A 144,179-nucleotide genomic window follows, 5' to 3' on the forward strand; every position below is an offset into this window, starting at 1 on the left:
TTTTAAACTTGAAATTACTAAAATTACTAAAGAAAAGATAGCAAGCTAGCCTAAACAACCGTTACCTACCTGTCACGGCGCGCGCTCCTCTGTTCTGTGGAAAATTCCAGAAGGCCAGCTGCAAAGTGAAGGGGCGTATGCGTAGAGGCTGTTGATGTGACTGGTCCACTCACCAGCATTTATTATTTTTCATCTTATTATTTATTATACCACTAAAAAATTAATGGTTACCTTTGATATTGACTCAAAATAATAACTTAAATAATGAGAATATCTCTAAATAATGACATAAAAATTCACTTCATAATCAAAACAAATAGATTTTTTTTTATTTTTTACATGGCAAAAATAGGCTTTTATATATGTGCAAATGCGGTGTCTTGCACAATGCAAGTAGATGGCGGTATGTCTTTTCTTAATTCTAAAAACTTATGCTCCTGATGAGATGGTGTCCTGGATCTCTTCCTGAACCTGAAGAAAAGGAAGGGGAAACTTTTGCCCCAGTCTTTTCACATATTTTATTTAATTTTCTGTGTTGCTTGCTCAAATTCAAATTTTATATATATTTTAAATATATAATTTATATATGTGTACATATGTGTACACATTTTACATACAATATAGGTCAAGTAATTGTGTTGCGTTGTTGATCATAACCAATCAAAATGTTGATTCAATGTCTTCTTTTCAATGTTGAATCACAGTTAAGACTTCAACCCAATAACAATGTTGATTTACAGTTGATTTATGGTCATCAACCAAAATCGACCAAAAAAACCCAAAATCAACATTGATTCAATGTTCCTTTGCTATCTGGGATGGAATCTCCGCGTCCACGGGCTGAAAGAACACGAGGGAGAAAACACCAGAGAGAGTCCAAAATCACTCCACAGTGGTCAGAGAAGATGGAGGATCTTGTTGACTCGGCACATCGACTGGGAAGGAGGGTTGAAGGCAAACATCGACAGATAATCATACAGTTCACCATGAGGATTCATCGGGATTCAATCTGGCGACCTTCCAAGAATCACGCTGCTTGTAAAGAGCACAGCGTTCGCTCCACGGAGGATCTGCTGAAAGCTGACAAGGAGGCACGCAAACTTCTAACAGCAAACTTCTACAAGCATTTCTGGTCTGAAATTCATGAATTCCTGTATAAGGTGTTGATTGAGGCTCTTGATGAACAGGCTCTTCCAGCTAGCATGAAACAAGGGGTTATAATGTTAATTCCAAAACCAGGTAAAAATCCCAAAATTATTGATAACTTAAGACCCATCACATTATTAAACAATGACTATAAGACCCTAGCTCATATATACACAAATCGTCTCAAAAAAGGTGTTTCTCAAATTGTCAGTGAGACTCAGTCAGGGTTCTTACAGGGTAGATCTATTCATAATAACATTCGCTTCATACTAGATATATTGGATTACAGTGAAATGATTGAGGATAAAGGTTTCATTTTATTTTTGGACTTCAAAAAGGCTTTCAATATGATCGAACACCCCTTCATGTTCCATGCTTTAAAGGCATTTGGGTTTGGGATCAATTTCATTAAAGTCATGGAGACACTATATAAGGACATTAATAGCTGGTGGTTGGTTAGTGTAGTGGTTAACACCTTTGCCTTCTACACTGTAGACTGGGGTTTAATCCCTGACCAGGGCAAGCACCCTACACTATACCAATAAGGGTCCTTGGGCAAGACTCCTAACACCACCTTGGCCTACCTGTGTAAAATGATCAAATTGTAAGTCACTCTGGATAAGAGCATCAGCCAAATGCCATAAATGTAAATGTAGCTGTGTCTCGTTACCTCATGGAACCTCACCTCGGTTTGACATGCTAAAAGGAATTCGACAAGGATGTCCTGCAAGCCCAAGACTGTTCATTTTAACAGCAGAAATGCTGGCTATTATGATAAAAAACTGAAAACTTGAAAAAACTTAATGTACTTGGAACAGAGCTTGTAATAAGTCAGTTTGCTGATGACACGACTTTGCTGCTCAAGGATGAACATCAAATTTCTGTTGCCATTCAGAAAATTGAACACTTTTCCAAGGCATCTAGACTATTCCTTAACATCCAAAAATGAAAACTACCATCAATCCATGAGCAGGCACAACACTTCATTTATAAAATACCTGTCAAAACTGTGGTAAAATACCTGGGTGTCTACATAACTAATGATATGAAAGAACATGAGCTACTTAATTAAAAAAAAAATATAGGCGAATGTAAAAACAAACGAAATGCTTGGTTGCAGAGGGATTTATCTATCTTTGGTCGGACCTATTTCACTAAAATGGAAAGCATATCCAGAGGTGTTCATCCTGCATCTGCAATAGCACTCAGCCCAGTCTTTGGTAGATCTGTGAACCAGCTTAATTTCAACTTTATTTGGAAGAATCGAACTCGCTATATTAAAAGAGCTATCACTGTTAAAGAGTTCTCTGAAGGTGGGTTAAAAGCAATAGACTTTGAATTTATGAATGGGACATTCAAACTGATTTGGCTGAAAAAATTTGTTAAATCCCCTGCTAGTCCATCCATCCATCATCTTCTCCAGGGTTCGGGTCGCGGGGGCAGCATCCTAAGCAATGAGGCCCAGACCTCCCTTTCCCCAGCCACTTCCACTAGCTCCCTGGGGGGGAATCCGAGGCACTCCCGTGCCAGCTGGGCGATATAGTCACGCCAGCGTGTCCTGGGTCTTCCCCGGGGTCTCCTCCCGGGTGGACTTGCCTGTGACACCTCCCAAGGGAGGCGTCCAGGAGGCATCCTAACAAGATGCCCGAACCACCTCAACTGGCTCCTCTCGACGTGGAGAAGCAGCGGCTCTACTCCGAGTCCCTCCTGGATGACCGAAATTCTCACCCTATCTCTAAGGGAGAGTCCAGACACCCTGCGGAGGAAACTCATTCCTTGGGAACATAGATCGACCAGTAAATCGAGAGCCTTGCCTTATGGCTCAGCTCTTTCTTTACCACAACAGACGTTAAAGAGCCTGCATCACTGCTGACCCAGCACCAAACCGTCAATCTCTACCCACACAAGTGGCTCAGGTGGTGCAGCTCATCCAGGATGGCACATCAATGCGAACTGTGGCAAGAAGGTTTGCTGTGTCTGTCAGCGTCCAGAGTGTCCAGAGTGTCAGCGTCCAGTGTGGCTGGAGGCTGGAGGCACTACCAGGAGATAGGCCAGTACACCAGGAGCCGTGGAGGAGGCCGTAGGAGGGCAACAACCCAGCAGCAGGACCGCTACCTCCGCCTTTGTGCAAGGAGGAACAGGAGGAGCACTGCCAGAGCCCTGCAAAATGACCTCCAGCAGGCCACACATGTGCATGTGTCTGCACAAATGGTTAATAACCGACTCCATGAGGATGGTATGAGGGCCCGACATCCACAGATGGGGTTTGTGCTCACAGCCCAACTCCGTGCAGGACGCTTGGCATTTGCTAGAGAACACCAGGATTGGCAAATTCGCCACTGGCGCCCTGTGCTGTTCACAGATGAAAGCAGGTTCACACTGAGCGCATGTGACAGACGTGACAGTCTGGAGACACTGTGGAGAGCGATCTGCTGCCTGCAACATCCTTCAGCATGACCGGTTTGGCAGTGGGTCAGTAATGGTGTGGGGTGGCATTTCTTTGGAGGGCCGCACAGCCCTCCATGTGCTCGCCAGATGTAGCCTGACTGCCATTAGGTACAGAGATGAGATCCTCAGACCCCTTGTGAGACCATATGCTGGTGCGGTTGGCCCTGGGTTCCTCCTAATGCAGGACAATGCTAGACCTCATGTGGCTGGAGTGTGTCAGCAGTTCCTGCAAGATGAAGGCATTGAAGCTATGGACTGGCCTGCCCGTTCCCCAGACCTGAATCCGATTGAGCACATCTGGGACATCATATCTCGCTCCATCCTCCAACGCCACGTTGCACCAGACTGTCCAGGAGTTGGCGGATGCTTTAGTCCAGGTCTGGGAGGAGATCCCTCAGGAGACCATCTGCCACCTCATCAGGAGCATGCCCAGGCGTTGTAGGGAGGTCATATAGGCACGTGGAGGCCACACACAATACTGAGCCTCATTTTGACTTGTTTTAAGGACATTACATCAAAGTTGGATCAGCCTGTAGTGTGTTTATCCACTTTAATTTTGTGTGTGACTCCAAATCCAGGCCTCCAATGGTTAATAAATTTGATTTTGTTGTCAGCACATTCAACTTTGTACAGAACAAAGTATTCAATGAGAATATTTCATTCATTCAGATCTGGGATGTGTTATTTGAGTGTTCCCTTTATTGTTTGAGCAGTATATGTGTGTGTGTGTGTGTGTGTGTGTGTATAAATTTATATATAAATATATATATATATTTTATATATATATATATATATATTAAAAAAAGGGTGCACTGAAAGGAACTGTTGGCTGATATTTTGTTGGTTGGTATATTTTAAGTATAGCTAATTGGAAATGGTACACACAACTACACAACTGTTTATTGGTTTATTTCTTTACTATGTTAATTCTAAAGTTGTTTTTTTTTTTGAGCAAATAAATGTTAATTAACTAAAATCATTTTCTCAGACATTTTGCAGTTTCCATTCTTCCAGCTTCTCTCTGCTGTTTTTCACAGAAATCTATAGCAGCATTTCTTCGCACCTCACAGCTCCGCCTTAGAAGTTGGTTTTTAAACTCCAGTTTAAACAGTTCAGTGGATTAAGTTGTATCTAATCTCCTCTCAAACACAACAAATAACTTACTTAATGGCTTTATCTTGTGTTCCATTATACTTTCTTTGTTTCTCACCTTACCTGTTATTACCATCATTATTTATATAGGCTGAATCACTAAACAGACAGTGATTTCTGGGTCTTTATTTTACAAAATGCTGCATTCATGATAAATGCCATGAGTAGCAAAGCCAATTCTACAAACACCACATCATCCAACTGGCACTGGACAGGTTTTAACGGCTCCCTTTGAAAAGAAATGGTAATAAACATGAACCCAAGGAAAGTTCATATTTCAACCGCTTTGCTAGGCCTGAAACACAGGAGCCAGAAAACGTATTTACAAACCATGAAAAGCATTTTTTGTGTAATTTAGCCTAAAAGCCAGAACAGACAAATGGAGAAATACCTGCTTAGCCCACAGAAAACATTCAGAAAAACCTTCTGGAAGACACACCAGACACTATCTAATTCACAGATTACTTGCAAATGCTATGTTGAGTAAAATGTTCTGGAAAGATGTTTCATTTCGATCACTACAACCAAGATTGTAGTGATTCTAGTCCCAAAATTCATGATGTTCATTAAAAGGTTTTTTCCCCAAAATACATGCTTAACTAATCGCTGAGATGTTTTAAAAAAAAAAAAAATCATTCAGTATGGTTTAGTATGAAATGTGTGTGAGTGGTGGTGATAGGATCAAGACGTCCACCTCAAAGCTTCATCACCGAACTTTATTGTTCAAAATGTTTATAAATACACTGCCTGATATCTGAGACACTGGTTTTATGTGTAAATCACGGTGGAAAGGTTTTAAAGCTATTGCTAAACACTTTTTTACTTTCATCAACATTGCATATAAAAAGTCAGAAGACACGCGTGGGTTCACTGGTGGTTTTGGACAGTAAATAAAATATCTGTGTTTGTGTTGTAGACCTTGTGACCCCTGGTTCCCATCACCACCACTGTAAAGACATTTGAGTCTCTGCATTAAACCATTTCACATCAAACCACTCTGAATGACTTTGTTTACGTCTCCACCACTGCAGACATTTTGAAAGAACAGCTGAATTCCCTTTAAAATGTTACTGCAACAATGCTAATGCATTTAGGGGTGAATACAGGGCAGCAGGTGTGTCTTGTCAACAGAAAACAGCGAACACCACAAAACAAAGCTGAAGACTTTAAAATCGCTTTCTCTTGATAATCTCCGGCTTCCAGTTGATCGGGTGGGTTTCCTCAGTCTGAAACAAAATTAACAACAATTAATTTGTTGAAAACACCTGTTAAACACTGCTAAAACACCTCTTTGTGTGATGGTGAAAGCTGTGACTCACCGCTGTGTCGTCCTCCTTGTACACTTTGATGGTTTTGTCGGCTTCGGCGGTGATGAGGCGGCTCTCTGAGTGGTCAAACACGCATGCGAAGATTCCGGACTCGCTGTCCAGAGAGCCAGGCTGGACCACTGCATGGATCCGCTGGAAATTATAACCCGTCCTCCAGTCCCACAGGTGGACTGTACCATTATCAGCTGAAGGGGGGACAGAGAGATAGACAGAGAGTTAAAAGGGGAAACCAGAAGAAAAAGAATACATAAGAACAGAAGAGGGAAAAGAGTGTTATCAAAATGTTATCCATAGTAATAAATATTTAGCACTGTCAAAATATTTTGAGATATTATGTAAAATATGCCAACTCTCAAGCCTGCAGTCTATCATGGGGCGACAATAGCAAAAACTACCGTCATAGATGATATATGCACACATAACTCCAAAATTTGACACATATTTAGTGTTGGTAAATCCACTGCCTTACTACACTACAGGCATAAATGTAACTGCAAATATATTAGGACTAATGTGATGCACTGTACTGTCACAGCCCTAAAAAGTATGCATTTATCTATCTCTGCAATGAGGAATCTTCTGTTCTCCATTCAAAGCAATAAAAAGTGTGAAGGGTTGAAAAATGCAGAAAATGCTAACCTCCAGAAACCAGCACACCATCAGAGTTGACAGCGAGTGTGTTGATGATTGCGTTGTGTCCGGAGAGATTCTGAATGAAGTTTCCATCTGGAAATTTCCACTGCTTGATGTTGTCTGGGGAGCCTGAAGCAAAAGTGTATCTAAAACAGCAAGAAAGATTGGTCAGGGTCACTTTATTCACAAGCCAGTAATAATGACTTACAGGGAGTTTAATCATGAATCACTTTACAATTAAAGAAGAAAATCTTTTTGGGAGCTTACTGTCGCGGATGCAGAACGACAGCTCGGACAGATTTCTTGTGATTAGTCAGTGTGGCTCTTGTCTTTCCAGCTATCAGATCCCACAATCGGATCGTGGTGTCGTGGCTCCCTGCAGCACAACAACAATAATAGGAAAAACAGTTATGTGCTATGTTTAATTAATAAACAAGTAAACTGCCCAAATACCAAACATGCCTAAGTAGTCTCTCATCAGCGTTGAGTCTAAATTAACCGCTGCCTTCATTTCCTAACTAATCTTTAGCATTTCACTCTGGCAAGCTGTTATACTCACTTTCATTATGTCACACTGACTTCTGGTTTAGGCAATAAATATTGAGATTGTTTTTACAAAAGAAAGAAAAAAAAAAAGTAGTACCATTACAATATGCAGTCCTACAGAGGAATCCTTAAACCGTTTGGAAATAATCTTATATCTTTAGTCCTTTGGTGCAAAACTGCACTGTATGGCATTAATCTGAAAGTGGCAGCTTAACTGCATCGATTCTGGAATGTCAGAATTGATTATAATTACAATAAAGTCATAAAACTATGTAATCAATAAAGTATGCAGATTTTTTTGTCCAAAAATTTTTTTTTTATTCCAAATGTAAAAGTCGTTAATGCAGATCTACATTCCATCACTGTCCAAACAGTTCTCTAAAATAGTTACTATTCTTTTTAGCAAGTCATTATCAAAATGTATCCTACATTTCAACTTATTTACACTCCTTTGTGTGGGTTTATGTACCAAAAACAGTCACAGTCCATTCTTGACAAACATTTTTCAAAAGCACTCAAGAGAGAAAACACGCCTTGTAACCTCTAAATGAAAGTATAGAAACTTTGCTGTCTGTGCAGCAAAGTTCCATATATAGACCACATGTTCTGTGGGGTGAACAGTACATATCAAAATTTTAACATGAATATATTACTTCAAGCTCCTTTATTTAAATAAATCAATAACATGTGCCCTTTAACGGTTCTCATATAATGAAAGTCTTTTCAAGCACAAACATGCTGCTCTGTGTTGTTTAGATATGACTGATACAGTATTTCTAATAAATAACTGTGCTGTAGTGTGCGAGTTGATCCATATAAAGAGATGGCAACGTCTTACCTGTAATGATCTGAGGTTCAGAATTCTGACACTTCACTGTGGCAACCGTGTTAGTGTGTCCAGTCAGAGTATGGACATTTGCTTTGGTTCTTATGTCCCAAACCTACAAAACAAACAAACATTACTGAGGTTGAATGATTCTCCTTGCTAAGCACTCTAGTTCAAAGGCAAATTCTCCTCCCAGGTCTACCAATTGATTTACCAAGCAGGATTATTCAGTTAGCTATGCAAGTTAAGCCTAAAATCAAGCAGGTCCAATAGCAGAACAGATTAGGGACATTTATTATTGGACAGTCCTGACTTCGAGCTTACATTACAGGGCTAAACTTAGAAGTGCTTCGTGAACTGCTCCCGTGACTTTGCTTTATCTATTTCAGGCTAATTTTGCACATTCGGAGTAAAACAAGGTATTTGGGGGACTCACTCTGGCTGTAGCATCTCGACTGCACGTCACCAAAACGTCAATGGTGGGATGAAGGTCCAGGTCATAAACAGCACTCAGGTGACCGTGGTAGTGCCGGATTACCTGCAGAAATAAAAAACAACCTGTATATATGGCTATAAACAAACAACGAGAGGAAATCTACAAAACAACTACAAATACAACCTAGTTTAATTTGCATAATTATAATTAGACTTCTTGAAAAATACCTAATTTTTTTACACTGCCATGCTTAAGAATAGGTATAAAGATTTTGTTCTCTGACTAAAGGTGCCAGATGAATTCATGCTTACTTATATAGCTTACTTTTTTAAGATGTTTTATTATTTTAAAGATGTTTTATCATTTATTTATTAAAGATGTCTTACATATTCTGCCTAAATTAATGAAAAATGAAAGATTTTTCATTCAATACCAGCAATAATTGCATTTCCTGCACTAAATTGACAATGTTTAATAAAGAATAATTCACATAATTTGTGTTTATGTTTGAATAATAATTAATGAAGTCATTCAGCAAAAAGTTCCATCTGATCTGCAAGAATTAAAATAATAATAAATCCTCCCTTAGTGATCAATTAAAAAAAGACAAAACAATCCATCTATTGGCCATCTACCCATTTGTCTATGCCCATCATCTGTATTTGTCTATATTATTGTATAAAACTATCTGTCTCGTGGGTGCTGCTACCTCTAATGATGTAAATAATATCTCGTCCCTCCATTCTCAGCCTGTGCATTTGTATTAGTACCTTATTGTACTCCAGATCCCAGCATTTGACCTGTTTGTCCTCTCCACATGAGAACAGGTACGGGCTGCGTGAGCTGACTGCCACACCTCTCACTGTGCTGATGTGACCAGTCAGAGACAGCTTCAGCTTACCACTGGCCAAATCCCAAATCTGAAAAACAGTCCCTAAATCTCAACACCATACACATAAACTACACTGCTCTCTACAAATATATATGCATTCACATCTGAAAACACTTGACATTAAGTACATGTTCATAAATGCTATTAATCTTCATGTTTATAATTTAGTATTATGTATTATCCAGTATGTATTGCGATTTATGCAGCTTCCATCAATTATTCAGTATCTACTATGAATTATATACATATGAGTGATTCAGTAACTACTATCAGTTATTTAGAATGTCCTACATGCAGCAGAAAGACACACCTTTATAGTTCTGTCTGCAGATCCAGTGACGAACCACTGATTTCCAGGCTCCACTGCAATAGACCTCACCCACCCCAGATGACCACTGATAACCTAGAACAAACACAGCCATCAAAACCACACAGAGCTACACAAAACCTACAGGATTAATGCTATGGGTTGCAAGAAACAACGTATTGAGAAGACTGAGGGGACAGGAATTTACAACTCCGTTACCAAAAAAGTTAGGATACTGTGCAAAATGTAAATCAAAACAAAATCCAATAATAATTATTTAGACATCATCTTTAACTGAAAATAGTGCAAAGACAACATGTTAAAATGCTGACGATTAGGCATAGCGAGTTTTTTTCCTTGCCACTGTCGTTACTGGCTTATTCACTGGGGCTTGGACCCAGATTTTCTTTCTGTAATGCTGATTGTTCTGTAAAGCTGCTTTGTGACAACACCTGTTGTAAAAAGCACTATATAAAACTGCTTGCTTGCGGACACTGCGAAATGTTATCGTTTTTAATAAAACAAAAATATATGCCCATTTTGAATTTGATGCCAGCAACATGTTTCAAAAAAGGTTGAGTATGATTATGTATTAAAGGAGCATTAAAGGAGTCTTTCAGAAGTAATGACTTGGGAGGGGCTCACCACTCTGAAAGACTGTGCAGGCAAACAGAATGACAAGAATAACATCTCAATGTAAAAAAGCAAAGAACTTTGGGATTTCATCCATGCAAAAAAGAAACTATATAGAAACAAGATGCAAAAACACTGCCACCTTTTCTAAGCAAGAGCTAATTTAAGAGGGACTGAGGTAAAATGGAAAAATGTTCTTTGGTCCAATTAATAAAAACTTGAAATTCATTTCGGAAATCATGTGCGCTCCGTTCTCTGGACTAAAGAGGAGAGGGACCATCCAGCGTGATGTCAGCTCAGTTTACCAGCCAGCATCCATGAAGATATGGGAGTGCAATAGTGGCCATGGCATGGGTGACTTGCACATCTGTGAAGGCACCATTAATGCTGAATGATACATACAGGTTTTGGAGTAACATATGCTGCCTTCTAGATATCGTCTTTTTCAGGGAAGCTCTTGCTTATTTCAGCAAGACACTGACAAACACAGTCTGCACAAATTACCACAGCACAACTCTGTAGTAAATGAGTCTGGGTGTTAAACTGGCCTGTCTGCAAATAAAACGTGACGCAACACAGTGGAAAACATGTTTTTGTCAAAACGTTTTCTGAAACGTCCCTGGCATTCAATTTAATATGGGTATATATTTTTAAGGAAACAAAATTTCTCAGTTTCAATATCTGATATGTTGCCTTTGTTGTACTTTAAATTAAATACAGAGTTTAGATGATTTGCACATCATTGCATTCTGTTGTTATATGGGGTGTGCTCTCTCGTATGTGATTGTGCAATTGCTGCTCACCCGGTAGAGTTTCCATGGTGGGTGCCACTGTGGTTTGGGCATGGTCGGAGCTTTCCTGGGAACCAGAGCTGTATTCTTCATTCCTCCTCCTTCCATTAGAGCCTGGAAGAGGACAGTGAAAACACTGACAGTGAAAAAGAGAACAACAATAACTTTTCCCTACGACCCCGACCCCATCCCAGGATAGCAGAAAAAGAATAACAAGCTAACTGATTAAAATTAATCTGAAGTACATCTATACATATGTAGAAAGATGCACTGCCCTTGCCTATGCTACACCTACTTTCATCATCAGGCAACACCCATTACCACCCAATTCCATGGTTACAAATTTAGTTACCAAACAATTACTTCCATGGTTACATTACTCCCAGTTTCATGGTTTGATACAATCATTGCGACTGCTATGCTACTCCCAATGTTTACATTTCTTAGATGTTTATGTTACAATCAATTCCATGATTATAGTTCATCCAGCTCCATTGTAAAGCTATGTTCCAATTTATAGTGATCTTCAATTCTGAAATAAAAACTACACCCCTGAATGAGCAGATGCATTCTCCTCACCAGGGTGTGTTGTGGAGGCTGGGATCGCTCAGCTCCTCCAGCATGTCTGTGGATGTCTCCAACACTGGCTGCAGTACGAACCGCATCCTGTCTATAAAGCAACAAGAGCAAGTGCTCACACATTAAAAAGATATCTTCAGTGGTCAACACACACACACACACACACACACACACACACACACACACACACACACACACCCCTAACTTAAATAAATCTGAATCAATAATACAGGATCACAATCAGCACCAGCTCTCTAGCTACAAAATTAAGGGAACTGATGCACAACTTGAGGCAGTTAGCACCAGGCTATCTGGTGGGGTATGTACTTTCAGTGCCTTTCTGCTACATTAGCCTCATAGCACTCGTAGCTCCAGTGCTAAAACTGAAGAAGCAAACATGTCTTGACTGATCGCCTTCACTTCAAGTAAAAAGGGGTGGGGCTAGTCATGCTTTTATAAGTATCAAGTTTGTGTATGCTTACCTTGCTTGAGATGGAGGCAGAGCTAGAGCCATAGACTGAACTCCAGCTTCACTGGGCATTTTCTGCAGCTGAGTGTCCGCTGTGAGGGCCACACCTAAACAACATTGTAACTGTTAACTTAATCCTAATAGAAATATGGACATGACTGATAGAAAATCTGTAGAATTTGACAAAAACTGCAAGCCAACTCAAATCCTGTGTCCCGATTTCTTTGATTTCATTATTTAGGTCATATATATGTTATTATATATAAATAAATGATAGTATTACAAATGTACTACAGATTACACAGCTATGTCATTAACACTCTATAATGTGTTATCACCTACACATCTTATCTACACTACAACATTAACACATGTACACTACACTCCACTTAATATTGTGCCTGATTTAACATGCCAGAATGAGCTTAGTTCTAAAATCAGCCACAGATCTTATAAAATATAAAACAAAATAATGCATGAAAACACTAAACTTTGTTGCACTAAAAGCTTCAGTTTAATAAGCATAAGTATGCCTGATTAAAGGTTTCTGACAATGTTTAGGACGTACCTGGTGCGGGTGGGTATGGATGGGTTCCTGTGATGAGATATTCTGCATCATCTGTATAAAAAAAAAATCCCTAAGAATTAAACTGCTTCTGTTACTGTTCAGGACTAGCATATGTAAATGAGCTCTGCCCTGTACTGTGCTCCATTTAAAAATACTGGAACACTTCTTATAATTTCAATGTGCAAAGGTAGAGCTTAACTACCATAGGCTGAACAGGTACATGTCAATGTTTTGGTTTTCATGACAAATTTAAAATGGGCTACTTTTATGGATTAGTTTCCAAATATGGATTAAGAGATGAATGGTACCTTTTGAATTGCCATTATTAAAATCATTAATCTATTATATAGACCCTTTTTCTTTTTACCTGTGAGAACAGTTAAGAACTAATTGATAATAAACTAAGTTTTCTTTCTGGAAACGCTTCTGCCTGGTTAACAAAAACAGACCCTTAATATAGAGCAGCAGCACTTAGGAAAAATGGACTCAAACTTTGCTTTACTTTGAATTGATACTGACTGGGGTGCAACGGTTATTCAACTTGGTGGACTAAAATCGATGACCAAATTAGTTGCCAACTAATTTAGTAGTCTGGGTCGGGGATAGGCTCTTGCCTCAAGTGGAGGAGTTCAAGTATCTCGGGGTCTTGTTCCCGAGTGATGGTGCAAGGGAGCGGGAGATTGACAGGCGGATTGGTGCTGGGTCAGCAGTGATGCGGGCTCTTTACCGGTCTGTTGTGGTAAAGAAAGAGCTGAGCCATAAGGCAAGGCTCTCGATTTACCGGTCGATCTACGTTCCCACCCTCACCTATGCGCATATTTGTTGCACTCACTAGAAACGTTTTGACATTGACGCTTACTGGGGACTTGACAACAGTGCGATGTTAATGTCAAGAACAAAATCCTCAAAGCGCGGGAGCTAAACTCAGGGGGAAAAGTTGTCAGTTGTGCTATTTGTAAAGCGGGCCTTGGCTGGCATGAGAGCACATAATCCATGTTGGAGTATCTGAAGAGGATTCATCTTGGTAAATTACTCTAAATTACGTCCCAAATCGCATACTAGCTCACTAAATAGTGAGTAGAAACAGCGCGTATACCATTAGAGGTGCACTCATTAGTGCAGTGTGTGAAGTACAGAAGTGTGTGGTTTGGGACGCGGCGATAGCTGCGTTGGCGAGCTCACTGGCTAATGTCAAAAGCCGTCCTATTTCCTGCCGTGAGCAGAAATGCAGCTTCTCTGGTGTCGCTAATGGAGTTTGAACAGAGAAGCAAGTAACTGTTATTCACAGCGACTCTGTTCATTTTCCAGACAACGTTTACACTCTAAATCCGAGACCATGGTTCTCAGGCGGAAAAGGGTGGAGAGCCCTCTCTGGGTCGGGGATAGGCTCTTGCCTCAAGTGTAGGAGGTCAAGTATCTCGGGGTCTTGTTCACAAGTGATGGTACAAGGGAGCGGGAGATTGACAGGCGGATTGGTGCTGGGTCAGCAGTGATGCGGGCTCTTTACCGGTCTGTTGTGGTAAAGAAAGAGCTGAGCCATAAGGCAAGGCTCTCGATTTACCGGTCGATCTACGTTCCCACCCTCACCTATGGTCATGAGCTTTGGGTAATGACCGAAAGAATAAGATCGCGAATACAAGCGGCCGAAATGAGTTTCCTCCGCAGGGTGTCTGGACTCTCCCTTAGAGATAGGGTGAGAAGTTCAGTCATCCGGGAGGGACTCAGAGTAGAGCCGCTGCTTCTTCACGTCGAGAGGAGCCAGCTGAGGTGGTTCGGGCATCTGGTTAGGATGCCTCCTGGACGCCTCCCTTGGGAGGTGTCACAGGCGAGTCTACCTGGGAGGAGACCCCGGGGAAGACCCAGGACACGCTGGCGCGACTATATCGCCCAGCTGGCCTGGGAGCGCCTCGGAATCCCCCTTGGAGAGCTGGTGGAAGTGGCTGGGGAAAGGGAGGTCTGGGCTTCATTGCTTAGGATGCTGCCCCCGCGACCCGAACCCCGGACAAGCGGAAGATAATGGATGGATGGATGGATGGACGTTTACACTTTTAAACGCTGCATCGGCATCGAGGCTGCCGGCGCGGTCAAACTCGGCGAACACAGGAGAGCGATGGCCAACGGGTCTCAGTTCTCCACAAACGTTTAGCTCCACTCGCTAACAGGAAAAGGAGGCAGTTCTCCGTGAACACACAGGGCAGCTGGACAGAGGGTCCAGCTGTCTAGCAATTTAAGCGCTCATAGAGAAGTTCGCCACTTTCCCCTCCGCTCCGTCACAGCGCGCCTCCTCTGACAGAGAGGTGCGGACTTTCCTCTGATTCAATAAAGACCTGTGACTTTACATTCACTTGCAGCAAAATGCAGACAGACAGCAGAGCACAGACTGCACTGTTTAAATTTAATATGCACATTTAGAATTATTTTTTTATTTACTAGATTAAAGAAAAAATGATTTAGCTTTGTTATAGCTTACTGCTGCTACTTCGCACATCCTTGGTTATACATTTTGACAGGAAAAACACTGGAGTATTGATCTTTTGTATTAGCAGTAAAGTTCATCTATATTGTCTGCAATGTTAGTTAGCAAAGGCATAAAACAACCTCAAGCTATATTTAAAAGCTACATCAAAGTGATCTGGTAATGTGGTGATTCACAATCTGAATAATCGATTAATCATTTCATTAATCGATAGATTATTAAACTATGAAATCAGTGGTTTGTTGCAGCCCTAATACTGACATTCATTAACACTAAGTAAGGAGAAGAGAATGTTCCAAAGGTAATAATCAGCGCTTTGGGAAAGAGGGTTGCCAAACAACTACAAAGGGCTATGAATTTAAAGAGCTTAAATAATATTAAAGAATATGTATAATGTTTAATTTTAGTTTATTGTTAAATAATGAATGAATCCACTAATTAAGTTATTTCCAAGTTTTACAGAAGGCTCTATTTACAACTCAGCCTGTTTCTACAGGAAACTGTTCACATAAACTCAGCAGTGTTATAAATTCCGGCTCTTCCAGATTCAGCAGTTACATTATTTGGAAGGACAGTGTCACTCACCGGCCGGCAGGTATCCTGAGCTGTCAATGGGGTCAGAGGGGTTGAGAGGTTTTCCTCTGACTTCTTTCAGAACAGGCATGTGTAAGACTGGACCGTACTCAGTCCTCAGCTTCACCAGCATCTTCACCTTGTGACTAATAAAACATAAAAATCAATGGTGAGTTCCAGCAATCTGATTTCAAATAAGCCCATAACTCTTTGTTTGGTATTCATTAATTGGTCAGGGGCTCTGTCTTGATTAGTCAGAAGGTCATCTTTGATTTTTCAAGAGATCAGTCAAAAAAAAGCTTGGTCCTGACCTTGTCCTGGTAAGAAAGCTAACCCTGACTGATCAGAAGGATGTCTTTGATTTGGTAGAAGCTCAGCCTTGATTGCTTAGGATCTAGGTCCCGTCTGATCAGGTGCTTGTCCACAAATGATCAAAAGATCAGCTGTGACTGGTCATATTCCCTGAATGGTCAGATGCTCAGTACTAACTGGTCAGGAGTTAGGACCTGTATTCATCAGTCCAAGAGCTGACTATGATGCAAAAACCTTAACCAGCCCAGGAGCAGGACAGGTGTGCAGACGTTGCCATGGTGATGCACATCCCAGTAAAAAGTGATCCACAAAACTAAGATGAAACCTACATGAGACTGACCCAAAGTTTAGCAGGTGTGTTAAACAGGAAATCTCTAATCTGTGCTAAACTCTGGCTGTTAATGACGCCTGCTGGACTCACCTCTTTTCGTCCAGGGACACTGGCTTAGCGTGGTCAGACACAAACATGTCATGAGTCCTCTTCAGTGACCTGAAGAGCAGTGTATGGACAGAGTGCTTCTGCACCTCCTACAGAGAAAACATGTACATATCAACACAGCAAGGCACACACAAACAGTTACAGGCACATCCTCTCTCTACACTTACCTGGTCCATTCAGGTAGGCAGGTCTACAGCTTAGGCCTGGGCCCCAACTAACCCTGACAACAGCTACATGCTTGTTTAAAAGCCATCATTCATTTATTGACCTAAATCATGAAAACCATAGAAAAACGTCTGCGATAATTGTGAGAAGGCGTCGACCTAAACTTTCATCAGCATTACATATAAAAGTCAGAACATAGGTGTACGTTCATTGGTGGGTTTATAAAGTAAGTAAATAAAGGGTCTAACTGTATTTGTGTGGCAGACACTGCGACCCCTGGTTCAGATCACCACCACTTTAAAGACATCCGACTTTCAACAACGAACCACTTCACACCAAACGACTTTGTTTACATCCCAACGACGGAATTAGCTATGCTTAATTTTGGAAAAACCGCTGGAATTACCTTTTTAAACGTACAAGCCACTCACACCCAAATACACACAAATATTGACAAACGAGCAGCGAGACGCACAGACGGTGCAGGCGCCGAGTTAAGGCAGCTTATCTGAGTGAAGCTGTTTAAAGCCGAGAAAAAGACTCTCCGTACCTCCGTCATTCTGGCGGCGTTCCTCTCGCTTTCGGGTTTTAATATGAAGCGGGATGAGATATGGCTGAAAAGTGTTTTTTTTTAAATGAAGAAACAGAAGAAAGTCACACACACCGCGCTACACACAACGGAAACGCGCGAGCAGCTCCTTCCTTTAATTTCAGATAGAAACTGCCGGAGAAACAGCGTACAGCCCCCTACTGTTCAACACCGGTACCGCACTGCTCCGTGTTCGCTGCTGTCAGCCTCCCTAATAACTGTACTCGGGCCGAAGTGCACTGGGTGAGCTGTGAAGTTTATCCAGTATGTAATTATACACACGTGGCTGAATCCCTCCTGAATATTTCTTACACTGTAGACTGGGGTTCAATCCCCACCTAGGCAAACACCCTACACTACACCCATAAGAGTCCTTGGGCAAGACTCCTAACACTGCCTTGGCCTACCTATGTAAAATGATCAAATTGTAAGTCGCTTGTCAGCCAAATGCCGTAAAAGTAATGATTGTGTGTCTTCAGTAATGCATTCGTTTATTATGTATAAAAATGTCAAATACTCAGAATTCATTTAGAACACATTTACAATACATAGTGATAAGGCAGATGGGAAAAACATCTTGCTCCTCACTGTCACTGGTTGAGTTTCTTCATGTAATTCTTCTGTTAATATGCTTCATGCAACATTCACTTGCTTAAACATTATTTGTGGGTCTCTTCACCTGCTTCAGTCCACTGCTGCTCCCACAATCCCTCTGCCCTCCTGAACTAAGCAAATAATTCACCATATCCCAATAAAAGTCTTGAAAAATTCATTATAAAGTGGGTATAAATAGTCCAGTACAATTCAGCTAAGCTATACTGTCTACTACTAAAGAGAACATTCAGTTCCCTCAAAAGACTTTAGAAACACTGAGATTAATAACTGACTCATCGACACATTGATTTATCAGTCTACTCAGACTTTAGCAGAGTTCAGTCCACTCAGTCCACTCAGGCTTTAGCAGAGCTCAGTAACACTGAGATTGATGACTGATCATTGGTTTATCAGTCCACTCAGGCTTTAGCAGAGCTCAGTAACACTGAGATTGATGACTGATCATTGGTTTATCAGTCCACTCAGGCTTTAGCAGAGCTCAGTAACACTGAGATTAATAACTGATCATTGGTTTATCAGTCCACTCAGGCTTTAGCAGAGTTCAGTAACACTGAGATTAATAACTGATCATTGGTTTATCAGTCTACTCAGGCTTTAGCAGGGCTCAGTAACACAGAGATCAATAACTGATCGCTAAATAAATATTTAATTATTTTAATTCATATTCTTTTTAAAAATGTGACTATTATATTACATCTGGCTCAAAGTGAGAGAGATGGTCCTCTTCTACAGGAACAGGAGGCGTTTTCTCAATGTCTGTGCAGTTCAGTTCTGTTCCTTATTAAAATGATTAAAACTCCTTTTATAAAGATAAACCACTGCCGCACACCATTACCAGCCTTATTCCAAGCAGTTAAAAGAATATTCCACTGATTGGTAAAATTCGTAAAAATGGTTCAATCTAAACAAAGTCACTCAGAGTGGTTTGGTGTGAAATCCTCCATTATACAGAAAACTGCTGAGCCAGAACTGTTCACAGGAACCAAACATCCTTCTCTAAAAGCTCCCGCACAGAAAGTTATTACATGAAATGGTTATAAATACACTGCCTGGTATCTAAGACACCGTTTTAATTCTGAAAAAGGTTTTGGTCCAACACATGCACTATATTGCCAGAAGTATTCACTCACCCATCCAAATAATTGAATTCAGGTGTTCCAATCACTTCCATGGCCACAGGTGTATAAAACCAAGCTCCTAGGCCTGCAGACTGCTTCTACACACATTAGTAGAAGAATGGGTCACTCTCAGGAGCTCAGTGAATTCCAGCGTGGTACTGTAATCAGACACCACCTGTGCAACAAGTTCAGTTGTATAATTTCCTCACTACTAAATATTCAACAGTCAACTGTCGGTGGTATAACAAAGTGGAAGTGATTGGGAACGACAGCAACTGTAAAATGACAGAGTGGGGTCAGCAGATGCTGAGGCACATAAGGCACATAAGGTTTGGTGGTTGCCAGGAGAACGGTACTTGTCTGACTGCATTGTGCCAAGTGTAAAGTTTGGTGGAGGGGGGATTATGGTGTGGGGTTGTTTTACAGGTGTTGGTTTTGGCCCCTTAGTTCCAGTGAAAGGATACTAAATGCTTCAGCAGACCAAGAGATTTTGGACAATTTTGTACTCAGTTTGGGGACGGCCCCTTCCTGTTCCAACATGACTGCGCACCAGCGCACAAAGCAAGGTCCATAAAGACATGGATGAGCTGGTTTGGTGTGGAAGAACTTGACTGGCCTGCACAGAATCCTGACCTCCACCTAACAGAACACCTTTGGGATGAATTAGAGCGGAGACTGCGAGCCAGGCCATCTCGTCCAACATCAGCATGTGACTTCACAAATGCGCTTCTGGAAGAGCGGTCAAAAATTCCCATAAACACGCTCCTAAACCTTGTGGAAAGCCTTGCCAGAAGAGTTGTTATAGCTACAAAGGCTGGACCATAATATTAAATCCTATGGATTAAGAACGGGATGTCACTCTAGTTCATATGCATGTGAAGAGAGGCGAGCAAATACTTTTGGCAATATAGTGTGTTTAAAACCTATCCATAATAAAGAGGTATACAGAGGGTGTTGACCAGAGAAAACATATTTTGTCAGATTTATCACTTTTATCATCAATATTACACATAAAAACTTGGTGAGGTGGCAGGAGACAGTAAAGCCAATCAGCACATATGTTACTATACTAAAGTCATCTCCCAAATCCACATTATAGAGACATGCGGCTTAAGATTTACACCATGAAAGGATGTCTAACATAAATAGACTAACTCAAATCATGTTTTCACCTTAGCCACATCATAATCTGGATACGCACAGTATACAACTTGATAAAACAACTGACCACAGTGCAGACTTCTCGGTAATCTTATGAAAATGCATCTTAGAGAGAAGATAGTTTTGCAATCAGTTAAACTTTGACTATTCAAACGCTCAAACTCAACCCTACTGTAGACACTGTATCCCAGTTAACCATCACTGTAAAGAAATCTAAACGTAGAGTCTCTACAATGAATTATTTCACATCAAATCACTCTGAATGACTTTACCTTAACCACTAAAATAGGCCAAAATTTTGAAGAAAAGGTGGACTTCCCCTTTAAGAGTAACTATTGTCTCTGAACTGAAACTGAAAACATACATGCTTGTCCACCTGCTGGAGGCCTTCAATATAAGAACAAAGTGGGAGAAAACTGAAGAGAAATAACACTATTACAGGAATTCAAGAAATAAACAACACAAATTTCAGTACAAAACCTTTTTTTTTATTTTCTATGGTCAAATTTGCAAAACATCTAGAAAAATATACAACAAAATGCTTAACTTTTGCACAACAATGAAGATTTTGCATTGTGTTTTTTTTTTTGGAGGGGAAAAATGAAACCTAAAAGAACATAAGAATATTCACATTTTTTTCTCCATTCTCAATAAAACCACATTCCTTTCGTATTTTATTTTCCTCGTGCGGGAGGTGAAGCTCTGTGCGGCTGTTCAGGCGTCTCCGCAGTAGCCCGAGTCGTTTGACAGCTGCGAATTGGAGCTGCGGTTGCTGGATGAGTTCCAGATGTCGAGGTTCATGTGGGGGCCGAAGGGGTTGAAGCTGGAGTAATGTTTGGGGGGGCAAGGGGGTCCTGGCTCACGGCTGAAGGGCGTGTGAGGGGTGTGCGGTGAGTGTGGGGAGACAGGGGCTGAGCGGTCGGGCTGGAAATGACTCTGATATGGCTCGCTCTGCGGAGTCCAGATAGAACCGAACAGACTGGAGGAGATGGGAGAGAGACTACGGGTGCCTGAGAAAAAGGGCTGAGAGTGAGAGAGAAATAGAGACAAAAAGAGATAAAGACAGGAGTGAATCAAAGACACATGACAAAAAGGAAAAGAGGAAAGAAAAAAGAAAAGAAAGGAAGACAGAAAGCGATAAAGAAAGAAAGGAAAGAGATAAAGCAGACGGAGAAAGAAAAAAGGAGATACAGGAACATGGAGAGAAAGCAAGAGGGGATGAGGAGAGAGATGAGAGGGAAAGGCAGAGAGGGAGAAAGAAAAAGGGACAAAGGTAAAGGGACATAGGAAAGAGAAAAAAAGAAGGAGAAAGATGGATTCAGTTAAATAATTAATCAATTCCTCTTAGGCCTCATCATCATAACCCATTTACTTCAGGAACCTTGTTTATATATACACCGAAACACAGACTGTAAATTTTATCAGCTCCACTTACTATATAGGTGCACTTTGTAGTTCTACAATTACAGACTGTAGTTCATCTGTTTCTCTGTATACTTTTTGTCAGCCACCTTTCACCCTGTTCTTAAACGGTCAGGACCACCACACAGCAGGCATTATTTGGGTGGTGGCTCATTCTCAGCACTGCAGTGACACATTAACACCACGTCATTGTCACTGCAGTGCTAAGAAGCCATGTTTAGCAGGTTGAAGATTCTCCATAAGGGGCACTATAAGCAATCAAGTAGCTTTTGGTGCTTCATAAGTAATGCTTTGCATCAATCAAACTTTGTCCTTGTTTTACATTACATTTAAAGAAACAGACAAAACAGAAACAAGTTCTAGAAGCTCACCTTGCTACCCACACAGCTGGTCATATCCCAGGAAGAAGCAACCTCCTGGACTCCATCCTCACTCCAGCTGGCCTGCTGACCGTGAGCCATCGTCTGGGTTTCTGTGGAAGGGAAGCTGTTTTGGTAATTGCCGTTTCCTTGGATAGAACAAAAAAAGACCATTAGGGTTTTAAAAAAATAAAACAGGGATATATGTATGATCTGGATGGGATTTAAAGAAAGTGCTTCTAACCTGGTAACATGTAGTTATTCTGATGGCTGTAGGTATAGAGGTTGTTGCATTGGCTGGAGTTATTCCAGGGGAAACTTCTAACGTCAAAGGGAATACAGCAACAACAAAAATAATCAATAATATGTAGATAAATACAAATACACTGCACAGACAGATAGGAACAGTCAGACAGAAAGACAGACGTATAGAACAACAGACAAACAGATACTGGAAAGGTGATAGCTAATGTGTATCTGAAACAATTAATATAAAGTAAAACAAAACTTCATGCAAAAGAGTATTAAAATATAATTTAATTAAATGGTAATGAGCTTTTAAATAATAATAATTTCCTTAAAAGGTGCATAACAGCAAAAGATGTCTTACCCACTGTAGGGGCTGGGAGTGGAGCTTTGGGACACTAAGCTGATTGGGTCAGGCATGCTGTACCTAAAACCATTAGTCAGTGGAACTGAGGGAGCAGACCATGTTTCATCTGGAATATATGCACTGCTGCAGTCTAAGGACAGAAAATTGGAATTCAAAATGAATTAGAAACAACAACACAAAGCCTGAAATGATAAGACAGACACTGCTCGGTTTTCTGGGAGCCATTCAAGTAAAAGGTGATCAATACAATATTAAAACTGTCTGATTTGCCCCTCATTCTCTTAAGAAGCTCTCTTATTTAACCATCTTACATAGAAAGCACTGCTACGTCAATGTCACAGCTTCATATTGCATATCGCTGAAAGAAAACCTCATGTCTCCAAAATGGTAACTTTACCGAAGAAGGAAAAACCTACTTCACTTTTAATGTAAGTCAATGGAACAGGACTTACTTCCAAGTCATTTTGGGTCATTTCTTTTAGTCTATTCTTCATCAAATGTTTATACAATGTAAAGAACATTTTCAAACAGGCATTTTCAAATTATGTCACTATCTGAAAAAAAGAAAGCAAACTGACATACAAGGTTTTCTTCTGACAAACAATAATATACTTTTTAAAAGCTCTATTAAAACGGCTTTCTCAGCAGTGTCAGCCTTAAGATGATGTGCAGTTCAAATTTCCTCTACTGCACAAGACAACTAGTTACCTAGAATTCCATCATTTACTTTCTGAAAACAATGTAGCCAAGTAAAGCATGCAAGCTGGGAGTCAACAGCTGTCTCAAACGTACGTTGATTGCACTCGACATGAAGATTCCCAATTTAGAGCTCTGAATCAATGACATGGTTGTTTGTGCACTACAGCAGTTTTCAGATATTTTATTTAGACATTTTAATAATAATTACAACAACTGAAATTTAAGGAAGGGAATTTCATGAAGACGGATCTTTCGTCCGTTAGTTATTCTACAAGACTGCTCATTTGGTTTGGAGTCCAACACTGAAGATAAAACTCTGCAAGTGCAAATCTGCAAACATAAAATCTATTCCATTAATGCCAGACTGGAATTGAGGAGCAAAACAAAATGAATGCTAACAGGGAATTTTTTTTTCTTCCCCTCGATACTCACCGGGGGTCCAGTCCACCCCTGCGGCCACATCAGTAAAGCTGGGGGTCTGAGAGTGAGCGGGAGTTTCTGGGCTTTGGCACGTGTCCTTCACATAAAGACTGTTCATGCTGCACACACAATAGTCAAACAGTTAAACATTATTTCCTAACCACATGTAACCAATAATTAAACTGGGTCTTTCTGGATCAGCCAAGACACGTGCCGGAAGTTTGCTTCTTTAGTTGTAGCACCGTAGCCAAGAGGTTATTGTAGCTAACAAGTAATAGAAGCGTATGAATGAACAAGTAGTATGGTGCTAACTGCATAGCTAAACCATAACTCACTTGCCTCAAACCTTGTGGAGTTTAGGAATCACAAACAATCGACTTGATTATGTGGTTTCTGACACTGTATGACAGCGTTATCCACAACTATAACCAGTTAAGCTTTCAGTTCAGGCCACAAATGTCAAAACTCTCGTGAAAAACCGCATCACAAGGAAAACCAGCTTTACGATAATGCTCATTTCTGCTAGTGCCCCTGTAGGGTTCTAGTACTCTGTAATGGCTAAGCTAACAGCAATTTACATTCATCTTTTTTGAAGCTTGTAACAGACACTAAAATATATTTGAGCTTTTAGGTATCAGTTTTACAGTGGCTCATTCAGTCAAGAGTCCCGGCATAGAGCTCCCACAGCCGTTTTCTATTCCTAAAAACTAACTGAAGCCTGGTAAGACGACTGCTTGTATTCACATCTAGAACTTCAAGAAGTGATTTTCTTCTGGAATTGGTCCAAACTCAAAAATCTAATTACTAGCATTACCTTCCATTACTTCTTAGCCACATTAGCCTCATAGCTCCAGTTTAAAATGAAAGATGCAAACCTCAGACAACAAACATGTATTGGTGTAGCTGACTACTTTTGAGGTGGCGGTGTGGATGGGTGGTTTCTGAAGCAGTGCTTTAAATACCTGTTATGTGATTAGCTGTTTGATATGTTACCTTTGGGCTTTGAAGGTGCAGTTGGTTGGAGGGTAGCATTCTCTTTCAGTTGAATACATATTGTACTGCGCAGGCTCTCCTGGAGGAAATACAAGCAGTGGTAGAACATGAATCACTGCAGCCTTCACTTACTTACTTATTTGCAATAGTTTTACTGCTTAGTATTAGTTTTAATATCGCTGTTTAAATCCAAATGAGGGCTGTCAATTGAGAACTTTTGTGCAATCCATGTTGATTCATCACCTTTGTCTTGCTTGCCTTGATTTGAGCCTAAAAAAACATTACATAAGCACTGAATTTTATCAGAGCTCTCTGATAATGTATTTATTAGCTTCAGTAATTCAATAACTTACAAATATGTAGTTTATTGGGTCTCTTTTCTGTTATGGTTTGTAGTTATGCTGTTGCTTCAGTTAAACTAAACATTTCATGTTTCCCAAGTTTTACTGAAAAGCAATTCATTACTGTGCAACAATATAAACAATAATGATTATAATATTTAGTGTTTCTCACTCTTGCGGCTGTTGTTGCTGTTGCAGTGGGCTCTGTTGGGGTCTTTTTCTCCCTCCATGCTGCTGGCACTGCTCCAGCTACCCCAAGAACCCCGGCTGGCCCTAACGCTGCCTGTCGAGCTGCCTGAGTCTGAGCCTGACTCCCACTGCCGTCGCTCTGGAACCTTCCGCCGCACACGCCCTGCACACACACCTGACACAAACACACACACACACACACACACACACACACACACACACACACACACACACACAGTCAGCAGATCCAGAGGACAAACTAAAGACAAATAAACTTATCTGTAAGTTAGGGCTGGCTTGATATTCATTTTTTACGCTGGTATTAATTTCATCAGCAAAGGCCTCTGGTAAGTTATTTTTTAATTTTTAGAAAAAAAAATGTATTGCATAAATTTTAAACCTTGCCTCAGAGTACAAAAAAGTGCTTCTACACTAAATATACAAGAGCTTCAGAAGCTAAGAGATGGAAATCAAGAAGAAATCTCACGTGGAGCCACTTAAATTCCAGACATGGAAACTCTGGTGCACTGAGACTAAAATACAGGGTAACTGCTGAGGAATTCTTTAGTTAATTGACATGTATCTGGATATACTAGACAACATATTTTTGGCCTCCTGTCCTCACTGAAAACGAAGGCGTTTCAAAAACACTCCACAGGGTAGAAATTTTTGAAAATGATGTTTTTGAAAAGGCTTTTTTATTATTAGTAGTGATGTTCCATTAACTTGCACAGGACTGTAGCTGTTTTCATTTATTGAAATCCATTGATTTTGGACTTGGTAATATATTTCTAATTATATTTGGCTTTTTCATAAAATCGCAGTGCTGAGGCATTACAATGTGCTGAGCTCAGTTCTTGTCAATGGGCTGTCACCTTCGCTACAAATACCTCAGCAATTCTAAAGATGTGTGACTTTATGATCATTAAACAAAGTTAGACTCAAAATAAATTCTAACTGCATATTTCAAATAAGGTGAAAATCTAGAAAAACTCTAGTCTCTACCTGATCTGGACAGTGTAGGCTTTTTAGAGAAAGTAAACAACCTCATCACAGGCAGTTGGTTTTGTTTTGTAGGCTGTTCATGTAAACATTTGAGATGTTTGTGTTCTAGTATGGACAAAGATTTTTTTTAAAAATGCTGTTGACAGATTTTTTGACAGAACTGAGGGAAAAACACATTTTTTCAAAAAATATTCAGATACATGTGTATGAAATTGTGTAGATATGTTCTTTTCAGAGCCCCTGTGCTCATCAATTGTGTTCTACTGGATTCCACATGGCGTATTGTGCGCATAAGGCTAACGAAGAAATGTGAATATGCAAAAATGAAACAACTCTGCTTTCCTTACTTCCAAAATAAAAAAAACACATCAAATACACACAATTCTTGTGAATGCTATATCCATCACACATGGCAAATTTTACCAAAAGGTTCAAAGTGCACATGTATGAAATGATCACATGATAAGAAAAGAGCTTAGGGCAAAATTTGTGGTAAGAGGCTGGTGTACTATGGAGACACATGTTTCAAGAATCATTACAAATATGAATAAACAGAGATCCTTATCTGAGCACCAGCATGTGTCCAGTCCTTACTGTCTCCCTAAAAACTGAGTGGAACATTAGCTCTTTTGTCTTTTTCTTTTCTATTTAAATGGTTTTACAGCAGGCTTCAAATGTGACGGTATAAAAATAATCACAAACTTTACCAACATCAGAACATCTACTGAACATTTTTTGCAAAAATTAACACATTTAAAATGGTTAATTAAGAAATATCATTCTCAGTTTCTAAGGGTAGTATGGAGAATGAGTATCTGAGTACTCGTTCAAAAATATCTGCAAGTATTCAAAGCCTGTAAAATGCTGTGCCAGCTCTACTATAAATGAATGAATTTTCAGTTTGAGTTTTTCCTGAGTTCTTATATAAATGTTAATTCCAGTCTGTATAACACTGTTAATCCTCACCATTCTGTTTGAGACTGCTGTCCGCTGTGACTGCTGCTTTAGGAATTTCCAGCTTCATGTTAACTGAGTGGTTTCGGGTTTTGGCTGCGTTTCGAGCTTCTCTGCCCTCCGCATCTCTTTCGCTCTCCGTTACCATGACAACACTGTTCTCTGGGAGTCTGTGGACACATCAGCATCACTTGACTTTACATGATTATTAATGTCAAATTACACAGACATAAACTCTTGTAACAAAGTGATCATTTATTTAATTATAATAATTACTTATTGTTATTGTACATTACATCCATGTTGACGAGTGCACCATTAACCCCTACTTTAAGCTCCACATTCACAAGACACTGGATTGGTTTACAAGGTTCACTCTGTTTGTTCCCACCCTAATAAGTCTAAACCCACCCCACCACATTTACCCCCAAAATTTTCATTGGTGTTCCTAGATGTTCCTGTTATGAGATCATGCCTGGCCTTGTGAGACTACTTTAAGAGTAGCCTTTGCATGATCTATTTAGGGTTACATTAACACTGTACACAGACTTAACAGAAAAACTAAGTTTGGCTATATATTATGTAAATGATTTATTCCACTCACCCAGGCGCGGTCTCTGCAGTCCTCCTGCGGCTCTTGCCTGAGTTTTTCTTTGCTTTGGTGCTGAAGGTGGATCCAAGCTCAGAGTCCTTCTCCACGCGCTTCTTCTGAGTGCTTTCAATCTCTCGCTGATATTAAAAAAATAAATAAATAAATAAACACGTTTCTACTCTCTGACACATAGGTACTCAACTTTTTGCACCTCGCAGCACACACAAATGACCCCAAAAGCTTCTGAGACCCACAAAATGATGCACTTGAAACAACTGTTTCAGTTGAAAACAGAAATAATACTATGTCACAATCAAAAATGTAACACAATGAATGTGACTTATCACATTTCACTTGACTGTACAATCACACAACATAATCACCACAAAAAAGCTCTGTTTCTCATTGCCAAGAGCGCCCTAGAAGTATTACTACAGCACACTAGAGGGCAGAAGCTCACAGGTTTAAAAAAAAAAAAAAAAAAAAAAAAAAAAAAAAAAAAAAAAAAAAATCACTGCACTGGATGAAATGCTCCCATCTTCCCATCCCTCCAATGCTCTCCAACTTATCCAAAAGCACTGAAGCAAGTAAATTTAATTTTTATTAATTAGGAAAATAATCTGCAGATTATGCGATTATAATATACATCAACCATGACAGTCCTAAGCAGAACAAAAATTCCAAATCTTTGTACCTCAGCCTCTGCGTTTTCCCTTTTTTCCTCATCCCTCTTTCTGTTGCATCTGTTTTCCATCTCTCCATCCACCAGCTGAGGCACTTGATTGGCTATGATGCTTTCAGGGAATACAGGAAGTATTTCCATAGGAAACATATCACCTTGCAACACTTTAACCTCTTCATAACACTCTTTCCTCTCCATATGGAGGAGAGATTCATCCAGAACATCTTCATTGTTGTTATTGTTGTTGTTACAGATGTCAGGGTCCTGCTCGAACACGGGCTCCTCTCTCTCTTCATCTGTTAGAGGGTTGGAGCTGTTAGCGACTGCACTAGCTGCACTAGAGCTGCTCTTGTATCTGCTGTACAGGAATGAGACTTTGTGTGTTTGTTTCTTCTGGGGCTGGGAGGAGCCTCCAGAACCCTTCTTGGAGGACGACTGTGAACGAACTGTCCCATTGGCTACCGCTGTGGAGCCACGGCCCTTTCCTTTATCAGAGGTGTGGCTTGTGTCAGAATAGTTCTTGCAGCTGCCTTTGCCTCGGCTGGAAAAGATGAAAATAAAGAACACTGGAAATTATGACTGGTGCCAATGCATCATATACTAACTCAAGTTCTGTGACTAGACACTTTTTCCTTTACTGTGGATGCTTTGTTCACTTTTCATGTCTTTATCAATAGATTATTATATTGACATTTACATGTTCTACAAATATTTTTATCCTTTGTTTATTTGTAGTACAATAATTCTTTACTTAGAATCTATGACTCTCAGATGTTTGGCTTTTCTATGGTCCATTCTGAGACCCACAAAAGCACTCCAAGCCATCTTTTTAATGTTTTGTCATGGCATTGTGTGCATCCCATAAAAAAACAAGAACAAAAACAACAACAACAACAACAACAACAACACACTGCTGTGTTGGTAATGGGTTTTCAGTGTGAAAACACTATAATAAGGAATGGAAACTTATACCACACTAATTAGCAAGGTACTAACTGCAAGTTTAAAACGTGTGATGCGGTTAATCTCTAATGGACATCATTTTGTAGTTTCTGACACTATCACAACGTCATCTATGTACATGGACTAAAGTGCAGTCCACTGTAATGGTGCACTGTGTAAATTTGTTTTTCAGGACTGTGCTGAGTGTGAAATTAGTAAGTGGAGGGTGGTGTGTACCTGACACTGTTTGAGGTGCTGTGGCTGACCGAGCCGTTCTCTCGAGGTGTGGAGTTGTGATTGCTGCGTGGCGTTGGGGTGGAAAACTCGCGCAGGATGTACTGAGCCTGGTGGAATGCCATGAGACATACTCCAGCCAGAGAGAAACTAAAAACACAACACAGGCCACAAATTTCACACCAACAGACAGCGGAACAAAGGTCTAAAAACAATTTATTATTTATCCATCTGCTGTCTATTCGCCTCTGTTCACCTGTCAGACAGCCTGTCTGTTTAACCATGTCTCTGTCTATGAATAACTGTCATTTTGTTTGCCTGTTTGACTGTCTATATATCTGTCTATGCATTTATCTCTGTCCAGCTATCTATCTGCCTATCTATCTGTTGGTCTTTCTATCCTGTCTATCCACTTACCTACATGTCTAGCCACCTGTCTGTTTGCCCATCTATAAGCCCATCAATCTATCTGTCTGTCAGTAAGTCTTCCAGTCTATGCATCTGTCTATGTACAAGTCTGTGCATCCCATTATCTTTCCTTCTCTCTCTCTCTTTACCCTCTTATCTACCTGTCTGTCTAGCCATGTTTCTGTCTTTGTATAAATATTAATCAAATATATGCTCCATAAAGACAGAAAAACACTAACCATGTGAAGACGAGGGTGATGACCCAGAAGGATTCTTCCCAGCTGGGTCCGGGGACCACCTGTGCGCAGAGTGGCAGCATGTGGTGAGGCAGAGTGACATTTAGAGTGAATGGGAATGCAGAACCACGTGCAGTGACCAGTGTCAAATCTCTAATCACCCACGAGGAGGTAAAATCTGGAGTAAACCTGGGAAGCGAGAGAGAGAGAGAGAAAGTTTTATGCTGTTAGCAAATGGCTAGACTGAAATTCCAACCACAAATACTAAGGAACACAACAGCATTATTTAAATAAAACTGCCTTGAAAAATCACACACACACACACACACACACACACACACACACATATACACACACACGCATATTTTATATATACACACACATATTAGGGCTTTCAAAATAGACAGAATGTAGAAGTGTGGACTTACGCAATGGTAATTTCAGAGGAGGAGTTGTAGTCCACGCTGAAGGACCTGCACTGTAGCACCTCAAAGCCAAAGCCCTGGCACTTATAGCCATTGATGTTCATAGACATGACCGTCAGTGGCAGCTCTCCAGCGTTCTCCACCTTAAAGCTCTTCTGAATGGCAAACAGGGGCTTATTGGTGTTACTCCGTAAACCTGAGAAACACAAACAACAGTTACAGCGTACACTGTATTCCTGTAAAATATTTTAGATTAAATTTTATTCATTTCAGTTAAAAATTGTAGTTCATGTTACACAAGTTCATAAAGGAAAAGCCCTGCAGGTTTAATTTTACATCAGCCCATGTGAACATTAAACTTCTCACCAGGCTACAATGGTGCAGAGTACCCATGATCTATTTCTCTCTCTTTTGATTTTTTAGCAAACCACTGTGAGCAAAATGTAAAGGATGGCACATATGGCAGAGAATTAATATTTATTTTTGAGCTAAATATTTTTGAAATTGCACATGCAAGCAAAACTGCTCAACCCTGCATTTGCTCTGCAATTCAGATTTTCTGGTTCTCTTTTTGGATAGGCTACTTGATAAAAAGGTGCATTCCATGGTGGAAAAAGTGGAGCTTGTATCTTGCCATAGAATATAATGTCTAATACTGAAGCTGAATACTAATGAGAACGAGGACTGGTCTTACCGTCTCTGCACTCCATGAGGGTAGACTGGGGGACATTAAAGCGGAGAGATGCTCCAGGGCCAGGTAATTTACCCCCAACACGCAGGAGCTCCTTCGCTCCAAAGCCCTTCACCAACACCAGGTCAAACACCGTCAGGTTATTCCTGAGAGAACAGTGTAGAGGTCACAACCATGCTGTGGTGCAGTTACAACACTAGAGTAACATTACTTCTGTAGCTACAATGTTACAATTCTGTTAATACTGTAGCTGCAACATTCAAAATTTGATTTGTGGACATGATCGGTATGTCCCGTCCCAATTCTGATCACTGTACTTTAAAATTTTTACATTTATACAAAGTGGTCAAATGAATGACTGATCTATATATACAGATCATTGTGCCAGTGCAGTGAAAAGGGTTTCTCTCACGTTCATTTTAATAGCACATTACCTGATGAGGAGCAGGGAGGTGACAGGTTTATGCTCGGTGGGGATGTATGCCACAGACACAGTTTTGGACTCCCATGGCTGCAACACCACTCTCTGCACACTGTTGCTTCCTCTACAGCTCTCCTCACACTGACCACAGCACAGTAGAGAGTAGTATAATTACAAGAGTTTCTTTAATACACATTTGCTGCTTTTAATTACTGTATTCGGCTAGCAAACGTTCAAATTCAAGTTTTAAAAAGAAATGTGATGAATAAATGGGAATTTTAGGGTTTACTTTTATAATTTTGTTTTTCCATGATATACATTGTTGGGAGTGGCCTTTTCAAATAGCATATGGAAACAGTGGATCACAACAAACACTGTTTTAGAGAATTTAAAAGGTTTTTTGTTTGGACAAAGTGTGTTACACTATCCACACCTGGTACAAATGTATATACACTTAGAAGGAAACTCTGTAAAAGTACTTAAAACAACCTACGACTAAATTGTTCTTATTAAAATAAAATCTCATCAAAATCTTATTAAAATAAAATCCCCTTTTCAGGGCCTGAAAACTGACCTTATGGTCAGCAGCAAAGAGAGAAAACTCTGTTGTAGTGATGTTCACTGACAGTGGACTAATGTTAAACCTGCAGAACAGAAAAAATGAAAAACAAAAACAAATGAATGAATGGCATACATCACAGCTCAGATGCTAAAAAAATATGCACATCTTAGGATGCCAAAAGCACATCTAAACTCATCTACACATATGCACACTAAATAATTTCAGGAGTGAGGACTCTCCACCCTCCTCTCTCTGTTTTCATACCATTTGGTGAGCAGGTCTAAAGCTTCCAGAGGAGCTGGATATGAAGAGAGGGTTCTGATCTCCACAGAAACCACAGAACCAGTGGGGTTCTTCAAAGTGAAGTTTTTAATCTGTAACACAAATAATACATACAAGGGATCAGCAAAAATGCTTAAATATTCCATCCCTGATTACGTTGTCACTGTTGTAATAAAATCTTGTATCTCCAATTTACATCACTGGAGAAGGAAAAGACATTCTTAACTAGAATACACAATACTGTACTGAGACTTTATTCCCAGCCACTTGAGACCACTTCCACAGTACATCAGCTGGCCAATATGAATATACTGATGCATTTTGCGTAGGGATTCTATTAAATTGAAAATGCAGTCCCACAGTCCCTGAAAAGCAGTGACCAAAATTTTATGAAATTTTCATTCGTCAGGTTATATTTGTTTTCCATTCATTAAGAAAATGTTCACATAAACTGAAAAGTATGTAATATATTACTTTTTTGACTGTAGGATACATGAGGGAAACAAAGTGTGGTTACCTTGCTCTCGTTGACCGGTGTAGCACCAAAGTCTAGAAAGGTAGAGTGATCTGCAGGGAGTCTGGGCCATCTACACAAACAAACTCATACTTCAATTCTTTATTTAGACCCACAGTTTAAAATATATAATAAAACGGTATTAGACTTACTAATGGCATTAGTTTCATAAACACTAATGAACAAGTGACTACCCTCAGCAATACGTTACACTACAGCATGTTACAGCACTGGAGAGTCAGAATTGTTCACAGTGTTGGAGATCCACCTCAAAAAGTTCCCTCAAAGAAAGTTATTACATAAACCAGCCACAAATATGCTACCTAAAACTATAGTTTTGTGGTCTAAAAATATATAAGGCATTGTGAGGCAAAATAGTTCCCAAACAAAACTATCTTTCCAGATTCATCACTATTTTAAAATGGTCAATAATACTTATAAAAGCCCAAAGACACATGCAGGTACAGTGGTGGTTCTGAATAGTAAATAAAATGGCTATATATTTGTTGTAGACATTGTGACCCCTGGTCTCAACCATGAAGAATGCAGAAAATGTGGAAACAGGAGGAATTTCGCTTTGAAACATTAACATTAATGGATTTTCATAGACTGAACTCCAGAACCCCACATCTCAAGCCCAGCTGCAGTGTACTATTGCACTCACACGACTGTAGCTCTCTGCTTCAAACACAGCTTTTAAAAGGAAATTCATATTAACACATTCTCTCTATACTGTATATTCACACACTTTATTCACAATTAAGGCTGTGCCATACGCCCTTCCCTAGGCCCCGAAGACGGCTGCGAAAGCCGGCAGAAAAGCATGCCTGAACAACGAACAAGGACGAAACCCCATGAGGATGGCAGGAAGAGAAGGAGAACCATGAGAGAGTGGTGGACAACATGCAAGTCCCAAGCCCCACCTCCTATTCTGCAGCGGGGCCGCTAGACTACACCTCACATTCGATCCAGGACGTTGAGCTGGAAGCTCACACTCCCCTCAATGAGTGAGTGCACACCTTTAAAAAGACCAGAGAGGGAACAGAGCGGGAGAGTCCATTGCTTATGTACGTACCTGCAGTAGAGCTCCTTACTGCAGTGCCAGCGGCTGCAGAGAGCCGAGGCCAGACTGCTGTCCGTCCGCCACAGAGCAGAGGAGGATTCTGGAAGGAGAGACTGCTGCCATTCTAAACGCCCTGCAATATACATTAAGCAAAGGAAAGGTACAGTTACCACACTTAGCAACAACATACTGTTCTGTGCCAAAGTTAAAGGGACTTTATATATAATATAGATACCCATATTCATTAACTTTTTAATTATGTTTGAAAAGCATCAGTAAACTGGAGGCTTTAACTGACCTGCTTTAGAGAGACGGAGAGGACATGGCCTTTCACACTCACCACCAGCCTCGAAAACTATATCACCACGCTGGGGGGAGGGGGGGGGGGGGGGGGGTGTAAGCAAAGATTTGAATACTCCAGGTCAAATTTCATGTTTTGCTGATTTTCAAAGTAAAAAGTTAGCATATCCTCTATGAGGAACACACTTAAATATGCCATTTTCTGCTATTTTAACACACAATTTGTATTTATTTGCAGTTCAACAAATAAATAGTATATAAGTAAAATAAGTAAAAAAGTAAACATTTTATTTTTTTCACCCCAATATATTAAATTGAACAGCAACTGAACAGTAATTGTGCAGAGTATGATCTCTGCAGAGGATGTGTCAACTATATTTGCGTAGTGCTCTTTAAAACCAAAGTTGTGTACAACAGAGCAGAATAACAAACTAAGTAACCGATGCTATAAAGGTCACTGACTGATTAAAGAGAGAAGACAACAGGGACAGAAGCAGAGTAAATATATCAGCCGTTCAGTCTGTACCTTTGACCCCGTGGAGAAAATGTGAACGGGTAGCTCCAGAGTGAAGCCCAGGCTAGTGTGGAGCGTTACTACAGTGATGAGGTTGACTGGCAGCGTTCTGTTTTGGAGGTGGAGCGTCAGCAGCTTCCAGCAGCCAGAAGCCACACCCACCGTCTTAGTGAGATTGACCACCTACAAATTGTGAGGGGAAAAAAAAAACAGAACAGCTTTAAAGTGATTTTACTTTTTTTAAGGAAAAGATTCACAAAATTCATAATTCGGGATAATATAATATGATAGTGTTTCAATTTCATTTCAGTTCATCAGAGAACAGCACACTATGAAAGTACACATCTGAAGCAAAAGCTGCTTTATAGTGTCACATTTTAATGCTCTAGCCAACAGCTAATATTTTAGTTCCAAGCCAACAAGGTAACACATTACACAGTGTAATTAGCCAAGTTTGGTAGCTTTTAACCTCAAAACATGCGGTAAGCTAGTTTATTATTTGATTTTGACTAATCTGTTTCAGTCTTATGACAACTCTGGTACGGCACTTGCACTGTATTTGAATGACAAAATGTTGCATCATCACAACAAATGACCCAATGTACTGAATACCCATGTGCCTCTTACTTTCAACGTAGCATTTCATTTGATTCATGCTATTTAAATAGACAAAAGATTTCTCATTTTTCAGAGATCAGTTTAGCCCATTAAAGACCACCCATACAAAATGACATGCTGATACACAAATGATAAACAATACAAACGATTGTTGTGAAAGCTGATTGAGGGAGGTGTTTGAGACGTTTACCTTAAAGAGTGCATGTGTGGACTGAGTGAGGGAAATGTTGGAGATGCTAAAGGTCAGAGGGAGAGGATTGACCACCCACAAATCCACAAAATTGGCTCCTCTCTGTATCTGTCTGAACTGAAACCATGCTGCAGAGTCACATTTCCTACAGAGAGAGAAAGCGAGGTAAAAGAAAAGAGAGGCCAGAGAAAAACAGGGAAGAGAAGAGAGGTGGACACAGAGAAGAGAGAAAGAAAAAAATGAGGGTGAAGAGAAAGAGAGAAGATGAGAAAAAAGAAAGAACAAAGAGAGGGAGAGAAAGAGATAAGAGATGTAATATTTGTGTGCACACTAGGGGGCAGTGTTGCGTTTATCAAATCAGAACATACATATATTTCAGGAACCTAGATACATTGCTCTGCTCACTCAGTTTTATCTACAGAACGACAATTCTGGGTGATATGTAGCTCCTCCTCATGTTGGCTGAGAATTTCACAATCTGAGTACATGCGTGCATTACCTGTCAGTGGTTTCCAGCCAGGGAAATATGTTCACTGTGCTATTTGCCAAAATCTGCATGCTGATCTGACTTGAGCATTTTTTACTTTGAGATGACAAAGGTCCTAAAAAGAAGTAGACAAACAAACCAACATATTAACAAAGACATCTTTTAGTCCTACACTAAAGTTGCAAAATCTGATTGTGTATGCATTTTATATATATTATATATATATATATATATACATACATATATACACACACACACACACACACACACACACACACACACTTGTGCTTGTTAACACAAATAGCTAAGTCAGCCAATCACATGGCTGCAACTCAATGCATTTAGGCATGTAGAGGTGGTGAATTGCTGAATTGCAGACCGAGCATCAGAATGGGGAAGAAAGGGGATTTCAGTGAATTTGAACATGGCATGACTGTTGGTGCCAGATGGGCTGGTCTGAGTATTTCAGAAACTGCTGATCTGCTGGGATTTTCACACACACAACCATCTCAGAACTATTCGTTGTATGATTTGCAGGGAGCCATGACTGGCACTAAACACAACCTCACTTCTGCAGCAAAGACTACACAAACAAGCATACAATATTAAAAGAAGCAAACAAAAAGATTGACAGACAGATAAATTGACGGATAAAATAAATAGCTTACGTCTACAAGACAGCGCTGCCACCTGAGTGAGGTTACTTGATGAAGCTTTCAGAGGCCCCTGACTAATCTCTACAGAGCTCTCAGATCTTGATAGTATCTGGATTTCCTGAAAAGGTTAAACACATTGGTGTTATCCTGTGAAAATGAACATTTAACATATTTCATTGTATCCACTTCTGAGGGCTCACCTTTACAGACAGCTGTTTAACCCCTGAGTTCAGCATGTACACTCCTATTCTTGGATCTGCTGTCAAAACCAAAAACAGTTAATGAGCTTCAAAAGAGACAAGTACACAAAGCCCACTCAGGGAAATACATATTTCCAGCACCAGTCACCAGGGGGCAGTGCACCACCACAATTTCTGAAGGGGTCAAAAACGTCAGTGGCAACTAAAACAAATGCCTCACAAACATTTATTGTAAAAAAAAAAAAAATCTATTAAAGCAAATAAGCTGAATCAATCTTATATAATGCTTTATAAACGATATATAAACCAATAGCATAACTAGTACAAATCTTACTAATAAGTGTAATTTTTAAAAGAAAAAGATTGTTATTGTTCATTAATTCAACATAAATATGAGAAATAAGTGGAAGTATAGCATCCTTAGCAACAGTTTAAAGAGCCCTGGTTAAATTAATTCTATTTTAAAAAGTGAACTAATTCTCTACGGAAAACTCAAGGAAAATATTTTTTTCTCCCAAAATATGTTAAATTCAGCAAACAACTAGTAATTAACAGTGTATAACAATGTGCAGTGAAGTGTTCAAAAATCGACAGTTTGGTGCAATATGACCAGGTACGCCAAAACGTCTGCACACGACACGCTCTTAAGGTTAATTAAAATTAAAATTAAAATTAAAAACGGACAAAAACATTCTGCACATCTAAAAAGAGGGTGCGATGATTACTCCACGCAAGATTCTAACTGGATGTGTATAAGCTCAGGTGTTAGCAGCGGTGGGTAGAAACTAGTTATATTTTCCTTGGATACATGTACTTAAGTCAAATACTCATGGATTTGTACTCTGAGTATTTTCAAATCATGACACTTCTACTCAAGTACATTAGCGAGTAAAGGAATCTACTTTTTATTCTGTTACATTTTAGCTATTCATTATTAGTTACTAAACCCCAAAAAAGGAATTAAATTCATTATGTTCTGTACTGCCTCACATCTCTGACTTTGGAGCTTTAGCATTTTATTTGAGACCAAAGGGATTCAAAACGAGAACAGAGCTGTCCAATCTTCAGTTCCTCTGCTAATAGATGGTCTAAGAAGTTCCACTGCAGTTTTGCAAGATACAAAGTACTTCTGACCTGACATTTTTGTACTTCTACTTGAGGTTTTTACAGGAAGCTGATTTTACATGAGTTACTATTTCCTAGCATTAATAAGTTTACCTGAGTGCTGATTTAGGCTACTGTAATCTATTTTAGCTTCGTAGCTCAAGTGTTTCAGTCTAGGCTTAAAGGATACATCTGAGAAAGGGGGAAAGTGCAAATTTGATTTCTGGCCCAAGCAATGCTGCAGTGTAACTAGGAGCGAATGATTTGGAGACAGTATCTAAATGGAATCTGATTTATCTGACCGATATTACATCAATATTACTGCAATTATTTTCTACAAAATTCCAGGTCAAAGAATGCCAGCATGTCTTGTTTGAGGCTGGACTGCTGAACATGGTATACTGCCCATTAGTGGTGGTTGTGATGCAACAGCACATGGATATTTGTTTGCTTTATACTGGTTTAACCAATCTACAGGTAGTGCACACACTATTACCGGTTAAATTTTCCTGTTTAAAACTTAAAGCCTCTGTCTACACATTTTCATAACTTTCTTCAAACTACTATCTATAGTTTTTGTGATGTTATTGGTCTTTTCTGTTGAAAGAGTTTTAAAATGACTTTTTCTCTGATTTGAGTTGAGTTGGGCGGGACCAAGTTTGCCACAGGTGACATCAGATCTGTCAAATTATCAATCCAAGTAAGCAAAATGTATACATCTATGCTAACAAGCTACTCATTTTTCTCTCCATCACATAAACAGCCTGCTGCCTTTATAATCAAAAATAAAAGAAAAACACTAGGAGGTCCAGCAAAAACTCATAGCAAGTACGTTATTTAACAGTGCTTGTTATGAAGCTTTATTACAATGCTGTTTGTAGTGTAACTAGAGGCTGCTTCCTGTTTTTTAGAGTATTTATCTAATATTAATATCTAGTATTCATTTCTATATATTCCTTGATCATAAGTTGCTTTTTCCGTGCTCACAGCGGCTTGAAGAGAACACTGTTGGTAATATAGTTTATAATTCATGCAGTTACAATCTGAAAACTGCACTCCTTTAAAAACTGTGATTTCTTTTTCAGCCATGTGTACAACTCTTGAGAGTGGCTGTAAGAGGAAGAGTGAAGCAGTTTGAGGAACTCTCCAGTGTGGCAGTGAGCATAAGAGCAGCAGCACTCCGTGTGAGATGAGCCTTAACGCACTCAGAGGAGGCACAGCAATGGCTCAGCTGTTATTACAGACGACAGCAGGAGCAGCACGTGGCTGAACGCAGATGGGAAAGCCTGTTTGGCGCAAGGAGCTGCCACTGTTTGGTAACAACAGGGTTGGGTAACTCTAGCATTAGCCTCATTCTGAGCAGCTACACCCACAGAGACTCACAGAATATCTGATGGTAAGACAGCCTCAGCTAGTCAGCTGTTGTAAGCAGTTTGCCTGCTTTGCAAAATGACCTTTTCAAAGTTAGATACAGGGTCAGTCACAAAACTGCTTTAGAACATGTCAATAAACATTCGAGTGCCATAAGCATCACGACAAACAACACTCATGCCATTTGGTAGATCTGTTAGATCCCTACATTATGCAGTAAAATGTTCATGTTTCCATTTACAAGTGTTTTTGCCTTTAAAAAAAATTCTCATTACTGTAAAAGAATATCATATTTTCCCCTTTTTCAACTGGTGAATCTCTAATGTTTACCTTGTAAAGTGTAGGAAACTGAAGTGAAACAACAAAATGTGTCACAAGCTAAAAGAAATACCTCAACTGCTGTCAATGTATTGTGGTAATGAGATACAACCGCAAAATACTATATTTGGCAAAGAACGTCACTGTTTTACAGAAGAAGCAAAAAACATTAACATTTCAATACAAGTTAATGTAAATTGATTTTACTGTAAGAGGCCATTTCTAATGGTCTGTTCATAGTTTTAGTGAGGAGTAGAACACACCTAGGCTAGTCAGCCTCAGTGAGCTAATAATTTAGCAATGTAAACTTTATCATAGAACTTTTTTGTGAATAAATGATCTGTTTGAGTGGTTGATTGGTGGTTGGTGTAGTGTAGTGGGTAACCCCCTTTGCCTTCTACACTGGAGACTGGGGCTCAATCCCTCGCCTGAGCAGGCACCCAACACTATACCAATCAGAGTCCTTGGGCAAGACTCTTAACACTACCTCCACCTACCTATGTAAAAAAAAAAAAAAGATCAAATTGTAAGTCACTCTGGATAAGAGTGTCTGCCAAATGCCATAAATGTTTGACCGTAAGCTTTGTTTTAAAATTGCGGTGCACTGCCTGAATTTTTTGTTGTTACTAGCTCTGTAGGTTTTACCGTGCTAACTACAGAGACAAAGTGCTAATCACACAGAGTAGTTTGCTATCTAAACCTCAGTCTAGCAAACTGAATGTTATACATTTAAAGTATTAAGCATTTAACCTAATTTTTTTCCTTATTTGCAAACATTGTGATTTCTGTCTGATTCTAACAGTGAATTCAGAAACATTAGTCTGGCTATCAGCTCAGGGGTTTGTAAGTGTTTTCTTATTCAGATTGTGCCGCCTGGTCTTTATTAGGACTACAAGAAATACTTGTTACAAAAACAGAAAAGCCATTTTAATATCCAGACAGTCTTTCCTGTTCGCACTGAGGATACATGAAGCTGAGACCTGCCTAGTCTGAATACTTCCTAGAACGTAGTCATGTGGTTTTGATAAGCAGGATGGAGGACCTTTTCTCCCTTAAGCAGAAAATAGATTTGAACCCTGTTCATATCAGAGGGAAATTCGGCCAATTTCACCAAATCTTAGCAATTATATTTCCCCCCTTTAGGATTTCAAGAAATATGTGGCTATTTTATAAATGTGAGGGTCTTGCAAGGGTCTTTTTGAGCCTTCCATCGGAACATAGAAACAACTGTTTTGTTTCAGGTTTGTTCAGCCCGCTGCCCTGTATTTCTGTACAGGCTGCTAGTATGTGAAGGTGAAGTGGTTGTTGCAAGACTTGAGCAGACAGGAACTGTCCCCATTAACTTGAACAGGCATGCACCATCTTGGTTTACCTCACATACATAATCTTTGCTATGGGGACTCTGCATTTCATGCCTTTAACTAACTGGGGTGGGACTGCAGTGGTACATACGAGTTTCGCCACCTGGCGGCGGAAGGACTAGCAGCACCATGATGTTTTCCAGCACGTAGGGCTTAAGTTTGTCCAAATGAGCTGGCCTCTCTCCTTGCTCAGACAGATTGATCTGAAGAGACAAACGCCCCTCCTCCTCAGCTCCGAAACAGAAGCTCTGAGAATGAGAGAGAGGGAGAGAAAACAAAAAAGAATTAGCGCATTAAAAAGGGTGTAAAGACACCTAATCCACTTTTCTATGTATTGGAACTTAAGACAGAAAACATTTTTGTCTGCTTTGGTGTTCTGTTTCGGAAAGAACAACCGCAAGTTTCCATCCTGGTGAGTTATCGTTGAAACTTTAACATAAAACATGTTTGCAAAAGTGTAATAATAACTCCCCATGCCTTCTTTCCTTGTAGTAGCTTCTTAATTACACAGCATTGCACTGATATATAAGCTGGATAGCAATGCATCACTACTAAAGAAGCAATTACATGAGCTACAGCTCCACCTACTGTAGCCACAGACTGACTGAGACCAGCTGCCACCCAAAGCCATCTGATAGCCAAGCCTGTTTACTCCTGACTTTAAGAGATCTTGGGTCAAGCTCTATATAACTTGTGGCCCTGTATAAGTAGGTGACAAACATCAGAGATGGCAAACAGGGATTACCACCAGGCAGAAATGTAAACGCTCAACAGTGAGGTTAAGGTACTGTAAATATAACTAATGCTTTACAGCTTAAGTTGGTGAAAGTAGGACTGATGCCTAAAAGCACAGGAAACAGCACAGCATACTGCACCATCAACATCATTCTCTACCAATCGCCATTATCTTCCTCCAAAAACAATCCTTCCCCACCAAACAGCATCATTCCTTACCCCAGCAACATCATTCTCCAACCAGAAGACAGACACTGTCCACTCAAACATGGTCAGTCTTTACCAAATTACATGTCACTCTGGTCAAACACCATCCTCCACCAAAACAGCATTAGTCCTTACGAAACACCAATATTCTCCACCAGGAACAGACCTGACTGCTAACTTGACAAGATTTACACTGGAAATAAGTAACATCTTTCATCCATAAAGCATATATATTTTACAGATTAAAAATCTGAAAACCAACACAACAAATGACCAATGACCAATGAATGAACATGGAGTGGTGTCCTTAGATGGCAATTTACATGAACATTTCAGTGGAAAGCCAGAAATTATCTGCATCGTGTTATCGTCCCCACTACATCATCCTTTATGACAACACGGGCACGTATGGTAAAAACATTGCTTTCAATAGTAGCTTTTAATCACAAGCAGAGGAAACCTTGTATGAAAAGATGAGTGCTGTACCTGAGGGTGACTGTAGAGAGCTTTAGGAAGACTGCAGTCCAAGAGCAGTCCCAGGATGGTGATATTTGAAGCATCTTCCTGTGAAAAGAGGAAGGAAAAAACCACAAATAAACAAACAAACAAACAAACATAGTATTCCAAGTAAAGTAGATTATTAATTAGGAAGTATTAATATGACAAATGGCAGACGAGCTTAAAGATGGACTTTGTCTGCAGGGCAGGTTTGATGTTACGACCAACAGAACTCTCTGAACATGTGGAGGTCATTTCACATCCTGAAGAACCTCCCAGGGTTTTACAGTAGCCTCAGACAAGCTGATTGATTCAGTGAGATCAGATCTTAACAACCCAAACTGAACAGCTGAGTCAGCATTTCCTCTGAAATCAAGGGAATTAATAAGGAGTTTGTCCTCCTTTGCTGCAGTAACGGCCTCTACTCTTTTGGGAAGACTTTACACTAGATGTTGGAACACTGATGAGAGGATGTGACAGTATTTTGCCATGGTTACACTAGCCCAATGACCACAAACTGTGCAGAAAATGACAAGCTTCCTAAGAGAAGTCATATATTGACCAAAGTACAGCGTCCATATACCTGTGGAACCTGTGTGTTGGTAACACTGACATTCTGTTCTTCTGTAGTCATCTAATACCACTCGGATACCTGTTTCTTCATCTAATACCGTATGACTTCGATATCATTGTCCATCCTAAAAGCAAATCAGCCATTTTATCTGTTTGTGGTCTGCAATAACATGTTCTTCTTCCCATCGAAAGTGCATTATTTTTTTGTATTTGTAGGAAATTCAAATGTGAAATGTTGTTTAACAGGAAACCGCATGCATCATGTAGTGAGAACAGTTCACAAATAACTTCCATGAGCACTAGGACTTGACAAAATTTTCAAATGGGATGTACACACAAAATTCATTTGCATGTGAGTGACTTAACTGTATTGTATTCAGACAGGATGATTCAGACTAATGCTACATGTAACACGCAACAGCCAATTTTACAATAACCTCTCACCATGCATCCCTCTCACCATGCAACTACAATAAACATATTTTATACACTGTTGTAATGCACTGAGGAAGATTACAGAGAGCAGAGCTGCTGCAGAGCTGCCTGAGCCGTGGCTCGCTGAGCAAGTCTAATAAATAAATAATAGCCTGCAAACCCAGTGAGAAAAAAAACAGCAGCAAACGAACATGTATAAGCAGTGAAAGAGCTGCTCTAAAAGGAGTGCTAACTGACATTTTAACTTCCTGTGGCTCTTGTGCACCACAATGCCACAGAGTCTAACAAAGACTCTTCTGCATCGTACAACAGCTTAGTTTTAAAATGCACTGTGGGGGAGGGTCTGTTTGTGGCTGCAGTTTCTGCTGGTCCAGTGTTTCGGTTTGAATAACACATCAGGTTGGACCTGCTGCAAATATTACTCACTTTTTGAGCACGGCTTCACGAGATGGCTAAAAAATATCATATTGACAAGAGTGACAAGTTCAGAAACAAGCTCCTTGTAGTGAAGTCCAATGGCATTGCTCCTTTGAGAAAACTAGTAATTTTAACATGAAACCGAGAATAAAGTACGAGAGTAATCACTGGGCAATTATTACTATTAGCTCAAAAGTTATGCAAATACAAGTCACCCCCAAATACTGTTTTTGTTTTCTTTGTAATTTGACTTATTTGTTAAAAATCTCCCCACCATGCCTAGGTCAAAATTGGGTCAAAAATGACATGGAAAAATTCCAACAACGCTTTTATTCTTCTTCTGTAAAGTTATCAATTTGCAGATACAAGGTTTTGTTCTGTCAGTGACTAGATTCTCTGAGAATCCTCTGCTGGCAGTGGAACCCTTTAATTCTAAAATTAAAAACACGTCAAATCATTAACGCGAATCGTGCATCCACAGTCAGAATTCAACGTGCCCCAATTCAGCTTACAGCAGTTTAGCTCAGCCCATTGACAATGAAGTTCTAAGACGCTTCAGCCAACACTGCTTTTTGAATGACAGCCAATCAGAAGAGATTAATTTCCATATATCTTAAAAGGCACAGAAATTGAATTATCTTACTGCACAGTGAAATAACTATGCTTTTTGTACATAAAACAAACGTGTGAATGTATGAAATGCAAATGGAAGGATGGACAGTTTCGGATGATGTTCAGATGTAATACATACCTGAGTTTGTGTCAGCTTAATGCTCTGAATGTGGGGGAATATTAACACACTGTCTTTCTTCTGTACGTCTTTTACAGAGTCACCACTGACTCCAACACCAAATACCTGAGAGAGAGCGAGAGAGAGTGAGAGAGAGAGTGAGAGAGAGAGTGAGAGAGAGAGCGAGAGAGAGAGCGAGAGAGAGAGCGAGAGAGAGAGCGAGAGAGAGAGCGAGAGAGAGAGCGAGAGAGAGAGTGAGAGAGAGCGAGAGAGAGAGCGAGAGAGAGAGCGAGAGAGAGAGCGAGAGAGAAAAAGAGAGAGAGAGAATTACATTCGATTACAAAATAAACATTGTTCTCACAGACTTGAAGTGATCTTTCACCAGTTTGTTTAAATAAACATAGACTGTAGGTTACAATCACTAACTACAGAGTACGAGTCACTGCTGATCTCTTCATGGAAGCTAATAAGTGAGATGCAGCATTATTTGCATATGACCTACATGCAAAATTGAGGTTACCAAGCAGGTCACTGTGTTGTGACACTGATGCTGACATGCTGAATTTTCCTGTTAAATCTACAGAACCTGTTAAAGTCCAAAATTAAAGTGACAGCTTGGTTAAAAAAAGAAATAAATAAAAAACACCATAAAAAAACTAATCAGCCAAGACATGTACTTGGTACACATTGTTGGTTTAACTATTGTTTTAAGTTTTAAACACTTGTTACTATAGAAACTCAAGAGGACCCAGAAGCTGGCAAAACACCCACTCTGCAGGAACCCATCGCTCATTAGTATATAATAAATTACAATGATATACAATAAAGTATATGCTCATTTCCTTGGTTCCTTAGCTATTTTCATACCATAAAACCACATTGGACCAATTCAGACTCAGTTTGCCTTTAGTCACATTTGTTTAGTGTAATGTTTAAAATAATACTGATCAAAATAATGTACAATGGTTGAATGGAGAATGTAGGGTGCACACTAGTCACCTAGGCCAGAAAGTGAGCTCGAGGGTACATTTAAATCAATTTTATCTTACAAAACAGAGACAGACTGTATTTCTGTTTCTGTGTATATATTAGGGACAGATGAATGTTGATATACATAGGTCGTCTGATAACAACGGGTAATGTTAGCAAACAACATTGTTATTGCGATCGTGCAATAACAAAAAGAGGTGATGAACAGAAACAAAAAGTGTAAGGCATAGTCGTCACTCTACTTATATCTGAACAGTCAGTGTATTTTAACAATAACCCTGACTCCTCCCAAAATAAATCATGATGTGTGTACTGAACTGTTTCCTACAAAACATTTTTAGACATTTATAACCCTGATGGGTGAGTACAGAAGCTTGCAGTGCATCATCCACCCTGAAGCACTCAGTGCAGTGCTCACCTGGTATGTTATGACCCCGTGGGTTGAGGTATTAATAAATAAAGAGTTTTCTACATTGCCCTCTTCTGTTGGGAGGAAAATGAGTTTAAAAGATGTCTTCCCTCTGGGTGGAATCACCTGCAATGACACAGAGAACAAAAAAGACCATTTAATTACAGAAAACAGCCATACAGTCAATCTATGAAGAAGTAAAGACAGCCAGTTAACTCTGAGAGCAGACTTGAGCTGAACCTGGGTGCTTTCCTGCTCCTGAAACTTCTGAGGTTTCCCTCAGTTCCGCTTTGGGGTTTCAGTCTGGCACCTAATGTGTAAGAATGGCAGCACCACTGCCAACACACCACAAGCAAAACTTGTTCATTTAACTGCTTCAATTTATTACTATTTGAATGAATTATAATCAATTATCCAGTATTTTATATAATCCATTATTCAGTATTCTATTTAGTATTCTATAGTCTATTATCTTCTCTGAGCCAAAATTAATTAATTAAATTAAATTAATTAATGCTGATTGTTATCTAATGTAAATAATCAACTAAGTCATACCAAATTAATAAAACTAAATTTGATCCCTAATTCACTGAACTGTTTCCTAAAGAATCATAACCGAAATGAATCATTTCAAGGTCAGACTTCTGAAACCCTGTTATATTCTAATTGAATTCACACACTTATTTCATTATTATTCTCATCCAACCCACCTCCAAGACTCATCTGAGCACAATGACTGGTCCTACCAAAAGTGGGCGGGGCAAGATGTGTACTGTAGCAGTAACAACACACAAGGGTGACTAGACACTACACAATGCGATAACAGAGTGGTAGATGCTGACGCGTACAGATCGTGTCCATTTAGAAGGCCTGTACACATGGCTGGAGTGGGAAGGAGTTAGTACACTTGGAAATCCATCAGGAAACAATATATTTGCACCAGAAACAAAGAAATATGGCTCAACGCAAGAAACGATGGCCATATACAGAGCCAAGCAGACAACAGCCACTAAGGCAACAAAGTCATATTAAACAGGAAAGGAACACAGCATCACTACTGTTCTCCATCTTGGGTTCTGTGATCTGCCTGCATGTTTCTATTGGTTGATGTGCCTGCATGTTAGAATGCGTCGCACCAAAAGTTGAAATGGTTTGAACTTTTCACTACAACCTAAAACGTCAGAGCAGAACCAGCAGAAACACAGCAACAAATAAACAAAAAGAATTACAGAAAAGATAAAGCAAGAAAGAAATAGAGATAGAAACAGTGAGGGAGAGAACGAGAGAGAGAATGATGGAGAATAGGGAGAGAGAGAGAACGTGAGAGAAACAAAAAGAAAAGAAGAGAGGCAAAGAGATAAAAATAAATCGGAGGAAAAAAAAAAACCAAAAAAACTATTAACACAGAGCACACGAACTGCCTGTATATGAGTTAGACCAAAGAACAAAAGATTAAATAAATCAATCAAAAAAGTGGGGATAGAAACAAAAGAAGGGGACAGCGGAAGAAAGAGAGAGGAAAAAAGAAAGTGAAAGACAAAAGAGCAAAAGAGAAAGGAAAAAGAACAAATGAAATGAATTATGAAAGAATTGAACAGAAAAAGAAAGAGTGGGGGTAGAAAGAAAGTTAAAAAGAGGAAGGTCACAGGAAAAAAGAGAAGCAAGAAGTTTACTCACTCGTCTATGGAAGGAAGGCATGTGAAAGTAAGAGCTGGATGTGTAGATGGACTGCAGGGTGACGGGCAGCTCTGAGCTGGGGTTGTGAATGTGGACAGTTTCAGCTCGTGGGAGTCCAACGGGCCTACACACACACACACACACACACACACACACACACAGAAAATAAATACACAGCATGTGGAACAGTCTCCCCTTCATGCCCTCAGCACCATCAACCTCAGCTCAGCAGAGTTCATACAGAGGAACACTGATAGAAAAGTGACAAAAAGCTTGTCTATGTACAAACAAAGAAAACAGCGTTTCCAAAAATCTCCACCCTGGAAAACATTTTCAAAAAACATTTTCAGTGACCAAAAATGCTGTTTTCATGTGGACAAACTTTCACAAGGATGTCAAAACAAACAACTGATTATTTGACGTTCTGACATTAAATCAGAATTCTAGTGAAGGCCAAACAAAATGCAGAGCCTTATAAAGTAAAGCTGAATGATTTAAGGAAAAATACCTAATTTTGCTTATTTGGACCAATATTGTGACTGTGATCCAATTTGAGATTATTTTCTACAAATTAATGTAAAGCCTGTTTTATGTGGCCAAGAACGCCAGCATATCCACGTTTTCTGGCCCTGGGCATGATCGCTTGGCATTGTGCCGGACGACCCGTTGGATCCCCACTTAAAACTTGTAGGCTATCTAAAAACTGCAGGTCTGACTTTTTTTTTTTGTTAAAACTAACTTTTTTAACATGTGATTTCAATAAAGAATGATCCATCTTTATGCCATTTATTGAAAGTTATAAAAAAAAAAAAAATTAAAAAAAAAAACTTTATCCAAAGTACATAAGAACACTACATGGTATTAAAATGTATACAACAGTTATCAGTTTACATCAGATCAGTGATCACTTCATCAAGGAAGGCAAATTCTGATCAATGATCAAGTCATTTTTAAGTTTGTGTGAGCAAATACAACATGTGCGTGCTTCAAAATATCCAATCAAACTTCATTGTCGGTACTTTTTGAGTGTCACTGTATGAAAGTACACTGGACCCTTTAAGTGACTGAGCACAGTATATATTTCAGACCAAGCTGCACTGCCACAGTGTGATCAGCTGCTCCTGAAGAGATGAAAGCTAAAATATTTCACAGGGGAGAGGAGAAAAAGCCCAGGCTTCTATAAAAAGCCCGGGCCTGAGCTTCTGCTACAGTGTTTGACTTTTAGAGGCATTCTGATGCTCATGTGTGGTCAAAGGGCAGCATCAAAGCTGCAGAGGTGTGGGGATGCTAAAAAGGGCCTGATGCTAATGCTTGGGGCGGCCCCAAGAGAGCTGCAGTAACAAGAATAAAAGTACAAAGAGCTTCAAAACATCCTTCACGAGACTGCAGCTTCTGCACGTTCAACCCGGAAAGATGTTAGCATGAGATCAGCTGTCAAAGTGTAAAGAAATGTCAAATCTTATTTTAAAAATCTAAGCTGTTTAGCATAAAGGGTCCAGAAATCAACAAAGGCTTGAACAGGTAGCCCACTGTACTTCACAGGAAAAACAAACACATTTCAATAAATCAAACTGTGAAAAATGACAATGAGCTATAAAAATAGCCTATAAAAAAAAAAAAAAAAAAAAATCACCAGTTTCTGACTTGCTAATTTTTTTCCTTAAGCTTTTCTGAGCAGCTTTGGCCTTTAACTGTGTTTATGATTTTACAATTAGCTTAACTATAAGGATTCCAATTACGATGTCACAATGAATATCATTCTAATTATGATGTTACAATCAACAATAAACATCACCTGATGCCACAATTAACAATCACAATGATATCCAAAAGTCCATTTGTGAGGTCACAGCCAACTGTAGGAAACATTCAAATTTTGATATCACAATCAACAACAGCAAACTTTGTCCTTGTGATGTCTCAAACAACATCAAACACTGTATGTCACAATTACCAATACCAAGCATTGTAATTATAATGCCACAATCACAACTGGAAACTTTTTTCTGGGGAAAAAAAAAAAAAAAACACATTCATGCATACACAATGTCATTACAGATATTCCTCACATACCTTTTAAAACAACAATGAAACAATGAAAAACATCCTCTCTTGCATAATGGTACTAATGAGAAGAAAACAAAATAATAATAGTAACAATAAACACTATATCAGCAGGTGTGGGGAACTCAAGAAAGGCCAACATATGATAAAGATGAATTTTGCGAAATTCGTCACTAGTAGGAGGAGTGAAGGACTAGCACTGGTATTTATAGAAAGCTATAATTAAGTAGGAGGAGTTTAGGCGTGGTCTTTCCTCAAACTTCAGTTCTGTCATAACTCCATTTAGAGACAGAAGCATGTCAAATACAACTTTTCTTGGGGATACGTCAAAACTCGACAACATCTTGTAAAGCGTTTGACTGAAGAAAGTCACTTTTCGGGAAGCAAAGCCGTTTACAACAGAATTAGCTATCGTGACATCAGAATTAGAAAGGTCAGAGTAAGAGGTTCAGGTAGCGCCATGACAATGAGCTGCATCCGCAACGACACACAGTCGAAGCCTGAGAGACAATTAGAAAAGCTCCAGCGTGCCTAACAAAATCACAGACCCACGGTTCCACCCAGAGTTCTAGATTTGTGAGGGCATGTGTGCACGTTCTGCAGGCTGGTAAACAGGCAGGAGCATGTGGCTGAGGAATGGGAGGGATGATGAAATTAGCAGAGAGAAGAAATGAGGCTCTGTTTGTTTTCTCTCTCTCTCTCTCTCTATGTTTCTCTAGGTCTCTCTGTCTGTGTTGATTAAGCTAGAGATGGAAAACACTGCACATGCTCAGTTCCAAAAGCTTCATAACAGAACCGAATTTGGACCAGTGCTGTGTTCGCAAGCTTCCTTCTGCCTGTCTGTGCACCACCATGACACACTGCTAATATACAGCTTGAAACACCAAGCTGCAGTCCTTTTATTTGGGTAACTGTGTGGAAAATAACCACAATAAATGGTTAAATCATGCCAGACTCACAAACTCCAGAGGCATTTATTATTTTCAATTTGCATTTTACGTACAGATCTATGTTGTGACCACAGCAAACCATGGACCAAATGGTACTGAAGAATGAATGACTGCAATACTTTCCAAATACCAGCAGTCTGTGTTTCCAACACAAGTATGTGAAACTTTGACAACACTGAAGTTGGTTTCTTTTATAAATTTCCAGTTCCACCATAAATGGTGCAGCAGTTACATTTAGCTGTCTGAGCAAAGCAGAAAGTAACTACTGCTCCACTTTAGGTAGAACAGAAAAGTCAAACAGAAAACTTGTGAATAATGAAACGATATCTAGCACTGTTAACTGGTGCTACTGTTACAAAGAAATGCTAGCACAGGTTTATGTATACGCCGTCCACTTTTCTTCTTTATTATTCTGCACAACAAAAATACTTTGGTTGTTAAAAATGGCTCTTATTTAAATGTGAAGGGACACCCCAGAAAAATTTTGGATTGAAATCTCTATGCATCTTTTTTTTTAAACCTCTGCATCAGTAAAATCCAATTTCTTTATATTTAATTATATATAGATTATATATAGATTCTTCCTCTCTAAACTGCTTCTCTCAACTAACTTAAATACAGCACATCTGCTATCTGCGCACCACTGAGTTAGCCTACCGGCTGAAAGTGTACAGCACATCCGTCTGCTGGCAGTAGTTACGACATCCTTTAACTGTTTAACTGTTAAACTTGTCTAACACCGGCCTTACATCAAATGATTTTTCAGGCGATTTCACTGTCGCAGACAAATATCCAATGTCAGAATAAAATCACAAGGGTCTTGCTAGAGTCGCGTCGTGCTCGTGTCAACTCCATCATTTAGTGTGAGGTGGTCAAGATGGCGGCGGTCTTAAGTCTTTATCTCGTCTTGACGCTACGACAAAACAACCATGTTTACTATTATCGTAAGTAGTAAGTCTTGGCTCATGCAAATAGTGACGAGTCAAGGGCGTGCGTGAGTGCTTGCGGGTGAGCACATGCGCACAGCGTGGTAGAGAGAGAGAGAGAGAGAGAGAGAGAGAGAGAGAAAGAAAGAAAGAAAGAAAGAAAGAAAGAAAGAAAGAGAGAGAGAGAGAGAGAGAGAGAGAGAGAGAGAGAGAGAGAGAGAGAAAATGTACGAGTGCCTGAAATCTGTAAAAATGGCAAATCTGCTCCACTTCAATACAACAATCATTAATTTAAAATGTAAACTGACTGCTTTAATATTTAAGGTTCATTGAGCATAACAGTGATGTAATGAAACGCACAGAGGATGTTGAGAACAGAAATACTGAAGAATCATCCTTTTTTTCCTTTTTTGCTTCCTGTTACATTGTTTTTTATGGTTTAGTTCATAATATCCAATCAGCAATGCTGAATCACTGCAAGTTTTGCTGATGTGTAAATCTTTGACAGATCAGCATCCAGAATCTTCTTAATTACCCTGTAAAATGTGCAGTTACATTTTAAATTTGACAGAGTATACAGCTCTACTGTGAACTGGGTACAGGTACATGATGGGGAATAATAGCAAAAATCTAGTTGCAGTCTTGTAAATAGCGACACTGCAAGACTCCTAGTCTTTGCAAAGTCATAGTCTGTGACTAAAAACCATGGCACTGGTCTTTAGGTGTGAGAAGACAAGTCTTTACAAAGTCTTCTAGTGTATGGTTAGCATAAGGCAAGGTCCAGGCCGGGTTTTATTTTATTTTTTGTCAGAGCCTTTTTCTTTGCAATACAAAGGGCCAAGTGGTTTTTAGAAGTCAAAAAGAAACAACATACATGAGATGCTTACCGAGCTGCAGTGCTAGAGAAACAAATACAGGAAGTAAAAATGGCATTTTCTTCAATTATGATTTCCTGTCTGCTTAAGAAGAACCAAAGAAACAAACAAACTTTCTGTATCATACTGAACTCCACGGCACTGGATTCTTTCGCATCGCCTCGTATCGTACTGAATCATATGTTGAAATAAACTGTATCGAATTGCACTACACTGCAAAAGCGCTGAATCATATTGCATCTGACCCCAGCAGAGTGAGAAGGCCATTCTGGATGTTTTTGGATCCCAAAGGAAAACTTTACGCTGCCCCTTCACTGACCCTTCCCCATAAGCTCGGAGAAGAGGAGGCAGGGCCATATTTGGTCATCTCCATCAGCTCTGGTGTGTGTGTGCTCCTCAAGTCTCATTGCAGTTTCACTGCATTACTACTGCAGAACAGACCCCTCGCTACCACAATCTGTAGTTTCCTGGCAAATATCAAGCAGTGAGGACTGCAGGAGGATTATGTGGCCTTTCACGAAGGAAGGAACATTCAACAGGGTGAGAAAATGTGATAGAAGGGATATTTTTATTTGACTCTGGGTAACATTAAAGCTCCTCTTGTTTTCATTGTTCTGACAGAGCTACAGAGAGACAGAAGAACAAAAATGTACGTTTGGTGGAGGTCAGAAAACACTACCTACCAGAACATTCTTTCGGCTGCTCCCCTTAGGGGTCGTCACAGCGGATCATCTGCCTCCATCTTGCCCTATCTACTGCCTCCTCTATCCATAAACCATCTCTGAGGTCTACCTCTTCTCCTTCTACCCAGCAGCTCCATCTCCAACATTCTTTGACCAATACATCCACTATTCCTCCTCAACACATGTCCAAACCATCTCAACCTGGCCTCTCTGGCTTTATGTCCAAACTGCTCCACCAAACTGCTGTCCCTCTGATCTGCTCATTTCTAATCTTGTCCATCCTTGTCACTCCCAAAGAAAATCTCAGCATCTTCATCTCCATCACCTCCAGCTCAGCCTCCTGTCTTTTAGACAGAGCCACAGTCTCCAAACCATACATCATAGCAGGACGCACTACTGTCTTGTAAACCTTCCCTTTCACTCTTGCTGCTATCCTTCTGTCACACATCAGCCCTGACACCCGTCTCCACCCACTCCATCCTGCCTGAACCCTCTTCTTCACCTCTTTTCTACACTGTCCATTGCTCTGGATGGTTGACCCAAGATATTTGAAGTCATCCACCTTTGCCACCTCTACTCCTTGCATCTTCACCTTTCCACCTGCCTCCCTCTCATTCACACACATATATTCCGTCTTGTCTCTATTGACCTTCATTCCTCTCCTCTCCAGTGCAAACCTCCACCTCTCCAAATTCTCTCACCACAGATTACAATGTCATCTGCAAACATCATGGTCCATGGAGCCTCCTGCCTGACCTCATCTGTCAACCTTTCCATCACCATTGCAAACAAGAAGGGGCTCAAAGCTGATCCCTGATGTAACCCTACCCTCACCTTGAAACCAATTGTCACTCCAACTGCACACCTCACCACTGTCTCACTATCCTCATACATGTCCTGCACCACCCTAACATACTTTTCAGCTACACCTGACTTCCTCATACAGTACCACAGTTCCTCTCTTGGCACCCTATCATATGCCTTCTCTAGATCCACAAAGACACAATGTAGCTCCTTCTGACCTTCTCTACCAACACTCTCAATGCAAAAATTGCATCTGTTGTACTCTTTCTGGGCAGGAAACCAAACTGCTGCTCACTGATCTGAACCTCTCGCCTTAGCCTTGCTTCAACAACTCTTTCCCATACCTTCATGGTGTGGCTCATCAACTTTATACCTCTGTAGTTACTGCAGCTCTGCACATCACCCTTGTTCTTAAAAATGGGGACCAATACACTGCTTCTCCACTCACTCCACTTCCATCTTACTAATTCTCTGCAATTCCTGATCCTCTCTCTCTCCCGTTTTCCTCATTCATTAGTTCTTCAAAGTACTCCTTCCATCTACTCAACACTCTCTGTTCACTCACTAGTACATTTCCCTCTCTATCCTTTATCAGCCTAACCTGCTGCACATCCTTTCCAGCTCTATCTCTCTGTTTAGCCAAACGATACAAGTCCTTTACTCCTTCTTTACTGTCCAGCCTCTCATACAGCTCATCATAGGCCTGAGCCTTCGCCTTTGCCACCATTCTTTTCGCTATGCGACTAGCCTCACAGTACTCCTGCCTACTTCCTTCATCTCTCTGGTTATCCCACTTTTTCTTAGCTGCCGCCTTCTTCTGAATACTCTCCTGGACTTCCTCATTCCACCACCAACTTTCCTTGTCTTCTTTCCTCTGACCAGACGAAACACCCAACACATTTTTGCCAGTTTCTCTCACCACCTTAGCTGTAGTTTCCCAGTCCTCAGGTAGCTCCTCACTGCCACCAAAGGCCTGTTGCAATTTTTCCCTGAACTGCCTGCAACCATCCTCCTCCTTCAGCTTCCACCATCTAATCTTTGGTTCTGTCTTCACTCTCTTCCTCTTCTTTGTTTCTAATCTCATTCTACAGACAACCACCCTATGCTGCCTTGCTACACTTTCCCCTGGTACCACTTTACAATCTCCAATCTCCTTTAGGTGGCATCTCCTGCTAAGGATATAATCCACCTGTGTGCACCTCCCTCCACTCTTGTATGTCACCCTGTGTTCTTCCCTCTTCTGAAAATACGTGTTCAGAACCTACCAGGACATATACTAACAACAATAGTGTTTGGTGGAAGAAGGATAATTTTCTGGGTTGTTTTTTGGTGTTTGAAATTTTATTTATTTATTATTTAAACATGATTATTATCTAACTTTTAAATCCCTTTCAAACCATGATTTTTTTTAAATATCATCGTTAAAAACACGCTTTAAATGTTAAACATATGCCCTGAAAGTAATATTTTGTGTGTAAGAATTAAATGTAATTTAAAAATTGTTCACATTATGATGCTCATTGTGTATCACTATCACACAGCACTACAAGAGTTGATGTCAACTCCAGCATAAATACAAAACAAAACATCAAACAAATGACTAATTCCTTATATATAGCACCAGAAAGAAGTATTGATCCTGTGCTTTATTAAACTAATCATCAAAAGCATACTATACATATCATTAAAAGTTTTCTACTAGCACATTGCTAGATCATCCGTTTTGCATTAGCAATAAGCTAACAGTGGCTAAGCCTCCTCTCCCAACACTGACACTGGGGTCGATGTAAAGATCCAAACTGTGTAGCAAAGACATCTGACAAAACCCTGGACAGGTCAGTTGTAGTTAGCGGTCACTTACTGTGTCCCAAAGTCCAGCACAGACGGCTGGAAGTGGAGGGGTCTCCCACTGTCCCTCACGTAAAACGAGGAACTGAGAAAGAGAGAAGAAATCACATTAGCATTGATATTTCGGTTTAAGCTGCAGTACAGAAACACCGACCTTAATACGCATTCCTGAAAAACATTTTCTTCCATACTTTCTTTTAAATTACACACTGAAAGTGGGCATTGCTTAAACTAAATGAGTCTGAGGTGCTTTAAGTGGGTTTATTTACTGACCTCGGCAGTTTAAATGCTAGTCAATAAGCGCTGATATCAATAACAAACATATGGAATCTAATTTAGACAACCAATCAGTCTAGATTTTAGAACAAGCACACCTACTAGCTCAGTGATGCTCATAAGAATGACTACTTGAAATCTGGTAATGAACAACAGTGTTTATGTTTATCTAATATGTTCTGTATTTTTGATGCAATTTGGTTTGTACTACAGAAGTATTTTAATCTCCAAAACTGCATTTAAGTTCAGCATCACTACAATGAAATGCAATTATACGGTCAAATAATCAGGCAAATTTCAGTATTACTGCCCAAAATAATATGCATTCAAATCATGTATATTGCTGCTGCCGGCAAAAAAAAATTGTGGTTTTTCAGTTTTTACCATAATTTGAAAACACCTGTTGTCCTTAACGTTGTATAAAAATGTAATGATGAAAGAACCAAAAGAAACCGCCCAAAATGACTTGGAAAAAATTCTGGTTCATTAAGAGTGAAGTATTTTTCCTTTTCCTGTAAAAGTTACTATTTTGAAGATGCGAGGTTTTGTTCCAACCTATATATATATATATATATATATATATATATATATATATATATATATATATATATATATATATATATATATATATAAAAAAGAATATACCGGAACGTTTAGGTCTAAAAGACATTGAAGGTGCATGGCAAATAAAAGTACATACAATTTATTGTACTGAACTTAATAAATAAATAAATAAATAAATAATAGTAATAATAATAATAATAATAATAGTGTACTATGTTGTAATTGATTATATAAATGTCTGTTATTGTGTTGTGTTTCAATGTATGCAGGGAGTGATCCTGTAAAAAAAAAAAAAAAAAAACCTCTAGAACAAAATGTTTTTCGTGGCTGTCAAACTTTCTTTTGGTGGCCCTTGTGTAGGAGAAAAAATGGTTCAGGTTTCCTCCACAACACACAAATATACATGAATGTATTTATGTATGCATGCAGTACCATAAGAGAACAGAAATAAAGAGATTTGGTCAGTGCTGTGCTGACTGTATTTTATCTTTGAACACTGGACTCAAACAAAAGGTCTTTCTTTTAATCACTGGATTGAAAGATAACAATGGACTTAATCACTCAATGAATGATGGAGATATGAGCTACTAAATGCATAAAGCCAAAAATCCAACACTCAGGTGGGTTCAAAAGTCTGATGCCACTGGTGATAATGTTTCTTTTTTGCATTCATTTCTAATTAAATTCAATTTTGTTGCATTACAAATTACATTATGAGTACAATGAGTGAAAAGTGAGTTTTTGACTGTTTAAATGAATCTCAGAATCTTACTATGTGATACAGCATGTCCCCCTGCTTTGCTTTAATGACGGTGTGCACTCAAGCAGGTATGGACTAGGCCAACATCCACATGAGTAGTCTGAACTTGTTTCAGTGTAAGGCCTGACCTTTGAGCATAAAGGCTTTAACATGGTCAGTTTCATTATTCATTATTTCATTATTCATTATTTCTTAATTTTAGCTTCAGTCATACTGTTTTTATAAATGTTTCAAAGTTCTAAACCTTTCTGCTGTTTATTTCCAGGTTTAAATGGAAGAAAAAAAATCAGTGTGGTCTGCTGTGAATTATTGTCATGTGTGCAGTGCTGTTAGTAATTGAACAATAATAAGGGTTAAACTGCAGAGCTCATTCATTCCTGGCGAGGCTGAGAGGAGGCGTGGTGGATCACACCCCAGCTACAGAAGCGCTGCAGGACATTACAAACACCACAGCAAAGCCTGCTTCATTATTCAGAACAAATGAGGCTCAATCCATGTGAAATCACTGAAGGCAAAAACTAACTTCACCCACCTATTAGACCCCCTCTATCTCAAAAACTAATGAAGACTGAAGCCTGAAATTCTGCACACTGGTTATTACACTATTTCGCAAACGGCCTATTAAAGGGCCTATATTCAATATTCAACAGATCAATTCCCAGTTCTTGTAGCTCATTTTGAATTCACCGTTTTGTGACGTCACAAAAATTCAATTACAACCCCAATTCCAATGAACTTGGGACGTTGTGTAAAACAAATAAAAACAGAATACGATGATTTGCAAATCCTACAAAGACAAGATATTTAATGTTCAAATAGATAAACTATTATTTTTTGCATATATTAAATTATTTTGAATTTGATGCCTGCAACACGTTCCAAAGATGTTGGGACAGGGGCAACAAAAGACTGGGAAAGTTGAGGAATGCTCAATAAACACCTGTTTGGAACATTCCACAGGTGAACAGGTTAATTGGAAACAGGTGAGTGTCATGATTGGGTATGAAGGGAGGATCCCTGAAAGGAAAAGGACTGTCCGGATTGTTATCAGCATAAAGTTCAAAAGCCAGCATCTCTGATGGTATGGGGGTGCGCATTAGTGTTAGTGCGCATGGGTAACTTGCACATCTGTGAAGGCACCATTAATGCTAAAAGGTACATATAGGTTTTACATATGCTGCCATCCAAACAACGTCTTTTTCAGGGATGTCCCTGCTTATTTCAGCAAGACAATGCCAATGTTACAATGCCAATGCCGTGTTACAACAGCATGGCTTCATAGTAAAAGAGTACAGGTACTAGACTGGCCTGCCTGTAGTCTAGACCTGTCTCCCATTGAAAACGCGTGGCGCATTATGAAGTGCAAAATACGACAACGAAGACCCCGGACTGTTGAGCAACTGAAGTTGTACATCAAGCAAGAATGGGAAAGAATTCCACCTACAAAGCTTCAACAACTAGTGTCCAAATGTTTATTGAGTGTTGTAAAAAGGAAAGGTGATGTAACACAGTGGTAAACATGCCCCTGTCCCAACTTCTTTGGAACGTGTTGCAGGCATCAAATTCAAAATGAGTGAACATTTGCAAAAAACAATAAAGTTTATCCGTTTGAATATTAAATATCTTGTATTTGTAGTGTACTCAATTGAATATAGGTTGAAAAGGATTTGCACGTCATCGTATTCTGTTTTTACGTTATGCTTTACACAACGTCCCAACTTTATTGGAATTGGGGTTGCACATATATCCACCTTTTCAGTCTTCAGCAGTTTAGCTCAACTCACTGACTAAAGTTGCAAGGACTGAGTCCTTTTAAATGAGGCAAAGCCAATAAGAAAAGAACTCATTTCCATATTTTAAAGTCTTAAAGGGCCCAACTCTTTATCTCATACGAAGAGGCTGCTGCCTTAAGACTCATATCTGCAAATGACCACTTTTTTGAGTTGCTCTACCTCATTAAAAAGCAGTCTGGGCTGCAACACCCCTGGTGTTGGTTTTAGTGGCATCACAAAAGCACAATTCAAAACGGGCTGGTTTTGCTGCTTCAGTTTAAAGGCACAGTAACAAAAACAGCCTGTTTAATTATAAGAGACAAAGATACTTGGAAAAAAGAAACAGATCATGTGTTGGTAAAATATTTTTGGAAGTCAGTGTTTGATTCTCTTAATTCAGTCATGCAATTAATGAAATTTGGTGAAAAACAGTGTAGTGTGGCGAGTTTGGGTGAGTCACTCTTCGCTCTTCACTCTTTGGTCAGTGTCACTCTTCTCTCTCGCCGGTAACACATCCCACGCACAACAGATCACACCAAAGAGGCGGAGAGCTCTCAGACAGGAAACTGTTTAACAGGAAGTCAGAGTGGCATCAAACAAGAACTGTTACTATCAGATTAATAGTTCACGAACAACAAGGCCACAGTTAGATTGTTAAAGATCAATATTAGACAGCACAGATCCACAACGAAAAAATACTAACAATAACACTACAGCATCAACAAAGCACCTAAACTCATCTACTGCTAAATCTATCCACAGTGTACAAAAGAATAAAAATCAAAAACTACTACTACTACTAATATTATTATTATTATTATATAATGAATAGTTCATATGATATATTATCATATTATATATCATATTATATAGATGAATAGTTCAGTGCTAGAAGTGGAGGGTTCAGTTCTTTGATCAGAATGAGGCCTCTAAACAGCAATATGACTGACACTGGAATGTAATGCTGTGGCACAAGTGCTCTGAAGACACATGTACCCCTCTAAGTCCGCTTGAGTGATGAAAACTGAGCAGGTCTTGTTGACACAGAGCTGACACAGCTGCTCCCTGCTGCAGTGACTAACACCTTCACTTCACACGTGTCTAAACATCTCAGTGCACTGGCCCCCTTTTCTGCAACCCCCAGCTTTACAATTGTAACCTAAACCTGATCAAAGGGAGTGATCAGCTTACACATCCTCATTATTCTTATTAGTGCTCAAAATTTGCAGCAACCCAACAAGCCTATCCAGGTCCCACCTACAAAAATACAAGAGTGCTGGTGCTCATTATAGCACAAACACACCAAACAAGACGCTGCCACAAAGCGAAGCCAAACAGTGCAACAGTTCAATTACAATCAGAGAACAGTTAAGGAGAATTTCTTTAGAACTACTCGCACATCTGAAAATAGCACAAAGAAATTCCACTGCAATGCACATCCAAATAAAACTCTACTGGAAATCCTACAACAACTGAATTTAAGACAAAGAAGGTGTTTAAACTACAAAGCCATTACAACAAACCCGTAAGATATTTCTGAGATTAGATATAATCTCTTAAGAAAGGGAGAAAGTTAAAGTGAGAAAACAGGAGTTTCCAACACTGGGTTCAAAAATGATTAAAAGCTACAGAGAAAACGAGACTCCCAACAACCATGCAAGACCAACAAAACCGTGCTCATCAGCTAAACAGCACTTTTTCTTGATTCAGATCTGAAATCATCCACAGGTGTTTGTCTGTCCTTCCACTGTGAGAAGACAACAACACTACCAGTCTGAAAGGATGTGTATCTGTCAAGATGCCCTAGAAAATCTTATTTGAATAGTGAGAAGCAGAAAATGCAACCAACTTCTAAGACTGAACTTTGTTGGTGTGGCAAAAATATCCCTGCAGATTTCTTAGAGAAATAAGTCTCCTGGAAAAAAATGGAAGCTGCTCTTCCCCCCTGAGACACTGAAAATGAATAAATTAATGGTGAGACTAGAAATGAAAAATAACTGAATAAAAAGATGTAAATAAATACATAACACAAATAAAGCTACAGGTTTCTTTAACACCAATTTAGATGCTACAGTCACTGATTATGCAACATTATCTCTACTCCCATCAGTCTTAGCAACCTGGCCTGGGTCGCCAGATTGGGCAGGATCCCCAAGCACAAATTTTTATGCTACCTGATATAAAATAACTGTTTTGATTTTTTTTATTACCTTGTGATAACTGTGATAACAATAACAACAATAATAATAATAAATAAAACTTTAATGATAACAGTAAATAATAATATGTATGAAATCCAAAGTCAAACCCAACAAGCTTTTCTTATAAAATACTTAGTTTAGATAACTACCTATGGAGTACTCCAAAAAATTTAATATTTGACAGTTGCAGCAGTTTTAAAGCTTATTCCTATTAAGAGCATATCAGTATCAGAACTGTACATACAGAGGCTCATATACTGCTAACAGCTCCATTTCTCTCATCAAAATACTGATAAAAGACAGTCTTAAACAGGCTGTGTGTGTTTCCAGGTGATCTACAGAGTGTGTAACTCACAGTTTCAGGTCAGCTAAAACACACATGCTGACATCACGTGTATGAAGAGCTGTGGACCCATCTGACCACCTGGCAGTTAAAGGTCAACAGCAGGTTAAAATATTACTGTCAAGAACATGGCTGGACTAGCCTCTACTAGCGAGCTTACCAAGAAAAAAGTTTTACAGCCAGAATGAACCTGATCGATATGCTAGTTTTACTGCTGCTGGTTTTGACAGTAAAATTAAGGTGGGAACACCTTTTTACAATGATCCACACTAAACAAAGAACTGAACATCAGAGCCTTCTTTCCTCTTCTTCTAGCAGAGCATTAGTGCGGTACTGGCTGCATAATCACCCTGTTTTAACACTTAACTCTTCACAGACTCCTATATTGTTATATAGAGTAATACCAAATGAGCAAAAACCGGGTTGGTTACATTTACAATGACCGGGAATTAAGACCATAAGATCATTACTTTCACTACTTCAATTGTGATCCACCAAGACATTAGGCGTGTCTATTTTCAGGGACCGTCACAGGTGAGGTTACACCTCTTATTATGTATATAGTTAATTATATATTATATATAGTTGACCTATTTCAGCCTCTAAAAGAAGCAAACACTGCAGTAACAATGGCCCTGCCTTGTATTATCGTCATATTCCTGAACAATCAAAGAACACCAACACGTTTCGTGTGCTTCAGCCACTGCAACTTCAACCGAACAAAACCAAATGAATAAAACAAATGCTACAAAATCACAAAGTTTGGGACTTTAGGAAACTAAGTAGTTGTGAAAACAGGCTTAGTAAGTTCAAATTCCATCAAAAGTGAAATAACTTTGAAAGACAAACACATTCAGGACTGACAACACTGTGAGTTACTTTAATGTTTTATACTACATTTATATTAATTTACATCATTTCATTGTCTGATCAGATGAACCGAACTAGCCAACTATCTCAGTATATCTGATTAATGAACCCAGCTTCTTCTAAATGCCATACAACAGCAAAAACGCCAGCCAAACAGATGTTTCTCATTGTGTAAACCTTCTATGCCATTTTAATATTGTCAGTACTTAAAAAACAATGAGCAATTAACTGTAAGGTTCATTACAAAATCTGTCACAATAACAACTATATTGCCCACCCCTTGTTTAAAGCGATGCTGACACTACTATCAGACAACAAACACCAAACAAAGCAAAAGCAGACAAACCAAAAGTGGCTCTAGCAGCTCTAAAAGCTTCCAAATGATCAAATCCCAGAATCAAATGAAGTGGAAGTTAAATGGAGGATTATCAAGTTCATTGCACAAGGCAAGACTTCTTTCTTTCTTTTTTCTGAGTTTAAGCTCTAAGTGAAACCTATCCAATAGGAAGGACTTCTATCGGAGAAGCTTGATTCAGGCTTACTAAAATATAAAATCCAGCTGTACAGAAAACCCCAGGTCCTTAACTCAGAATATGGCGATGTCTATGCATGTTATAATGGAGTGAGATCTTTGCCGGAACACATTTGAGAACACCTGGAGGGCAAAAGTGATTAAGAAGCACCTCAGACAGGATCCACCCTCAGCTCGATGACTGACGAGTGAAAACAGAAGTAAAAGTTCACTTTTGCTTTCAGAGAGAACCTGCCAGTGTTGGCCCAGTATGTTCAATCAAAACAAGCTGAAGATTTAATCTGACTTATGTTTGTACACTTTCCCACACTTTGACAAATAATGTTCTCTGTGACTTTCTGAAGAATAAAAATGAATTTTGACTGGAATGGAAGAGGGGGGGGGGGTAGATAAATAAATAAACAAACAATCACACTGACTTTTCTTTATGTTCTACACATGCGTTTTCTACATGTGAGAATGTTTGCTGCTGGTCTGAAGAGAATGCAGAAAGCTCATTTCCGCTCTGCACTCAAAAACAGGAAACGGCGGGTAATTTAAATAATGCAGAAATGGTGCAGAAGCTGTCACCGTTTATATATGCTTAAAATCAAAGCATGTATATACACACACCCCCATATGTATTTATTACACACACAGTGAGGTCCAAAGTCTTGGTAAATTGCTTCCGTTTCGCATCTCCATCTCATTTATTTGTTTATTTATTTTTATTACGAATGATTTCAGCATAATTTGAATGACAAGTCAAATCTTTGACATTTTAAACCAGATTTAAGAATCTCAGTATTTCCCATGTCCTTCTTTTGCTTTATTGACGGGCTGCACTGGAGCTGACATGGACTATAAGTTTATAAGCTACAGCTGTTCAATTATATTTCTACGGAGAAGTGGACCTTTATTTACTTTTTCTTCATCTTTGTTGTCCAGCTACTATCATACTTTAACACTGATTTGTTAACCTTGGCTATAATCACCTGGCACTTGCCTCAAGTAAACCCAGTTCCTTTCTTTCAAGGAGCCACAGATATGTTTGCTGAGCCACTGGTGAGTCCAGCATACAGGTGACATTTCTTTACCTATGTGGAGAAGTTTGTATTTGTTTTTATAGAATAGAATAAGTTATGTCACATTCGAAACATTGATTTGTCTGCACAACACAGACAAAGATTGAAGAAAACAAAAGACTGATACCAACATCTGATACCCAATGATATTGTGTGAAGCTAGCCTAGTGTATGCTACCATGCTGATGAACAATCGCCTAAAGCTGAAAGAGTGAAAGAGGGTCTGCTCAGAGTGGTGGTCGGACATAAAGCCATTGGTCACTTTAAAACATTCCCACCAGAAATGCACTGAGATTTTAGCCCATTTTTAAACACTGCAAACACAAATCACAGCCACTTCCCCAACATGAGTGGAGACACATAGGCTAGCAAAATGGAGGCTAAAATGCTGACATATGCTACCAAAGTCTGTACATGCCAATTCTGCTCTGTTTGACTGACTATAACAGCTACATATAAATGGTAATACAGTGATTCCTTAAACTGTCTTTGTAAAACAGGATGTTGCAACACTCTACTATAGTGTATATTTCAGTTAAAAGCAGCTAGATTTTAATGATTTAACTGTTAAGGTAAACTGCACTTATTTACACTAACAGCTACTTCACTCTATATATGTAATTCAGAATGGTGTCGTACTCTCTCTCACACACACACACACACACACACACACACACACACACACTTCCTTAGCCGCTTCTCCCTGAGGATCGCAGGGGGGTGCTGGAGCCTATCCCAGTGGTCATTAGGCGGAAGGCAGACTATCAGCGAGTACTAAAAATATGCACTTGCATGGTTTGAACCTTGTACCTCCAGTGCAAACTTCAGACATCAAATTTTGTTTTGTCTGATTGACTACATTTGAAGGGAAAACTGGGTAACTCTGATTTTTGGCTGAAGAATAAAGACATTTTGGTTTAGCTAAACCAGCGGTTGGAGAATGTTTGCTTGAGGTAAGGCAGAGCAGCAGTTTGCATACAGTCTCCATGGTCACTGGTGTCCACCCAACACAGCAGTGAGTAAAAATGTGGTGTCAATTTGTCACAACACAAATGCCAGAAACACGCAGATAAACACCAGCAACGGTCAGAAATTAGACTCCAGCATTGGACAAACCACAGACAAGAGAAGATACAAGCAGTGCAACTGGACTGCTGTGCTGCATTTAACGATTCTTTCTATACTCAATCGATCAATGATTATACAATATCAAGTAATCTAACCCTTCTTCAGGGTAATCCCTTGGCTCAGGTGTGAGTGATTATCTGGCACAGGTGAGCTTGATTACCCTGCCCATGTGAGAGTGATTACAATGGTAGGTGTGCTAGGAGCTGGAATGGGACTGGGTGAAGCACCCTAAGAACCAGCTTAGACATTTTTGAATCATTAGAACACAAATCAATTTATAATGTAACCTTTAGCTATGACAAAATACATTTGAACTCAACAGCAGCAACAGAGTAGATCCACAGATGTGTCTCTGCACTGGAAAAGCGTGAGGGAGGTGGTTCTGAGGGAATGTGAAAGAGAGAGTAAGTGCAGTGCTGCTGCTATTTGTGGGTTTGGCACAGAGCAGAAAGGCATGAGAGGACGTAACACAGCAGGAGGTGTGAGAGAGAGAGCGTGAGAGCGAGCGAGAGAGAGAGAGAGAGAGAGAAATGAAGGGGCAGCTTACAATTGGCAACCAATAAACCGCAATTAAAAGAAAACTAAGGTCTTACAAATGTGTATAGATAGAACAGACAGACAGGTAGATAGATGGGTAAGGTCATGGGGATGTATATTGGTATTGTGATAAATCACATCATAAATGCTTTTCTAAGCATATCATGGATTTTGTCAGTACTCACTGTTCAGCTGCATGATGTTTACAAAGGAAGCATCTTTAGTCCAATTAACTGGATTTAGTGTACTGTATGCAAATGCTTTTGTCTTGCATTTACATTTACATTTATGGCATTTGGCTGACGCTCTTGTCCAGAGCGACTTACAATTTGATCATTTTACACAGGTAGGCCAACGCGGTGTTAGGAGTCTTGTCCAAGGATTCTTATTGGTATAGTGTAGGGTGTTTACCCAGGTGGGGATTGAACCCCAGTCTATAGTGTAGAAGGCAGAGGTGTTACCCACTACACTACACCAACCTCTTGCAGTGCATATACGTTCTAAAGGTTGTAATCATTGGGGTTTATTTTGTTAGAGGACGAGGCAGCAGGAGCTGACCAAACTCTACTGGAGATGTAAGAAAATCAATAGCTTAGATCTTGGCCTCTGAACCAAAAAACAATCTAACCAGAAAGCAAGCATGTCAGTACAGCCCTTATACATAGATCAGTGCCTAGGAAATATCTGATTTTACCATCACTTTAAAGCATGCTGGATGGGATAAAGTTAACGTGTGGGTTGTAGATCTGAGCTTGCTTTACTGTATTGTTCACTGCAGGCAAACTCCAAATCGTGCAGGAAGAACATAACAGGTAGATATTAGCTCTTGGCTTTATTTAGCTGCAGCTGTTGCACAGCACACAAAAAGAGTTTACACTTCACTGTAACAGAGCACAATCTTGCAGCCAGAGTTTCACTCCAGATCAGCTCAGCATTAATGTTATCACACTTCAACAACTGTGCAAGTATGCAAAAGTGTGAACACCCCATGTCAAATTTGTTATTGGTGATTTTCTAAGTGAAAATAACAAACCTATAGAAAACACACTTCTGCAAATTTTAATGCACAATTACTTTTTATTGCCATGGATGTGTGTTATTTTCATTTGTTTTCTCAAGATATTGTGATATTCATATCATGGCAAAACAAGTGCTGGTTTCTAGAGATCTCAAGTTATTATTATCATTATCAAGACACACACACACACACACACACACACACACACACACACACACATATTACATATACATCTCACTGCTGTCAGAACAAGACCTTTTTGTCATTTTTCTGTTTTTGACAATCTAAAGAAATGCCTGTTGGCCTTCACATTGTATGTAAAGTTCAGGATGAATGGACCAAAAGAAACGGCCAAAAATTACGTAGAAATAAGTCTGGCTCCATAGACTTACATTAAATGTAGTTTTTTTCCTTCTCATGTAGTGTTATCATTTTGGATATATATATATATATATATATATGTATGTATATGTGTGTGTGTGTGTGTGTGTGTGTGTGTGTGTTATTTCACTTAGAAAATCAACAACACGTGTTGGAACACCATCACACCAGAGGCAAAAGGCCTGGTGTAAATGAGGGTGGGGTTAACATAAAAATGAGATACAAACAGTGCTATTACTACTGCAGGAGGAAGCTCACAGTGTTCTCTTGAGAAACGATCAGATTGCCTTAATTATGACGTCCCACGCTCACACTTCCTCTTTGTGAAATCACTTCCTGTGAAGAGGAAGCTAACCTGAGGTTTGCTGGGTGGTGGGTGTACATGGGCTGCTTATGCATAACAGCAGTGAAGACGCTGAAGCACTCACATAATGAAAGTGTTGTTCCGGTAAAGGCAAACTTTACAGGAAGCGTTCGAACGTTCAGCGTTTAGCCATTTCTACATCTTAAAAGCAAAACCAACCAACATGTGCCTGAAGTTCAGCATTCACAATGTATTTAGAGCGATAAACAAATCAAATGTACTAAATTTTCCCAACATTTCAACTGTAGTGGATCAGAAAAAGAACTTTTGCTGTGTGAAGTTTGCTTATTTTGTTTTTCCACTGGAGTCACAAGGTTAATGTAGCCAAAAAGTAACGACATTATGACAACCACATGTCATAACCATCATATTTGCTATAAACTCTTACATCCTTTCTTTTGCTTTTTCTTTTTCCCCTCCAAGCTCCACTTGTTTTAATGTGTGGTTTGATGTACCAAGAACGCCATTATTCATGTTTGCATGACTATTAGATTAAAACAGGCTATTTTTCTTACTGTACCTTTTATAATGAAATATGAACATAACCTCTCATATGACTGTCAGGAGTTTTGTGATTCAATAGCAGTCCAGGCTGAAGCACTCCTTATAACTTCAGTGTGAAATAGGCTGGACTAAAATCTTATAGGCAGGTATATGTAAATGTACTGGTTTTTGTGACATCACAGAAATGGCTAATTCAAAAGCTAATTCAGACTAGGTAGGACTTTAAAAACACTACATCAAACTATGCGGTTATATGCTTTCTGACACAGGGACTCTAACTAGGAACTACTAGTCCATCAGATATTTACAACTTATTCTTAAATCAAGCCGGCAAATAGTGTTTTCCCCATTTTTCTGCAGCTAAATATTTAAATAACTGGTTATCCAACAAAAGCTCATGACCAATGACTATGATGTTAAAAGCAGAAACAGTATGTTGCACGCAAGAGGAAACCTTCAAACGAAAACCTGACAGCACACTGTAATTCTGCTATAAAAAATTTAGCCATATATTCTAACTGAGACTGATCAATCAGCCTTTGTGGATGTATTCAGGACACAGCGGGAGATACAGGAGGTCAGAATAAAAGGAATGATCAAACAAGCCAACTGAGAATACAATAAAATTCACTTGCACTAACTTCACTCACGTTCAGCAGGAACAATAATGCTTTCACAATAAGAGTTGCATATTATACTACTATTAAAATGTAAGCTTACTTGATTTAATTCAACACAAATATATATATATTAAACACACATACTGCTCCTACTACTCCTCCTCCTCCTCCTCCTACAACTACAACAACTTATACAACATTTGACAACTGCTAATAAAATTGACTAAGATGCGATTAAATGTTACGTAGTTCAAATTCACAAATCCCCACCCCATAAATTAGCACTATGCTAACACTGATTGCACAAATATTTTTGGCCATTCTAGATTAAACATAGTTATGTGATGCTTATAAAATACTATAGCTATGCTAATGTTTTTTGCTTTGGTAACAACAATTGTGATAAGTGTAGACTGGGGTTCAATCCCCACCGGGGCAAACACCCTACACTATACCAATAAGAGGCCTTGGGCAAGACTCCCAACACCGCCTTGGCCTACCTATGTAAAATGATCAAATTGTAAGTCGCTCTGGATAAGAGCATCAACCAAATGCCATAAATGTAAATGTAAATGTAAACACCGTGCCTTCACAAGCCTTTACATGAACATCATTTGTTTATATCTGTGATTAATCTAGCCTACCACGTTTTGCCAATGCAAATGCCAAAAGCCTTTCAAACACAACTACACTACAGGTCAGACTTGTCAGAACACTTCTTGTTTTTTTTTTTTCCAAGATTTCAAGGGGAAAAAAAAAAAAAAAGATTTTTTGTGCTCTCAGGCTTGGACCACACCATATGAGAAAATCTGGACCCCAATGTATACCAGATTTTTCTCATTTTCACACACATAAAAAGAAAAATGATACTATGATAAAATGAGCTAAACCTATGGCAGCTGGTTTTGTCAGCAGTTTTGCAGTGCCCTGGGTTTTAGTATACTAAAGATGATCAGCTAAGCAACAAAAAAAACGCTAAGAGGAAGTAATAGGTTTCTAGGCTATGAGAGGAGGCAAGCGGTAGTGAAATCTGTAAGACTGGTCAGATTCCCGGCACGTTTCTGGCAGTATGAGGTTACAGTGAGCAGCAACAGATTAGCACAGTTGGGCTTTTTCCTCTCTGTATTAGCTCAGGCTAACAGCTCATGACAGCTCGTGTTCACTCTTATGTAACAGCTGTTCTGGCAGTTGACACCACATACACTGCCACACCCACTTTCCCTCATCAACACGCAGCAAACAGGGTCAAAGTTCAAACAATGACTGGGGTCCTGCCTCATATCATACATACTAGCAGTCATACGTCTCAACGTGTCACCGACAGAAGTTTCTTTGACTATTTTCCACATTTTAAAATAAGATATTCTTTTTTTTAAAAAAGGAACACACATTTAATTACACAGTGACCAACATGGTTAAACAATTTAAACTACTTTTTATTTTGGGATTATTTATTTAGCTCCTGTGCTCTGATGCAGTTTTGCACTCTTGCCATTCTCTCAAAGAGCTTCACAGCATGACTGAAGAACAAATGCATACACAACAACGCTGTTGCTTATCAGTACTTGCTGGGGGAATTAGAAAAATGCATTTAAGCACAAGCCTTCAGGTCAAAATGCCATAGAGATCAGGAAAGACTGCATTTTCAGTGAGATATGACCATCTGTAGCATCATGTATGCTCAAATGCATTGTGATTATGCTTATACTCAATATAATGTACACAAACTGTTTGTCCAAAATGATTTTTTTTAATATATTTTTGGGTCATGCAGAACGTATTGCATTTTCCTCTATCTGTATTTCACATGACCATGTGATCCAAAGGAGACATTCAAGTGTTATCAAGCCCATTAACTGATAAGATTAATTGGCTTTCTTTTATTTATTTTTTTTTTTTGGATTATCAACACTGTCGCTAATTTCGTTTTGAACCCCATTTCATGATGGGAACACCAAAAATATACAGATGATCAAATGAGTAGAATATGATGGTTTTGCTCATATTTGTGCTTAACTTCTCTTTTATAAATGTTTCTCCTGAATGTGTGCATGTTGACAAAGCTGTGAATAAGAAGGCAGAGATAAAGCAACTTTAGCATTAGCTGACTAGTTATTCTAGTTGAAGTTGAGTCCAGATATAATATATAACAGAACAATATATTATTGGCACGTCGTCCCCTGAGGAGAAAATCAGCATCCAACAAGGCACTAGCTAGCCCTGTCAGCTCATCAGCTCATCTGAAGAGGCAGCTTCTGTTATTCATTCAACACAGAAACCTAAAACCTCAGCTGTTTTTGAAAATGAAGGCATGTTCATCTGCATGCTGCTATATGTTAGTGGAACACCAGAGAGGTCACCTAAAAAGGTAAGCCCACAGCCCTACATTGTTTCCAGTGCATTTTTGGCTGTGTTTTTCTTCCTCCACATTTAACTAGATATCTGGCCATGCACTCACTTGGACAGTTGAATAACAAACTTCGCTTGAATGCCCACTTCCAGTTTTTTGTCCTCGTGAAGATATTTACCTAATCATTTCACAAAACACATCAGTCATTTTGTAAAGCAGTTTTCATTTTCAGAGAGGAGTGAGCTTGACGAGGGCTACAAGCTATTCTTCCAGCTTTTCTGCAAGGTTGCGAATGCAATAAATCAATTAAATATGGATATTTAAGCAACCCAGCATCACAACATCTAACTCTAAAATACTTTGTAAACAGAGGTGCAAAAAGTATGTCATCAAATATCGGTCATATCTAAACACCAGTTTAAAGGCTGATAATACATTTTCAATACTGATATGATTCATTGTAAACAAAATTAAAATGCTTTTGCCAAATTCAGTTCAGCTCCTTTTAAAGCCATTGCTTGGGCACAATCTACTGAAATAACTGCATTTCATGCATTCAGTCTTGTTCAATGAATGAGGTACTGAAAAATTGTATACTTTTTGAATATTGTATCAAAGTTGGAAATTCCAGTATCGTATCTACGAATCCATTACCCTACACTGAAAAAAATGCATATCTTTACAATGTAAACATACTTCATACTGCTTATCACCATGAAACTAAAGGTTTAAAGCTGCACTTCAACTCTTAATGCACTAATATGCCCAGAAGACATGGCATAATGGATTTCAAGCTGGTGTAAAAATATCCAACATGGTTATAAATGGAGTTGGTGGTTTTCCTCAGAACGCTGCAACACTGAAGAGAGGATGACTCACTGCACTGAATAGAATGTGTGTTTTAAAATGTAGGGCTCAGGGCAGAGAGTGCAGTCCAGAGAGAGGGATACATTTACTTCCATGATCAGTACATTTCTGTGGGTTAAAGATGCAAAAGATGCAAAAAATAAAAAAAATAAAAAAAATTTATCCCACTTATCCCAAATGTAGTTGATCAGTCAAGACATGTTTGGTGTCTAAAGATGGCTTCATTAGTTTTAGCACTGGAGCTATGAACTTAATACAGCTTACAAGTGACGGAATTAGCACCAGTTAGCGATTAGCATGGTGCTAACCGCATGACGAATCCTCACACATTTAATGCAAACTGTGTTAAGTAGTTCAGTAATCTCTAATAGTCTTAAGCGGTTTCTGACACTGTACGACACTTATCTATACACATACATAAACAGGCTGCTACTGTTTCAGCTATGCTAATGTACTTTAGTCTTTGCTTATAGAGAATAATGTCATACAATGTCTATCAGAGATCATCCAACATTATTTGAGGAGGGTATGTGACAATTTAGTCATGCTAACTGGTGAGATATAAGCTTCCGCTACTTGTTGGCTACATTAGCCTCATAGCTCTATGGCTAAAACAGCAAACTACAGAGCACACAAACAACATGTCTTGGCTGATTAAATTCATTTGGGTAAGGGTGAACTGTAAAATTGATTTTTGGCCAAATGTTGCTTTTAAAAGTCTATTAAAAGCAGTGTATGTCCAAGAGTGGTGGTTTATTTGGCCTCAGTGCTGTGACGTCTGAATTCCTCAAGTCCATTCCCAGAGCGCTGCTCACGCTGGGCAAACATTACAGTCTGAACAATCTGCTGTGTTTATAGAGCCCACCGGTGGGCTTCAGCGAAAGAGAGATAAGGGGGGCAGAGTTGCTGAAATTTCTCGTGTACTAAACTAAACATGCAACTTCCAATTTAATTTCACAGGTCTGTTTACCTACAGAGAGGCATATATGCACTGGACTGTATCTTGGGTGCATATGTCTCTGTATAAACACAAACATGCATACACACACATGTACATACATACACACACGTGTACACACACACACACACACACACGCACGTGTACACACACACACACACGCGCGCGCGCACATGTACATACACACACGTGTACATACACACACACACACACACGTGTACACACGTACACACACACAAACACGTATACACACACATGTACATACATACACACACACACGTACACACATACACACACACACACACACACGTACACACACGTGTATACACACACACGCACGTGTACATACACACACACGCACGTGTACATACACACACACACACGTGTACACACACACACACACACGTGTACACACACAGTGTTATATTTTTCGTCTAACTCTTTCAAACTGATCTAGAGTTTCTAAGTGAAATTCATTAATAGTGCACATCAGCAGAACAGCAGTGCAGCAGAACCATGCACTACTGCTGGCTGAATGCCATCACTGTGACTCATCCAGTAAATTTTACTTGAGTCGTTTGAGATAATAGGTTCTTTTAGCGTGAACATCAATATTGTTACACTTTTCTAGCTATGCAATAGTTATTTAGTGAGTTAATGTTAGCTAGCTGACATGAATGTGTCATATCTAACGTTGTTATGAGCTTTTTCCAGACAGAGGAAAAATCAGCTCATACAGTAAAGTTAGCTAGCTAACTTATGTTTCCATTAACATATGCACAAATTCATAAAACAACCACTTCTGAAACCAAAACTATGTACAAGAATGTGACATAACTTTGCAGTTTATTCCGTTTGAACTGTAAGAGAAATAGTAAGCAGCGGTGTGGTGTTACTCAGCCAAGCACTAACCAATCTCAACCACAGACCCAATATGAAGTCTACAGGGCTTCCAAGCCAACAATGAAAGCTTTCACAGGAAACCTGTCTGCAATCTTTTACTGGATTTCTACTAAAATTTCTTGTTTTCATTAAGAACAATCCTTGTAGAGGCTAATGAACATATAGGCATTATGGGCTCATTCTTTGTGTACATTTGTCCACGGAGACTGAGTATGTGTGTGTGTGTGTGTCTGTGTATACAATGCACTAATCAAATTACATTAATCAAATTACATCATCAGCCTAACAATCTGAATGAACATTATTTTCAAAGTCTTTTAATATGGCACAGTCCCTGTTTTGCTTTAATGACCGCTTACAAAAGATTCTGATGAGTAAATTAAATGCACCTTGACTTAAAAATGTGACCAAATGACATGGCCAGTGCCACTTATCTGAGTGTATGTGAACAGTCAGAGAGAATTTTTAAATTTCAAAGTTCATACACTATGTAAGCATATATAGTCTTACAAGCATGAGCGTTAAACTAGGGTTACTGTGTCATTGTGCTGGTCACTGATGTGTGTGCTGCTGATCAGTGTTTAGCAGCCAGTACTGCTAAAGTGCTAACCGCAGTAAGTAGACCATCTGCTGCTGAGAGATAGCAGAAGGGTCTGAGAGCTGAAGAGAGCGAGACAGACAGGGGAGGGGATGTGGGGAAAGTACAACTAAAGTGAAAGTAACGATTCTGCTGGTTTCTGTGAGCTAGATAACGGTTAGTGCATGTATGCATGGCTGCACAGTGGGGGTGGGTGGGTCCTTCATGTTACAACACTGAGGGGCTTTTAGTTAGCACGTCCACAAATGACTTAACACAAAAGTGTGAGAGGAACAGACAAGAAAGAGAGACACGTTTTTCATAAGAGGCTGCAGCACGCAGCTCTTTATACAAATAGCATTAGCTACACTGACAGTGCTGTGCTACCATCTAAGCTACTTTAGGTATGAATAATGCTAAAAAAAAAAGGAGCAGTAATGCAACAGCCTTTGTTTTTGAGCTCGACAGCCTGGAGTTAATGTAACTCATGCAGTTACAAGTCATGGTAGCTTTTACATTATGTCCTTAGCAAAGTACAAACATGCAGATAGCATGATGCTAACTGGTGGAGTACAAGCTTCCATTTGAATTCATGTTTATGAATTTCTGCTTTATTACTGTTATAATGTTCATTCGCTCCGATTCACTCGCTTGTTTAATTCATATAGATTTCTCATTTAGAAGTTACTTCATACTTAATACATTTAAAGGTTTGTTCACTTAGTAAATGATTCATATTGATGTGCTATATTTAGATGTTTATTGACACTGATTTATTCCATTTAGAGATTTATTTACATTCATGTACTAGATTTAGATACTCATATTTATTCTATTTAGACGCCCATATTTATATTTATTATTTATATTTTCCTTTTGGAAGTTGATTCGTATTAATTTAATACATTTAGAAAATTATTAATATTTCATTTCTTCTGTGTAAAAGTTGCATTTATTTTCTTCGTTTAAAATTGGACTTTTATTCATTTATTGGATTTAGAATAAAGAAATACATACAAGTTTCTCAAGAGGCATTTCAGAATTTCATTTGGGAATGGTTTAGAATTCTAAATGAATCCTGCAAACGTCAGTCCCTCGTCGTTTGTTCAAAAAAAGTGCTTCCATCATATTTTTTCCCTCTTTTATCAATGGACAAAATGCAAAAAGTTTTATGAATTTTTTTTTTTTTTTTTTTTACAATTTCTGGCTTTTCCATTCAGGTTTTTACAATGACATCTTCAAAATGCGCACAGAAGAGGTAGACGGAAAACCCTGTATCGAAATATACAGTACGGTGTGCCCATTTGAGGTGAGGTAGAGCCAGAGCATATCAGAGAGAAAGTCCACACAGTGCTCATGGTTCCATTAGCTGACGTTACCCAGCAGCAGCTGTGACAGCTTTCTACTAACTAGAGAGAAAAAGAGACAAAGAAAGAGAACTAAACTACACAGCAGAAATGTTTCTCCATCACGTGCTACACTACCCTAAAATGTGATGTCTTGTGATGCCAGATGTTTGCTGTATTACATACACACACACATATATATATATATATATATATATATATATATATATATATATATATATATATATATTTATATGTATACACACACACACACACAAATATATATGCATACAAAAATATATGTATGCATATAAAAATATATATACATACACACACACAGCAGAAATCTGGCATTACAATCACAATATTTATAACATTTATATTTGTATAATTTAACTTATTACTGTTATACCCCTCTGCTTAACTACTTTATGATCCAAGCATTTGTTCAATGTTCTAGAAATACTGAACACACCTACCATCATGTTGCCGATTTCTAATAATGGTCCAATAACAAAACACTAAAACTGTTTTGTCTTTTAGTTCATTTATTTTTTGCAGTAACCGTGTTGATGTAAGATATTAAGTTCATGCAGAAATGATGTACACATTAGAATCAAGTACACAACCGAAGACGTGTGAGCTGAGAAGCACCACAGCAAACTGTGGACAGACCCACTCAGACCCAACTCGTCCACTCAATCCGTCTCTCTCTCTTACCAACACCTACTCACTCTCTCTTCTCTTTTCTCCATTTCTCTCTAGAAACTCCTCCTTAGTCTCCTTTCTCTTTTTCTGTTTCTCTTCCTTCTCTCTGAATCGCTCTTTTCTTCCTCTCACTCTCCGATCTGTTCTTTCATTTTCTCCTCTCCCCTCTATTTCTTCAATCCCTTTCCCCTCTTTCTGCTTTTTTCCGATTTTTCCTTCTCTCATGCTCTCATTTTTTTTGCTCTATTGCTCCCTTTTCTCTCTCAGCCTCTCACTGTCCCGCTCTCTCTTCCTTTCCTCTTTCCATCTCCTCCTCCTTTCTTTTCTGTCTCTCTCTTCCTCTCCTCTCGTTTTTCTCTCACTCTCTTGTTCCTCTGAGAGAACACAGCACACCTGTAAAACATTTTTTCAGCCAAACTTGGTATTAAATGTTTTTTTTTTCACTGCTGAGTTCCACTACACTCATCTGTTCTCACATTCTTTTCACCTCTCCGGTTCTAGCACGGCCTCCTGCTCCAGACCAATAAAGCACTGAAGACCATCTCAGTACAAACACATCAATATCATCAATTAGCTGCAAACAAAAATGACAAATTGTTAATTTATTAATGCTAAATTATGAACCATGCTAAAGATAACATTAGCGTCATCAATGCTGAACCATTTATTTTAATAATGGGAACATTATAAGTTCTAATTTATTAATTTCATTAATTATAACATTCTTTTTATCAATGCTAATTTATTAGTTTCTGCTAACATGTATTAATGCCAAATTCTTAATCGTATTAACACTAAATTAACTGTGTCATCATCATACTTACATATGCTTATTTACTTAAATATGATGTCATTGCATTTTATTTATCTTAACATTAAATATTCTAGCTTATTATCTATATTATAACTTTGTTAATCCTAACTTTTCAACTCTGCTAAGTAATAGAGCCATTAACTATTAATGCTGACTTATTACTGCTCATTCAAGTTTTTGTTGCTCAATTAATGGGCTTATTAATTTCTTTCAAACGTAGACAGTATGATAAACATGGGAAATAATTAAATTAATAGTATCATCCAACACAAGGCTGATGTTTAACCATTCCACATTTAGGATTTGTATACTTTTTAAAAAGTGGAATTCCATAAATATTTCATGGTGCAAAATCAAATTTCCAAGCCAAACATTTAGCATAGTCCTGGGTGATGTATCATCTATACCAGTGTCCCATGACACTGACGAACCTTTTCTGTTTTAGTGCTATTTTTAGTGATATATTTGATAGATAAGGACCACTGAAATGTGTGCCCTTCTTGGTAGCTTATATTCAACTCCTTTGCTTAAATTCCACAAAAATAAGAAACTTACTTAATGTTAAACTTCAATATCACCTGATAGCATGATACTGTAATATGTTGGAAAATACCATGACCTTAAATTTTATTGCCAATCAATTATTTAACATATAGACAAATGTTATTAGTGAAAAAAGACCCACACTGTCTAAATATTACTCAATATTTAAATATTATTAGCTAGTAAGTCGAAATGCAGTTTAATGGAATGACTAAGTGAAACTGAAATTGGACCCATGTATGGATGTCAACACTAATTATTAGAGAACAGATCTGTCGAGATATTTTTGTTCTGACTCCTCGGTCATTCCATACTCTTACGTGCAAACAAATCTATCAGTTTCGTTTGCAAAGAACGGTTTAGCGTATTTTCAAAGCACATAACACAGACACATTGTGTCTGTAAGCAAATCATGATTAGGTGGAATGCAACGTTCTCAATTTCATTCCTTTTAGCTCAAAATCAAACAAGTTAAGAATAACAAAGACATTTGTTTAGCCAGGGAAATGAGTTATCTAACTGGAGTTCTGAAGGATCAGTTTTACATGGTGTGGGAAGGTGATGTATTTATTAGGTGGCCGAAGTTTCTCAGGGATTTTAGTCCCGTCCAATTCTGTGATGACTCGCCATTTCTTAATGTATCTGCAGCATATGAGCACCGTGAAGCCTCAAGTTCGCAGCAGAGCATCGCACAAGGCTCCACAGACAGCGTGTGAACATGAAATGAATACAGTACCGCTCCCATCGCTGCAGTTTTGTCAGCGTCTCAAAGCTCATTCAGTTTAAATGGAGCTTTGCAGGTACTGTGAGCATTAAATTCCAAAAATCTGATTGGCGGCGCCACAACTGCGTCATCTCTGGCACACACACTGGCACGTGAGCAATAATCTTAGCTTACAGTGTTGAAGTGAGAAGCAGCAGCGATGTGTTTTTCTCTTACATTAGACTTCTTAATTCGTTTTCTTCAGTGTTTAAGTGACAACATCTTCCACAACACACACATGCTGAATGTCACACCAGCTAGCCGTGATTCATATTAACAACACATTAGCAAAGCTAATCCACATGCAGTTACGTTAGTCTCAGCTCTCAGTGACTCATATGTGTTAAGATAACGAGCCGCACGGTGGGGGGAAATCATTTTTTTATGCGCTTAATACTTTCCATAACTTTTCCAGGCATGGAAATTCTAATTTCTATACTCCATGACTTCTCCAGGATTTTCATGACTGTACAAACCCTGAACATTACACAATCACAAAAGGTATCAGTATAATCACAATACTGTACTTTATCCATGTCATACAGCCCTGCTCAGGATATCTTGGTTGATGAAGACTTTGCACAAAGAGTCTTTGGAGAACAGTAGGCAGATGAAGTGACCCTATGAGTGTAGTTTTAGTTTTAGTGCTATGCTCCACCAGGTAAGCATGGTGTGATGTAATCTGCTGCAAGTGTGGCGTATGTGTAGTGTTCTGGGGATGTCTGATCTCACCTGTCCTCCTGGGGAAGACTCTCAGTGCTCTGCTCCTCTACGGCCTACAGAGTTGGGGGAAAAAAAAAAACAACACAGGTATTTTTACATATCCCAGGTATGCAAAGCACAATTTCAATGTGAGATCTCTTCCTGCTAAGGATGCACTGATCTAAATCACTGCATAACACAGAAAAATTGGTGGATTTTTCCTCTAATTTCTCTTCGCACACAATTAACCTTAGTAAGTCACCCTGGGAAATTAGTGAAGCTTGGAAGCATGGGCCAATTATAAATAAATAAATAAATAAAACCTAAGAGGGTGGGGCTTTGGCATCTTCCCGGGGGGAAATAAATAAATAATAAAATAAATAAATGAACGAACAGCTCACTAAACAATCAGCTGTAACTCCAATTTACTAGCAAATACATCAGTCGCTGATGCACATTATCAATATAGCTACAGTTAATTGATTATTTTCTACCGTAAATTTCCACAGGTCTACATTTAGTGCAAATTTTATTCATGTCAATTTAAGATATTTAGAGGACACAGAGTCATTATCTACAGTCGTATGGATGGAAAAACAGGAGCAAAGGGACAGATGGCACACGTAAGCTTTTCAAACACAACCACATCTCCACATCTGCCTCATGGACTCTCGTAATAAAACATATCAATACAAAAAAAATGAGAGTAAACACTTCAAGCATATAATTAGAGAACTATAGTCGGCTCAAAACCTTATGTACACATCTGTGGATATCCTACATTGCCTGCGTTCACCTGCCTTAACTCACAATGCTAAAATTACAAAGCCTGGGTTTAACTGACCTTCATTAAAACCAATAAATGTTCTATAGTAGTTGCAAATAGTCATCACAGCTCAGGTACTATTCCATAAATTCTCCTTCTTTAAAGATCCCCTTTTCTACACTTTTCTGGTATTTTATTACTTCCCTTGAGGCCCACTTATAAAATTTGTGGGGTTTACACACCAAATACAACCAAGTTTATTTTTACTGTCTTTACACCTTACAACTGCATAGCCAGCCTTTAAACAATAATTACACACATTTTTCTAAATTTCTGCCCAGTTTACCAATTAAGATGTAGACAATCATTTAGAGTGGTTTGGTGTGAAGCGCTTTGTTTCACAGAAATGTATTGAGTCATAATTCTTCGCAGTGGTGGTGATGTGACCGTCCAGACAACCACCTCTAAAAGCTCTCTCACAGAAAGGTATTATATGAAATGCCTTCAAATAGGCTGCCCACTGCTTGAGACACATGTAGGCTCATAGGTGGTTCGAGATGGTAAATAAAATGGCTGTATTTTTGTTGGAGACATTGCAACCTTTTATTCCCACCATGACCACAGTGAAGAAATGAGTTTCTACAATGAACCATTTCACATTAAACCACTGTGAGTGACTTGGGACAAAACACTCATAACTTCATTATGAAAAGGTGACACTAAACTGCTAAAGGTCGAAGTCGAAGAACAGCAGTTGCATTTGCTATTTTGTCTTCATATATGGACTGTATGGACTAAGGAGCGTATAGTATATTTTGAAACAGTGTGTGTGTGTGTGTTTGCTGTTGTCGGAAGAAAATCTTGTATCTCCAAAATGCTACCTTTACAGGAGAAGAAAAAACCCTACTTTACTTTAACTGTAAGTCAATGGAACCAGAATTATTTTCAAGCTATTTTGGGCCATTTCTTTCAGTCCATTCATCATTCATCATGAAATTTACAGACAACGTAAAGAGCAACAGACTTTACCAAATGATGTCAAAAACTGAAAAACAACAAAAATGGAGATACGAGGTTTTCTTCCGACAGCAGCGAGATATATATATATATATATATATATATATATATATATATATATATATATATATATATATATATATATATATATATATATATGGAGGCTCTAGTAAAGGCAAAGAGTAAACACAACACACATTGAAAAATGGTATTATATTTATCTGTTGAGACTTTAATAAAATATAAATAGCGCACCAAGGACAGATTTGCCATTTGCCTACACAGTAACCATAATAAACAACAATAACTCCATGGTGATCTCCATGGCACTGAACTGGGTTTCCATAGGAACAAAACAGCAGTCCAGTCATACAGTGACTCCATATAAAGCGCATAACAAACTGCACAGCCAATGTCAGGTGCCTGTGCACAGGACACAGGTTTGTGGCTGCCAGACCAGGTGAGCTTTTACTGAACATATATCACAAACTACATGGTACGACTCTGCCCGTATGAATTACAGAGCTTATCAGCATACAGTAAAGCCACAGCAGCGCTGCAGTCAGGCTCGAACTGCTGAGAGCAAAACAGCAAGACTGCTCAATCAACCCTGACACCTGTACGGACTACAATTTAATCAGTGGCTATTTACAGCCCTGCCCACAGACAATCAGTCAATCTGATAAAGCCAACCTGCCTCAAGACCACAGGTGCAGAGATAACCGCAAAACCCAGAAACTTTTCCCTTTGTTGAACATAAAAACATCTTGCAATGTTGAAAATCTGAATCATCACTTTCTCAAATCTCATCTTGTATTAATACAGTACTGTGCAAAAGTCAGAGACCCCTATTTGGAAAAATGCAGACAAAAATAAATGTTTAACAAACACATTACACAAAAGCCTCAATGATTTCAGTATTTAGTGCGTCCACTTTTTAGCTTTTTCCCTTTTCAAGAGACTCTTTCAGTTTCTGAATGGGATTTTTTCCAGTCATAGAAGTTATTTGCCCTTTTTCTGCTTCTCACAATCAAAGTAATCCCAAACACACTCAGTGATATACCTTTGACACGGAATTGTACTTGTAAACAGAAGTCCAAGTCCAGTTGGACACAGTTTACTTTTCTTATCCTTTTTTTTTTAAACAATAAACATACTTTACTTGCTCTCTACTCCAAGCTCACACGACTTTGGACTCAAAACAAACACTCTTCAGACATTCTAACTACGCAAATATTTCCAGACAGCTGATATTTTTGGCACTCTTAAAATAAAAGTGCCAAAAAGAGTTCTTTGGAGTGATGTCAGAGACGAGCCACTTTTGGTTCCCATAAAACCCTTTCAATGGACTGTTCTTTGGTAAACGTTCTATGGTCAATGATATGCAAGTATGAAAGATGTCTTTGAACTTAAAAGAACCTTATGTAAAGTTTCTATACCATTTAAAAGACCTTTTAGAACCATGTATCCAAGCCAAGAACCTTTATTTTCTAACAGCTCAGAGTTAGACTAAAACCGTGTAAATGTACAAAAAACAGGTTTCATTTCAGTAAATGTGGTTTGTGTCTGGTAAATGTCACAGTACTGTATTAAATTCCATTCAGGGTATTTTTAAAGGAAAATGAAACAAGAACATAACAGTCAATCAGAGCAAACCCTGTCAGGACTATAAAAACTTTCTTTTAGCATTGTGTAGCATCATTCAGGAAACATGAGCTCATTTACTTTGATATGCCATCTTATTTACTTCATTAATGCTAAGTGACCAAATCACTGAAGCTGACTTACTAACTTTACGAATGCTAAATCAATTGAGGATGTGACATATTAGGAAAATATTGAGATAAACTGAGGAGTTTGGCCCAGCACTGGTTAAACAATGCAGGCCAATTTTTATAAATGTCAGCTAACAGATTGACTGTGTTTTAATACACTGCAAGGTGTACTCAAATTGCAATATACTGCATCATTATTATTACACAGCATTCACAAAATTATTGCTAACGTAAAGGGTTCATTAACTTTAATGTTGCTAATTTAAATACCATGTGACGTTATTTGGGATATATTGTTTTATTTAAGATTGATAACAGTGCCCAGGACTATTTACACTATAAAATAGCAACACAAAGTGATAACCATGACAATAAATGTGATTGTGGCTGACTGACTGTATACCCCTAATATATACGCTGTAAGAAGCAAAGGGAACTGGGAACTGCAGACTGAAATCTGACACCGAGTGCTTCACACAGCTCCTGTCCTATCACATCCTCCTCCTGACTGTCCATCACATAACGCACCAAACTAGCTACTGTTTCATACATCACCACTTCATTAACACACCACGCTGATGACAAATACCATGAGACAGAGCAACTCCGAGTGCATCTGAAGCTCCAGTTTATGCTTTAAACTCCTCTCAAATCACTCCAACCAACATCTGATCAGAAAAGCAATAACACCAGACTCCACTATATTTGGATAGGACCTTATAGGTTATATTATATGGTGAAACTTGGCTGATCAACGATGAGTATAAGGTATAGGATTAGGTGAGGTTTTGTACTGAGGTCAGGTTAAGAGCTGAGGTAACCTCAGACCAAAATGGACTCTTTTTTTTTTATATATATACTTTGTACGTTGCTGTTCCTGATCACGTTGAGCCTAATTCATCAACAGAAAGGGCACTCTGGCCTAAAACCAACCTTCAGAAACATCTATGTAATGTTATGTAAAACTGTAGTACAGTACTGCATCTGTCAACCTCAATCCTTTTTTTCCCTTCATCCTTCACTACAATATTCTGCTTACATTACATGAATTCAACTGAAATCTCACTATATTTGAAATCCTTTGGAAAAATACCAATTAAGAGACCTTTTAAAACCATATATCCAAGCCAAGAACCTTTATTTTTAACAGCTCAGACTCAGACTTTAAAGAACAGTTTGAAATGTATCAAAAAAACAGGTTTAATTTCTGTAACTGTGGTTTGTGTCTGGAAAGCATCACAGTACTGTATCAAAAGCTCAATTTGGTTTATTTTTTAAAGAAAAAGGACAGAAAAGAGAACACCACAGTCCAACCAGATTAAGTCCGGTCAGGACTATAAAACTTTATTTTAGCATGAACTTTAAAGCTAATTTAACAACTTAATGAATGCTAAATCAATCCCTATCTTTATTAACAACTTCATAATCTAATAATTGTGACATATTTGAGAAATATTGTGATAGATGTTATGAGTTTCACCCAGCACTGGTTTAACCAATGCAGGGCAATCTTTATCTGCCAGATAATTGATCCATCAATAGGTATTAATATACTTACTGCAAGGTGTACTCAAATCACAATATGCAGCAGTGTTTATTACATTCACAAAATTACCATATTATTTTGTTGCCTATCGCTGTTGTCGGAAAAAAAATCTCCCATCTCCAAAATGAGAACTTTACAGGAGAAGGAAAAACCTACTTTTTGCTATTTCTGTTAACCCATTCATCATGAAATTTACACACAATGTAAAGAACAGCAGCTAAATTATGTCAAAAATTGAAAAACAACAAAAAATGGAAACACAAGGTTTTGTTCTGACAGCTATGTTCCACTGCTATGCAAGCAGTTCCTCCATTTCACTGTATCCTCTGCTCCTTACACTCCACTGTATCCTCTGCTCCTTACACTCCACTGTATTCTCTGCTCCTTACACTCCACTGTATTCTCTGCTCCTTACACTCCACTGTATCCTCTGCTCCTTACACTCCACAGTATCCTCTGCTCCTTACACTCCACTGTATCCTCTGCTCCTTACACTCCACTGTATCCTCTGCTCCTTACACTCCACTGTATCCTCTGCTCCTTACACTCCACTGTATTCTCTGCTCCTTACACTCCACTGTATCCTCTGCTCCTTACACTCCACAGTATCCTCTGCTCCTTACACTCCACAGTATCCTCTGCTCCTTACACTCCACTGTATTCTCTGCTCCTTACACTCCACTGTATCCTCTGCTCCTTACACTCCACAGTATCCTCTGCTCCTTACACTCCACAGTATCCTCTGCTCCTTACACTCCACTGTATTCTCTGCTCCTTACACTCCACTGTATTCTCTGCTCCTTACACTCCACTGTATTCTCTGCTCCTTACACTCCACTGTATCCTCTGCTCCTTACACTCCACTGCATTCTCTGCTCCTTACACTCCACTGTATTCTCTGCTCCTTACACTCCACTGTATCCTCTGCTCCTTACACTCCACTGCATTCTCTGCTCCTTACACTCCACTGTATTCTCTGCTCCTTACACTCCACTGTATTCAGTGTTTTTGTTTAAAAAATTCTAGACAACACAAATAAAAATAAAACAAAAAGAATAAATAAAAATGCAGTGCATTCTCTGTAGAGGACGTTATATCTTATTGGTGGTCAAAAAAACATGCATTTTAAATGCGGCACCTCAACTTTTATCATAACCTGTACATAACAAATACATTTATTTGAATGCGTAACATAACGAACAACAGATGAAGAATTCTTCAGTGAACTTCTTCTCAAAATACAAAAGTCTCATCAAATGAAGAAAAAACAAACAAAAGAATAAAATTATCAATGGAAATTTCCATTGTGCTTCTTTGTGGTCGCCCTCAAGCCACAAAACAGCTAATCCAACACTAACAGCTAGCTCACGGCCCCCACTGCTTTATAAACAGCAGACCACAAAAACAGTACGTTCGTTAAACTGGTACAAATGAGTGGAACAATTCTTCTCCACCTGTTTACGTGCCGTCTTATTCAGAGACAGCAATTGGAAATATCTGCGCCTTGTCATTATGCCAGAATGCCCAACATTAGCAGCATCGCTAACCCTCATATCCTGAGTGCTGCAGTGAATAATGACAACAACATTTTAGCATTCTTCATCTCCCTGGTCAGTTCCTAAGATGCTACACTCATTATGCAACATATACTGGAGACAGACATGAAAAACTCTCAGCAACATGAAGCCCACCGTTAGCTCACCGTGCTCAGGACACAAGTAGCATTAGCCTTCTCACATTTCCACAACCAAAACAGCAGCTGGCCTATCGCAGGCTCTCTCCAAGACGTTTTCACTCTCCTTTGCTTATATGTACAACAGTTTCTGAGCACTATATTCTGCAATATCAAGGCTATAATTCTTATTTTTCTGCATTGCTGAGATGTAAATAAAGTCATTCGGAGTGGTTTGGTATGAAATGGTTCATTGACGAGACTCAGATGTCTTTCCAATTGTATACAATACAAACATAGCCATTTTATTTAATATCCAAAACCACCAGTGAACCTACAGATGTCAGAAATATTAATTGTAATGCTGATGATGGTTAAATGGTGATGAATCTTTAAAATGTGCATTTTCTTTGGGGACTACTTTGCCTCACGGCACCCTGCATGTACCCCTCCACCATGAACAGATTTTAAAAAACTGTTCAAGTCCAAAATCAAATGGGGGAGAAAAAAAAAACAAAACAAAAAAAAAAACAGTGTCCTAGACATCAGGAAGTGAATTCATAAGCATTTTCACGTACTAACTTTCTTTGAGGGAGCTCTTAAAGGTGGAAGTCTGGTTCCTATCACCACCACTGCAAACACTTCTCTAAAACATAGCATTCCACACCAAACCAGGGTATGAGGCAATTAATGCGCAGATACTGTCTACCTATACAATGTGACAACTGAGAAACAGCGTAATCATATTTTATAACTAACAGATGTCAGCACTGTTTAACTAAAACTACTGGAATCTGATAAAATGTAATGATAATAGTTAATTTTTCACGTACGCAGCAGCTCAAAGTGCTTTACAGACAGGTGGTAAAGTTCAACAGCAGTAATAAAGAAATCTGATGTTCTTTTACTACAGTTACGCTTCAGTATAAGCAATAAGAGAAAGACTAAATATATGAAGGATAAGAAATATCAACTGACAAATTATGATACATAAAACAAAAGGATAGAATTTTTATTAAATGCTTGATTTCTGCAGTTCAGAAGCCGAATAACACTAACAGGCCTCTTCACCGTTTTATTTTTGACCACATTAAATTATACTGGCTGATAATTTCAGTTTCCGCAAGTCAGTTTGGAGACAACTAACCGACACACTATGGGTGTAAATCTGTGACCTCACAAGAACTTGATTGTGAATGTTTAGGAAATGACTCCATGTGTTGTTTCACCTTGACTCAATTCGCTTATTTGATTCAGTTAAAAACACACTGAATACACAAATATAACTGGAGGAACTTTAGACAACAACTACAAAACGAGCTGGAGTGGATTTTTATGTTTGAAAACTGAGCATATACTTTAATATCATTGTTATTACATACTTAATAACATATACTTAATAATATATATCTTAATAAATATATAAAGAAAATTATATATGCAACCTTGTAACATTATCATCATGGATTAGAACCTTTTCTAACATTCCAGAACTCTGGTAACTGAATCGCCACCTTCTGTCAACACACTAATACACTTTCATTACAATCCTACACATTCAGGAAACTCTTAATTAGCGTCTAACCAACAACAGTTCATTAATGGACTAAGCAGTCATCCGCAACGACTGCCCATAACCAGAATTTACATTTTTATTAAACAACAATGAGATCCTCTGGAAGACTCTCATCAGTGCTTTTCATTTCTGTAACTGAGGTTCAGTCAAATACACATGTAGCATTATTTTTATGAGAAAACCTTGTATTTCCAGAATCGTAGTTTTATACAGGAACAGAAAAAAATCACCCAGTCTGAATATGAAAACTAAGCCCATTCTGAATTCACTGTTTTTGTGATGTCACAGAAAATAAATGCATGCATATATATATATATATATATATATATATATATATATATATATATATATATATATATATATATATACATATACATACATATATACATACACATACATACATATATATACACACACACACACACACACACACACATACATACATATATATATGCTACTCTGCTATATATAGCAGAGTAGCAGACTTTAAAGCGCCTGCCCTCTTCACACTCATTTCTGAGCCTCTGAACAAAGAGGAAGTGTTTTTAAACTATTTGCAGAAAAGCCTCCATTTCCACTTCTAGCAGAGCAAAAGCTACTGGCACGGTCAACCTCATATGCCAATATCTTTAATACCTCAACCACACCCACAGCACACTGAACTGCCTTCTGTACAGTCAGATCAGGTAATACAGTAGACTATTATAAACGCAAATGTACAGTTTTACACGAGGCACTTTAGGTTGGTGTATTGTTTATAACTCCGCTGACCTGTACCGCTGTAACTCTGGTCATTGCCTGCTGACCACTGGTGTCCATTCATAAGTCCATAAGTGTGTTTCTTCCCGCCTCCCCACGTCCTCCAACGCCACCCCCACCCCCTTTTAGTAAAGCCATGCTGCCTTTATGCAGAAATTACCTCATCACCAATAGTCTTTCTTTCTTTCTCCGAGTTCAATGCGTTTGATACATACGATCCATCTGACCTCTGACTTTGCCCTCAGTGTTAAAACTGCCCGTGTGAGTCAGTTAAATGGACCTAATGTGCGTAATCAACCTGTTTTCTGTTTACTGGACTGATGCATGCAGCTTACCTGCGATGGCGCTAAGAAATCCGCCTCTTCTGCCTGCCACACTTCGACCACGCTGGACATTTCGGTCAGAGCTGGTTTCGGTGAGGAGAAACAGAAAGAGACAGAGGGAAAAAGGAGAAAGAGAAACGCCATGTGAGCTCAGGCCTGACTGAGATAGAGTGAGTGCATGTGTGTTTGCAGGTCTGCACAAATGATAGCGCCCGTAGCACAAAGGCAAAGCTACAACAACATTACTCGTGTGCCTCCAGTCAGAATACACAAACTCAACATTCAGAGGCGCGACACAATTTCAAACACCTCATCTAACTCAACATTTGATTCAGAACAACAGCTTAAAGCCTGTTCACGCGGGGCACTAGAGGCCAGTGAAGTTTCCCTCTACTGCAGAACAGCTTTGTTGCCGACTGACTGACAGGAAACGGAGCAAAACGGTTTGTTTTATAACAAAAAGCCCATCCGTGTTCATCGGGGGGGTAAAAACCACGTCTACACGACGATATAAACACTTAATCCATATCGGGACGGCTTTTAGAGGCGTTTTATTGCCAGTATGATTGTAAAAATTAGCTTTGAAGAGAGATACAGAACGTTCCCCCTCCCTCTCTCTCCTTCTCCGTAGCTGTAGCTGAAGCTGCTGTAAGGTTAGTCAGTTCCCTCCGACATTTTGTCAACATTTCTCGCTTTTCAGTGAAAAATAAGACTCCCGCGGACCTTGAAACTGGGCTCCTCCGCGCTGTATGAAAGGCAGGAATAGTTGTAGGATCCCCAGAAATATATTAATCCACGTTTTTCTGTGGCAGTGGCCGATTTGACTCAAGTCCCTTTGGGTCGCCATGCTGGCGCGTCCTGCTCGGTGCGCGTTCACGACGCCTTATTATTCTATTTCGTTTTCCGCCCGTTTTCAGGAACACCCGCCCTTCCTGCGCTCCGATTGGTCAGCGGTTAGGCACTTGAGTGCTTGGATTGGCTAGTAGTTCATGCTCTCGTATGCTCACAAGCACTTCGCCCAAGGGGAAAGGCGTATGGGTAGTATCTGTTAGCCAATCACAGCGGAGAAGAGGCTTGCCCAAATACGGGTGGAGCTAAAAAAAAAAAAAACATAAATAATAATAAATATTAACATAACGTGTGTGCGGCGCTTTCGCTTAGTCTTTCTTTTTCCCTTCTTTTTCTCTATCTCTTTTTATTCTATACAGGTCTCATTTTAATCATTTTCTCTCTCTTTTATTTCCTTTCTCCCCAAATAGAACTGAATGAAGAAAACAGTGAACTAAAACAACGTATATAATGTCTAAAATACATTAAAAGCGTCTTTTCCACTCTGATTATGAAGTTCCTGAGCAAAATAACTGCAGTGCATTGTAAAAGAAAACCTACCACTCAACTGTTATAAGCTGATTGTATTAGCATAGCAAATTGTTCAGAGTTGTTTCCCAGCTTATAAGATTTTTGAAAGAATACCTGTAGATGTTCCAGTTTTTCAGTCCTGGATGTAAATATGTAACATATAAATGTTTAAAAGACTAATACCATAGAAACACAAATTTCTTTTTCTTTTTAATAATAGCAAAGTTTGATATAATATGTTTATGCAATCTGAAGTCCAGTCCATGCAGTCTGTTTATGGAACCTACAAAAACAGCCAATTTTGAATCAATTGTTTTTGTGACCTCACAAAAAAAAGCACACTTACATATAACACCTGCTCAGCCTGCATCAATTTCACTCTGCCCATCCATGCTGATGTTATGTGTTTGAGCCTGCACTGCCAAGGCACAGCCGATCAGAACATAACTCACTTACACATTTCAGTCTGAAAGGCACAGTTACAACCAGTTTCATTGTAAGGGGTAGTGAGAAGCTGGAAAACGGTCAATTAAAAAAGAATTTTTATTACATAAACCCACACAAAAAATCAAGCCGAAGAAAGACATTAGAAATGTGCCCTTTAAATATAAACATGTAAATATGCAATTCTAGTGTTGATTAAAGGCCTTCAAGGGGAATTCCACAAATTCTTCTGAATTTCATCATAATTCAGTGGATGAGATGTCATCAGAGTCATTCAGAATGGCTTGATGTGAAATGCTTCTTTGTGGAGTCGTCTTTAGAGTGGTGGTGATAGGAACCAGGGGTCACAATGTCTACAACACAAATACTTTAATAAGAATTTTACTTATCATCCAAAACCACCAGTGAACTGGGACATCTCTTCTGAGATCTTTTTCTTTGCCACACCCTGCATGTATCCCTTCCCTTCAGCCCAGGGCAGGTTTTTACACACACACACACACACACACACACACACACACACACACACACACACACACACACACACACACACAGTGGGGCAAAAAAGTATTTACTCAGCCACTGATTGTGCAAGTTCTCCTACTAGAAAGATGAGAGAGGTCTGTAATTTTCATCATAGGTACACTTCAACTATGAGAGACAATATGAGAAAAAAAATCCAGAAAATCACATTGTAGGATTTTTAAAGAATTTATTTGTAAATTATGGAGCAAAATAAGTATTTGGTCAATAACAAAAGTTCAACTCAATACTTTATAACATAACCTTTGTTGGCAATGACAGAGGTCAAACGTTTCCTGCAAGTCTTCACCAGGTTTGCACTCACTGTAGCTGGTATTTTGGCCCATTCCTCCTGCAGATCTCCTCTAGAGCAGTGATGTTTTGGGGCTGTCGCTGGGCAACACGGACTTTCAACTCCCTCCACAAATTTTCTATGGGGTTGAGGTCTGGAGACTGGCTAGGCCACTCCAGGACCTTGAAATGCTTCTTACGGAGCCACTCCTTCATTGCCTGAGCGGTGTGTTGGGATCATTGTCATGCTGGAAGACCCAGCCACGTTCCATCTTCAATGCTCTCACTGATGGAAGGAGGTTTTGACTTAAAATCTCACGATACATGGCCCAGTTCATTCTTCCCTTAACACGGATCAGTCGTCCTGTCCCCTTTGCAGAAAAACAGCTCCAAAGCACGTTTCCACCCCCATGCTTCACAGTAGGTATTGTTGCAACTCAGCATTCTTCTTCCTCCAAACACAATGAGTTGAGTTTTTACCAAAAAGTTCTATTTTGATTTCATCTGACCACATGATATTCTCCCAATCCTCTTCTGGATCATCCATATGCTCTCTGGCAAACTTCAGATGGGCCTGGACATGTACTGGCTTAAGCAGGGGGACACACCTGGCACTGCAGGATTTGAGTCCCTCTTGGCGTAGTGTGTTACTGAGGATAGCCTTTGCTACTTTGGTCCCAGCTCTCTGCAGGTCATTCATCAGGTCCCTCCATGTAGTTCTGGGATTTTTGTTCACCGTTCTCATGATCAATTTGACCCCATGGGATGAGATTTTGCGTGGGGCCCCAGATCGAGAGAGATTATCAGTGGTCTTGTATGTCTTCTATTTTCTTACAATTGCTCCCACAGTTGATTTATTCACACCAACCTGCTTGCCTATTGCTGATTCAAAAAATCCACTCAAACAGCAACTAAATATTTGGTGTACTACGCAAGAAAAGCACTACACTTTGCAGTGCCCACAGTGGTTTAGTTCCCCATTTCTGGTGTAGTATATTCAAGGAAAAATGAACTTGAAGCTGAAATAAACAAAATGAGGAAGAATGTCCAAATGACCTTCCAACAAAAACAAGTGCCAATTTGTTCCTGTTGGATGTGTCTTTCTTGACGTGCCCCATATTTAAACCTGCAGAAGTCAATCTCAATGCTTAAGCTGCAGTGTCTGGCTTGTTATATGTTTGTATTTTAAGTCAAGCACAAAAACTGTTCAAGGGCCCATCTCCTGTATTTTCCTTGGATTCTGAGAACTGAAACTGAGTCTCTTGTAAAGAGTTGACACACTACGTTGAATACATTTGATATATTTAGTCGTTAAGGTTTCTGGGTAATTTCCTGACACAAAAAAATAATAACTTGCACTTAATTGCTGTTTTGACTGGATTTTGTTTCCTTAAATATGCATGTTTTTGTTTTTTTGTTGCCATGTATTGTTTATAGCTGTATCTAAAACCTGTGAAGCCCTCTGAACATTGTGTTTATAAATGAAAGATGCTCTACAAGTAAAGCTATTATGAAAGTGCCTACACCCCTGTCAGTCTTCTGCTGATTCCACTTTTGTCCCCTTTTTACTGATTTGCATTTCTGGCAAACAGTAACTTGTAGGTCAGATAACGTCTGCATGTCTTCATCTATCTAGCTGTGTACTTAAGATCTTTGGTGGAGGTTTCTTTTTAATTTAAAGGGTCCATGTTGTGTATTATTCCTGTAGTTTTCACTCCAATTCCCTCTTATAACATGCATGGTTTTTTTGTGCCATAATTCATTTCTACACAACCCTTTTGCAACCTCTCTTTAATCCTTAAAATTAATCAGACTGTTTTAGTTACTGTGCTACTGAGCCTTTAAGACTGGTATATGTAAAGGAGCTCTATTTTGATTGGCCGACTTCATTCAAAAAGCAGTCAGAGGTTAAATAACTTCAGAGTTAGTGAGTGAGCAGAGGTGAACTGCCAGAGGCTGAAGAGGCTAAAATGTAAATGAACCAGTTTTTTGAGGGGATATTTTGCAGTTTAGTCTTCAAAGTTGGACTTTATGTGTGTGTGTGTGTATGTATATATATATATATATTATATATATATATATATATATATACGAGACGCCGCGCACGGTCAAGTCTCAGCATGAACTACGGATGACTCACAGGGCCAAATAGAATTTGCGTTAACAGCACTATTTTTTTAATCGCGTTAAATTGGGACCGCGTTAATGCGTTATTATTGCGTTAACTTCCATCCATCCATTATCTTCAGCTTCTCCAGGGTTCGGGTCGCAGGGGCAGCATCCTAAGCAATGAGGCCCAGACCTCCCTTTCCCCAGCCACTTCCACTAGCTCTCCAAGGAGGATTCCGAGGTGTACCCAGGCCAGCTGGGTGATATAGTCACGCCAGCGTGTCCTGGGTCTTCCCTGGGGTCTCCGCCCAGGTGGACTTGCCTGTGACACCTCCCGAGGTGTGACACATGCCCGAACCACCTCAGCTGGCTCCACTCGACGTGAAGAAGCAGCGGTTCTACTCCGAGTCCCTCCCGGATGACGGAACTTCTCACCCTATCTCTAAGGGAGAGTCCAGACACCCTGCGGAGGAAACTCATTTCTGCCGCTTGTATTCGCAATCTTATTCTTTCGGTCATTACCCAAAGCTCATGACCATAGGTGAGGGTGGGAACGTAGATCGACCAGTAAATCGAGAGCCTTACCTTATGGCTCACAACTACAGGCACCAACTACCTTACGGCCACAGCTACAGTCAGCCACTTCAACAATGGAGGAGCGGAACATGGCCAATTCTGAGTCAATGTCCCCCACCTCCCCCGATATCTGGTCAAAGTTCTGATGGAGGTGTGAGTTGAAGATCAATTTGACAGGTTCTGCTGCCAGACGTTTCCAGCAAACCCTCACTATACGTTTGGGCTTGCCTGGCCTGACCGGCATCTTCTCCCACCACCTGATCCAAGTCACCACCAGGTGGTGATCAGTTGACAGCTCTCTTTACCCGAGTGTCCAAAACACATGGCCGCAAGTCCGATGACACGACTACAAAGTCAATCATTGAACTGCGGCCTAGGGTGTCCTGGTGCCATGTGCACTTATGGACATCCTTGTGTTCAAACATGGTGTTCGTGATGGACAATCTGTTTGCACAGAAGTCCAAAAACTGAACACCACTTGGGTTCAGATCAGAGAGGCCTTTCCTCCCATTCAAACCCCTCCAGCTCTCACTGTCATTGCCCACGTGAGCGTTAAAGTCCCCCAGTAGGACAATAGAGTCTCCAGGAGGAGCACATTCAAGCACCCTTCCCAAGGACTCTAAGAAGGCTGGGTACTCTGAACTGCTGTTCGGTGCATAAGCACAGACAGCAGTCAGAAGAAGTTCCCCAACCCGAAGGCGTAGGGAAGCTACCCTCTCGTCCACCGGAGAAAACCCCAACATAGAGGTGCCGAGTTGAGGGGCTATGAGAAAGCCCACACCTGCCCGCTGCCTCTCACCATGGTCAACTCCAGAAAAGAATAAAGTCCAGCCCCTCTCAAGGAGATTGGACCCAGAGCCCAAGCTGTGTGTTGAGGTGAGCCCGACTATATCTAGCCGGTATCTCTCAACCTCGCGCACCAACTCAGGCTCCTTCCCCGCCAGTGAGGTAACGTTCCAAGTTCCAAGAGCCAGTTTCAGGAACCAAGGATCAGAACACCAAGGCCCATGCCTTCGGACACTGCCTGATCCACAAAGCACCGAAACCCTACTACTGCCCCTCCCATTGGTGGTGGGTCGATGGGAGGGGGGACTTATGTATCTCCTTCGAGCTGGGCCCGGCCGGGCACCATGAGTAAATGCCTGGACACCAGATGCTCGCTGGCGAGCCCCTCCCCCAGGCCTGGCTCCAGGGTGGGGCCCCGGTAACCCTGTTCCGGGCAGGGTACACAAGTCTTGTTTTCGTCTTTTCATAGGGGTTATTATGGATCACACTTTGTCTGACCTGTCACCTAGGACCAGTTTGCCATGGGAGACGCAACTCCCTCCACCACGATAAGGTGGTGATCCATGGAGAGGCACGTTAACTTTGACAGCCCTGATATATATATATATATATATATATATATATATTCCAATGAAGTTGGGATGTTGTTTAAAACATAAATAAAAACAGAATACGATGATTTGCAAATCCTTTTCAACCATACAACTACTGTATCGTGCATATTGGTCATGCCGCCCAAGTTAGCCAAAACTGCCGGACTTTCACAGTCTACGATCCGGCCTGGTCGTAGAAAGTTGGAACGTTAATGGCCTCAATAATACTACTAAGAGATCCAGGGTTATGGCACATTTGAAGCATTTGAAAGCTGATGTGATTTTTTTTACAGGAGACACATTTAAGCAATTCTGACCACTTTAAACTGCGGGTAGCCAATATGAGTGAGATTTTTCATTCATCTTATAGCAACAGAACCAGAGGAGTTGCTATTTTGATTAGATCGGGAACTTCATTTGTAATGGAGAGGGTTATTTCTGATAGAACGGGGAGGTGGCTAATTGTAAAAAGCATATTGCTAAATAAACCGGTATTACTTGTAAATTTTTATGCACCTAATTATGATGAACCTGAGTTCATGTGTAAAATAATTACTATTTACTATTTTATTACTATTCCATCCCTTCACACCCATTCTTTGATCATGGGGGGCGATCTGAATTCTGTTATTGATCTAGTATAAATAAATCCTTTTCTCACTATTCTGACGACTGATGACAGATGACTATCATCATCTCTGATCATGCCCCTCTTTCACTAGATTTATTTTTTTCTGATTTTCCCCATCATACTGGCTTAATTCTTTACTTTTAGCTGAGGATGATTTTTGCACCTATATTATTTCTTCTATAGATGATTTCTTACATCTTAATGCAGATGGTACTATTTCTGCAGCTCTTCTCTGGGAAACTCTTAAGGCTTATTTGCACCGCCCACTCTAATAAACAATACAGAAATGATCTGCAGAATCTCACTGACAGGCTTGCTAACCTGGATTATCTCAATTCTGTTTCTCTGTCACCATCCTTGCATAAGGAGCGTGCCGAGGTTCAATGACAGATCGACCTTTTGACCACTAAGGAGACAGAGCAGCTTCTCTTATACTCCATCTAGATGAAATACTTATAGCTATTTCTAAAATGCAGTCTGGAAAGGCGCCTGGTCCAGATGGATTTCCTATTGAATTTTAAAAAAAATTTAGCACCAAGCTTGCCCCTCTTCTTTTACAAGTTTACAATGAGGCCTTAGCAGTTGGGGTATTACCTCCCATTCTGACTGAGGCATCAATCTCTCTTCTTTTGAAGAAAGACAAGGATCCATCACTTTGTTCTTCATATAGACCATTATCCCTGCTCAATGTTGACTATAAAATTTTAGCCAAACTACTAGCTTTGCGGTTGGAATCTGTTCTCCCCCATATTATTTCATCTGACCAAAATGGATTTATTAAAGGCCATCATCTTTTCTATAATGTTCATATGTTGCTCAATGTGATATCAATGGATGGCTCTGCAGATCACCCAGAAATTGTTATTTCATTAGACGCAGAAAAAGCTTTCGATAGAGTGGAGTGGCCATATTTGTTTGAAGTCTTAAGCAGATTTGGCTTTGGTCCTATGTTCATTTCTTAGGTGAAACTATTATATAGTGCTCCTCGTGCCTCTGTTCGTACTAATAATATGCAATCTTCATATTTTCCTCTGTTTAGGGGAACTAGACAAGGTTGTCCATTGTCCCCTTTATTGTTGTCTCTGGCTATAGAGCCCCTCTCATTAGCATTGAAAACCTTGTCTCAGTTTCAAGGTATTCAACGCATGGGCACTATAATGAAGGTTCCACTTTATGCCGATGATTTACTCTTATTTGTAGCTGACCCGTCTAACTCCCTTCCTTTCATAGTGAATACGTTATCAGGTTTTGGGTCCTTCTCTGGGTGTAAAGTGAACCTTCAGAAGAGTATCTGCTATCCTGTAAATTCACTGGCCAAATCTATGGTTAGAACACATATACCTTTTCATTTCTCAGATGATGGGTTCAGGTATTTAGGTGTTTTTATTACTGATTCACTAGAAGCTATTATCCGCACTAATTTTGATACTCTAATATCTAAATTAAAGGGAGATTTTCTAAGGTGGTAATCCCTTCCGTTGTCTATGATTGCCAGGATCAACACTGTGAAAATGAATGTTTTGCCTAAATTTTTGTTTTTATTTCAAACTCTCCCAGTGGTTCTTTCCAAAAGGTTCTTTACTGAATTAGATAAACTGATTACTGACTTTATTTGGGATGGCAGATCACCTAGAATTGGATTATCCTTGTTGCAAAAATTTAGATCGGACGGTGGACTGGCTCTCCCAAATTTCCGCTTTTACTACTGGTCGCTACATATCCATAGAATTCTTCTTTGGATCAAGAGCCCTGAAACATTATGGTGTAAATTAGAACATTAATCTATGATAAACTCTTCTATTCCTGCTCTCATTTTTACGTCTTTGCCACTGTCTCTGGTAGATAAAGTAAACAACCCAGTGGTCAGATCTACACTCTGTATTTGGTACCAATTTAGGCAACACTTTAGGTTCTCTATGTTGCTACCTGTTTTGGACAATCATTTATTTCCTCTTTCCTGTACAGACTCAGCTTTTCGAAATTGGCATGAACATGGCCTCGTTTCCTTTTGTGATTTTTTTAAGGAGGGCTGTCTTCGTAGCTTTGCTCAATTGCAGGCTGATTTTCAGTTGCCTCCGTCTCATTTTTTTTGTTATTTGCAACTTAGGCACGCCTTATCCACAGTATTTCCTTCATATAACGCTCAATCTGTATCCCAACCTTGGGAACCTTTGTTTGATTTGAACCCTTTTCAGAAATCTCTCATTTCTTCTATATATTCACAGCTCATGACATTTACTGAGACTACATTACTTAAAACTAGACAGACATGGGAGCGTGAGTTAGGGATTAATATTACGGATGACTTGTGGAATGGGGCAATTAAAACAATACGTACAGGAGCGCCCCGTGTCAGACTCCAATTTTTACAGTTCAAGGTTCTACATAGAATACATCGATCAAAGTCACAATTATCTCAATTTTATCCATTATCAGTAGAATATTGTTGTAACAGATGTGGCAATTCCCCTTGTGACCTTAGTCACATGTTTTATTTTTGCCCCTCATTGACTACTTTTTGGACCAATTATTTTGATTCCCTCACTAAGATCACAGGTGTAAGCATTGCTCCACATGCTTTCCTTGCCATATTTGGACATTCCGTGAATCTCCCTCATTTGTCAGCCATGCAGTCTGGGGTACTAACCTTTACTTCGGTAATGGCCAGACGTTGTATTCTCCGTCTGTGGAAATCTCCCAGTCCTCCCGTAATTTCTGTTTGGCTTAGTTATGTGTTACAAGCTCTAAAAATGGAAAAGATACTGGCAACCTCCAATGGCCGTGTTACCAACTTTTATGACAAATGGCGCCCTTTCATATATTGCATCATTGTCCTCTTTGTCTGTCGATTGAGTACCTACCCTCTGTTTTGTTTTGTTTTTTCTTTTTCTTTGTTCTAATTTTTAAAATAGAGACCCATATTTATGTTAATTCCTTATCTGACAAGGTTTTGTTATTTATGCTATTTACAATATTTTGTACTTTATGCTCTTGCATCTGTTTGAAATTTTGTCTCTATCTATAAAAAGAATAAAAAAATATTTGCATAATGTTTGAACATTAAAACATCTGGTATTTGTAGTGTATTCAGTTGAATATAGGTTGAAAAGGATTTGCAAATCATTGTATTATGTTTTTATTTGTTTTACACAACGTCCCATCTTCAATGGAATTGGGGTTGTACATATATACATATACATACACTGCTCAAAAAAATAAAGGGGACACTTAAACAACACAATATAACTCCAAGTAAATCAAACTTCTGTGAAATCAAACTGTCCACTTAGGAAGCAACCCTGATTGACAATCAATTTCACAGCTGTTGTGCAAATGGAATAGACAACAGGTGGAAATTATTGGCAATTAGCAAGACACACTCAATAAAGGAGTGGTTCTGCAGGTGGGGACCACAGACCACTTCTCAGTACCTTTCTGCTTTCTGGCTTATGTTTTGGTCATTTTTGAATGTTGGTGGTGCTTTCACACTCGTGGTAGCATGAGACGGACTCTACAACCCACACAAGTGGCTCAGTTAGTGCAGCTCATCCAGGATGGCACATCAATGTGAGCTGTGGCAAGAAGGTTTGCTGTGTCTGTCAGCGTAGTGTCCAGAGCCTGGAGGCGCTACCAGGAGACAGGCCAGTACACCAGGAGACGTGGAGGAGGCCATAGAACAGCAACAACCCAGCAGCAGGACCGCTACCTCCGCCTTCGTGCAAGGAGGAACAGGAGGAGCACTGCCAGAGCCCTGCAGAATGACCTCCAGCAGGAGGTCACAATGTTAGAAACCGACTCCATGAGGATGGTATGAGGGCCGACATCCACAGATGGGGGTTGTGCTCACAGCCAAACACCGTGCAGGACGCTTGGCATTTGCCAGAGGACACCAGGATTGGCAAATTCGCCACTGGTGACCTGTGCTGTTCATAGATGAGAGCAGGTTCACACTGAGCACATGTGACAGACGTGACAGAGTCTGGAGACGCTGTGGAGAGCGATCTGCTGCCTGCAACATCCTTCAGCATGACCGGTTTGGCAGTGGGTCAGTAATGGTGTGGGGTGGCATTTCTTTGGAGGACGCACAGCCCTCCATGTGCTCGCCAGAGGTAGCCTGACTGCCATTAGGTACCGAGATGAGATCCTCAGACCCCTTGTGAGACCATATGCTGGTGCGGTTGGCCCTGGGTTCCTCCTAGTGCAGGACAATGCTAGACCTCATGTGGCTGGAGTGTGTCAGCAGTTCCTGCAAGATGAAGGCATTGAAGCTATGGACTGGCCCGCCCGTCCCCCAGACCTGAATCCAATTGAGCACATCTGGGACATCATGTCTCGCTCCATCCACCAACGCCACGTTGCACCACAGACTGTCCAGGAGTTGGCGGATGCTTTAGTCCAGGTCTGGGAGGAGATCCCTCAGGAGACCATCCGCCACCTCATCAGGAGCATGCCCAGGCATTGTAGGGAGGTCATACAGGCACGTGGAGGCCAAACACAATACTGAGCCTCATTTTGACTTGTTTTAAGAACATTACATCAAAGTTGGATCAGCCTGTAGTGTGTTTTTCCACTTTAATTTTGTGTGTGACTCCAAATCCAGGCCTCCATTGGTTAATAAATGATTTTTGTGTGATTTTGTTGTCAGCACATTCAACTTTGTACAGAACAAAGTACTCAATGAGAATATTTCATTCATTCAGATCTAGGATGTGTTATTTGAGTGTTCCCTTTATTTTTTTGAGCAGTATATGTGTGTGTGTGTGTGTGTGTGTGTGTGTGTGTGTATGTGTGTGTGTATATATATATATATATATATATATATATATATATATATACACACACACACACACATATATATGTAAGGGTCAGATGCAAGACAAATGTAAGATATGGGGCCTTTACTACATACATTTTTGAAACGTGCCTATATATCCATGAAGATATTATGTAGATATACATATGAAAAATATAGTCAAAGGGTCTGTTTCTAAAGCACTCTTTATTTCTCAAGTGTTAACAATATGTTGCTTTTTACTGTTTACAAATACGGTATTTATGTGCTGTTTTTCAAAGCAGAAATATAGCTGCAGACTGAACTGAAAGTCAAATACATGAAAGCATGCCACTACAAAGCTGCTCCAGGTGAGGAGTGTTCTTGTAGCTTACATGCTTTCCAGCTTATGTTTTTGCACAGATAAATACAGATATAGTTCAGTCTTACTGTTATTTTTTAGACCAAGACATCAAACATAGTACAAACAGAATAAAAACAGAAAAAACAGTGGCTCTATACACGGAAATTATATACATAACACAGCAGTCTTTTTATTAAATTGCATTACACAGGCTGTAAGAACTAAGGCAATTCTTTCATTTGTTGAGTGACCACAGAGAGCCAGGCGGCAAAACTGACTACAGTACAACATCTACTGGTACACCATCTGTTCTGTTAAACACATATCTGATGCCTTCGGTAAAGCCAAAGGCTTGCTTACACACACACACACCTAAAAAAAAAAAGAAAAAAAAAAAAAAAAAAAAAAAAAAAAGGGCAATGCAGGTTCACATAGGGTTTTTTCCTTCATCTGCTTCTGCCAGCACTATGTCAAAGTATAGTTTTTGTATCTCTAAATAATAATAATATAATAAAACAACTTTTTCTCCAAATATGAACTTGTAATATAAATCAAATATGAATCTCAGTGACTTCTTCTCTAAATATTGACTTAGTACCTCAAAATAATGACTTATTTTCTCAGAATATCACAGTATCTCAAAATCACTTCCTTCAAATTGCGACTTAGTATCTAAAAACAATGACTTGTTTTCTGTAAATATTCACTTAGTGTCTCAATATACTGACTTATTGTCTCAAAATACTGAGTCCTATGTTGAAACAATTACTCACGTTTTCAAAATATTGACTCAATATGTCAAAGTAATGACTTGGTATCTCGTAAAAATGACTCGTTGTCCAGAAATAGTCCTTCTAGAAAATTAAACAACTAATTATTTCAGGATGTTAAGTTAATATTTCAAGAAAGTAAGTTATTATTTTGAGGACTGACTAAATATTGTGAGAAAAAAATAAATCATTACTTCAAAATACTAGATCAGCATTTTGAGAAAATAAGTATTGATTTTGAGATACTAAGTCGATATTTTGAGAACATTAGTTATTATTTTCATATGCCACATCAATATTTTGAGGAAATAAGTCAGTGTTTTGAAAAACTAAGTCAATATTCTGAGACAATACTGCGACAAACAGAAGAGCAAAATGGCCTTCCACAAAAAAATATTTTTCTGACTATTAAACCATTTTCCCAAATCCAGCCATGAAGATCCACCTGCACTGCAGTTTGGTGTTTTCTCTGCGCCTCAGTGACAGGTAATTACAGCTCAGCTAATTCTGAAGCCCTTCCAGAGTTGAATATGGCATAATAAGAGCAGCATGACTAAAAACAGTGCAGAACAGTGCAGTACAGTATTGCACTGCAACCTCTGTCTGCTGCAGCATCTTTAAGTGAGTTTCAGTCAATAGGTTTTCCCTTGAACTGTACACTCCAGAGGCAGCAGATTAGGTTAAAAGTTGCTAAACTACCCCTATAAGCCTAAAATGAGGCTTGTTCAATAGGAATCCCCCAAAGCTCATCTCTAAAGAGGTTTGTTATGTGGCTAACTGAGAACATTTTAAAATACCTCACAGGACTGGAAATGGGGAAAGTATCTCTTCAGCATTGCTTTGCCTTTGATGTGACCATTCGCTCAGTATCCCTGCAGCCCCAGCTATGTGCCCCACTTCTGTCAGCAAGTGGTCAGGCTTGGTTTACCCATCAACAGGTGTCCGAAAAGTTGACCTGGCCAAGGGGTGGGCATATCGGAAAGCTCTGCAGCCAGGACCTCACATGGCACCTTCTCCACTTACATACAAGAAGCGTTTTCACTGCCGCAGCCGAGAGCGTGCCCTTTCACCCTCATCTCGCGCTCATTTTAAAGATTCCCTTAAAGATTCTCCTAAACTCCACCTGTTCTTTAAAATGTCTGCATAGTGAAATGACTGAGATGTAAACAAAGTCTTTCAGAGCGGTTTGGTATGAAATGCTCCATTCTAGAAAAACCTACAGAGTTAGAACTGTTACCTACCAAGCCACCCCGTAAAACCTCCCTCCCAAAAGGTTATTGCATAAAATGGTTATGAATATACTGCCTGATACCTGACACCATTGTTTAGACAATAGCTTTAAAGTAAGACTTTGTCATCAACATTACACACAAAAACTCAGAAGACACATGTAAGTTTATTGGTGGTTTTGGATAATAAATAAAATGACTATATTTGTGATGTAGACATCATGATGATTAGCTGCCTCATTAAAAAAAAATGTCTAGATCACCACCACTGTAAAAAAACCCGGGTCTCTACAATGAACTGTTTCACATCAAGCCACTCTGAATGGCTTTATTTTTACCTCAGCCACTGAATTTTTATGAAATTCCCTTCTAAAGCAATGGTTTAGTAAATATAATAGCTCAAACGAAGTGGATCAGCCAAGGCATGTTTCTTTAGTTTTAACACTGGAGTCACAAGGCTAAAGTAGATAGATAATACAAGTTTAAATTGCAAGCGGATACAATTTGCGTGGTGTTAACTGTATGATAATCGTCTTCGGTTGACTCAAACCATGTTGAGCGCTTTAAAAGCTTTTTGTTTGTCCAGAGGTCTGCTTTGAGGCCTGTTTGTGTTGGGTTTTCCCCCCAAAATAGTCAGAATTTTTTAACACAACTATTTTTCAAACTTTATTTCTTACATTTAAACAGACTGGTTTTTGTTAATGTGTCTTTAAGACTGCAATATATGAATATGTAAATAAACTATGTTCTGATTAACTGCTTCATTTAAAACAGTCTGGGCCTTTACATTTAGTTGCAGTGGCAAGGCTAAAGTGCTAAGGGTTGAATAGACAAGATATATTTTAATGCCTTGGTTTTTGTGACATCACAAAAACAATGAATTCAAAATGAGCTTAGTTTTCATATATGGACTGAATGGAATGGGCACATTTTGAAACTTTAACAATGTTTACATACTACATCAAACTCTTTTTAATTAAAAAAAAAAAAAAAACAACAAAGAAAATCCAGTTTCCTGGAGTATGAGCCCATAAACCTCTAATTGACTTGCTTATGTGGTGTATGACATACTGTTATCATGGTTTAAAGATGGCTACAAGCTATGCTAAAATACTTTAGTCCATGTTTATAGATGTATGCATGTTATAGTGTCAGAGTTGACATAATCATGTATTGGCTCATCAACTAAGGGGTTGTTTGGTTTTAACCCTCCTAGGTCTCTCATGGCCTTGAGGTTTTAAAGTGCCTCTTCTTACATTCTGTTTATTTCTGACTCACAGTTCACTGAAACGAGAAGAGAAATTGTGTTGAGAGTGCAGATTCTAAGCTTTCAATCCACATCACGTGTGTCTTTGTAAGTAGAAGAGAAGTTATTTTATTGTGATTTGAATTCGATTAAAAGTTTTGTCTATTTTATCCATATACAGTGTCAGAACTGAGCAAATCTGTTTGATGCAGTTTGGTGGGGTATAACCTTCCAGCAAGACACCAAATATGAGTTGGCTGATCAACCACATTTGAGGTAATGGGGAAAACGGCCTAAATTTGATTTGCGGCCAAACTCTCTCTTTAGTGGTTGTGTTTTAATCTGTGGAGTCACAAACAAACCAAACAAAAGCCAACCTCAATGAAATTTGACGTAATGTCTGCTGTAAATAATAAATCTGTAAAGCAGCAGTCTGCTAAATCAAAGAGAAATCATTTTCTAGGGGATGTAGTGTCCGTTTGCGTGAACAATTAGTCAATCCATGTAGTCAAAGTCCTCTGGAATTCCAAAGGCTTTATCCAGCTGATTGTCATCAAAGGCAAACTTTCTCTTGGCCCAGGATTTGATGGCAAACACATTATCTGCAAAAACAGACACATCTGAGACTCAAACATTTTCTGAAACGTTTTTTTAGCCAGATTTATCACTTCTGAAGAAATATCATCTATGAAGAGTTAGCCAAACTACTGCACAGCTGCTTTACTACTAAACTCAAGTGAAACACAATTTTCCATAATGATTCAATGATTTCAGTCAAACTGTTACTACAAAGCTGGCTATACATAAATAGCAAATAAAACCTGGGAGAAGCCAAACTTCATCCATTACAAACATTAATAACTCAAACTGATGAGACTAACGACAGAGAGGCAGTATGTATAACCTCATGCTAAATACATTTCTTTTCCTTTTACATCATTTTCTCAGACATCCCACAGCTAAATATTTTTTAATTATTCTTAAGCCTTCGGTACCAATGAATAGTAAATACTATTGAATATTCAGTGCCTGCTATAAATTATTCAGTCTCTACTATGAATTATTCCATCAATACTATTGAATATTGAGTAACTACTATGACTTATTTAGTATATACTATAAAAGTTTCAGTATCTGCTACGGACTACTCAGCAACTACTAACACATTCAGTTTAGACTCTGTTATGAGTTCTGTAGTATCTACTATAACATGTTCAGTAGCTACTATGAATTATTAAGCATCTATTATTACCAATATGTATTAAGCATCTACTACAAATTCTCCTGGAAATAAATCAAGTAAGGACATAAGAACTGACTAGTGACAACAAAAATTTTATATTCCTTTTTATATTCCAAATTATTTTTGGTATCATTAATACTACTTTTTTAAATAAAAATTTAATTTCTGATTAAAATAAGTAAATAAATAACAGTATGACAAAAGGTTGATATTTATGAGTACCTTCATAACAGGTAATACTTCATAATTCATCATAACTCATCTTGAATTTCAACTTGAGTATTAGTACTTCAATGCTCATTTTTTTTGTATTTCAGCATGTGGAGTCCTGGATCAGTGGTGCTTGAAGCATTTGATTGTATGTCAAACGGAAAGCATGGAAACGGATTACATTTCTGCAATTAAAGCAGGACTTACCGGTCCATCTGGATACAGCTTCTTTAGCAGTAATGTTCTCCTTACCTACACAAAACACATCAGCACTTATTTTAGCAAAGCATTTCAAACTGTTCGGCAGATTAGATTTCCTGTCCATCACCCCTAGCCTGTTAAACACCATAACTGTCCTGGGAAAACCTTCTCCAAAATGGTCATTTTAAAGTAGGACAATATGTTAACTTTTACTGTAAGTTAATTTAATGAGAATTTAGTCCATGTAGTGTTTTGTTCATTCATCACGAAATGTTCACATGATGTAAGAACAGTTTCAAATAGGGGGAAAGAAACAAACGGAGGTGTTGAGGTTTTGATCTGACAGTGAGGAAATATTCGTATCTTCTAGCTGCAACCTCACGAATTTAAGCACTTTGCATCCTTCTGACTCCCACACAGCCTACATTTGGCTGGCAAGCCTGAATAACCCAAATCTCTGAGGGTGGCTGTACATCATAACAGTAAATCCCCCACAGTTCACAGCGTCTGTAGAAGCTTCTATTCAGACAGTCAGCAGGGACAGGCTCATGCCTGGGCTGTCAAACTGATAGCACCACTCCGGTCATCCATTACAGCTCTGGAGCAAGCCCACGCTGGAAAAACGGCAGATTAATCTGCCATCTCAGTGAAACTCAGCACCTCGCGTGCTGCCACAGGGATCCTGGCACAGGCACCTGAATGGACTGTCCTGAGCGGAGATGTTAACCCTTACCAGTCTACAGATATTACAGCTGTTTACAGCTTTTACTCTTTAAAAAGTAATATTATTACTACACATTAACCCCTACTGTACTCCATTAACAGTCCACAGATATTCCCGTTGTTTAATATGTTTTTCATATATTAAATCTAAATACAGGGTTAACTTTATAAAACCTTAAAACTTTATACAAATATTTTTTTTTCATATCAGTCAGGTCCTAATACAGAGTTATGTAAGTAATTACATTTGATTTACATTTTGTATGAACAGGTTTGAGTCAGCGCTTCACATTTTTCTGTTTACTTTAATGTCAAGGAACATCAAAAATTGGCAATGGTCTTTTTTTATTCTTCTTTCCACAAAAAAGACTATATACACAATAACAACAATCCACAGTTTAATTAACACTTTCCACACAATATCTCCACGTCTTTCAATGAGTTACGAATTACGAAATAATATAAAATTATGTCTTGCTTTTGTTTGCACCTAAGATAACAGCAACTTCTGAGTGTTAACCACCAATTAACAGCTTCTACATAATGCAAGGCATAATGCAATTTGGAAATAAAACTAATAATAGACCATTTTTCTGGTGGGGTATAAGCAATTAAGTCCCAACCTTAAAATAATTTTAAAACATTTAAAAGCATTTAATATTACAAAATGGAACATTTTAAAACCTCATCAAAACCACACACAAAATGAACATTAATAATCTTTGCCTAATATGTTGTTTAGCAAACAACCTGCTATTCAAGAACTGTAGTGCTTATTATAAATTTTACATGATATAATTTGTGGTATTATTTTATCATACTGCATTTTTATAACATTAATAATTTACCATCTCTAAAATCTCTTAATTGTGATTTAGCAGTTTAATAAAGCAGATAATACACCTGCTGACATTAAAACTCTTGATCAAACTGAACTGATCTATTTCAGCCTGTCCTCTTATTTTCATGACTGACTAACACTTGTTTTGTTTGTTTTAGTAACTATGTTAACATGAGTTATACTCCAGTGCATGACTACATAGTTTCTGCTGTGGTGAATGGAGGCGAGTCGGGACAAGCTGCAGCAGATCCATAAAACAAGCCAGAGGCAAGCAGCCGTTGTTTTTGGCAGCCAGTAACATGAAGCAATGGTGTTAATCCATACATAAAAATTGACCTCTTAAGCAGTTTATGGCTATTTCATGCCATATAGAGATACAGCAGGGAAAGACATTTACAGAGACCAAGTAAAAGAAAGAAAATTCACTAAACCCTCATGTTTTGTTTAGGGTCCTGTACACTATAGATCCTAATATTTAGACATTAGACCATTAATAATGACTTTTCTGCATTTTATCAGGGCTACAAATAAACATCTGTAGAGTATACACACATACACACACACACACACATGGACTGGAGCATAAACCCCAAAGTGAATAAATCTAGATGTTATGTCTATCCTGGGTTCCCTCTGAATCACACCGTTGGAGGTTGGTTCAAAGACTCAGACAGCTGCTAGCTGCTAGAAAGAATATTCCAGAACATTGCTCCACAGGGAGATGGGGTAATTAAAACAATGTGCAAGCCAACTCTGGGTTCTGCTGAAAGAGTAGACAAAATAACCATTCTCCAAGGGGAAAGCACAATTAAAAGATTATTCAATGTATTTCAGCACACACAATTAATGCTTGGCTCTGAGATTCATACTGGAGATGATTATTCTTAAATGTCAACTCCACAGCTGCAGGGAGCTCCTTAGAGGGAAGGAACAGCTGCAAGGACAGAAGGAATATGTTGGGTTTTTTTTTAATTAAAAAAAAGAGGAGAAGAGAGGTTACCGTCGTCATCCCATCACACAGACAAATTCAGACTGGTTGCACTAACGATGTGAATTCACCATCGAAAGCAGCAGAGCACGCAAAAACATGCATGTACAAGATCATCACTTGTCATTTTTCAGGAGACATGTATATAAAATAATCTTCTTACATACGGAAAGTTTCCAATGTAAGAGTTACAAAAAAAAAAAAAAAAAAACAATTAAAAGCTAGAAAATTGGACTTAACAACTCTCTACAAAACCAGTTAGGCCATCAAAACTGTCCCCATCAGATAAACAGCAGTAAAGCTTTTACTTTGAGAGAGAGGAGAAAACCAAACTCCGCTCTTGATTCAGATCTGAAAAAAATCCACAGGAGTTTCTGTCTGTGAGAAGAAAACTCAGCACTATGAATCTGAAAGGATGTGTATCTGCCAAGAAGCTCTTACTGAGAAAAGAAAACAGACAAATCAAACAAAGCAGCTGCTGGCTCAGCAACATTGTTCTCAGAACAATGGACTGATCACCATAGAGTCCAGACCTTAAAATCACTACAAGTATTTAGAATTATTTGGATCGCCAAAAGCAGAAAATGCCAAACTTGTAAGATTGAATTTTTATGTAGCACAGATGGAACGCTGGCAGGAGAGAGTGCAGATTCAAATAATAGTTCATAGATAAATCATATACAGAAAAAGTTGTTAGTCACAGCTATACTGTAAACACCTAAAGATACTTTAAGGCACTGGCAGAAACAGGAGTGGGTGCTGATACATAAATACATACATACTGAGATTATAACAGTTCTAGAATAAAGAAAATAAATACACTGCTCAAAAAAATAAAGGGAACACTTTAACAACACAATATAACTCCCAGTAAATCAAACTTCTGTGAAGTCAAACTGTCCACTTAGGAAGCAACACTGATTGACAATCAATTTCACAGCTGTTGTGCAAATGGAATAGACAACAGGTGGAAATTATTGGCGATTAGCAAGACACACTCAATAAAGGAGTGGTTCTGCAGGTGGGGACCACAGACCACTTCTCAGTACCTTTCTGCTTTCTGGCTGATGTTTTGGTCACTTTTGAATGTTGGTGGTGCTTTCACACTCGTGGTAGCATGAGACAGACTCTACAACCCACACAAGTGACTCAGGTAGTGCAGCTCATCCAGGATGGCACATCAATGCGAGCTGTGGCAAGAAGGTTTGCTGTGTCTGTCAGCGTAGTGCCCAGAGCCTGGAGGCGCTACCAGGAGATAGGCCAGTACACCAGGAGACGTGGAGGAGGCCGTAGGAGGGCAACAACCCAGCAGCAGGACCGCTACCTCCGCCTTTGTGCAAGGAGGAACAGGAGGAGCACTGCCAGAGCCCTGCAAAATGACCTCCAGCAGGCCACAAATGTGCATGTGTCTGCACAAACGGTTAGAAACCGACTCCATGAGGATGGTATGAGGGCTCGTCGTCCACAGATGGGGGTTGTGCTCACAGCCAAACACCGTGCAGGACGCTTGGCATTTGCCAAAGAACACCAGGATTGGCAAATTCGCCACTGGCGCTCTGTGCTCTTCACAGATGAAAGCAAGTTCACACTGAGCACATGTGACAGACGTGACCGAGTCTGGAGACGCCGTGGAGAGCGATCTGCTGCCTGCAACATCCTTCAGCATGACCGGTTTGGCAGTGGGTCACTAATGGTGTGGGGTGGCATTTCTTTGGAGGGCCGCACAGCCCTCCATGTGCTCGCCAGAGGTAGCCTGACTGCCATTAGGTACCGAGATGAGATCCTCAGACCCCTTGTGAGACCATATGCTGGTGCGGTTGGCCCTGGGTTCCTCCTAATGCAGGACAATGCTAGACCTCATGTGGCTGGAGTGTGTCAGCAGTTCCTGCAAGATGAAGGCATTGAAGCTATGGACTGGCCCGCCCGTTCCCCAGACCTGAATCTGATTGAGCACATCTGGGACATCATATCTCGCTCCATCCACCAACGTCACATTGCACCACAGACTGTCCAGGAGTTGGCGGATGCTTTAGTCCAGGTTTGGGAGGAGATCCCTCAGGAGACCATCCGCCACCTCATCAGGAGCATGCCCAGGTGTTGTAGGGAGGTCATACAGGCACGTGGAGGCCACACACACAATAGTGAGCCTCATTTTGACTTGTTTAAAGAACATTACATCAAAGTTGGATCAGCCTGTATCCAAATCCAGGCCTCCATTGGTTAATAAATTTGATTTCCATTGATGATTTTTGTGTGATTTTGTTGTCAGCACATTCAACTTTGTACAGAACAAAGTATTCAATGAGAATATTTCATTCATTCACATCTAGGATGTGTTATTTGAGTGTTCCCTTTATTTTTTGAGCAGTGTATAAATCAATTAATTTCTTTTTATTAACCAAATAGATATTTTTTCTAGGTTTAGAGAAAAATATAGACAATTCATAAATAGTGAAGGCCAGTCGAGTTGGATTACAAAACAATAAGTGTGTGTGTGGGCTGGCCTGGAGAAAAGAACATCCAGAGCCACAAGCTGGAGAAAAACAGCATCTTCCACAATAGACTTACAGCACCAAAGAGAATCAAATCAGCACTCAACATGGAGAGAAACAACTGCAGCTAAATTTAACACCTCAAACACATACAGTGTCAGACAAATCTGAAGCAGAGAGCTAAATAGATAACACTGTTACCCACGTACAGGGGCTGATATGAATGTTAATATGAATGAACATCTAAGTGGATTCTAAATAAAATAATATAAAAACTTTAGAACAGAATAAATCAATATCTACATGTAATAAAATTAATATTTTATGTTATAAAATGAACCTTAAGTGTAATAAACCAATATGAACTTCATTTACTAATCCAATGTGTTAGCAATTGGGACCTTAAGGTAGCTGAATTCACTCACTCACTGTCTGGACACATCAGGACTTTGTCACATTTTATTCCAGAAGACCTGAAGCACTGACAACTCAATGTTTCAATTCCTGTAACGGAAAGTGCTTTGAAAAAGTCTACTGGTTTTATTGTTCTGCTCTTGAGGATCATAAGGGCGTCATGAGGGTAGAAATGTGAAGAGAGTCTTGACAAAAGACATGTGATAAGCGTTTGTGATGTTTTAGCCCTTGAGGAAAGCAGAGATTATCATAAAGATACATTACAGTCAAGATGTCTTCCCATTACACCATCCTGAGGGAAACCTCCCAGCTCCACTGGTGGAAATGGGAGCTTTTTAACTTTAAAGGGGAAGTACACCATGACCTACAAAGTCATTCACTGGTTTGATGTCAAGTGGTTTATTGTAAAGATACAGAGGCCTCACAATGTATCTCTCTACCATGAATTGTATTAGAATTAAATAATGTCTTAAGCCAAAAGCTATTCAAAGCAAAAACAATGTCTCAGGCATCAGGCAGCGTGTTCATAACCATTTCATGCAATAACTTTCTGTGAGGGAGCTTTTGGAGTTGGACATATGGTTCCTATTATCACCACTGAACATTTCTTCTCTTTTTTTTTGGGTGCACCTTAATGCATCTGAATTTATTAACAAGAAGTGATGTCCACAAAAGTTTGGACTTTGATTAGCCAAACCAGGTATTGCATGAAGAAGAACACTGGACTCTCACAAAGAGAAATTTGTAAAAGGCTAAATGAACACATTGACAATCATAATATGAGTACTTACTGTATTAAAATTATTTGTATTTGGTAATATTAGTATTTTTTCACTGTGAACATTTCTGACTCAGTACGTTTCTCTACAACTTACTGACCATTTAATCATGCAAAATTTGAAAATTTACTAGAATTCCCTTGTAAAAACTGCTTTTACTTCTCGTGAAAGCTGCTATTTTATTATCATTATATCAGTTTTTGGCATAATTTGAAAGTGTCTTGTTTTTATATTACATGTGAATTTCATGATGAATGGACTGAAAGAAACGGCCCAAAACCTGGTTCTGCAGACTTACATAAAAAATTAAGTATGTTTTTCCTTCTCCTGTAGAGTCATCGTTTTGGAGATAATAGATTTTGCTCTGACCGCAGCGATACACACACACACACACACACACACACACACACACACACACACACACACACACACACACTCTAGGAGAACTTCATTCTGAATGCTAATTTTATTAGAACTTCATTCTGAATGAAAGCCTTCATTTTATATATTGATTCCAAACTTCTGAATAGTAGTATACAGGGCCACACCCACAGTTCATTCCATACTGGGTGATTTAATTTTTTTATGAGTTGAATGAAAGCACTGCAGAAAAATTACTCATGTTGACTCAACCAGGGTGGGACCAAAACACCTGATCTGACATCATCGGTGTGTATACTTTGGGCTTCTTCGCACTGGTTAAAGGGATTCGGTCAACTGATGAGACATGTCAAGTGAGTTAATGAGGAACGAGACAATTTGAAAGTCTCTGCTCATGACATCAGTGACCAAAATTATCAGCTGACACCACAATATTGTTAAAATATACCAAAAAATGATTGAAACATTATCAGCATCAAACTGATTTACTATTAATAAATGTATAAATCATTAATAATAGTCACAAACGATACTTATGCCAAGAAATGTACAGGACATTTAGTAGCAACTGAAGCAACAGCCACCAGGGCAACTTCTTACCCCAGGTAGGGGGTGTTTCTCGGCCCAATAGTAGGGATCTATGCCCATTTTAAAAGGTCTTTATTGCACTACAAAATAAACTGGAACAGCAGACAGTTTTATTTCCTCTAACTGTGTGCAGGTTTGTAAAGCATCATCCTCTACATGATAAACTAGACGTTAGTAGCCTTACAGTAAATGGATACTGCTCTTCATTACTTGTTACCTTTACACTGATCCATTTAACCAAAACCAAGTACAGAGACCATTCACCAAAAGAAACAGAACATTAAATGTAACTGATACAGTAATAAAATACTTCACTGCTACATCAACACCATTCTGTCTTTCCATTTACTTAATTTAGGCAAAAAGTGTGATGTGATTATTTTATTGACGATTAAATGATATGAACAAGACACATGACAGAGCTCTGACTGCTGCATTAAAAAAGAAAACTTTCCCACCACCACAGATTAAAATTGCTGAGACATCATTTAGCCCCATTTTCATTAGCACAATACAGGTCTGAAATGTTTAATTATGTCGGACGTGTTACAGCAGTGAAAACGCTTAAATAGATTAGAACAAGTACAGACAAAAACCTGCCTCCGTTAAGGATACTGCAACTCTTTTTAGCTCTGCTAATGTAGCTTAGTCCAGATGTAAAGATAACAGTGTGTTAGTGTCAGACACCACATAATCAGGTCTATGTGAGATTAAACAACTCCACATACACATGGTATGATGATTTACGCATGCAGTTAATACCATGCTAATTGATGGGGTGTAAGGTTTCAATATTTGATAGCTATATACGTGAAAACTACAGACACTAAATATGTCTCCGCACTAACAGTTGGTGTAAGGGGGAAATTGTGAATTAGATTTTAGGCTATACTATTACTTTAACTATGCCATGCTGAAGAATCGCAGGACTGGAGTTTGCGAACTCAGGCTTACAACGTTGCTAAGAGCCTACAGCTGTTATATTCATGTATTCTAACTCCTAATGGCTGCTCTTCATGACCAGTCCTTTGAAGAAAACATAAAAACACAACCTAAGACCTTTAGCCCTCAACTTAAACAAACATAAACCAAGCATGAGACTCAAATGCAAGCATGAGAACAAACAAATGCAAGAAAAAGAATTTTCGGCTTGGGCATTAATTCTGATAAATGTAACCCACTAAATTGGCTTTTAAGAGAGATTATCATTGTAATCAGGGATTTGAGAGAGCAAATGCAAAGCTTAAGTCCTATACAAGCTATTGTTGTTTGAATATGGCAATGCAATAAAAGACCTGTTAGGCCAGAGACAGTTGGATGTGCTTACATCAACTTTACAGATGAACTTAGAAAGGTGATGAAATCCCCCTCTAACCGATTTTTGCCTTTTTCTGCTTCTTGTAAGAGTTGATCCGTGTTTGATATTTATATATATATAGTACACCAGGAGACGTGGAGGAGGCCGTAGGAGGGCAACAACCCAGCAGCAGGACTGCTACCTCCGCGTTTGTGCAAGGAGGAACAGGAGGAGCACTGCCAGAGCCCTGCAAAATGACCTCCAGCAGGCCACAAATGTGCATGTGTCTGCACAAACAGTTAGAAACCGACTCCATGAGGATGGTATGAGGGCCCGACATCCACAGATGGGGGTTGTGCTCACAGCCAAACACCATGCAGGATGCTTGGCATTTGCCAAAGAACACCAGGATTGGCAAATTCGCCACTGGCGCCTTGTGCTCTTCACAGATGAAAGCAGGTTCATACTGAGCACGTGACAGACGTGACAGAGTCTGGAGATGCCATGGAGAGCGATCTGCTGCCTGCAACATCCTTCAGCATGATCTGTTTGGCAGTGGGTCAGTAATGGTGTGGGGTGGCATTTCTTTGGAGGGCCGCACAGCCCTCCATGTGCTCGCCAGAGGTAGCCAGACTGCCATTAGGTACGAGATGAGATCCTCAGACCCCTTGTGAGACCATATGCTGGTGCGGTTGGCCCTGGGTTCCTCCTAATGCCCGACAATGCTAGACCTCATGTGGCAGCTGTCCAGGAGTTGGCGGATGCTTTACTCCAGGTTTGGGAGGAGATCCCTCAGGAGACCATCCGCCACCTCATCAGGAGCATGCCCAGGCGTTGTAGGGAGGTCATACAGGCACGTGAAGGCCACACACAATACTGAGCCTCATTTTGACTTGTTTTAAGGACATTACATCAAAGTTGCCTGTCAAAAAGCCTGTAGTGTGTTTTTCCACTTTAATTTTGTGTGTGACTCCAAATCCAGGCCTCCATAAATTTGATTTCCATTGATGACTTCTCTGTGATTTTGTTGTCAGCACATTCAACTTTGTACAGAACAAAGTATTCAACGAGAATATTTCATTCATTCAGATCAAGGATGTGTTATTTGAGTGTTCCCTTTATTTTTTGGAGCAGTGTGTGTGTGTGTGTGTGTGTATGTGTATTTTATATATATATATATATATATATATATATATATATATATATATATGTATATATATATATATATATATATATATATATATATATGTATATATATATATATATATATATATATATATGTATATATATATATATATATATATATATATATATAAATAAAACACACACACACACACACACACACGTACATACATATATACATACATACTTATAGGATGTCAGGAAGTTATGAAGAAAGACTGAATTTGACTAAGTTGTAGCAGCCTGTTCTGACTATACTGTTTTTGTGATGCCACAAAAAAACAACATATTTATAAACATTATAAAACTTGCAGCAGTTTTGCCCTACTAAGTGCCCAGGCAGCCTGGCATCCATGGTAATTAATGGCAGCCAATCAGAACAGAGCTCATTTGCATACATGGGAGTGTCTGATAAATGCCATAAATATAAAAGCAGGAAAAAAAAACTGCACATATGGCATTTAAGCTTAAGTCAAGTATGTCCAAGAGGTAAGGGACAATCTGCACTTAGTCATTCAGCTTACAAACAAATTTCACTCTGTGAACCCCCCGATGTGGGTGTTGCGTACTCACGCATCTCCTGCACCACCTCAGGATCACATTCTTTGTACTTCTCCAGCTCCGTCCGCAGCTTCTCTCTTTGCTCTCTGAGAGACTGGAGCTCTTTCTGAAGAGCAGCTCGCTCTTTCTGCAATTTATTAATTCAAATGCTGAAACAGAGTGTGCTTCAGGGAGGAGTAGCAAGCACGCATTGATGATTACAGATGGCAGGGATTTGTTAAAAGGAAGTGTTGTTCCAGAAAAGCAAAGCAATGCTGATTCAGAAACATGCTTTACTTAAAAAAGTCACATTCACATTGTATCATGGCTAGAATAATAGCTCATTAGGGTGTTAGCTTGGGTCTAACTTATTAGCTTGCAGCTAGTGTATTACATCAGGACTCTATAAAGCACAGTTCTACCATTCTAAGCACATTATATTGATGATTGCTCTGAAAATAGAAAACACTGAAATACTTACTGTATCCTGCCGACCTTCTTTGGCTTTCTCAACTGCTTGCTGAAGGGCCACTCTCCGCTGTTTCCCTTCTGCATGCTAAAGCAAATGTGAGGGGATAAAAACAGAAGTTTGGTTACAATACTTGTTGTATTTATCTTATTTGCATTTAATCTAAACATAAATTTTTATGAGAAAAACACATAATATCTAATCTGTTTCTGAGAAAAACAAAAACGTCTTACAAGTAATTTTCTCAGAGGCCTAAAACTTTTGCAAAGTACTATACTATACATAAACTTATTGCACATGATATCAGATGGGTGCAATCTACATTACCAAATGTACATATAGTGAGGGCTGGCAGATTTAGTAGCATGAATAGTTCAAATAATACTGAGTGACATATTAGTAAGAAATGGTCTTTGTTTGCTTTCAGGCATTGTGGAGTGAGTGGTAGCATTAGCATCTTTGGCTCACCTGTTTCTCCAGGTCCTCCAGTCTGTGTTTGCGGGCATGTAGGGCTTTGCTGGGAAAAGCCCAGTAATAGTTAGAGGTGCCCACTCTCTCAGAATCCACCATGTTATCATCAACCAGACTCTGCAGCACCTCCTTCACTGACATGGGGGCTAAAGAGAGGAGGAAAGGACAAGCACTGGTTACTGATATCAATAAGGTGTAATTTTATGTAGTTGTTGAAAACCGCAAAGAAAAACCAATGTGGGACACTATGATCTAAATGTTTAAACTCAAATCTGTTTTAATTTATCAGTGAGGCAGAATTATACAAATAGCAATATAAGTCTTACAAAGCAGTCAAAAACTTTTAAGTATATCCAAACAAAGCAAAATTATTTTATCATGGCGATTATCATTTTTGGTAGACTTTATATGTAGCATGCATTATGGTGCATTTTCTATTGTTAAAACTACGCTGTGTGGACACCACCACTTTCAGCAGAACTAACACCACATATTACTGATATATGGTTTGTTGACAGTGAGGCGTGAAGACTACATGGCCTACACAGTCCCAACATAAAGCATTCATTCACATATATGTGGTACAGTATTTCAAAGTTATGTTAGTAAAACTGCTATATGGAGCAAAACAGTGCCTCATTAAAAGCCACATTAAGATATGACAACAACCTGTGAAAGCCTGGTTACCAAAGAGGGCTGAGCGCCCCCTGCTGGTATTTACTGATATCTGTAAGTCATTCAGGAATCAATGCTGTGCTCCATTTATGTTTATAAGAGAAAATTTACATACAAACATATGCACAATGTCTATGTCTAGAGATGTTTGATGATCATCTTCTTCTACAGGTTGTAACTGTGCTGGTATTTCATTTGAACTGTCGTGTTTAACATGTTTAATCTTCCGCTGTAAAATACTTTTAATTATTATTATTATTATTATTATTGAGGGGTTGTAGTAATAGCATTATTGTTCTTGTTAAAAGCCTAAACACAGCCACTTTGGCAGTGTTCCTGGCAAAAACATAGTAGTAGTACTGTTTCGCCAGTATATTAAATCTGGGTATTATTCAGGATTTATTTCAGGTTTGATTTATGCTCATGAATTTTTAGGTGTTACTACTTACTGATTCCTTTGGATTTGGGGGCAATTTTTTCAATGTCCTTCAGCTGAAACACATCTTTCTGGAAGAAACAGGAATACAGCTTTACCCAGTCAGCCTGGCTAAACTTCTCACAGTGAGTCGATTAGTTTTCTCATTTTTGTGTTACAGATCAAAACCACAGGTGGCACAACCAAAGATCTAATCTCATCTAATAATGTGTTCAACATATCATCAAAAAGCATTCATGGAAATAACGATATTCTTAGTGCTACAGTTTAAATACCAGTTCCACAGTAAATTTAAAGTACCATTTATGTTAAGCATGAAATTAAAATGTACTTACAGTTTCAAAAAATATCTCCATCATTCGACTTCTTTTCTCTTCCAAACTTAGTCCTTTCTTTTTCGACTGTTGGGGAAAAACAGCAAATAAAAAAGTCTCATGATGACACTTTGAAGCATGCTCCTCTACTAAAAAACACTATAGCAATAATCTATAATAACAGCAATAATGTGTAATCTCCTGTCCCTCAGTTCCATTGTAGAGGATGGATTAAGTTGTTCCACTGTAGACTAAACATTTGCTGCATGTTCTGTACTTCTGCTCCAGTTTATTTATTCATTCATTTAGAAGCAGTACTTCCTAAGGGTGTAAGGACTTCAATACAGTATTCAAAAAGCACAAACTGCACGTTACAGATTGTAAGCAAATGCTATACTCTCAAGCCACCCATGCTCATTTATTCAACATTTCATTTTAATACTCTTGTTTATTGTTCACTGTTTTTCTGATTCATCGATTCATTAAACACCCTGAATTACTTTCATGTTTTCCATGTAACTGAAGTTATCATTTTCTGATCAAAGGTAAGTGGGCGGGGAGCGGGTGGGGCTTGTGCTCTAGACACACCCACCCACAAATGAGTGGGAATTTTCTCTTCATGACCTTATAAACTTAGCTATTTTATGTTTAGATAGCCACAAGCCACATTTAAGACAAAACTAATAAGTCAACATCACATTTAAGTTAAAAGTCCTGTTCCCGCCCGGTTTCGAACCGAGGACCTTTCGCGTGTTAGGCGAACGTGATAACCACTACACTACGGGAACTGCGGTAGCAACAACGTCGGGTCACTGCCGTTTTCAACTGCCACTTACATGAACGTAAGACACATTTCCACTGTTATTATAGTCGTTTTGAATCTTTTCAGAAGCAAGAGTCACCGTGAACATCGCAGGTCTTTAACCGGCTAACCTGTCCGTTTAGCAAACAAGCGAGAGAGCCGAGACAAACACTGTGAAAACAACTATACACGCTATTTTACACAAACCTGAGGTTAAAAACACCAGTTTAATAAAGTCAGTCTTTAGTTTCGCACATTAGCGCGGAGCGTTAGGTCATCTATCAGCAAATGTAAAATAACTTGAGCTCGCTGTCTCTACGGCTAAAAGCAGCTCACAGCGCTCAGTGTTCAACCTCAGCTACATTCACAGCTAAAGCTAAACGCCTTTTAAAGTCATTTACTCCGGGTACCCCCTCTTCACCACGGAGACATGCTTTTATCACAGCAAGGCGGTATATGCTTACTGTAACCCAGTGAGCTGGAAAAAGGCCCTACCATTCTCAAACCAACTTTAGCTCCTGTCAGTGAACTGAACTGAAGCTCCTGTCCTCTGGTAGACTGAGTAAACGCCACCGCCGCCGCTCTGTTTCCCGCCACCTCAGCCGGCATGACACCAAAGCGCATGCGCTGGAACATGTTTTTTCCCCACATTTATTTTTTCTCTTTATTAATATTAGTCTGGGGGTTAATCAACAGATTTTGTTGTTTAAAATACTGTTTTTCCATGTTGAACTCATCTTTCTTTATTTAAAAGTTATTAGCTTTAACAAATGTCTAACTTAAAACACACTAACAAGCATCCCACAGAGCTTGTTCTCACTGGTTTGGAGTGATGTACATTTTATATAGTTATATCTTGGGATAACATCTACAATACTTATTTGAATGTGCTTGATTAAATGTAATAGCCATGCTTTTATTTCCATTTTACCTTTATTAACATATCAAATTTGGCTTTTATGCTGTTAAAATGGGATTTTCTGCTGTTTTCTGCTTGTTAAAAATCAGTAGTCCCATGTGAGGAAAAGCCTCAATTTAATGAAAAGTTAGGTGATAAAACTCAACTTTATCCATATGGGTTGACTGATGAGAAGAAAATCATTCTGTGCTCAGAGAACATCTGAACGTTTGAGGACTTTAATATTTCGCATTATAGTATTAAAAGAGTTAATATTGATGTGTGATACATCCGTGGTCTCGCAGCGCCCTCTGCTGGAGACGCGAGTGTCATTGCCGTGTTGTAACAATATTTGGCCGTATGGGGGCGAGCTGCACAGACTCACTGACTTTACTGACTGAACCTAATAAATGAATACGGAGTGTCTTTACTTACACTGACCGTTTACTGTTTAATTATCATCATGATATTAAAATACAATCTTTCCATACTTCTTCATAAACACCTCAGTCAGAAACTACAAACTTTAGCTTTGCCAGCAATGTTGTCGGCCAGAGCCGGTGGATGAGGCACCTGGCCACTCCCTATTCCTCCCGTTATATCAAAAACAGAACGGCTAAACAGCAGAGGGCGCCCGCGAGGGAGTCCTCAATTGATTGGAGTAAAAGGAGCTCAACGGCTAAAAACGAGAAGTTAAAATATTTTCTAATCACTCATCCAGAACCTTTCTTTAATTTTAGAAAGCATAAGGATGTATTTCACTAAAGAAACAAAGAAAACTCACCTATATATTTCCTTTTTTCTACAGCAAACGGGTTTTGGGCAGCAGGAGGCGGGCTTTGCTGCTAGAGCGGGATGATTGATTGGCGAGCGGAGCAGCTCATTGGCTGTTCGCGCTCACTGACGACATGGACATACAAGAGGCGCCGTTTTAAACTCCTATAGCTCGAGTTTAAAAGCTCTTAAAAACATAACAGCGCTGTTAAAATGTTTTATGCTGTACTGTGTTCAGGAAATGATTGTATTCGTTTACCTTAAAATGTTTAACCATTTATAAACTATGATTTTGGTCAAATGCTCCATAGCAACCCATTCATTTTGGACTCGCACGGGAGCGCCCTCTAGCGTTTAGAGAAAACGGGAGGACACTGCAGAGTGGTAATTCTCTAAGTTCTCTGGTAGGGCTGTGAATTCCCTGCCTCGACCCATCCCTGCTCATAAAAGACTAGCCCTTTTCTGGATACTCCTTTATACCCAAACATGACTACATCATCTCTTTTCAAATGTTTTCTAACATTTAACAATGATCCTGGTCTTAAATCGCTCCTGTCCTTTTTTAATGTTCTGCAGACATGAATTTCAGAATGAGAAATTATTATAAAAGATAAGATGAGGTATTAAATATCTGGTCTGTACTGCTTTCTTTTGAATACAGGTCACAGTGAATTTACAAATTTCTGTTTTCTGTTGGGACATGCTGTCCCAGCGTTTTTGTAATCTGGTTTGTAGTCCAGACATAAGACAAAGTCATTTGGATTGGAGTGGTTTGGGATAAAATGCTCAGTTCTAGAGAAACTTACAGCGTCAGAATTGTTCATAGTGGTGGTGATAGGAACCTTCACAGAAAGCTTTTACATGAAATGGTTGAGAATATACAATGTAATGTCTGGGACACTGTTTTACAATAATTTCATCCTGAAAAGTGTATTTTTTTTCCCCCAATCTGTTTATGTTGGAGGGGTACATACAGGATGTTGTGAGACAAAATAACCCCCCAAAGAAAACTGCATTTTTCACATTTTTCACTATTTACCGTAATTATCATTACATATAAAAGAGCAGAAGGCAAGTGTAGATTCAATGGTTATTTGGATAGTAAATACAACGGCTGTGTTTGTGTTATAGACATGGTGAGCCCATGTTTGTAAACAAATCTGAGTCTTTACAATAAACCATTTCACACTAAACCACTCTGAGTGACAGTTTACACCTCAGCCACTGAAAAATTCTGTGAAATTGCATTTTAATATTTCTGGAGTTTCTCAAAGACAACTGCCAGTAACAGAGTAAATATGCCAGTAACAGAGTGAAATATGCCAGTAACGGAGTTAAATATGCCAGTAATTGAGTGAAATATGCTTGTAATAGAATTAAATATGCCAGTAAAAGAGTGAAGTATACCAGTAATAGAATTAAATATACCAGTAACAGAGTTAAATATGCCACTAACAGAGTGAAATATATGCAAGTATATGCCAGTAATAGAATTAAATATGCAAGTAACAGAGTGAAATATACCAGTAACGGAATTAAATATGGCAGTAATTGAGTGAAATATGCCAGTAATAGAATTAAATATACCAGTAACGGAGTTAAATATGCCAGTAATTGAGTGAAATATGCCAGTAAAATAGTGAAATATACCAGTAACAGAGTTAAATATGCCAGTAACAGAGATAAATCTGCCAGTAACAGAGTGAAATATCCCAGTAACGGAATTAAATATGCCAGTAACAGAGTGAAATATGTCAGTTACAGAGTGAAATATGCCAGTAATTGAGTGAAATATGCTTGTAATAGAATTAAATATGCCAGTAAAAGAGTGAAGTATACCAGTAATAGAATTAAATATACCAGTAACAGAGTTAAATATGCCACTAACAGAGTGAAATATATGCAAGTATATGCCAGTAATAGAATTAAATATGCCAGTAACAGAGTGAAATCTGCCAGTAACAGAGATAAGTATGCCAGTAACAGAGTAAATATGCCAGTAACAGAGTAAATATGCCAGTAACAGAGTGAAATATGCCAGTAACGGAGTTAAATATGCCAGTAATAGAGTGAAATATGCCAGTAACAGAGTGAAATATGCCAGTAATTGAGTGAAATATGCTTGTAATAGAGTTAAATATGCCAGTAAAAGAGTGAAATATACCAATAACGGAGTTAAATAGGCTAGTAACAGAGTGAAATATACCACTAACAGAGTGAAATATATGCAAGTATATGCCAGTAATAGAATTAAATATGCAAGTAACAGAGTGAAATATACCAGTAACGGAATTAAATATGGCAGTAATTGAGTGAAATATGCCAGTAATAGAATTAAATATACCAGTAACGGAGTTAAATATGCCAGTAATTGAGTGAAATATGCCAGTAAAATAGTGAAATATACCAGTAACAGAGATAAATCTGCCAGTAACAGAGTGAAATATCCCAGTAACGGAATTAAATATGCCAGTAACAGAGTGAAATATACCAGTAACAGAGTTAAATATGCCAGTAACAGAGATAAATCTGCCAGTAACAGAGTGAAATATCCCAGTAACGGAATTAAATATGCCAGTAACAGAGTGAAATATGTCAGTTACAGAGTGAAATATGCCAGTAATTGAGTGAAATATGCTTGTAATAGAATTAAATATGCCAGTAAAAGAGTGAAGTATACCAGTAATAGAATTAAATATACCAGTAACAGAGTTAAATATGCCACTAACAGAGTGAAATATATGCAAGTATATGCCAGTAATAGAATTAAATATGCCAGTAACAGAGTGAAATCTGCCAGTAACAGAGATAAGTATGCCAGTAACAGAGTAAATATGCCAGTAACAGAGTAAATATGCCAGTAACAGAGTGAAATATGCCAGTAACGGAGTTAAATATGCCAGTAATAGAGTGAAATATGTCAGTTACAGAGTGAAATATGCCAGTAACGGAGTGAAATATGCCAGTAACAGAGTGAAATATGCCAGTAATTGAGTGAAATATGCTTGTAATAGAGTTAAATATGCCAGTAAAAGAGTGAAATATACCAATAACGGAGTTAAATAGGCTAGTAACAGAGTGAAATATACCAGTAACAGAGATAAATCTGCCAGTAACGAAGTGAAATATGCCAGTAACAGAGATAAGTATGCCAGTAACAGAATGAAATATGCCAGTAACAGAGTGAAATATACCAGTAATAGAGTTAAATATACCAGTAACAGAGTAAATATGCCAGTAACAGAGTGAAATATGCCAGTAACGGAGTTAAATATGCCAGTAACAGAGTTAAATATGCCAGTAACGGAGTTAAATATGCCAGTAACAGAGTTAAATATGCCAGTAACAGAGTGAAATATGCCAGTAACGGAGTGAAATATGCCAGTAACAGAGTGAAATATGCCAGTAATTGAGTGAAATATGCTTGTAATAGAGTTAAATATGCCAGCAATGGAGTGAAATTTGCCAGTAACGGAGTTAAATATGCCAGTAACAGAGTGAAATATGTCAGTTACAGAGTGAAATATGCCAGTAACGAAGTGAAATATGCCAGTAACAGAGTAAATATGCCAGTAACAGAGTAAAATATGCCAGTAACAGAATGAAATATGCCAGTAACAGAGTAAATATGCCAGTAACAGAGTGAAATATGCCAGTAACGGAGTTAAATATGCCAGTAACAGAGTGAAATGTGCCAGTAACAGAATGAAATATGTCAGTAACAGAGTGAAATATACCAGTAACAGCGTGAAATATGCCAGTAACAGAGTTAAATATGCCAGTAACAGAGTTAAATATGCCAGTAATAGAGTGAAATATGTCAGTTACAGAGTGAAATATGCCAGTAACGGAGTGAAATATGCCAGTAACAGAGTGAAATATGCCAGTAATTGAGTGAAATATGCTTGTAATAGAATTAAATATGCCAGTAAAAGAGTGAAGTATACCAGTAATAGAATTAAATATACCAGTAACAGAGTTAAATATGCCACTAACAGAGTGAAATATATGCAAGTATATGCCAGTATTAGAATTAAATATGCCAGTAACAGAGTGAAATATGTCAGTAACAGAGTGAAATATGTCAATAAGAGAGTGAAATATGCCAGTAACAGAGTGAAATATGTCAGTAACAGAGTGAAATATGTCAATAAGAGAGTGAAATATGTCAGTATCAGAGTGAAACATACCGGTAACAGAGTGAAATATGCCAGTAACAGAGATAAGTATGCCAGTAACAGAGTTAAATATGCCAGTAATAGGGATAAGTATGCCAGTAACAGAGTAAATATGCCAGTAACAGAGTGAAATATGCCAGTAACGGAGTTAAATATGCCAGTAACAGAGTGAAATATGCCAGTAACAGAATGAAATATGCCAGTAACAGAGTGAAATATACCAGTAATAGAGTTAAATATACCAGTAACAGAGTAAATATGCCAGTAACGGAGTTAAATATGCCAGTAACGGAGATAAATATGCCAGTAACACAGTGAAATATGTCAGTAACAGAGTGAAATATACCAGTAATAGAGTTAAATATACCAGTAACAGAGTAAATATGCCAGTAACGGAGTTAAATATGCCAGTAACGGAGATAAATATGCCAGTAACACAGTGAAATATGTCAGTAACAGAGTGAAATATACCAGTAATAGAGTTAAATATACCAGTAACAGAGTAAATATGCCAGTAACGGAGTTAAATATGCCAGTAACAGAGATAAATATGCCAGTAACACAGTGAAATATGTCAGTAACAGAGTGAAACATACCGGTAACAGAGTGAAATATGCCAGTAACAGAGTTAAATATGCCAGTAACAGAGATAAATATGCCAGTAACAGAGTGAAATATGTCAGTAACAGAGTGAAATATGTCAGTAACAGAGTGAAATATGTCAATAAGAGAGTGAAATATGTCAGTAACAGAGTGAAACATACCGGTAACAGAGTGAAATATGCCAGTAACGAAGTGAAATATGCCAGTAACAGAGTGAAATATGCCAGTAACAGAGTGAAATATTTCAATTACAGAGTGAAATCTGCCAGTAACGGAGTTAAATATGCCAGTAACAGAGTGAAATATGTCAGTAACAGAGTGAAATATGTCAGTAACAGAGTGAAATATGTCAGTAACAGAGTTAAATATACCAGTAACAGAGTTAAATATGCCAGTAACAGAGTTAAATATGCCAGTAACAGAGTTAAATATGCCAGTAACAGAGTTAAATATACCAGTGGTAAGTGAAATCTGCGGGCCAGATCTGGGCCACATCCATTAAGTCTTCATGTTCAGACTATACAGGCCAGATATGGCCAAAACCCTTAGTTGTACTCATGTTACAGTGCTGGGTCCACATAACATTAGTTCTTCTTGTTTTACAGTATATGGGCCAGATGTGGGTTGAGGACCCAGCCAGAAATGGACCAGAACAAAACCACAAAGGGATGTTTACCATGTGGCCAAATAAATTTTGCTCACTGGGCACTCTGTTTAGGAATTGTTATGGATCCATACCAAAGTAAGTCTAATTTATCTCACACCACTGCAATAATGCTAATTTCCATTAGTGCCATAGTGTGATTCCCAGTATTCTGCTAGCACCATGCTAACAGTGGAAATATCTTGCATGTAGAAACATCCATGTTCAATGAATAAAAATTGTTGCAAGTTAATATAGATTTATCTTAGCTTTTAGCATGCTATCATTTAGTCAGCTATTAACAGGTACCAGGGTAGGGTATATAAAAGGTGATAAACTGTAGTCAGTATAGTGTCTTACTCTTGTAACTCATTTTATTTTGCTGCTACAGGACATGACGGACATGACTAGTGTGCCTGGTCTAACCATGATAGCTAATGTTAAGGTTTAGGTTTACTCACTAAAAGGTTTCCACTGAGCTCTACTTGCTCTACTTCTACAAATTCTGCCTACTCTTTATATAGTTAGGTTAACTTAAATCCAATATTTTTTCTTCTGTAATGAATTGGCCTCAGTTATAAATACTCCATAATATTAAATGAACCATTCATGCAATAGTGAATATACATATATAGCTTAGACAAGGCTAGAAGCCCCCATTTCTGAGTACTGTAATAGCTTAATGCATATTTGCCATTGTGTTAGCACTCAAGGTGAAAGGCTGAATAAACCTGAACACAAAACACCATTGTGGTGAGAATAACCAAAACATGTGAAATGTATCCAAACTTTACATGTAGCATAAAAGTATGCTATAAGACAAAAACATACAAGGAGTTACATTCATAAACAAAAAAAAAATTTAGTTAATAAAGAGAAACCAAGCAAATCGCTAAGAATACTGAGAAGCTTTTTAGGCACACGACTCTTTTGCCTGTACACTGTTAAAAATAAAGGTTCTGTGCAGGTACATTATTTGTTCATCAAGGTACAAACAATATAAATGCACCCACAAAGGTACAACAGTAGTGTATGGGCCATATTTAAGTGTTTTGATGGTTTGTTTATATGTTCTCTTTTGTTAGCTTTATGAGTGTGCGCCCCCTATAGGTGATTGGTGCCACCCTATAAATCTGTGACTGAGATGCCTGACGGAAAGGAAGGCAGAGCAGCAATACCGTCATTTACCTCAGTTGGCGCCTCAGTTGGTACCTCGACACTCAGCCGCCATTGGGGCCTGTCAGCCAAACAACCTTGCTCTATCCTGGGCTCCTAATAGTTATTAATGTGATGTTTATGGACTTCAGGCTATTACTGCAAAATTTCATTTTGTATTTCTATAAATTCTATAAATTTCCGGCGATATTTTGCATCAAATACCCTCTTTGGAATTCTTGGAAACCAACTGTGAGTCTGACACTGAATCTGTCTTCTTTTGTGTGGTAAAGACAACTGGAAACTGGAAACAAGGGGTTAAAGGATAAACTCAAACTGGTTTTACCATTACAAGTAGTTTTAAGGTCCAGTTGTGTAGCTTACATAAGTTTTTCCATGTGAAAAGTATGTATTTGTACCCTTTTATAATCTAATGTTTTAAAACAGAACAATTAAATAAGAAGCCTGGAGATGAGATGGGGAGTGTGGAGTCAGTATAACATAGAAAATATCATTTCAATTTATTATGGTAGTTAAACTATATTTCCAAAAGTATTCGGTCATCTGGCTTCACACACATATGAACTTGAGTGACATTCCATTCTTAATCCATAGGGTATAATATGATGTCGGCCCACCCTTTGCAGCTATAACAGCTTCAACTCTTTTGGGAAGGATTTCCACAAGGGTTAGGAGTGTGTTTATGGGAATTTTTGACCGTTCTTCCAGAAGCGCATTTGTGAGGTCAGACACTGATGTTTAAGTGAAGGCCTGGCTCGCAGTCTTTGCTCTAATTCATCCCAAAAGTATTCTGTTGAGTTGAGGCTGGATGGCATTAGTGCCAGGCTCCTCAAGTCCTGCGCAGATCAGCTGTGTGGGATAGTGGAGCACATTTTCAACACAAGCCTGAAGCTGGGGAGAGTACCACAACTGTGGAAAACACCTTGTGTGGTGTCATTGCCAAAAACACAGCACCCAAAGGACCTCAGCAGCTACAGGCCGGTGGCACTGACATCACACCTGATGAAGACACTGGAGAGGCTGGTCCTTAGACAACTCCACCCTATGGTGAGCTCATCTATGGACACACTTCAGTTCGCCTACCAACCTGGCATCCGGGTGGATGACGCCATCATCTACCTGCTGCATGGAGCTCTTTCTCACCTGGAGAAGCCTGGGGGCACTGTGAGAATCATGTTCTTTGATTTCTCCAGTGCTTTCAACACCATACAGCCTGGGCTCCTGAAGGACAAGCTGGAACAGGCAGGGGTGAGCCATCACCTAACACACTGGATCCTGGACTACCTCACCAACCGTCCACAGTATGTGAGGACAAGGGACTGTGTGTCCGACATTGGTTGTCTGTAACACCCCACAGGGGCCCCACAGGGGACGGTGTTAGCACCGTTGCTCTTCACCCTGTACACTGCAGACTTCATGTACAACTCACCAAACTGCCACCTACAGAAGTTCTCTGATGACTCAGCGATCGTCGGCCGCATCACAAATGAGGACGACAGAGAGTACAGAGAACTGATTCAGGACTTTGTGGACTGGTGTCTGCGGAATCACCTAGAGATCAATGCGGGGAAGACCAAAGAACTGGTGGTGGATTTCTGCAGGTGCACACATCCCCCAACAGCAGTGAACATCCAGGCAATGGACATTGAAAGAGTGGACTCTTATAAGTACCTGGGTGTGCACCTTAACTGTAAACTGGACTGGTCAGACAACACAGCTGCACTTTACAGGAAAGGACAGAGCAGACTCTACCTGCTCAGGAGTCTGAGGTCATTTGGAGTGCAGGGGCCACTCCTGAGGACCTTTTTTCAACACAGTGGTGGCATCAGCCATCTTCTATGGAGTGGTCTGCTGGGGCAGCAGCATCTCCACTGCAGACAAGAAGAAACTGGACAAACTGATCCGGAGGGCCGGCTCGGTCCTAGGGACTCTTCTAGACCCAGTGCAGGCGGTGGGAGAAAGGAGGATGCTGAACAAGCTAGCATCCATGCTGGAGAACTACTCCCACCCCACGTATGAGACTCTGGCAGCACTGGGCAGTTCCTTCAGTGACCGGCTCCTTCACCCCAAGTGTGTGAAGGAGCGTTATCGCAGGTCCTTCCTTCCTGCTGCTGTGAGACTGTACAACCATCACTGCTCCCAGTAGACCACACACACATACAATATACACTTACATTCAGAATGCGAACATTCTTCATTGTGCAATATAATGTAATTATATATACATATATACACACACATATATAAATATATATATATATATATATATATATATATATATATATATATATATATATATATATATATATACACATAATAAGTGCAATACAGATTCCTATGCAACTCTTATTTTATTTTATTATTATCCTTATTTTCCTGTAAATAGTCTTGAAATTTAGCTTAATTTTTATTATTTATAATGTTGATAATGTTTATACTGTTTCCCATTTCTATTACTGAGTGCCTTACTCCTGTTACTCTGCTGCTGCTGTAATACTGTGAATTTCCCCGCTGTGGGACTAATAAAGGATTATCTTATCTTATCTTGTCTTATCTTGTTACACATGTGGCTTCCGATGCTGGAATTCACTGAGTTCCTGAGTGCAGCCCATTCTTTCACTAATGTATGTAGAAGCAGTCTGCAGGCCTAGGTGCTTGGTTTTATACAGCTGTTGTCATGGAAGTGATTGGAACACTGAGATTCAATTATTTGCATGGGTGAGTGAATAATTTTGGCAATATAGTGTATGTTCCTTGACTAAAGGTACTGAGATGGTACACCCTTGAGGGTGCAACCACAGTGACAGTTTCACACCTTTATTTCTAAGAGAGACTTATCCTAATGTACTGAACTGAACTTTACTTAGTCTAGAAACTTATGATCATCCAAGAAATAATAACTGTTGCTAAAGTTGCATTAGTAATTTTAACAAAACAGTAAAGTAAACCAAAAAACATTGAGTTCAATGATTATGATTTACATATTGTGGTGGATTAAGTGACAATGAGCTAGCAGAAGGTGATCATCTGTTGATTGTGGTTGACTCTTCTGACTGTTTTTAAATGTCGGCCTAGGGGGTTTGCGGACTTTCACTTTCAGAGGGTGCTGAAGGGGAAAATCCATAATTTTTAAACATTTGTGCAAAACTAAATTGTTCACATGTAAACAAGGTCATTCAGAGTGGTTTCAAGTGAAGTGGTTTCTCTGTTCTGGAGAAACTTACCAAGCCAGTCTGAAAAGTTTATTGCCTCCAGAAAAACTCATAGTAAGCTGTTACACTTTGCCTGGTGTAGGTAATAATTAAAATGGCTATAGATGTGTTGTAGACATCACAACCCCCGGTCCCTATCAACACCACTGTGAAGACATTGGTCTTTACATTGACCCCTTTCTATCAAAGTGCGCGGTTTTTGGCCCTGTACAGTGACAAAGCCTCCCAGATTCTCTGTAGGCAGAAACATGTCTTATGATTTTGTTCCCTGCTAAGAACAGTAAGGGAACAAGAAAAACAGCAGTCCTGCTGAGTGACCACACGTCTGCTATATCTGTGATCTCCTGTACTGTGGCCTGTACTCTAACACTCACTCAGCAGCTTCTGTTTAATGCCTTTACCACTCCCCATTTACTCACTACCTCTCTCTCTCTCCCCTTTCTTTTCCCCTTCTCCCTCCCTCTCTCTCTTTCTCACTCTCTCCCTCCTTCTCTCTCCCTCTTTCGGTCTGTCTCTCTCCCTCTCTGCATACCTCGTCTGCTGGAATTTGTTTTCTCAGCTAACAGGGAAACAGCTCGACTTGTAGCAACAAGTTCACTACTGATTGCATCACATCCGTGAGAGAGAGAGTTTTTATTTCCTCGTATAGGTGAGTAAATGCTGAAAGAGAGAAAGAAGGCAGGTTGAGAGAGAGAGAGAAAGAAGGAAATAAGAGAGAGAAGTAATAGAGAGATGGGAGGGTTTTATTTCCTCTTGTAGGTAAGCACTGAGAGAGACAGAGAGTGAAGGAGTGAGAGAGGATGTAGTGAGTGGTTTAGAGGTGTATTCGGGTCGAAATGATTCTCTGCCCGCAGTAACGGCTGCCGCCGCTACCGGCAAGGATTTTGGGAAATGAGCCCTAAACTACTGCTGCTGATTCTGGCTTTGACGGCCAGCCTGATCGCCCCACAGGGTAGGAGTACCAAACCGTTTACCCTCTTTCACTCACTTCTGTCTTTCTTTCTCTCCTTTTTCACCCTCTGTCTGTTGATCCTTTATTCTTTCTGTTTTCTGTCTTTTTCTTTCTTTTTCTGTATGAGTATCCTCTCCTGTCTTTCTTCCTCTCTTCTCTGTCTCTCTCTCTCTCTCTCTCTCTCTGTCTCTTTCAGTCTTTCAGCATATACTCTTCACTCTGTCTTGGTTCTCTCTGTGCTATCAATCTCTTTCTCTACTTTTCTCTCTTTCTTTCTCTCTCTCTCTTTCTCTCTCTCTCTCTTTCTCTTTCTCTCTCTCTCTGTACTGTGTCTGTAAGAAGTGAAGTATCGCCGGATCAGAATGGACTGAAACTGGATCTTTTAAACACCTAATCTTTCTGCTCGTGTGTTCTTCTTTCAGCGTTGTTGTTGATGGTTCTCAGGCAAGACAACACATGCAGCTGAGTCACTGATGAGGCACATTTGAAAGCAGAACTTTAAGGACTCCATTCAAATGCACACAAGATTATATTTGAACAGTAACAGACAGTAATAGAGCGTTTGTAATGGTTATCTTGTCTGGCTAAGTCACTGTTGGCCTTCCTCACTATGCAAATCCATCCACCTCCTGCTCACTGTACAGAGACGATGCATCGTCATGCAAAGTTTCACTATTAATAATCATGTCTGTCACCTGATTATTTCTGTTTAAGGGGTGGAAGGAGAGTGGTTCAAGTTCTGGAGAATTATTGGTGAACCAGACGTTCCCCTCATAAAGATTAATTACATTAAATGATTATGAATACACTACCTGATGATATTGTTTCATGATATTTTTGTCCTAAAAACATATCATTTTAAATGCATTCATGGTGGAGAGGTACATGCGGGACATTGAGGCAAAATAGTCCCCAAAGAAAACGTATTTTTTCACATTTCTCATTGTTTTCCTATTATCAGCATTACATATAAAAGCTCAGACAAATGTACGTTTACTGGTGGTTTTGGATAGTACATTAAATGACTGTATTTGTGTTGTAGACATGCTGACCCCTGGTTTCTATCATCACCATTGTAAAGACATCTGAGTTTCTACAATGAACCATTTCACATTCCACATGAACCATTTCTAACCTGAACAGCAAATAGAAGCAGGCAGTGGGAATGAAATAATGCACATTTATATTGTAGGTGATTTTTTAATGTTGCAAACAAATACCAGAAGTATATTACATACTGAATAATTCATAGTAGTTACAGAAAAATCATAGCAGGTTTTGAATAATTGATAGTAGCTACTGACTAATTGACAGCAGATATTAATAAATAAGAGCTGCTACTAAATCTTTTGTAGTAGATTTTAAATAGCTCTTAGTAGTTATTTAGTAGTATTAGTAGTTAAATAATGGTGGATGCTGAATTATTTATGACATATAATATATGGTTCATAGTGTTAACTGAATAATTCATAATTCAACTGCTCAATAATAAACCTCCAGTTAAAGGAGTTAAATCGCACTCAGCACAGTCATTTTTCAACTTAGAAAAATGTCTTTTGAGTGGAGTGTGAGAAGTTGATGTTGGTGTTGGTTAAGAATCTGTCTCAGATAATATCTTTCTTGTGAGTTTAAACATGCCTCGACCCGACTGATCCACAGTCTAAGCTTCATCACCACAGTCCACTCATTACAAAACCAATCATAATCATCTCGTGCTTTTCTGTGCAGTTCACTGTGAGACGGGTGATGGTTCTGGAGATGCAGAAACAGAAACATATAACACTGAAGAAATTCCCGGTGAGTGATCTCTATTTAGCCATAGTGCAACAGTATAGACTATAAAATTCATCATAAAATTTTGGGGCAGCGTTGTCATTTTTTAGTTAAGCGGGGAAAAGCCGCCATTGTTTGGTCCTGCATACATTTTTCCAATGAATATCACTCCCTGCAGGCCCCGTAGTAGTAGTAGTTTCCTGTAACTCTATTCTCAACTGAACTAGGACACTGTTGTCTCTCTGTGTGTGAAATTTTGTGACTCTGTGTTGAGCTGTTTGTGAGCAATGAGGGTGAAAGGAGAGGTGAGAACCCCTGCTGTGAAAGCATTTCATGCCCTTGAACCAATAAAAACGGACAAAATAAAAAAGGCACAATAAATAACTGCCACAATAAAAAAACAGCATTGGAACACAATAAAAACACTCTTATAAATGTTCACGTGCTCGATCTGCTACAATGACGAAAAAACAGTTTAGCTTCCAGTTTTGTCAATTCAATTCAATTCAAAATCATTGTCGCATATTACATCAACAATGCTGGAGAAAATCTATAGTTCAGCTAAGGACCCTCCAAAACATGCAGAAATAGCATTTTATGCCTACTGTTACAAAGGAGTAAATAATAGAATAATAGTAATAAATAACAGCAACGGAATAATGTTACATGCAAGCTAACACTTTACCATATTGAATTGACATCATAAAACTAGCAGCTTCAACAAAATAAACCAGCAGCTTTGTCTACTGTGGTAGTTTAGAGGCTTTGGTAGTTTTAGGCTGCAATTTGAGTCACTGGTGTCGGTATATATCCTTGTTGAACTCTATAGTTATGTATATGTAGTTGTACACTTATTTTCACATCAGCTTCAATTATATGTGCAGGATTCCTAGATGTTTGTATGCAGTTTTAATAGCATTTTGACTACTAAATGAGCTCATATCTCAGAGGAACCAGTGACATTCAGAAAACAAAACATAGCAGGTTTGAAATACTTTTGTTCACCACAGGGTGATGCAGACCGGGAGTTCCTTCAGCATGGCAGAACACAATTCACTAAACAATGCAGCTTTATTACATAACTGTATTGTACACTTTTCAGACACTTAAAAATATGGCCCTTCGAGGGTTGTTTAGTAAAGGGAATGATTCTATGTAGAAACACGAGTTCTAGAAAAAAAGTCAGAGACCACCCTTCATTTATCTCATTTCCAATCAAAACAGCCATTACATATAAGTCATAAGCCTTGTATCTCAAAAATGGTAACTTTACAGGAGAAGGTAAAAACCTTCTTTACTTTTAAGGTAAGTCACTGGGACTCAATTTTTTTCCACGTCATTTTGGGACGTTTCTTTTGGTCTGTTCATCATGAAATTCACACACAAATACAAGAGTAACAGGCATTTACAAATTATGTCAAAAAAGTAAAAGATAACGAAAATGGAGATACGAGAATGGAGGTTTTGTTCTGACAGCAGCAACATACTTAATGCTCTTTACCTTTATTACAGCTTATGTTCTTTCCAGAAGACTTGCTTCTAGTTTTTCAAAGAAATCTGCAGGGATGTTTCCCCAAAGTTCAGTTTTAGAAGTTGGTTTAACATTTTCTGCTTCTCACAATCCGAGTAATTCCAAACACATTTAAGGATGTTGAGGTCTGGACTCTGGGGTGGTTGGTCCATTGTTCTGAGAACAGCAGCAACTTCTTTGTTTGATTTGTCAGTTTCCTTTTCTCAGTAAGAGCTTCTTGACAGCTACACATCCTTTCAGACTCAAAGTCTTCTCACAGTGGGAGGGTGGACAGAAACACCTGTGGATGTTCTCAGATCAGAATCAAAAGTGGAGTTTGATTTTCTCTCAAAGATGAAAGCCTTAAGTTGGTTTCTCTGGTAGGGACAGTTTTGGTGGTCAACAAGGTTTTGCGGGTGGTTGTTAGGAGTCCCATTTTCTCTGTAGCTTTTGATCATTTCTTTAACTGAACTATCTTATAACTAATCTCCTCAGAAATGTTTACTGAAAAATGAAGAATTTGTACTAAATTGATTAGAAATCAAATAAATAGTGGTCTCTGATTTTGCTCATATTTATAATTGCCCCATTGCTGCTTTATTTAACACTTAAACACTACAGTAAGGTGTTTATTTGAATGTTTCCAAAAGATGATGTAAATGTGAGTGTCAACAACCCATTTCTGTCAATGTGCTTTTTTCTACATATTCAAATTGTGATATCAACGAACTCTCCAGCAGGGACAGATGAAGAGACTGGACACACAGGTAAAAACAACACACGTGCTGTATATACTGAACTAAACATTTTTAATTAGAATATAATCCAGATGTTGAATGAGGAAATCTTGGATGAAGCCTGCTGCTGTTAGGGTGTTTGTGTATGTGCATGTGTGTACAGTGTGGGTGGGAATGCGTGTGTACCTGATTTTGACTTGTAAAGCAGCAGTGTGGACGTTTACTTCCAGACCCTCTTAAAGAAAACATGCAAACAAATTCCTTGAATATACATTTGTGAAAAAACAGCATAGAAACAGAATCCAGGCGTGTTGGAGGTTGTCAGCAGGCTGCAGATATCTCACAGATACAGTTTAGAAAGAAAATTTCCCAGATCAAATTTCTTTCTTGTGAATATGAACAACTCATAGCTGAGTTAAGTCAAAAAGCTTTATCAGACTTCAGGTTCCTGCTGTGTGTTTTTAAACCTTTCAGTCCAGCTCTCTTCCAGTTAACTGCCCATACCAATAATATTATTACAGTGAATCTCTTAACAGTATGATCCCTGTGAATAATACAAAGATACATTGTTAAAAAGGGTTTGTTGACCCTTTAATAGTAGGCAATAGGGTATTGACTGTATTTAATGCAGTTGAGTTAAATTACTTTTAAAACAAAGATTGTTTATAAGAGGCTCAGCACCCACTGTTGTCATGTCTATAGTCAAGCAACGCATGCACATCTATCTGGAGATTATTGCGATGTTTGGATAGAAGAGGGAGATAATTACAGTGGCTGAACTTTTAGGGTTTTAAAGACAATATCAGGCAGAGCCAGGGTTCAGAAATAGCTTACAACCCTTGCTTGTGTTTTGTGACATGCCCACAAACAGTTTGTGAAGGAGGCAATTTTAAATGCTTACAGCAGCTACTGCAGATATGTTAAATGCACAAACTACTGTCCCTGTTTGTTTGTGTATCCCAACAGATTTTTCGAGTTTAGAGAAAACATGAATACAGAATGTTTTACTTTATAATATATTAAATAAAACACGTAACATTATCATTAAATGTTAGAATGCCTGAAATATGATTGTTATTACATTGTATTCTTAACCCAGTTTTACATTGTAACTTTTAGAAGTAAATAATGACTAAAGACAACTGTATACACTGAGTATACACTGATCAGACATAACGTTATGGCCACCTCCTTGTTTCTGCGCTCATTGTCCTCATCAGCTCCACTTACTATATAGTAACCACTTTGTGGTTCTAAAATTACAGACTGTAGTCCATCTGTTTCTCTGATACTTTGTTAGCCCCCTTTTACCCTGATCTTCAGTGGCCAGGTCCCCTATGGACCCTCACAGAGCAGTAACGCTGAGATGATGGTGGTGTGTTAGTGTGTGTTATGCTGGTACAAGTGGATCAGACACAGCAGTTCTGCAGGTTTTTCACACTGTGTCCACAAGACTGAGAACAAGTGATGTTGAGACTGAGACAAGACCGAGATCAATTATTTACTCCTTGAATACTATAACACTAATTAAATCACAGTATAGTTGAACTGCAGCCATGCTACCATGTCTGACTGAGATTTGGATGTTGTGTGATTTTTTTTTCTACAGTTTCCACCCAGAGTGAAGTTACCAAACCTACTCGGTCATATACATGGGATGCCCAAATATGTGAGTGACTTCAACAAACATGACATTAGAGCCATATTAGATCACTTTCCAACAATCACAACTGTACTTACTCTTTATTTTATATTACCAGCTACTGTCACTATAGAAATAATGCATTATGTCTATATACTACATCATCTGTTTAATATTGATTTCACCAAATGCAGTCTATGAGTCAAGACATGTTTGGTGTATTTAGTTTTAGTAGCTAACAAGCAATGGAATTAATAGCAATTATCAACAAAAACAGCCTGTTTAATTCTAAGGGATAAAGAGAGGTTAGAAAATGGTCAGCTACAAATTAATTATGGCAATATTTAATACAAAAAAATCAGACCCTTTGAGTAATACTTAATAGAGTTGATAGACGTGACACTGTATTGACACACTGTAATCTATAAACATGGAAAAATGTACATTAGCATAGCTAAAAGCAGAGGCAGTTTTGTATTTACGTCCATGTCTTGGCTCATATTTTTCTTGCTGAACTGTTGCTTTAAACCTCAAGTTTGTAAGTGAGTGCGAATGCGGCTGACTGTGTTTAATTTCTCTGTTTCAGCTGTAACCACCGCTCAAACACCCAACTCCACGCAGAGTCAGAACAGAACACAAAGGGGAAGAAAAGTGAGCTTCACCACAGCCACAGGTGCTACAGTACAGACACTCCTCGACATATTTTGTCGTAGCTCTTTCTGCTTTTTAAAATGCCATTAAAAGGTCATCTATGTAAATTCAGTTCAATTAGACTTTTTAAACATTTCTACTGGACAAAGAGAGTTTGGAAAACAGTCAAGTCAAACTGAATTATAGCTGTTTTGTCATTTGTCGTCATTTTTCTCAAGAAAAAAGAATAAAATTTAAGCAAAAATTCGGGGTACTTTTAGAACAACTTTAAATGTCCCATATACCATATTTTTTATTTTATTTCCATGAAACCCACATGTAATATTTGTGTGGTTTTATGTTTCAAACCTTTTTATCTACTTATTACTTTTATCTACTTATTACTTACTTTATATAGACAATATGAGCAGGGATGTAAATGTTACTATTGTTGATATTTTCAAACCATATTTAACACGCTTATTATTTCAAAAAGGAAGGAATTTTCCGTTTTAAACAAATTGAAGCAATAATACAATGCATAATGAGATATCATCAAATAACAATTAAAATTTTTACATGATCCTTTCCCAACTTCTCTTTAATCCTTACAATAACACAAGCTTATTTTGATATTGTGCTTTTAAGACTGAAATATGTGAATGACCTCTGTTCTGACTGGCTAACCTGTTTTGTAAGTCATACAAAAAGCAGTCCAGGCTGAAACACTCCTTATAACATTGGTGAGAATGGGTGGAGCTAATCTGCAAAAAAGGGAATAGTCATTTATCATATTGATCATATGTGCCAATTTTAATGTGAAGCAGCATTTATGACAGAATGGGCCTATTGGAATCAGCCTTTATAAATGTAAATGCAGATCTATGTAATGACATTGCGCTACAGTGCAGTTACAAAAACTGTTCTTAGGATGTTTTGTCCTTTTGAACTTTACAGCTCTAGAGCAACACAGAAAAAAGGAGACCTGTTAGTTCTGCTTTTAGGTTTTCTGGTTTCTATGGCAATCTGGCAGAAAACATCACCCATACCATTAAGCATGTAACAAATTACGTCAAATTCTTCTCTCTGGAAAAGTAGTCACATGTGTGTAAGAACCAATTACCCAGATTTACAGCTTAATTTGCTAAAGCCTTGTAAACAGTGTCATAATTATGTTTTACCTGTTGAAGTTTTTTTATTTATTGAGTCACCACCAAAAAAAAAGTGAAAAAGTGAAAAAGTTTTTCCACTTCCTAAATATTAACATAACTGGCTTTGGAAATAGTCAACCTAACCCTCTGGTTGCATATGCTTAAATATGTATATTGTAGCTTGGTGTAGACCCAAAATTATAACCTGTGTCTGAATATTATTTGATTAGCTTGTTAGCCTGTTTGTTATCTGCTAAGCTATGTGCTTACTCTAACGAGGGTGTACTATTTTCCATGTATAGAGAATATAGAGGGTTAACCAGTTACAGAGAGGCTGTTAGGACCAACCAGAAGTCATTTTATTTTTAACCCCTACAATGATCAGGGCCCCTCAGCAGGCCCAAAGTTTTATTACACACTTCTACATGGAGATTCACTCAAAAGAGCCCCGGAATATTCTGTTCAAACTCCCGCTCCAAAAAAGCAATCCGATGCTGGAAGTGATCTCCATTTTCTGCCAGATACATGAAGGGGTACAAGGGTCTGCACCCAGAGGTTGCAGACTGAGGTTAAATGTCACAATGGCTGTCCAACGACTACCTCATTGCTCCAACGCGGGTGCATCCCAACTTGTTCGAAGCTTCATATACTGAGGAGCGCATTGCACGTTGTTTTGTTCAGATTGCTTCATCCTAGTGAGAGTTATTACAGAATATTCAGGGCCTCTTTTGAGCGAATCTCCCTATATAATCTAAGAATAGCAATAGATCACAGCATGGAGCTAATAGATTGAAGAATAGTCCACAGTGATAGAAAACAGAAGATGAAATAATAACAGCAACCATCTAATAATACTCTAACAACAACATAGCAACCATCGAAATTACCACAGCAACTATCTTCAAACACCCTCGAAACAATTAGAAATTGCTTAAGCCAAACCCTCACTTTGCACTTTCTTCAGGAAATGCACTTTTCTAAATTGGATTACCATTATGTATTTATTATGCTTTATTTTATTTAATTCTTCCTTGGAAGTTTCCACAAACTCTACTCTTCTATGGCAATTACTGCTACTGCTTGTAATTTTTATATACATAAAATATAGAGGCAATATGCATTTTAAAGTGGCTTAAGTGACTCAGTGTTGCTGTTCTTTAAAGTGACCTCGGGTTAAGGTGTTATTGTCCATAGCAGAGATGATATGATATAATAATAATATTGACAGAGTGACTGAGTGAAATGGTAGTTGGGGAAGGACCCACAGCTTCACAGCTTGTTCAGAAGCCTGACAGCCTGGGAGTAGAAACTGTCCATTAACCGGGTTGTTCTAGCCTGCATGCTGCGGAATCTCCTGCCTGATGGCAAGATGGTGAACAGGCCGTGTGCTGGGTGACGCTGTCTGACCAGGTCTTTTTAATCTTCCTGAGGCAGCTGGACTGGAAGACGTCCTGTAAGGCTGGTAGTTTGTTGACTATGATGGTTTCTGCCGTCTTCACCACTTTAAGGGCCTTGCGGTCACACGCAGTGCAGCTGTTGTACCGGACAGTGATGCAGCCCATGAGGATGCTCTCTATGGTGCATCTGTAGAAGTTGGTGGGGATCTGAGGAGGCAGACCAAACTTCCTAAGCCTTACAAGTTTTCTGTTCTTCTCTAAGTTCAGGGAATTTGCTGAAATTATTGTTTGTGCTATTGAATCTTAGGCCAAAGATACAACACGCATTAAGAGAGGTTATGATATTAGATATTAACATATGAAGTACAAACTCCAAAACGTTGTGTAATGATTTGTTGTGAAATGATTCTGACTAAATTACTTTCTAATATCAAATCGTTAAGCAAGAAAGTAAATTAAAAACAGATCTCAAGTTTGGGACATACTGATACTAAATACTAATTGAGTTCTCATTGGTGCAATCTGGGCAGTAAAATGGGTCACACTAAAAAGCTCAGAAAACTTGAGTGTGGCACTGTGCCAACTCTGCCAACAGTCAGTTTGTTTTCTTTCTGCCTTGCTAGATCTGAACCGGTGAACTGTATGTGCTATTATTGTGAAAGGGAAGTGTCTAGAAGCAACAACAGCTCACCTCCAAGCTTTAGACCATAGTGCATAAAAATCACTCGTTGCTCACTACAGAGTTACAAACCACCACTAGAAGCAACTTCAACACAAGAACTGTGCTTTGTGAAATGGGTTTCTGTGGCTGAACAGCTGCACGCAAACCTTAGATCACTATATGCAATGCCAAGCGTCAGCTGGAGAGGTGTAAAGCAAGCTGCTGCTGGACACTTAAGCAGTGGAACCATGTTCTCTGGAGTGATGAATTATGCTTCACTATCTAGCAGTTTGATAAATGAATATGGGTTAAGCAGATGCCAGGAGAACACTACCTACAAGAATATATAGTGCCAGCAGTAAAGTTTGGTGGAGGAGTGTTTGTATCTCACTCTTAGCTGGTTAGTATAATATAACCTACAATGATAGAAAGGGACTGTAAAAGAAAACATCTTCTTCACTTCTTTATGTTGAACATCGAAAAATTCTTTACATAAAGTGTAGTTTGTATTTAACAGTGTTGCTGACAGAGTCCACCACAGCAGCTGAGGAGAGCGACCCAACTGAGCAGCCGATGTCAGATTTCACTGTCATCATGGTGGCACTGGTGCTGGTGCTGGTGCTGATCGTCATGGCCATATTCATTGCTGCAGTCCTCATCAGCCGCAAGAAGAGAGAGATAACAAATGGTGGGAGTTTATTTACAACAGCTTTAAACAAATTGAAGCAATAATATAACACATACGGAGAGAAGAAAAACAAGAAAGTGTTAAATAGATTACCTAAGCATTAAAAACTGAGCGTCATTTTACGATAATCATGAATTAGACAGATAAAATCTGCACAGAGCCATATTTACCTCCCAGCAATATCCTCATCATTTAAAGAATCAGAGGTCCAGTCAAAAGCTCAGATGCACATTTTTCTTACATTTTGGAATAAGAGTGAATGCATCAAAACTATAGAAAAAGAGTTATATATGAAATATTACAGTGACTAAAAACAGTGTTAAATTAAAACTATGAAATAAAACATAAGTAATCTGAACTATCTTGTATGCAGCTGATGTGGAGAGAAAACCATTTATCAGTATATTCTACGTGTGATTTGTGGAATTGCAGAAAATGAACGTTTCAGTAGTGACAGTTCAGACTTTACGGCACATTTACTTCAAAACGGTACAATTTAACTGGGACAGGGATGCCGTCTCACTTCCTGCTCTAAAATGCAGTAGGGTGTAAAATAAGGATCGGCCCATGGACTAAAACTCTTTCAGTAGTGACATGAAAAAGTTTAGATTTTGAAATTAAACTCATGACAAATCTAAATCTCCTTCTTGCCCTCCTTCCCTTCTCTACCCTGCTATTACCCTTTGGCCTCCTTTAAGGCCTGACTATGTTTGTTCTATGTACTTCATTATTTGTAAGCCGCTTTGGATAAAAGCGTCTGCTAAATGTAATGTAATGTAATGTAAAAACTACACTTTTAAAGAAATCAAAAAGATCTTTAATTTTTTTTATGAAATGTTATTTTCACAAGTTGAAATGCCTCAGATTTGGATTAGGGACAGATGCCTCTAAATAAAGTATCATATATAAATAATAATTTTTTATATATTTAGCTTATTATGATCTCAGTCAAGGCTTATTCATAGACTGCAAGTAGATCATAACATAATCTTTGTAATGTCTAAGAACTGTTGGATGGCAGCTTGAACTAGTTTGATCTACATGTGATGTAATGCTGAGAGAGTCTTTCTGCTCTGTTTTCAGGTCTAAAAGAGGATCCGTATCTGGATGCTGAAGGAAGAGAGAAGGTGCCAATGTAAGTCTCACTGTAACAGCTGAAGCAATAGTTCAGCCAAAAATTCACCCAGTTTCCTTCATTTCACAGCTACACATGTGGTCAATCAGCCAAGACATATCTGGTGTCTGAACTTTGCTTTACATTTAGCACTCGAACTATGACGCTAATGTAACTAACAAGTAACAGACACCTATACTTGCATGCCTGAATCGTCACATGCTTGCCTCAAACTGCGTGGAGTTGTTCATTGATCTCTAACAGAGCTGATTATCTGGCTTCTGGCGCTGTATGACACACTGTTATCCATAAATATGGACAGACAAAATTCAGACTTTATGATAGCTGTTACTGTTTTTAGCTATGCTAACGTGCTTTAGTCCATGTTTATAGGCATCAGTGCATCATATAATGTCAGAAACCAAATGCATAGGCCTTGGCTGGTCAAATATAAGGGAAAATTAATTTATTTTAGCCCAGCTGGTCTTTAAGCCTTGATGCAGCTCTTATTACATTCTGTTAAATAACGTCAGACTTGTAGTTCATTAAAACAAGTGGAGAAATGATGTGGAAATTCCAGGCTGTAAACATTTGATCCATTTGTTTGTAAGCAGA

The 144,179-nt window shown here is 38.9% G+C and overlaps 4 protein-coding genes and 1 non-coding gene across 8 annotated transcripts in view; 1 reads left to right on the forward strand and 4 right to left on the reverse strand.

The window, feature by feature from the left end:
- Nucleotides 1-4,856: 4,856 nt before the first annotated feature.
- plrg1 (pleiotropic regulator 1) lies at nucleotides 4,857-17,432 on the reverse strand. The gene is made up of 15 exons (XM_017713525.2): nucleotides 17,270-17,432; nucleotides 16,537-16,643; nucleotides 15,816-15,949; nucleotides 12,755-12,805; nucleotides 12,200-12,293; nucleotides 11,718-11,808; nucleotides 11,151-11,252; nucleotides 9,718-9,810; nucleotides 9,286-9,435; nucleotides 8,516-8,617; nucleotides 8,092-8,194; nucleotides 6,975-7,083; nucleotides 6,714-6,853; nucleotides 6,066-6,259; nucleotides 4,857-5,972 (listed from the first exon to the last, which is right to left on the reverse strand). The coding sequence occupies exons 1-15, from the start codon at nucleotides 17,276-17,278 to the stop codon at nucleotides 5,913-5,915; spliced, it is 1,539 nt and encodes a 512-aa protein (XP_017569014.1). The 5' UTR covers nucleotides 17,279-17,432; the 3' UTR covers nucleotides 4,857-5,912.
- Nucleotides 17,433-20,744: 3,312 nt separating this feature from the next.
- Nucleotides 20,745-89,958, reverse strand: tmem131l (transmembrane 131 like). 3 transcript variants are annotated; one of them, XM_017713538.2, is made up of 34 exons: nucleotides 89,812-89,958; nucleotides 89,101-89,171; nucleotides 79,685-79,728; nucleotides 56,203-56,274; nucleotides 48,040-48,163; nucleotides 46,372-46,488; nucleotides 44,985-45,089; nucleotides 42,797-42,874; nucleotides 41,460-41,616; nucleotides 37,215-37,270; nucleotides 37,027-37,132; nucleotides 36,371-36,473; nucleotides 35,872-36,016; nucleotides 35,076-35,246; nucleotides 34,548-34,617; nucleotides 34,262-34,382; nucleotides 33,190-33,259; nucleotides 32,655-32,764; nucleotides 32,403-32,472; nucleotides 31,842-31,969; nucleotides 31,411-31,553; nucleotides 30,720-30,912; nucleotides 30,295-30,480; nucleotides 29,651-29,797; nucleotides 28,484-29,012; nucleotides 27,802-27,926; nucleotides 27,210-27,367; nucleotides 25,222-25,413; nucleotides 24,709-24,787; nucleotides 23,728-23,834; nucleotides 22,594-22,726; nucleotides 22,228-22,304; nucleotides 21,996-22,132; nucleotides 20,745-21,225 (listed from the first exon to the last, which is right to left on the reverse strand). In XM_017713538.2, exons 1-34 carry the CDS (start codon nucleotides 89,933-89,935, stop codon nucleotides 20,917-20,919), a joined length of 4,557 nt encoding a protein of 1,518 aa, XP_017569027.2. In that variant the 5' UTR covers nucleotides 89,936-89,958; the 3' UTR covers nucleotides 20,745-20,916. The 3 variants fall into 3 exon arrangements, with proteins under 3 accessions (XP_017569027.2, XP_017569028.2, XP_037388774.1); XM_017713539.2 differs by having other exon boundaries at nucleotides 22,228-22,301; nucleotides 37,215-37,273; XM_037532877.1 differs by having other exon boundaries at nucleotides 37,215-37,273.
- Nucleotides 89,959-104,568: 14,610 nt separating this feature from the next.
- mnd1 (meiotic nuclear divisions 1 homolog (S. cerevisiae)) lies at nucleotides 104,569-120,380 on the reverse strand. The gene is made up of 8 exons (XM_017713524.2): nucleotides 120,321-120,380; nucleotides 119,045-119,110; nucleotides 118,723-118,780; nucleotides 117,596-117,744; nucleotides 117,140-117,214; nucleotides 116,692-116,806; nucleotides 106,440-106,484; nucleotides 104,569-105,381 (listed from the first exon to the last, which is right to left on the reverse strand). The coding sequence occupies exons 1-8, from the start codon at nucleotides 120,321-120,323 to the stop codon at nucleotides 105,275-105,277; spliced, it is 618 nt and encodes a 205-aa protein (XP_017569013.1). The 5' UTR covers nucleotides 120,324-120,380; the 3' UTR covers nucleotides 104,569-105,274.
- On the reverse strand, nucleotides 119,739-119,811 carry trnav-aac. The gene has a single exon. It is a non-coding gene; the product is annotated as a tRNA-Val (tRNA).
- Nucleotides 120,381-131,923: 11,543 nt separating the features above from the next.
- Nucleotides 131,924-144,179, forward strand: part of tmem154 (transmembrane protein 154) — a 22,970-nt gene continuing 10,714 nt past the window's right edge. The window contains exons 1-7 of one of the 2 annotated variants that reach the window (XM_017713523.2): nucleotides 131,924-132,261; nucleotides 133,990-134,058; nucleotides 136,285-136,311; nucleotides 137,891-137,950; nucleotides 138,510-138,596; nucleotides 142,280-142,450; nucleotides 143,534-143,585. In XM_017713523.2, coding sequence (XP_017569012.1) covers nucleotides 132,201-132,261; nucleotides 133,990-134,058; nucleotides 136,285-136,311; nucleotides 137,891-137,950; nucleotides 138,510-138,596; nucleotides 142,280-142,450; nucleotides 143,534-143,585 — 527 coding nt within the window. In that variant the 5' untranslated portion in view covers nucleotides 131,924-132,200. Of the gene's footprint in view, nucleotides 132,262-133,989; nucleotides 134,059-136,281; nucleotides 136,312-137,890; nucleotides 137,951-138,509; nucleotides 138,597-142,279; nucleotides 142,451-143,533; nucleotides 143,586-144,179 lie in introns of both variants that reach the window. The other variant, XM_017713522.2, reaches the window with a different exon arrangement.

The sequence above is a fragment of the Pygocentrus nattereri genome, chromosome 22 (genome assembly GCF_015220715.1).
Source record: "Pygocentrus nattereri isolate fPygNat1 chromosome 22, fPygNat1.pri, whole genome shotgun sequence".
Classification (NCBI taxonomy): domain Eukaryota; kingdom Metazoa; phylum Chordata; class Actinopteri; order Characiformes; family Serrasalmidae; genus Pygocentrus; species Pygocentrus nattereri.

Coding starts and splice junctions, on each gene's coding strand:
- tmem131l (XM_037532877.1), bottom strand. CDS start 89,935: ATGGCGACCCAAAGGGACTTGAGTCAAATCGGCCACTGCCACAGAAAA. Junction 45,090..46,371: donor ACGGGGTCATAACATACCAG/GTGAGCACTGCA, acceptor GCTCTCTCTCAG/GTATTTGGTGTTGGAGTCAG. Junction 22,133..22,227: donor GAATAACTACATGTTACCAG/GTTAGAAGCACT, acceptor GTTCTATCCAAG/GAAACGGCAATTACCAAAAC.
- mnd1 (XM_017713524.2), bottom strand. Junction 117,215..117,595: donor TGGAGGACCTGGAGAAACAG/GTGAGCCAAAGA, acceptor CATTTGCTTTAG/CATGCAGAAGGGAAACAGCG. Junction 106,485..116,691: donor TGAGGTGGTGCAGGAGATGC/GTGAGTACGCAA, acceptor TGTTTTGTGTAG/GTAAGGAGAACATTACTGCT.
- plrg1 (XM_017713525.2), bottom strand. Junction 12,806..15,815: donor CTCAGGATACCTGCCGGCCG/GTGAGTGACACT, acceptor TTTTTTATACAG/ATGATGCAGAATATCTCATC. Junction 11,253..11,717: donor AGCCTCCACAACACACCCTG/GTGAGGAGAATG, acceptor GTCCTCTTCCAG/GCTCTAATGGAAGGAGGAGG.